Source organism: Hypanus sabinus, chromosome 16 (assembly GCF_030144855.1).
Source record: "Hypanus sabinus isolate sHypSab1 chromosome 16, sHypSab1.hap1, whole genome shotgun sequence".
Taxonomy (NCBI): Eukaryota; Metazoa; Chordata; class Chondrichthyes; order Myliobatiformes; family Dasyatidae; genus Hypanus; species Hypanus sabinus.
In genome coordinates this window covers 51,111,751-51,255,929 of record NC_082721.1, presented here as the reverse complement: position 1 = coordinate 51,255,929, position 144,179 = coordinate 51,111,751, and the positions used below count along the sequence as shown (strand labels likewise).

Genomic DNA, 144,179 nt, shown 5'->3' with positions numbered 1-144,179 from the left:
CACCACCTCCCCCACCCCTGTACTTCCCCATTCACCTCTCCACAACCTGATGCACCCCTTCAGTTCCTCATTCACAACTCCAACACCTGACCCAGCCCTTTACTGCCTTATTCACGCACCACCACCTTACCCCACTTCACTTCTCCAATCACCAATCCACCAACGTTCCCCCTTCACTTCCCCATTCAGCACTCCACCACCTGACCCTCCCTTCACTTCCCCATTCACCACTCCACCACCTCACCCACCCCTTCAGTTCCCCATTCACCACTCCACCACCTCACCCACCCCTTCAATTCCCCATTCACCACTCCACCACCTCACCCACCCCTTCACTTCCCCATTCACCTCTACATCACCTGACCCACCCCTTCAGTTCCTCATTCACCACTCCACCACCTCACCCACCCCTTCAATTCCCCATTCAACAATCCACCACCTCACCCACCCCTTCACCCCATTCACCACTCCACCACCTCACCCACACCTTCACTTCCCCATTCACCACTCCACCACCTCACCCACTCGTTCCCTTCCCCATTCACCACTCAACCACCTCACCCACCCCTTCACTTCCCCATTCACCTCTCCACCTCCTTAACCCCCTTCACTTCTCCATTCACCACTCCCCTAACTTACACCCTTCACTTCCCCATTCACCACTCCACCTCGCCCACCCCTACTCTTCCCCATTCACCACTCCACCACCTCACCCACCCCTTCACTTCCCATTCACCACTCCACCACCTCACCCACACCTTCACTTCCCCATTCACCACTCCACCACCTCACCCACCCGTTCCCTTCCCCATTCACCACTCAACCACCTCACCCACCCCTTCACTTCCCCATTCACCTCTCCACCTCCTTAACCCCCTTCACTTCTCCATTCACCACTCCCCTAACTTACACCCTTCACTTCCCCATTCACCACTCCACTTCGCCCACCCCTTCTCTTCCCCATTCACCACTCCACCACCTCACCCACCACTTCTCTTCTCCATTCACCACTCACCTCCTTACCCCCCTTCACTTCTCCATTCACCACTACCCTAACTTACCCCCTTCACTTTCCCATTCACCACTCCACCACCTCACCCACCCCTTCACTTCCCCATTCACCTCTCCACCACCTCTACCATCCCTTCACTTCCCCATTCACCACTCAGCCACCTCACCCACCCCTTCACTTCCCCATTCACCACTCCACCCCCTTACCCCGCACTTCTCCATTCACCACTCCATGACCTCACCAACCCCTTCACTTCCTGATTCACCACTCCACTACCTCACCCACCGCTTCAGTTCCTTATTCACCACTCCACCAACTAACCCATCCCTTCAGTTCCTTATTCACCACTCCACCACCTTACTAACGGTTTTGTGGATGGTTACCGAGAGCATACAGTTATGGGGGAGAGGTCTGGCTCTCTGCAACTTGGGTTCTGTCGGGAGGGTCAGCACAAAGCAGGTCACCATACAATGATGGCTGCAACATTAAGGATTCAGTTGATAACTTTAACAGGAGCCTCTGCTGCCAGTTTTGGGATGTGACCAGAGACATTTTGTGTGTGGACCTGTGAGATGGGGACTTGTTTAAGGGCACTGGCTTGGCGGTGCAGGTTTTGGGGGAATGGAAGTTGTTGCTCTGACTTTAGGTGATTGTGAAGCTGGTGCAACATTCAGTCCTCCCATCAGAGACCTTGCTTTCTTGCCATTTCTTCACACCCACATTTGGACATCCTCATTCGGAAATGGGTTCACCTGGCGCTGTGTTTCCAGTGCTTCGCGATTGAACTTCTAACCACAGTCGCAATTCTCCAAATGCTGCAGAATTGGAAGATTTGCAATTTCAGCCTGCACTTTTGGTTGTTACTACATGTTTCAAGCATTTGTTGGAGTAACAGTACAGAACGCCGGCTCCTGGAGTGCCCAGAACTCTAGTACCTGCCGTGTAGGGAGCACTATCTCCTGGTGTCAACTCTTGTACATCACCCACCTGGGAAGTGAGTGAAGGCCACACTTTTCTGTGTTTGAAAGGTTGTAGCACATGCTCAGTGAGTTCCTACAAGTAATGGGTGGGCATTTGCATAGTGGACAAAATAGCTAGAAAATGACATTTAACACCATTCCTAGTACAGACTAGTAGGTGGTATAGAGAGACTTTGCTCAGAAGAGTAATAAGTGTGCTGGACGAGAAGAGGGATCTCAGAGTGAAATATACTGTTCACTGTATCTGTGCTGTACTCTATGACTCTATTGCTAAAGGTGATGGCACAGGTTAACAAGACTATGAACAAAGCAATGGTATTTTGTGGTGGAAAATTTACGCTTAATCTGTATGGAACCTTGGTCAGATCTACTTGGAGTCCTGCATAGTTCTGGTGGGGGCAGAGAGAGTGCAAGGAGCAATGATATGTGTGAAACCAGGAATGTGAGGTGGTAACTTTCAACTCTCTGACTATGCCACACAGCAGCGAGTGTGGAAGCTAGGGTAAAACATAGAGAAATGACTCACCTGTGAGTCATGTGGTCATACACACCAATGAGGAAAGTTCCAGCCTACTTTACACAGTCTCTCAAGTCCCAGCAACATTTTTCCTGGCAATCGTGTTGATGCAGGAATAGGATGATCCCAGGGAGTTTGCAGGGAACTGATCAGACTGCAGATTGCTTGTCAATAGGGCTGACAACAAAGTCCCTGCAGAGAGCTTTGCTGGTGCCTTTGGAGTAGACTGAAGCTAACGAGGCAGCGGTGGTGCTGAAAGAGAGAAAGAAAAGTGTCAGGAGAATTGGGAAAAAGAAGTAGCAGCAGGAGAGGGAGGAGGACATTTTTGGACAGGAGAGCACAAGATGGCCTAGGATTGGAAACGTTCTAGAGGCCAAAATAAATATTTATATATTACAGCGAGTTACAGAAATCAGAAAGGCCAGCAGAAGGGGTGGGTTTGATGATACAGCTGGAAAAGCTGTGGCTTACTACATTTCTACGATGATTTCAGACTGAGAAGAACGTTCAGCCTTGGAGAAAACAAACCCAGGATACCCTGGTCAAATTGGTTTTCGCTGCACACCTAGCTCACTGGAATTCAAAAGATTAAACTGTTATTTGATTGAATTTTTAAGGGATTAAGTGGACCAGGAAGGGACAATTTCCATTGGATGCATACCTGGGATGTAGGGGATAGAGCCAGAAATGATACTAAAAACACCAAGTGGCAGACGTTTTGGGATATTCTTTTGTAGCTGCCAATGACACAAATACAGTTTGGATAGTCACTAACTGAAGGTTATGGGGAATATGAAGAATCAGCAGCTACATTACACAAGGAAATCTGCAGATGCTGGAAATTCAAACAACACACACAAAATGCTGGTGGAACACAGCAGGCCAGGCAGCATCTATAGGGAGAAGCACTGTCGACGTTTCGGGCCGAGACCCTTCGTCAGCCAAAACGTCGACAGTGCTTCTCCTTACAGATGCTGCCTGGCCTGCTGTGTTCCACCAGCATTTTGTGTGAGCTACATTACACATCAGGTCAGGATACCAGGCATCCATGAAATGACTTAAGAGCCATTCCACCCTACCTCCTCTTGGCCTCTCCTGACTCACAGAATCATTTGTGGTTTGCATCAAAATTGCAGCATATATTTTCCAATGCTGTCCAATCAAGAACTCTACAGAAAGGAGTTAGTCAGCCTATTTTGCGATAATGCTCCCAATGGCCCACTCTCAACAATGGAACAATGTTATTAAATGTGTTTCTAGGTTCCTTCTGCTCAATGTAATCTACAATAAAATAGCAAAAAATAATTATCCTTTCCCATCTCAACCCGATAATGGCACAGTGCACCAGTGAGCAAAGGACCAGCTCCGCCACAGGGGATGAGCTGCCAATCCACACTTTATAGTAAGGAAGGAAGACTGTCATTACTTGTCCTGACCTTGAATAACTAGGATCACAGAGGTATCACATACAAAATACTGGAGGAACTCAGCAAGTCAGGCAAAAGGAGAAATCTAATAGGACAGTGGACCATGAAGGAAATGGAAGAAATGCATTGAGTCTGACAGCTTGTGTAGTTTAAGTGCTCTAACTACACCTGGAGTACTGTGAGTAGTTCTGGGCACTGCACTATAGAAGGATGTGCTTAAGCCAGAGCCGTTACAGAAATGATTCACAATTATATTAACAGGACCAGAGGCTTGAGTTACAAGGAAAGACTGGACAGGCTGGGGCTGCTTATCACTGAATTGAAGGAGGCTAAAGGTGATCTTACGGAACTTTATAGAATCAGGAAGAGCATAGACAAGGTGGGTAGTCACAGGTTGGGAGAGTCTGAAAGCAGTGGGCATAGATCTAAGAAGTTAGGGAAAATTTTAAAGGGGGAATGGAGAGGCAAGTTTTCCACACAGAGGATGGTAGCTTATGGACGTGGTAGAGATGGGTAATTATTACACTGTTAAAAAGACATTTGGACAGGTATATGGATGGGAAAGGTTCAGAAGGATACGAGCTAGATGGGTTTAGTTCAGGAAGACACCTTGGTCACCATGGGTGAATTGGACAGAAGACCTGTTTCTGTGACTCACAGTGAGGGTATTTAACATCCTAACCAAGGAGGAGAACCAGAGGCTGGCTCCAGTGAAACCTGCCCAACACACCCACTGTGCAGTTCGATATGGGAACTGGCTTCAGCTGGGTACCCTGTAAGTAAAACCTTTACTAGCAAACTCTCCCCCTCCTTGATGGGACATTGCCTCCTGCCACATCTTGTTCAGCCGTTGTCTGAGCAGGATCTGGACCTATTGGCTTTGGGTTGTAGGTAGTCACTGGAACATACATTTAGTTCACTAACTAGACTGAGAGGTACTGTGCCTTAGCAAGAAGAGCCACTACCTCACATCTCCAGCGGTCTGGGTTCAATCCTGACCTTGGGCGCTGCTTGTGTGGAGTATGCATGTTCTCTCTGTGGTTGCGTGAATTTCCCCCGACATCCAAAAGGTGGGTTATTAGGCCACAGTAAATTGATCCTAGTGTGTGGATGGTGGTAGAATCTGAGAGAATAAATGAGGAATTGATGGTCTGTGCCAAACTGAATCCATCAGGTCATCATACAAACTTAGTGCTGTAAATGCCTGTACTAGAAAGTTGGACTTCCCTCAGAATCTAATACCTCCTGCAGTAATATCTCAGTTGAGTGGGAGGTTGGAAGTGTAGATTAACTGAGATACTGGGTGAAGCTCCAGCACACTGAAAGTATGGGAGGGTCGAAGAGCTGGAAAGGCTTCTGATCATGCCAGCCTATGTGATTGCAGGGAATGACCGCTCTTGTGCCAGCTCCTCCTCAGCCCTCCTGCAGCAGTACTTCAACAGGACCCTGTTCACAAAGCCCCCTGGCTCACCCTGCCACAAGAAACAGGGCTACTGCGATACCTTTAACAAGTGTCGCTTGGTTGATGACGACGGTCCCATCGCCAGACTGAAAAATGCCATCTTTGATCCCACGGAGTTTGCCAGCATCTCGGAGTGGATGAGGGTGAGTGCTTGTGAGGATCAGATCCAAGTACGATGCTATGTGTGAGGTTGGTTGTGTTACAGTGCCAACATCAACAGATCTGCATGAAAACAACAGCATGTGTTGGGGATGTCGTACTATGTAATAGACTCTTCCCCGGAACTAGGTACAGTGTGGTAGATTCTCCCCTCGGTATCATTAACCCTGCAGGCCTTGGTAATTGTTATCTTATCTGGATTCATTAAGCCCTTGTGTTTTCTGTTTATCCTTGTTGTTTATTTTGATTAGCACAGGTTTTCAGTGCATTGTAATTATTATAAGATGGCGCTACTGAATGTGGGCGACAGCTTACTGGTAGTTTTCAAAGCAAGGTATTCGACTAAATACTTTAATCAATAACACTCTTTATTAAACGATCACCACAAACAATGGAGAGGTGAGCAAAGGCAAGGCTGATCTGAGGGTCAAGATGCGTGGGTGTGAGATGGAGTCGGAGCGAGGTTTGATCTGTTGAAGTACTGCATAAATTTGGAAAAGTCAAGTATGGGATGGAATCAACCCAGAGCGTACTGCCCAAGTCTGGGTGTGGGGGACGATCCAGTGCTTGGACAATTTAAACACTGGACCTGATGGACTGGAAAGGCAGGCTGTTGGGACTGGAGGCAAGGGTCAAGCCGATTCAGCTCTTTGACATTTTACTCCACTCTCCTCAGTGCTGAGGCTGAGGTTGTGAGACTGCTCTGGCTACCTTGCACTTTGTGTCTGAGAGTTTTGCGATGATTTGCCCTGCTACATATGAACTGAGACCGAGGTTTTGGGCCTACTCTGGCTGCTCTGGGATTCGAGTCAATGGACTTAATTTGGTTCAGAATGCAATTTGCTCGCTTCTATTGTTTGCATGATTTGTGCTTTATTCCCTCTCTCTCCTAGCATTGCGTATTGGTCTGTTTTTAAATTGGGTTTATTCGAGCTTCTTGCTTTCTGGCTGCCTGTAAGCAGACGAATCTCAAGGTTGAATATACACAGTTTGATAATAAATGTTCTTTGAATTGGAAGTCAAAGTGGACTCCCAATCACAGCTTATCGCAGGGTTTTTGTGTGTGTGTTTCAAGAATAATTCATCTCATGGTATTGCTTGATCAAAACCAAAGTTCAGTTGAAGTTCTGATAAATAAACTCTTGTTTCTGTCTCAGCATGGGAGTTGGTTGTGCTTCTGAACTTGGGTTCAGATATCAGAACATACTGCGATAGGAGGACCCAATGCAATCAATGGACCCAATGGAGATTCAACTGCGGTTTGGACGTCGGTTGACTGGTCCTCTTACTATCTTAGTATCTCTTACTATCTTTCCTTTCAGTTAGTCCTGACGAAGGGTCTCAGCCCAAAATGTTGACAGCGCTTCTTCCTATAGACGCTGACTGGCCTGCTGTGTTCCAACAGCATTTTCTGTGTGTTCCTTGAATTTCCAGCATCTGCAGATTTCCTCGTGTTTAACAAGGTCTGTTCCAGGTTTACAAGGACTATTCTGGGTTTCCAAGAAAAATTCCAGGTGTACAAGGACTATTCCAGGTTTACGAGGACAATTCCATGTGTACAAGGGCTATCCAGGTGTACAAGCACTATTCCGTGTTTCCAAGGACTATTCCGTGTTTCCAAGGACTATTCCGGGTTTCCAAGGACTATTCGGGGTTTTCAAGGACAATTCGGGGTTTCCAAGTACTATTCCGGGTTTCCAAGGAGTATTCCAGGTTTCCAAGGACTATTCCAGGTGTACAAGCACTATTCCGTGTTTCCAAGGACTATTCCGGGTTTCCAAGGACTATTCGGGGTTTTCAAGGACAATTCGGGGTTACCAAGTACTATTCCGGGTTTCCAAGGAGTATTCCAGGTTTCCAAGGACTATTCCAGGTGTACAAGGACTATTCCAGGTTTCCAAGGACTATTCCAGGTTTCCAAGGACTACTCCAGTTGTACAAGGACTATTCCAGGTTTCCAAGGACTATTCCAGTTGTACAAGAACTATTCTAGGTTTCCGAGGACTATTCCAGGTTTCCAAGGACTATTCCAGGTTTCCAAGGACTATTCCAGGTGTACAAGGACTATTCCAGGTTTACAAGGAATGTTCCAGGTGTACAAGGACTATTCCAGGTGTACAAGCACTATTCCGTGTTTCCAAGGACTATTCAGGGTTTTCAAGGACAATTCGGGGTTTCCAAGGAGTATTCCAGGTTTCCAAGGACTATTCCAGGTGTACAAGGACTATTCTAGGTTTCCGAGGACTATTCCAGGTGTACAAGGACTTTCCAGGTTTACAAGGACTATTTCAGGCTTCCAAGGACTATTCCATGTTCCCAAACTTGATGCTATGTTTCTAAGGTTGATTCTACGTTTCTGACTTCTATGGATTGTTTCCAAGTTTTCCAGCCTTGACTCGAGAGCATCAGGTCTATTTCACCTTTACCAGCTCTGCTTGAGTTTCCCAGGAATCACTGTGCTGTTGGGAGGGAGGTACTGTCATAAGCCCTGCAGGCCTGTGAACATCTACATGTTACTTGTTGTCTTATCTAGAATTATTAAACCTTGCGCTTTCTTTTTAATCTTGTCTAGTTTACTTTGACTGACACAGGCTTTCAGCTGACTGTGATTGTTTAAAGGGGCTCTTAATTAGTGCTAGTGCAGGTGTTTCAAGAATGATTCCTCTCATTGTGTCACTCGGTCAAGCCACTGAAGTTCAGTTGGAGTTCTGATGAATAAATTCTTCTTTCTGTCTCAACATTGGAGCTTGTCGTTCCTCTGCACCGGGTTCAGTCATCTGTCAATGCACACTGTGACAGCCGGAAAGACAGAACATGCTGTGGATGATGTACAGTGTGTCGGACTCTCCCAGAAAGACAGAACATACTGGGAATGATGTCAGCACAGTGTACCACTCCTCCACCATCAGCTCAGCACAGAGTCCTGTGTAGCTCCTGATCTGACCAAGATGGATGCATAGGCGGATACCAGAAGAATACCATTAAGTTTTGTTATTTTGATTGTTTTTTTCAAAGATGCAAAACATATTGACCTGACCATTTCCAGCTCCATCAAGATTTGATCTGTCACTTGTCCACTTCTTGCTTAAAAGCAAAATGCTGCAGTTGCAGGAAATCTGAACTAAGGCGTAGAAATACTCAGCTGATCAGGCAGCATTTGTGGAGACAGTAGCAGGATGAATGAGTGGCTCAGTTTGATATGGCAGTCATTGCATTCACATCATCATTCACACACAGAGCACCAAGTAATAGAAGGTTTTGACATCTGTTTACGGCCTTTACTTGCTGGTGATACTTTTCGACTGAACACTCTCCCAGTCCCACAGGTACCATGACGAATTACTCCCTGGAAGGATCCGTTCTCCCTCACTCTCCCCTCTGAGAATACCACATCCCACACTTACCAATTCTGACTGTTTTGGCATGCCCTCCCCCCTTCCATTGATAAGTTGGGTATTTGACCTCACAATCTCTTCGTTGTGATCTTACACCTTATTGTTTGCCTGCACTTTCTCTGTAGCTTTTGCACTTTATTTTGCAATTTATTATTCTTTTACCTTCTTCTCCCTTAATGCACTGTGTAATGAAGTGATCTGGTTGAACAGTCTGCAAGACATGTGTCAATAGTTCCAATTCTACCAGGTTCAGTGCCCTTCCAGATTCGACATTGAGTTTAAATAGTTGTGTAGCTGATTCCCATTGACATCTCCCACAGCCCAATCTGTCGTTCTTCATTGCCTGTTGTCCCACTTAATCAGATTCAGAATCAGAGTCATTATCAATGACATATGTCATTAAATTTGTTTTGTGGTTGCATTAAAAACTAAGTTACAATGAAAAATACTGCAAAATAAGTCAAGTCACTTTTATTGTCATTTCGACCATAACTGCTGGTACAGTACGTAGTAAAAATGAGACAACGTTTTTCAGGACCATGGTTTACATGACACAGTACAAAAACTAGACTGAACTACGTAAAAAAACAACACAGAGAAAGCTACACTAGACTACAGACCTACACAGGACTGTTAAAGTGCACAAAAACAGTGCAGGCATTACAATAAATAATAAACAGGACAATAGGACAAGGTGTCAGTCCAGGCTCTGGGTATTGAGCAGTCTGATAGCTTGGAGGAAGAAACTGTTACATAGTCTAGTCGTGAGAGCCCGAATGCTTTGGAGCCTTTCCTCAGACAGCAGGAGGGAGAAGAGATTGTATGAGGGGTGCATGGGGTCCTTCATAATGCTGTTTCCTTTGCGGATGCAGCGTGTAGTGTAAATGTCCGTGATGACGGGAAGAGAGACCCCGATGATCTTCTCAGCTGACCTCACTATCCGCTACAGGGTCTTGCGATCTGAGATGGTGCAATTTCGGAACCAGGCAGTGATGCAGCTGCTCAGGATGCTCTCAATACAACCCCTGTAGAATGTGATGAGGATGGGGTGTGGGAGATGGACTTTCCTCAGCCTTCACAAAAAGTAGAGACGCTGCTGGGCTTTCTTTGCTATGGAACTGGTGTTGAGGGACCACGTGAGATTCTCCTTCAGGTGAACACCAAGAAATTTGGTGCTCTTTACGATCTCTACCGGGGAAATATCGATGTTCAGCGAGGAGTGGTCGCTCTGTGCCCTCCTGAAGTCAACAACCATCTCTTTTGTTTTGTTCACATTCAGAGACAGGTTGTTGGCTCTGCACCAGTCCGTTAGCTGCTGCACCTCCTCTCTGTAAGCTGACTCGTTGTTCTTGCTGATGAGACCCACCATGGTGGTGCCATCGGCAAACTTGATGATATGGTTTAAGCTGTGTGTTGCAGCACAGTCGTGGGTCAGCAGAGTGAACAGCAGTGGACTGAGCATGCAGCCCTGGGGAGCCCCCGTGCTCAGTGTGATGGTGTTGGAGATGCTGCTCCCGATCCGGATTGACTGAGATCTCCCAGTCAGGAAGTCTAGGATCCAGTTGCAGAGGGAGGTGTTCAGCCCCAGTAGGCTCAGCTTTCCAATCAGTTTCTGAGGGATGATTGTGTTGAATGTTGAACTGAAGCCTATGAACAGCATTCGAACGTACATGTCTTTTTTGTCCAGGTGGGTGAGGGCCAGGTGGAGGGTGATGACAACGGCGTCATCTGTTGAGCGGTTGGGACGGTACACAAACTGCATGGGGTCCAGTGAGGGGTGTAGCAGGGTGCCTCATGACGGGCCTCTCGAATCACTTCATGATGATGGATGTGAGTGCAACGAGACGGTTGTCATTTAGGCAAGACACTGAAGACTTCTTTGGCACGGGGATGATGGTGGCAGCCTTGAAGCACGTTGGACCAGTGGCGCTGCTCAGGGAGATGTTGAAGATGTCCGTGAGAACATCTGCTAGCTGGTCTGCACATCCTCTGAGCACTCTACCAGGGATGTTGTTTGGTCCAGCAGCCTTCCGTGGGTTGACCCTGCACAGGGTTCTTCTCACATCGGCCACAGAGAGACACAGCACCTGGTCATTTGGAGGAGGGGTGTACTTCCTTGCTGCCACCTCATTTTCCACCTCAAAGCGGGCATAGAAGTTATTCAGCGCATCTGGGAGGGAGGCATCACCTGCACAGTCAGGTGATGTTGTCCTTTAATTGGTGATGTCCTGAATGCCCTTCCATATGTGCCGCATGTTGTCGCTGTCCTGGAAGTGGCTGCGGATTCATTGGGCGTGTGCACGCTTTGCCCCTCTGATGGCTCGGGACAGCAAAGTTCATGAACCATTCAGAAATCTGATAGCAGATGGGAAAAGCTGCTCCTAAAACATGAGTCTGTGTCTTCAGACACCTGTACCCCCTCCCTGATGGTAGTGATGAGAAGAGTGTGTGGCCAGAGTGCAATTACAGTCACTCTGTGTTTTAATCTCCCTCCAGCCCGTCCTTTCATGGTTTTCTCCCTTCTCTGGATCTTGAAATTTCTATCTGCACTATGCAGTCTTCTGCTTTCTCTACAGTTGCTGTCAGATCTGTGAGTTTTTGTAGAGATTTCCAGTTTTCGTCCACAGTGGTTCACTTCCCACACCATCACTGAAGGCTGGAAGCTGCAGATGCACCTCCTCACAATGCAAGGCAGCAGCTGGCCGAGGCTTCTTCACTTACTCCCCAACCTGTGACCGCTCCCCTGTGAAATCAAACCAGTCACACAACTAGCCCACCCTAGCACATTAGCCTTTCTGAAGTCTGGCGCACTCTACTGCATTGCACATTTCCACGCCACCACCACAGAGGAGATTCCAGGAAACAACATGCTGGACTCACTGGCATTGATCTGTCCAAAGAGAAGGTAGCCATCAACAGCATTAATTTCCCACAGGGCTGCTCTGAAGCATCCAGTCCCTGTCAGTACACCTGAATGAGCATGTTGTTATGGATCAATCTCTGCCAGATGAACAGCTCTGCACATCATACTTGTAAACTCTTTGTCCATTTCTTGCCGGACATTTTCTACTATCCTGACCTCCAGATCCAGTATATCCCCAGCACTGTGGAGTTATCGAGAAAGGCATGACCAAAGTCCTCTCACCCACTTCCTCCCACTGGCAAAAGATATGTTCCTCAGATTCTGTCCATCCTATGTGGACAGTGCCATCACTACACATGGCCATTCTCAACCACGCTGTGGTCCTTGACTCCACCAGATGGGTGGGTAGAAGTTTGTTTCCACCTTATATTTGCTTTATAATGACATATAGGCAGTGATCCAACAACTGGTCCATAGCAGTCAGTCTCAGTGAAGACTGGTGTTAAACAAGGCCTCCAACACTTTGCTGTTTGTCATCTCTGTTACAAGAATCATCTCTTGTAATAATGATCAGAGACAATGTGTAGTTACCGACAAGTACCTTTATGAAAGAACACATGAACTTACACAACAGAATAACTGTGTTATTCAGAATAACACCTACTAAGTTTTCCCGATTTTCCATGAACAGTCAAAGAACAGAAAAGATAATACCAGTAAAAAGGAGTTTCTGCTGTTGGCCACGTGTTTCTCAGTCGTCTCGTTTTGAATCTCCACATGTCCACGGGGCACCTCACATCCGTGATAGTTGATCTCCTACAGAGTTACTGCCTCCAGCACACTTGAAGCATCTGGTTTTATATCCATATCTTACCAATTCAAATGTTATATTCCAGTGTAATTGGCTATATTGTGTTCTACCAGCATTTTGTGTGTGTTGTTGTTTGAATTTCCAGCATCTGCAGATTTCCTCATGTTTGGTCATTGGCTATAGGTCTGACCTGTAACATCCTTTTATCGGGTCTGCTCCAGGCCAGCATCCATTTATTGCCCTCTTGCCAGCAAGTGACAATGGGTAATTTATGGCTCTTTGTTCTCAGTCAGCTTGAATCACACAGAACAGATTCAGATGCCATCGGTCAAAAACCTGCATGTTATAGCCAATCAAATTACACCTCACAAATAACTTCTTATTTGGCAATGATTCCTAGTTCAGCAAATTATCTGAGGCATCATTATGTCAACTTGAAAACAGTGATTGAGCCAAACGACTAATTCATAAAATGGAGAACACAGTCTCTTCACAAAATGGCAGCCTCCATTCCTCCCTCCTAGCTAGGACAAAGATAATTAGTTTGACTGCTTCCACTGTCCTTGATTCATTTAAATTCACTGATCTGTAAACTGCAGTACTCTCTGGCCAACAGCCCTAACACATTTCCCTTGCGCTCAACACTAGTTTCCAGAATCTTTGTGAAGTCATTCAACTCCACGACAACTATACTCAGGAGCCAGTCACTGAAACTCAGCGGTGAACTGCAACATGTGGACCACATTTGTGTTTGCTAAACACTGGAAGGCTGAGTCCAAGCTATTGACAGTTCAGTCACTGATGCATAAGAGAGGGTGTGTCTGAACGTCTCCGCCGACCTGCCCTGCTGTATCCCCAGGAGTAAAGATTTACTGAGAGACTGGGAACCCAGAGACAGAGAGACAGGAGAAGAGATTGCTGGAGCCTTGACTCGACATCCTGATTAACAGACTGCAATGAGTGAGGATAGACAGCAGTGCCTCTGAAATGATCATACTCAACACGAATGCCCCACAAAACGAACTCCTCAGTCCCTCCACTCTACTCCCTGTACACTCACAACTGTCAGGCTAGATTTTGCAGTAACTCCAACTGCAGGTTGGCAGATGACACCACCTTAGTGGGTTGTATCTCAAATAACAATGAGACAGAGTACAAGTGGCAGATAGATAGAGTGCCTAGTGGCATGGTGATTTGACTATAATATTTCCCTCAATGTCAGCAAAAGAGAAGAGCTTTATTTGGGGGGGGGGGGGTTCACCTTCCTCTTTACATTAATGGTGTTGAGGTTGAGAAGATTGAGAGCTTCAGATTCCTAACAATGAATGTCACTGATAGTCTGTCCTCGTCACAGACAAGAAAGCTCAGCAGCACCTCTACTTCCTCAAAAATTTGGCTTGTCCCCTCTGACCAATTTTTGGTGATGCACCATAGAAAGGTTTCTATCTGGATGCATCACAGCTCGATGTGCCAACTGCAAGAAACTGCAGAGCGTGTGGACACAGCTCAACAAAACACCACAAAAAGCAGCCCCCCCCCCACCATGGATCCTGTTTGCATCTCTCACTGCCTCAGTAAAGCATAATCATGAGATCACCCACCCTGAATTCTCTCTTCTCCCCTCTTCCATCAGTAGAAGATACAAAAGCGCGTACCACCAGGCACAAGGACAGCTTCTGTCCCACTGTTATAAGAATTTTGAATGGTCCCCTTGAACACTAAGAGGGGCTCCTGAGGTCATAATCTACCTCACCATGGCCTTGCAACTTATTTTCTGCCTGCACTGCACTTTCTCTGTAACTGTAACACTTTATTCGGCACTCTGTCATCAGGTTACCCTGTTCTACCTCAATGCATTGTTGTTATGTACAGATGTCATGCAAAACAAAGTTTTTCACTGTACTTTGGTGCATCTTACAAAAATAAATTAATTTAACAATTTATTCCCTGTCACTGATTCCTTAAATCTTGCATGTGTATACTTCAGAGTCACACATGAAAAAGAGCCTTCTGTCTGGTACTGAGTCGGGTGTGGATAGTATTGTAACATGGAACAGTGGGGAGGGAAGGAATGGCAAGAGGACGAGCTGCCATATTCTATCTGTGGCCAATCTGACCAGAAGCAGTTCAGACTGAACCTGGCCCTCAGTACTGCTGCCTCACTCATTCTCTTAGCTTTGGTTCAGGTTGGGAAGGAGTTTTCACCATCAGGGAAATGGTTGCCAGTGTGAGATGGTGCCTCATGTGGAATCTTTCTCCTCCCCTGTCTGCAGGAACATTGGTGGGCTGTTTTGGTTGGCATCCTAACCCTTGGAGCACTGATGGCCAGTACAGTGTTTATCTTCGAGAAGACCTTGGACAGTAATAGAGGTAACAATATCACATCCTGATCATTACTGCATCCAGACCCATCCACAGGAGCCTTGAGTCTGAATCACCAGATCTACAGGGATGCCTTGTCCAGGAAGAGGGCTAAGTGACAGGCAGGAGCAGTGGTGCAGTGGGTAGAGCCACTACCACTCAACTCCAGAGAGCCAGGTTCAATTCTGACCTCAGGTGCTGACAGCGTGGAGTTGGCATGTTCTCCCTTTGGATGTTCTGGTTTCCTCCATGTCCCAATGATGTGCAAATTGGTAGTTTAATCAATATAAATTATCCTCAGTGGGTAAGTGAAGGCTGGAATCTATGGGGAGTTGATGGGAATATGGGGATGATAAAACATGGCATTAATGCCGTACCCAAGAGTCAGTGGTGAGAGCTGGAGCCCCCAGGGCATTGATTTTCTGAAATGTATTAACTACCTTGAATATAGGTGTTTGGAGTGAATCCAGTCAAAAGGGTAATGTCAAAAGGGTAAGAGAAGGGTAATGTTTGGTCAGAAGATGTGGATAGGCAGTCAGGTTGGTCAGGAGATGGGCAGATGGAGCTTAATGCAGAGGTAAGTGGATGGACAGTCAGGTTGGACAGTCAGTGGGCAGATGATGTTTAATGCAGAGGTAAGTGGATGGACAGTCAGTGGGCAGATGATGTTTAATGCAGAGGTAAGTGGATGGACAGTCAGTGGGCAGATGATGTTTAATGCAGAGGTAAGTGGATGGACAGTCAGTGGGCAGATGATGTTTAATGCAGAGGTAAGTGGATGGACAGCCAGGTTGGACAGTCAGTGGGCAGATGATGTTTAATGCAGAGGTAAGTGGATGGACAGTCAGTGGGCAGATGATGTTTAATGCAGAGGTAAGTGGATGGACAGTCAGGTTGGACAGTCAGTGGGCAGATGATGTTTAATGCAGAGGTAAGTGGATGGACAGTCAGGTTGGGCAGGTAGTGGGCAGCTGAAGTTTAATGTAGAGAGGAGTGAATGGGCAGTCAGTGGGCAGACGATGTTTAATGCAGAGTGTGGCTGGGCAGTCATGTTGGGCAAGCAGTGGGCAGATGAAGTTTAATGCAGAGTGAAGTAAGGTGATACATTCTGGCTGCAAGAATGAAGTGAAGTCATATGAACAAGATAGTGGTGTTAAGGGTGTGGAAATGAAGAGAGCTGGACATACACCTGACTAAATCCTGGAAGAAGGCAGGACATATTGAGAGAGCAGTCAGTGAACCCAGGGTACCAGACCAATGCTGCATTGAGCCCAATCAGAACACTGATGACGCCATACTGATCACCAGCCCCAAAAGGTCCAGAGGTCCTACAGAATGTGACCTGTGTTGGAATGTGGGATTTCAGCTCTAAACTTAGGCTGAAGGTGTCAGGTTGTCCAATGGAGGGGAAAGCTGGAGGCAGCTGATGGAAGCTTATATTACCATGGGGGTTTTAATCAGGGCAATTGGTTCCATAAGTAAATGATTAAAATTTTGGTACAGTGCTGGTCAAAGATACAAGGCAAATGTAGGAAATAACTGTAAACGGAGGGTCATGACCTGGAACAGAAGCCATGGAAAGGGATTTAGTTGGGACTTCCAGAGGGAGTTGGATAACCATTGGGCAAGATAGAATTTCCAATGCAACAACGAGGCAGTGGGAATGACAGCTGTACTGGGAAATGGTGTGGATAGTTATCCCCAATGTCTATTACCTCATTCCCTCAGCTTTGTTACTCCATTCCACATACCCCATTCCCCCACCTCCCTATACACCATTTATTATCAAAAGGGCTCTCTCTTACTCCACTGCCAGTCATCCCATCCCTCTTAACCCTGCTGTTCTACTGAGTGAGCCCATTCTCCCTGTGCCTTGAACCCATTGTCACCTTGTTCTGTGGTTATTTTGGTTTGAGTCATGTCGACTGTTCCCTGAAGGTCAATCTGATTATAACTGCGATCAGAGTCCATAGTTGCTAAGCTGGCTTGTGGGTCCTGAGGAAGGACGACAAAATGATTGTGAGGGCATGTGATTTACAACCAGGGCCATTGCTCTAGTGTGGCAATTGTCTCTCAACCCCTGGATAGTGGAAAGCATAGACTCGAGGTACCTGGGTGCTTCAGTGATCAGGGGCTTTAGATGAATATAGAGACCACATTATGTCATGCTCTGGGTCTCTGGTTAGAGGAAGGGCTGCAGCTACATGGCACAGGCAGAGGCAGACAGTTTATTCATTATTATAGCTTCCTCTGCACAACCTGCACACGTCTAGTCTGGGCCAGTTAGTAATATTGGGGAGAGTGGAGTGCTGGTGTGTAAGGGATGGGTTTCGAGACTGGTCTGTGGAAGAACTAGTAACAGAACAGGAACTTCTATGCCTGCTGTTGGGTAATGAGCCTGGGTCATTAACACAGTTCCCCAGAAGCACAGAGTCACAGCACAGCCCATCAATATTACATGCCTTAGCGCTGAAGGGAGACGAAGCGATGATTCCTTTTGTTTCCCAATAATTCAGAGACCAGTTCAGTGGTCAGCCAAGGCCATTCCACTAGTGGTCAGCAAAAGCCAATCCACCAGTGGTCAGCCAACGCCATTCCACTAGTGGTCAGCAAAAGCCAATCCACCATTGGTCAGCCAACGCCATTCCACTAGTGGTCAGCAAAAGCCAATCCACCATTGGTCAGCCAAGGCCATTCCACTAGTGGTCAGCAAAAGCCAATCCACCAGTGGTCAGCCAAGGCCGGTCCACCAGTGATCAGCAAAAGCCAATCCACCATTGGTCAGCCAACGCCATTCCACTAGTGGTCAGCTAAAGCCAATCCACCATTGGTCAGCCAAGGCCGGTCCACCAGTGGTCAGCAAAAGCCAATCCACCATTGGTCAGCCAAGGCCATTCCACCAGTGGTCAGCAAAAGCCAATCCACCATTGGTCAGCCAAGGCCGGTCCACCAGTGGTCAGCAAAAGCCAATCCACCATTGGTCAGCAAAGGCCATTCCACTAGTGGTCAGCAAAAGCCAATCCACCATTGGTCAGCCAAGGCCATTCCACTAGTGGTCAGCAAGAGCCAATCCACCAGTGGCCAGCCAAGGTCATTCCACTAGTAGTCAACAAGAGCCATTTCACCGGTGGTCAACAAGAGACAATCCACCAGTGGTCAGCCAAGGCCGGACCACCAGTGGTCAACCAAGTCTATTTCACCAGTGGTCAGTAAGAGCAGGTCCATCAGTGGTCAGCCAAAGCCACTCTGCCAGTGGTCAGCCAAGGCCATTCCATCAGTGGTCAGCCAAGCTTGGCCCACCAGTGGTCAGCCAAGGCAGGTCCACAAGTGGCTAGCCAAGGCCATTCCACTAGTGGTCAGCAAAAGCCAATCAACCATTGGTCAGCCAAGGGTTCCACCGGTGGTCAGCAAGAGCCAATCCACCAGTGGTCTGGCAAGGTCATTTCACCAGTGATCAGCCAAAGCAGTTCCACCAATGGTCTGTCAAGGCTGGTTCTCAGATAGCAGTGGTCGGTATCTGGTCTCTGCTAGTGCTCAGCAAAGTGAGTTCTGGGCCTCGATCAGCCTCATATGCATGGAATAAATCCGTGGAACGTGAGTGAATAGTACATGGCTAGGTGGAGATGGGAGCAGGAGGAGCTCAGTCAGGAGATGATGGAAGTGGAGGTTGAGAAAAGCCACCGACCCAGAGTACACCATCAGTGTCAGTCCTCCACCTACCAATGCCCTTTCTCTGTTCTTGCCTTACAGGAGAGCGGATGACTGAATTACAAACAATCTAAGGTGACTGATAAAACATCATTGATCATCGGATGCAGAATGAGGTCTCTCCGCCAGTAACAAGACCACCCACAGCTCTTCAAAGGTCCAACAACTTTCAAGCTGATGTTCCAAATAGCATTGCTGGATGTTTGGAGGAAGAACATTTGGGGCAATAAGGAAGGAATGGAGAAATAGAATTGAGGGGATTTTCTCCAAAGAGTTGGTGTGGACTTGACAAACCCAATGGCTTCAACTGACACTGTTGCAAATCTGCATTTTTGTAATCTAATACAAAGCTCCTCAGAAATACATATTGTTGGAAATAGTTCCTCACTGGATAATCCACACCATTCCCTCAGTAAAAACCATACAAGTAGATTCACATCATTCCCACAGGATGATCCACACTGTTCCCAGCAGGAAGATCACACTGTTCCACTTTTAGCTGCATCTCATTTCCTACACATAGTTGTGCACAGTTCCCCACGGCTTCATTCAAACTTAGATCATTTCTTCTTTTAGAGTTACGGATTCATATGGGACAGAAACTTTCCTTTTGAACCAACTGTTCAGGACGTCCGTCCAAGCTGATCAAGATGTCCCTATAAGAGCATTTAGCTCATATTCTTCTCAACTGTTCCCATTCATGTACTTGCCCAAGTGCTTTTTAAATGTTATCACTTTCTCTGGCAGCTCAATCAATTTACAAACCATCCTCTGGGTCAAGTTGCCTCTCAGATTCCTATTAAATATCTCCCCCCTCACCCTAAAACTATGCCTGATTCCCCAACCCTGGAAAAAAGACTGCATGCCTTCACTCTGTTTATGGTCCTCATCATGTTATACAGCTCTATTGTATCACCCCAATTCTCTATACTCCAGTGAAAAAAGACTTAGCCTGCTCTGCCTCTCCCACTGAGTCCTGGTAACATCCTCATACATCTTCTTTTCAGCTTAATTACATCTTTACTGCAGAAGGGTGACCAAAACACACTAACCTTGGCCTTACTGACATCTTATTCAACTGCAGCATAACATCCCAATTATTATGCTCAATGCCTGGAATTATGAGGGGGAGCATGCCAAAGGCCTTTGGCATCATCTCACCTGTAATGCCACTTTCAGGGTATCATTTACCTGCACTTGTACTATCACACTCCCCAGGAACCCTACCGCTCGCTTTGAAAGTCCTACCCTGATTTATCTTTTTAAAATTCAATGCATTGCACTTATCCAAATGAAACTCTGTACTGTACAGCCTACATTATAATAAGGGACAACTTTATGTTTTAGTAATAGCATGTGCTATTAGGTACATATTGATCTGGACGTGTGTGTCAAGTTCGGACTGTACCAGTAAAGAACCATGAAACTTAGTTCCTGTCTGCAGCGTCGTTATTAATAACATAGTTGTGTAACAGGCCACATACACAACAAATTGGCGACGAGAGTTATGAATCTACATCTTATTGGAACGCCACGTTTTAGTTGATAATGACACTCAGAGGAGAAGAGAGAGAAGGGAGATGAAAAGGAGCGACATGCATCCAGATGGAGTGCGCTCATGGCACTAGCAAAAAGGACACGTGAGTCAAGTGGAATGTGCAGTGACTCAAGGAGCTAGCTAAAAAGAAAATAAGGAAAAAATTGGACTAAATTAACATAACAAAGATGGCGATGATTGGAACCATTACAGCATTTGGTAGTAATATTGAAGAAAGCCAGCGTCTTACTCAATGTTATGGGAGCAAAAACATACAGGCTGCTACGGAAAAGCCAGCTGACAAAACATTCAAGCAAATAGTGGACACTCTCTGTGCTGCCTTTATGGCAGTTATTTAGTTTATAATATTTTCGCTTAGTAATTCGTTTGTTAGTATTCTAGTTAAAGTTAGGATTGTTTAAAGTAAATTCATTGTCTGTGCGATATCGCGGCATGCGATGACATCACATCTGGTTTCGCCGCGTCCTGTGGGAAAATACCGGTTTGGAGAAACGGGAAGGTGGGGGTTGAGACATGTGCGAGCGCAAGCAGCAGCAATGTTTTCTCTCTACGCACTAGGAACATAGTGAGAGCAACGCTGTGAGTTATGAGATAATCGATATGTTGAATTAAAATGTTAATGCCGATCCTGTTAAAAGTAACGACGGTCGATAAGGTTTATGTTTTCGTTAGTTAAAGAGTTGCGGATAGTTTGCGTTGAAGTGAATTTAAAGCAGTCAATGGCGTAGGTAGATTCTGACTGTATGCTGCACTTTAATGTAATTTAGTTGTTGTAGTTTTACTTTTGCAAGTATTTACGATGTAAATGTAATATCAAGAAGGAAACAAATGCTGTACAAATCTTGTATTGTTTTATCAACAGTTTTCACCATACGTTAATGTGGAAGAGTGAACAGTAAATGGTTAATCTTACTATGATCCTGTCGTCATTGACAAAGGTTTAACTAGGTGTTTAGTTCGGCATTCCGTTACACCCGAGCGAGAACACTACACTCTCCAACAGGATTTAAATCCCAAACCACTGGTCATTGCTGAAAGATTTAAATTTCACAAATGGAATCAGAGCAAAAATGAAAGCATTTCTGAACATTGTGCTGAATTGCACAAATTATCAGAATATTGTCAATTTGGAGCTGGTTTTCAATCCAGATTAAAAATGGAGTTGGACACAGGCTCAGCTTTAATGGTGATCTCTGTACACAACTACAAATGACTATTTTCTCACATACCTCTGGAATGAACAAAACTACTGCTAAAGACTTACACAAGACAGAATGTGCGTCCCAAAGGTAAAATCAAAGTGACAGTGACCTACGGAGACAAAACACAGCAGCTGAACCTCTATGTACTGGAAAATGGAGGACCACCGTTGCTGGGACATGAATGGCTCAGGAAAATCCAGTTGGATTGGCACGCCATCGAGGCACTAGTTGTATCAGCAAAGGAGGGCAGCAATGCTACATCTGAGTGACTGTCACAAATACTTGCTGACTCTGAGGAAGTGTTCGTGAAAGGAATAGGAACACTTCAGGGCATGAAGGCAAAGATTGAGATTGAGGAAAATGCATGTCCAAAATTTCACAAAGCCAGACCAGTGCCACATGCAATCGGCTGAGCTGAAAAATCTGGAGCAGACTGGGGTCCTGTCAAAGGTGAATTGGAGTGAATGGGCCACGTCCATTGTTCCAGTGATGAAGAAAACCTCCAGCACAAAACCAGGAAAGCCACGCAAGGTGCACATATGTGGAGACTCTAAAGTGACTGTTAACCAAGTTCTCCACACAGTACAGTATCCTCTACCTTGTAATGAGGACTCTTCACTTCCCTGTCAGGAGGGGAACATTTCACAAAAATCGATTTGGCCCAGGCTTATCTCCAAATGGAAATCGATGATGCATCCGAGAAATATAGCTGACAATAAATACACACAAAGGACTTTACCAGTACAACAGGTAGGTGTTTGGGATAGCATCAGCTCCTGCAATCTGGCAAAGGGCAATGGACCAGGTTCTGCAGGGGATTCCAGACACTCAGTGTTACCTGGATGACATCATTGTCACCGGCAAAGATGACAACGAACATCTTTCTAACCTTGAACAAGTGCTCACCAGGTTACGAAAATATGGGCTCAGAGCTAATCGACAGAAATGTGAGTTTTTGCAAAAAGGAAATCTCATACTGTGGGCATGTGATCAACAAGGATGGCTTACACATGTCTCAAGACAAGATAGAAGCTGTGCTTAAGGCACCACCACCTGAAAATGTGTCTCATCTGAGAGCATATCTTGGACTAGTGAACTATTACCACAAGTTCTTGCCTAACCTATCCACAGTCCTACACCCACTAAATCCACTATTACAAACAGGGACACAATGGAAGTGGACTGAGAGCTGTGTTATCGCACAAGTTTCCAGATGGTTCAGAAAAACCATAGCCTTTGCCTCAAGAATGCTAACTTCAGCTGAACGCAACTATGCACAGATTGACAGAGAGGCCCTAAGCCTGGTGTGGGGGTGGGGGTGGGGGGGGGCATCAAGAAATTCAGTCACTACCTGTATGGTCAAAAGTTTACCCTGTTGACTGACCATCAGCCTCTCGTGTCAATCTTCAACCCAAGGAAAGGTGTTTCAGTGATGACAGAACAAAGGCTGCAGCGATGGTCTCTTTCCTTAGGAGGTCACATGTATGACATTGAACACAAGGGGACCAAGCAACATGGCAACGCAGATGGTTTGTCACGTTTACCACTGCCAACTTCAGAGATAACTACACAAATGGATTCAGCAGAGATCTTTCACACAACAATAGCTGAACAATTACCAGTGACAAACAGCCTCATTGAAAGGGAAACCCGCAATGACCCTATGTTGCCAAAAGTGTATGACATCACAGTAAATAGATGGCCAGCACGTGGTAACACACTGTTTCCAGCCTTCTCAGTGAGGAAGGAGCAGTTGTCAGTGTGTTGGGGAACACTAATGTGTGGTTCACGAGTTGCGATTCCTCCCAAGCAAAGCACCAGACTACTGGAGGAACTGCACAAGGGACACCTGGGCACTGTGAAGATGAAAAATCTTGCCCATGCCTATGTGCGGTGGCCAGGAATCCATAAGCAGATTGAGGACTTGACCAAGAACTGCCCTGGATGTCAAAAGATCCAGAACACACCACCACAAGCCCCTCATCACCATGGCAATGAGTGCACATCGACTTTGCTGGACCATTCATGGATTCTATCTTTTTAATCGCCGTCGATGCACATTCCAAATGGCAGGAGGACATCAAAATGGAGATAACCACATCGGAAAAGACCATTACGGTTCTGAGGGTCACGTTCACCAGGAATGGCATACCGGAACAAATCTGCACAGACAGTGGATGACTATTTGTCTCTGAAGAATTCCAAAGTTTTGTGAAGAGCAATGGAATCAAGCACTTTACATCTGCCTCTTACCATGCATTCAGAAATGGCTTGGCAGAAAGATTTGTGCAGACATTCAAGAAAGCCATCAAGGCAATGGACAGCAAAAATCGACCACTGCAACACAAGATAGACAACTTCTTCCTTGCCTTTCATAATTCAGTACATGCAACCACTAATGAGACTCCAGCGATGATGTTTCTGAACAGGAACCTAAGGTCCCGCATGGATCTTCTCAAACCAGACATACGGCATGATGTGGAGAACAGACAGTTCAAACACTTGAATGCTAAGTCAACACAGATCTTCAATGTGGGACAGTCAGTTCTTCCACAGGATTACCAGACTGAAAAGTGGCAGCTGGGTATAATTTCCGCCATAGACGGGCCACTGATGTATACAATGGAAGTGGGAGAGAACGTATGGAGATCTCATGTGGATCAAATCCTGGAAGCTCAGGTGAAAAATACAACAACACCTTGCCCGGACTCCCCTGACATAGAAGCAAACACTCCTGATGTGACCACATCAGCCTCATCTACAGATAAGCCTGTCATCAGTGCTGAGACCCACCTGATGTACCTGTGGAGACTCATTCCCCAAAGCAAACGTTTCAGGACAGACGTTACCCAGAGAGGCAGAGAAGACTTCACCAGAGACTTGAGTTCCAAATGGGTCTTAGATCAAAAGTAAAAAAAAGAAAAAGAAGACTTGTTATAATTTGATATTATTAGGTGGCTTTGTTATAATTTATAAACAAATGGTGGGCATTTGTATGTTAAGGGTAAATATATTTGTTTAGCATAGTGCCCTGGTAAAAAAGAGGTGATACACTATTATAATTAAAGGGGAGGAGTGTACCGTATAGTCTACATTATAATAAGGGACTACTTTATGTTTTAGTAACACATCGTTGCATGCGCTATTAGGCTCGTATTGATCTGTATGTGTGTGTCAAGTTCAGACTCTATCAGTAAAGAACCATGAAATTTAGTTCCCATCTCCAGCGTCTTTATTAATAACATAGTTGTGTAACAGGCCACATACACAAAAAACTCCATTTGCCATTTCTCGACCTATTTACTCAGCTGATCAAGATCCCCCGATAATCATGTTCACTCTCTATGGCATCGCCTACTTTAATGCCAACCATGCCTTGTACTGTACATTCTCATTTATTATTAAGCAGACAAAAAGTATCATTAGTGGTGACATGTTTGTGACACATGCTCAGTTTCCTACCCTGTAGAACTACAGTGAAAATGAAACCTCATCCTGTAACCAATGACCTTTCAACTTGCCTCTGAAGGAGATCAGGGAGCATTGTTTAAACCAGCATTGGGCTCTTCACAGATGGAATCAGAAGGCACAGGTGACAATGGCTGCTGGTCTGTTCTGGTAATGTTGTGTAAACTAATCGCCAGAATCTGGCAGGAAGGCCACCGCTGGAGCAGTGCTCAGGAGAGGGCAATACATGCCTTGCTTTAACAACAGAAGTAGCAGCTCTGACACCCTCTTGTCTACACTGCACCACCAGCCTACATCTTGTGTCACTGTCTGAAACAGGAATGAATGCAAAAGAATCAGCCCCAAAGATGGGCTGGCTGGTTCTCCAGCTGAACCTCACCTGTTCCTCCGCTCACACTTGGGAGAGAGATGCCACCAGCTTTGCTTCCATCCCTACACTACCTCATCTTCTCCAGTCCTGGTCTCCTGAAGCTCACGGTTTCCATTGTTTCAGTTTGGTGGACATGCCTCTGGCTGCCTGGGTTTTCTGCAATGGATTTTCCTTACTAAACCTCTCTATCCTTCACCACTTTATTCTTGGAATATTTTGCTCTCCGACCATCAATCATAATATCTGCTTCTTTGGCCACGTACCAGTTTCTACCTGATAGTACTACAAAATGTTTGGCTGTGTTAACAGAGGCTGTGCCTCAGTCCCAACAGAACAAGCACAATATCCTACCTGGCATCATGACCCCTTCATGTGAACATTGACCCGCTGGGCTGTAACCCTCACTGCTGGAGTAGCATACCTGATATCAGGACTTTGATGCAGTGGTGGTTCCTGACCCTGTACTGGTTACTCTGGATCAAATACCAGCAGAGAGCAGCTCTAAGCGACAGGAGGACAGTCCCTGGCACTGGACAGAGGCCCAAAGTAGCAACAGGTGGCCAATATCTCTGGTTATCACAGAGCTTGCTCTAGTTCCAAGAAAGTATTAACTCCGAGACCCTACAATGTGGTCCTGATGAAGGGTTTCAGCCTGAAACATCAACTGTTCTTCCCCCTCCATAGATGTTGTTTGACCTGCTGAGTTTCTCTAGCATCTTAAGACCATAAGACATAGGAGCAGAATGTGTGGAATGGTGTGGATTTTGTGTGCATTGTTCAGTTTCCAGCATCTGCAGAATCTCTTGTGCCTGTAATGAGTCATTGGAGTTTTCAACCTCCTGCCACTCTTGCTTGTGTAGGATGTTTCTCCATGGAGGTCAGCCTACAGAAACAGCATGAAAATAAGTCATCCTCATTCCTAGGGGACTGTGAAGAAGATGAGAAAGACATTAAGCAATTTTGTATGCAGAATCTGAAACTTGAAATAAAAGGTCAACCAATAGTAATCAAAAGTAATGTTTGGTTAAATTCTCGCACAAAGATCAGAAGCCAAAGTAAAGATAATTAAGGTTTACAGGAAAGCAGCATTGTGGAGCCATCAAAGGGCTGAAGTGAAAACAGTTGTTGCTGGGGCAGAGTTCGTCAGTGATAGCATGCTTTACACAGTTTGCTCAGACACCATCCCATCAAAATTTACAACAGAGGATAAGCACATAAGATCTGTAGTGCAAGGATCTGGTGAACGGAGATAATGTGCTGACAGAATGACATTTAAAGCTGACTTTTCATGGCTAGTGGTGAGCAAGTTGAGAGTTTTCCATCACAGTCCTGACTTATCCTATAGGTGGAATGGCTTTGGGCTGTTTGGAAGTTCATCACTGCCTACAGATACCAAGCCCCCAACTACCTCTTGAAGCTGTGGTAGTTCTATGGATGGTCTATTTTCTTTAATTTTAGAGATACGATTTGCTAACAGACCTTTCTGACCCAACAAGTCGGTGCTACCCATTTATACCCACGTGACCAACTAACCTACTATTCTCTAGGTCTTTGCAATGTGGGAGGAAACTGGAACACCCAGAGGAAACCCATGCAGTCACGGGGGGACCATACAAACTCTTTGCGGTAGTGCTGGGAATTGAACCCTGGCTACTGACACTGTTACAGAGTTTCACCAACCGCTACACCAAAAAAAAAGCTGTGTTGAGGCTGGGCTGATTGACCTCCAACTTTCTCTAAAACTGGCATGATTCTAATCATCCCTAATTGACATGAGCTCGATGCCACACCATTCAAGTGCTGCCTGGCTGTCAAAGTTCCTCAGCCTTTGACTCTGGAGTTCAGCTCTTTGATCAATGTGAGGACTGAGGTTGAGGGGCACCAGTGCACAGGTTATTGGCGAGTTCCCTTTGAAGACAACATTGACATCACATGGATGAAAGGTGAGGTAGTGGACACTGATCATGTGGTCAGGCCAGTACACACCTCAGTAATGATCCACATTGTTAGGTAAACTAGTTCTGTAGCTCTGCTGGAGGAGTCTGGCTTGAGTCTGGCAGGAAACCTGTCTCCTGTGTACACTTTCAGCCATCACCAGATGAGCCTTTGTACCACGTGCAGCTGGGACCATCTGCTGAGATGATTGGGAGTCCTTCAGCCCTGCCTTGGTTTTACCATGATTGAGACCTTCCCTGGGCTTTGCCTCCCACTAGCTGCTTACACTGTGCACCGCTGTTCTACCATGTTAGCTGTGCCTGTGCCAGGATACCTTGGCTATTTATTGGGCTGTGTTGTGTCTTCCCAGTTATCGTATCTGACATTGGTACTGCTTGGCCTTTCTATGGTCCTCGTATCCCAGCAACACCATAGAAACATAGAAAATAGGTGCAGGAGTAGGCCATTCAGAACTTCGAGCCTGCACCACCATTCTGTATGACCATGGCTGATCATCCAACTCAGAACCCTGTACCTGCTTTCCCTCCATACCCCCTGATCCCTTTAGCCACAAGGGCCATCTCTAACTTCCTCTTAAATATAGCCAATGAACCAGCCTCAACTGTTTCCTGTGGCAGAGAATTCCACAGATTCACCATATCTGTGTGAAGAAGTTTTTCCTCATCTCGGTCCTAAAAGGCTTCCCCTTTATCCTTAAACTGTGACCCCTCATTCTGGACTTCCCTAACATCGGAAACAATCTTCCTGCATCTAGCCTGTCCAATCCCTTTAAAATTTTATACATTTCAATAAGATCACCCCTCAATCTTCTAAATTCCAGTGAGTATAAGCCTAGTTGATCCAGTCTTTCTTCATATGAAAGTCCTGCCGTCCCAGGAATCAATCTGGTGAACCTTCTTTGTACTCCCTCTATGACAAGAATGTCTTTCCTCAGATTAGGGGACCAAAACTCCACACAATACTCTAGGTGCAGTCTCACCAAGGCCTTGTACAACTGCAGTAGAACCTCCCTGCTCCTGTACTCAAATCCTTTTGCTATGAATGCCAACATACCATTTGTCATTTTCACCGCCTGCTGTACCTGCATGCCCACCTTCAATGACTGGTGTACAATGGGGGGAAAGGGGCCTCAGTGGTTGACAAAGGAAGTCAGAGATTGCATAGCATTAAAAAAAAGGAAGAATGACAGAGCTAAGGTGAGTGGGAGGACAGATGATTGGGAAGTTTTTAAGGAACAACAGAACTTAACTAAAAAGGCAATACGGGGAGAAAAAATGAGGTACGAACGCAAGCTAGCCAGGAATATAAAGGAAGATAGCAAAAGCTTTTTTAGGTATGTGAAGAGAAAGAAGATAGTTAAGAACAATGTTGGGCCCTTGAAGAATGAATTGGGTGAAATTGTTATGGGAAACAGAGAAATGGCAGAAGAATTTAATGAGTACTTTAGATCTGTTTTCACTAAGGAAGACACAAGCAATCTCCCAGATGTATGGATGGGCCAAGGACATAGGGTAACAGAGGAAATGAAACAGATTAACATTAGGAAGGAAACGGTGATGAGTAGACTGATGGGACTGAAGGCTGACAAATCCCCAGGTCTAGATGGTCTGCATCCTAGGGTACTAAAGGAGGTGGCCCTGGAAATTGCAGATGCATTGGTAATCATTTTCCAATGTTCCTTAGATTCAGGATCAGTTCCTGAGGATTGGAGAATGGCTAATGTTATCCCACTTTTTAAGAAAGGAGGGAGGGAGAAAACAGAACTATTGACCTATCAGACTGACATCGATGGTGGGGAAGATGCTAGGGTCCATTATTAAGGATGAAATAGTGGCATATCTAGATAGCAGTGATAAGATTGGGCCGAGCCAGCATGGATTTACCAAGGATAAATCATGCTTGACTAATCTATTGGAGCTTTTCGAGGATGTAACCAGGAAATTAGACAAGGGAGATCCAGTGGATGTAGCGTACCTCAATTTTCAGAAGACATTTGATAAGGTCCCACATAGGAGATTGGTGGGTAAAATCAAAGCTCAGTGCATTGGGGGGAAGACATTGACATGGATAGAAAACTGGTTGGCAGATAGAAAGCAAAGGGTAGCGGTGAATGGGTGTTTCTCGGAATGGCAGGTGGTGACTAGTGGGGTGCCACAGGGTTCGGTATTGGGACCACAGCTGTTTACAATTTACGTCAACAATTTAGATGAAGGCATTGAGAATAACATCAGCAAATTTGCTGATGATACTAAGCTGGATGGCAGTGTGACACGTGATGAGGATGTTAGGAGAATTCAGGGTGACTTGGATAGGCTGGGTGAGTGGGCAGATACTTGGCAGATGATGTTTAATGTGAATAAGTGTGAGGTTATCCACTTTGGGAGTAAGAACAGGAAGGCAGATTATTATCTGAATGGTGTAGAGTTAGGTAAGGGAGAAATACAAAGAGACAAAAAGTCACTGAAGGTGAATGAGCAAGTGCAGCAGGCAGTGAAGAAGGCTAATGGAATGTTGGCCTTTATTACAAAGGGAATTGAGTACAAGAGCAAGGGAATCCTCTTGCATTTGTACAGCCCTGGTGAGACCACACCTGGAGTATTGTGTACAGTTTTGGTCTCCAGGATTAAGGAAGGACATCCTGGCTGTAGAGGAAGTGCAGCGTAGATTCACGAGGTTAATTCCTGGGATGTCAGGACTGTCTTACACAGAGAGGTTAGAGAGTCTGGGCTTGTACACGCTGAAGTTAAAGAGATTGAGAGGGGATCCGATTGAAACATATAAGATTATTAAGGGATTGGACAAGATAGAGGCAGGAAATATGTTCCAGATGCTGGGAGAGTCCAGTACCAGAGGGCATGGTTTGAGAATAAGGGGTAGGTCATTTAGGTCAGAGTTAAGGAAAAACTTCTTCTCCCAGAGAGTTGTGGGGGTCTGGAATGCACTGCTTCGGAAGGTAGTGGAGGCCAATTCTCTGGATGCTTTCAAGAAGGAGCAAGATAGGTATCTTATGGATAGGGGAATCAAGGGATATGGGGACAAGGCAGGAACTGGGTATTGATAGTAGTTGAGCAGCCATGATCTCAGAATGGCGGTACAGGCTCGAAGGGCCAAATGGTCTACTTCTGCACCTATTGTCTATTGTCTAATGACACCCAGGTCTCATTGCACCTCCCCTTTTCCTAATCGGCCACCATTCAGATAATAATCTGTTTTCCTGTTCTTGCAACCAAAGTGGATAACCTCACATTTATCCACATTAAATTCATCTGCCATGAATTTGCCCACTCACCTAATCTATCCAAGTCAACCTGCATCCTCTTAGCATCCTCCTCACAGCTAACACTGCCGCCCAGCTTCATGTCATCCACAAACTTGGAGATGCTGCATTTAATTCCCTCGTCTAAATCATTAATATATATTGTAAACAACTGGGGTCCCAGCACTGAGCCTTGCGGTACCCCACTAGTCACTGCCTGCCATTCTGTAAAGGTTCCGTTTACTCCCACTCTTTGCTTCCTGTCTGCCAACCAATTCTCTATCCACATCAATACCACACCCTCAATACTGTGTGCTTTAAGTTTGCACACTAATCTCCTGTGTGGGACCTTGTCAAAAGCCTTCTGAAAATCTAAATACACCACATCCACTGGCACTCCCCTATCCACTCTAATAGTTACATCTTCAAAAAATTCTATAAGATTCGTCAGACATGATTTTCCTTTCACAAATCCATGCTGACTTTGTCCGATGATTTCACCTCTTTCCAAATGTGCTGTTATCACATCTTTGATAACCGACTCCAGCATTTTCCCTACCACCGATGTCAAACTAACTGGTCTATAATTCCCCAGTTTTTCTCTCCCTCCTTTTTTAAAAAGTGGGGTTACATTAGCCACTCTCCAATCCTCAGGATCTAATCCAGAATCTAAGGAGTTTTGAAAAATTATCACTAATGCATCCACTATTTCTTGGGCTACTTCCTTAAGCACTCTGGGATGCAGACCATCTGGCCCTGGGGATTTATCTGTCTTTAATCCCTTCAATTTACCTAACACCATTTCCCTACTAACATGTATTTCCCTCAGTTCCTCCATCTCACTAGACCCTCGGTCCCTTACTATTTCCGGAAGATTATTTATGTCCTCCTTAGTGAAGACAGAACCAAAGTAGTTATTCAATTGGTCTGCCATGTCCTTGTTCCCTATGATCAATTCACCTGTTTCTGACTGTAAGGGACCTACATTTGTCTCGACCAAACTTTTTCTTTTCACATATCTATAAAAGCTTTTACAGTCAGTTTTTATGTTCCCTGCCAGCTTTCTCTCAAAATCTTTTTTCCCTTTCCTAATTAAGCCCTTTGTCCTCCTCTGCTGGACTCTGAATTTCTCCTAGTCCTCAGGTGTGCCGCTTCTTTTTTGCTAATTTTTATGTTTCTTCTTTGGACTTGATACTATCCCTAATGTTCCTTGTCAGCACTGCCTTCCCTGGTTTATTCTTTTGCCAAACTGGGATGAACAATTGTTGTACCACTGGTAGAGTGGATAGAAGAATCAGAAATAGGAACCAAAGAGACTATTCAATCCCTTGTGCCTGTTCCCGATCACAGCTAACCTTTTATTTCTTCTAAATTCCCTGCACTGCCCCCATAATCCCTTGATTTCCTTAACATGTACAAATTTTGAACTAACTGTCAATGAACTTCTACACTCCTCATGCAGAGAGTACCACAAATTCACTGCTCTTTGGCTGAAGAAATTTCTTCTCTCCTGGCTGCATTGTTTAACTCTTTACTTTGAGACAATGACTCCTTTTTTCAGACACCAAGCCAGAAGAAACATCATCATGTTTTACCAGGACTTTGCTTGGGGATGGAGTATTTCAGATCTGACGCAGCTGGGTCTGTTGTGACCACAATGACCATAGGGCAGAATTAGGCCATTTGACCCATTGGGTCGGTTCCACTATTTTTCACCATGGCTGATCCATTTCCCTCTCAACCCCACTCAACCCCATAACCCTGACTAATCAAGAACCTATAAACCTTTACCTTAAGAACACCCAATGACCTGGCCTCCACAACTGCTTGTGGCAACAAATTCCACAGATTCAATACCCTCTGGCTAAAGAAATTCTTCCTCATTTCCATTCTAAATGGGTGTCCCTCTATTCTGAGGCTGTGCTCTCTGGTCCTAGACTACTCCACCATAGGAAACATCCTCTCCACATACACACTATCCAGGCCTTTCAACATTCGTTAGGTTTTAATGAGATCACCCCTTCATTCTTTTAAATTCCAGCAGGTAAAGATCCAGAGCCATGAATCACTGCTTATATGGTAAGCCTTTCATTGCTGGAATCATTATCATGAACCTTCTCCATACCCTCTCCAATGTCGACACATCATTTCTTAAATAAGGAGCCCAAACCTGCTTACAATACTCTGTGAAGCCTCACCAGAGTCTTATAAAGCTTCAGCATTACATTCTTTCTTAACCCTAACCCTCGACACTACCTGCCCCACCCCACCTACCTTTATATTGTCCACAAACTTGGTCACAAAATCATTAATTCTGTCATACAAATCATTGAAATACATGTAAAAAGAAGCAGTCCCAACACCAACCCCTGTGGAACACCACTGGTTAGAAACTAACCAGAAAAGGCTCCCTTTATTCCCACTCTTTGCTGCCTACTAATCGGCCAATGCTTTATCAATGCCAGTTTCATTCATGGACTCTTATTTTCTTAAGCAGCACCTTGTCAAAGGACTTCTGAAAATCCAAGTAAACAAAATCCACCAACACTCCTTTGCCTTTCCTGCCTGTTATTTCTTCAAAGAATTCCAACAGATTTGGCAGGCAAAATTTTCCCTTAAGGAAACCATGTCGACTTTGGCCTATTTTATCATGTGCCTCCAAGTGCCCTGAAACTACATCCTTAACAATCATCTCTAACGTTTTCCTAACCACTGAGATCAGGCTAACTGGTCTATAATTTCCTTTCTTCTGCCTCCCTCCCTTCTAGAAGAGTGCAGAAACATTTGCAATTTTCCAGCCCTCTGAAACCAAGCCAAACTCTAGCGATTCCTGAAAGAGCATTATTCATGCCTGTGCAAGCTCTTCAGCTGCCACTTTCAAAAGCCTTGGCTGTAGTCCATCTGGTCTAGGTGACTTCAGGCCTTTCAGCTTCCCACTTTTCCCTAGTAATAGCAACTGCATTCATTCTGACCCTCCTAACTTCCTGCTAACTGCTAGTACCTTCCACAGTGAAGACTGATGCAAAATACTTATTCATTTTGGCTACTATTTCCTGGTCCCCCACTACTACCTCTCCAGCGTCATTTGCCAGTGGTCTGATATCTACTCTTGCCTCTCTTTAACTCTTTATATATCTGAAAAAAATGTTTGGTATCCTCTTTGATATTGTTGGCCAGTTTAGCTTTATTTTTCATCTCCCCCCCCACCCCATGAATTTTTTTTCTTGCCTTCTGTTGTTTTTTTTAAAGTTTCCCAATCCTCAAGCTTCCCATTAATTTTTGTTCTGTTATACGTCCTCTCCTTTGCTTCTGTGTTGTCTTTGACTTCCCCTGTCAGCCATGGTTACAACATCCTGCCTTTAGAATACTTCTACTTCTTTGGGATGTATCTAACCAGCGTCTTCTGAATTGCTCCCAGAAACCAGCCATTGATTCTCTGCCATCATCCCTGCTAGTGCCTCTTCCAATCAACTTCGGCCTGCTCCTCTCTCATGTCTCTGCAATTTCCTTTACTTCACGTAATTTAATATATATCTGACTTTAGCTTTTCTTTCTCAAATTCTGATCGCTGTCTCTTAAGAGTTCCTTTACCTTTATCAATAATGGTTCATTACACGACACCCAATCCAGATTAGCTGCTCCCCTAGTGAGCTCAACCACAAGCTGCTCTAAAAAGCCATCTTGTAGGCATTCTAAAATTTCTCTCTCTTGGGATCCAGCACCAACCTGATTTTCCCTATCTACCTGCATATGAAAATTGCCCTTTGGACATGCCTTTTCTTTCTCCCATTATAATTCTGGATACTGTTCAGAGGCCAGTATATAACTCACAGGGTCTTCTACAATTTCTTTAACTACCCACAAGCATTCTACATCTTCCGATCCTGTGTCACCTCTTTCTAAGGACTTGATTTTAATTTTTTTTATCAACAGAGCTATGCCTGTCATGGTCTGTTCCATGAAATCCAAACTCTGGTTCATGGTCTGGTCCAGGTTCCTTATTCCAGGTTTCCCAGTTTTCCCCAGTTTCTGTTGAGGCAGCTGATTCTCGTTTGGGCTGGCTTCATAACTAGCTTCAGGATTCAGCCTCTGGCTGCTGGATTGTTCCCGTCCAAACCCCCTGTCTGTATCCCTTCCCTTCACCTTCCTCCTGGAGCCTAACCTAGTTTTGCCTTGCCTGTAACCCTTGCCTTCACTGCTGTCAAGTTCAACCACTGGAGCAAGATAAGGATCTGTCTTTCATTGTTTTGAACTATCTCTGTGTCCACACCTTCACTAGGTAGATCCAGCTATCTGCCACTACCTTGTGTTGGGATTTGTCTCATCGTATTCTGCATTCTGTGTAATGAGTTCTGGCCCTACATCCTGTTTCCAGGGAGCGGTCCCAGCTCTGTATTCTGTGTAATGAGTCCCAGCCCTACGTCCTGTTTCCAAGGAGGGGTCCAGGCTCTGCATTCTGTGTAATGAGTCCCGGCCCTACGTCCTGTTTCCAAGGAGGAGTCCCAGCTTTGTGTTCTGTGTAATGAGTCCCAGCCCTACGTCCTGTACCCAAGGAGGGGTCCCGGCTCTGTGTTCTGTGTAATGAGTCCCAGCCCTACGTCCTGTACCCAAGGAGGGGTCCTGGCTCTGTATTCTGTGTAATGAGTCCCAGCCCTACGTCCTGTACCCAAGGAGGGGTCCCGGCTCTGCATTCTGTGTAATGAGTCCTGGCCCCATGTCCTGTTTCCAAGGAGGGGTCCCGGCTCTGCATTCTGTGTATGAGTCCCAGCCCTACGTCCTGTTCCCAAGGAGGGGTCCCGGCTCTGTGTTCTGTGTAATGAGTCCCAGCCCTTCGTCCTGTTTCCAAGGAGGGGTCCCGGCTCTGTGTTCTGTGTAATGAGTCCCAGCCCTACGTCCTGTTCCCAAGGAGGGGTCCCGGCTCTGTGTTCTGTGTAATGAGTCCCAGCCCTACGTCCTGTTCCCAAGGAGGGGTCCCAGCTCTGTGTTCTGTGTAATGAGTCCCAGCCCTTCGTCCTGTTTCCAAGGAGGGGTCCCGGCTCTGTGTTCTGTGTATGAGTCCTGGCCTCACGTCCTGTTCCCAAGGAGGGGTCCCGGCTCTGTGTTCTGTGTAATGAGTCCCAGCCCTTCGTCCTGTTTCCAAGGAGGGGTCCCGGCTCTGTTCTGTGTATGAGTCCTGGCCTCATGTCCTGTTCCCAAGGAGGGGTCCCAGCTCTGTGTTCTGTGTATGAGTCCCAGCCCTTCGTCCTGTTTCCAAGGAGGGGTCCCGGCTCTGTGTTCTGTGTCATGAGTCCTGGCCCTACGTCCTGTTCCCAAGGAGGGGTCCCAGCTCAGTGTTCTGTGTAATGAGTCCTGTCCCTACGTCCTGTTCCCAAGGAGGGGTCCCAGCTCTGTGTTCTGTGTAATGAGTCACAGCCCTATGTCCTGTTCCCAAGGAAGGGTCCCAGCTCTGTGTTCTGTGTAATGAGTCCTGTCCCTACATCCTGTTCCCAAGGAGGGGTCCCAGCTCTGTGTTCTGTGTAATGAGTCCCAGCCCTACGTCCTGTTCCCAAGGAGAGGTCCCAGCTCTGTGTTCTGTGTAATGAGTCCTGGCCCTACGTCCTGTTCCCAAGGAGGGGTCCCGGCTCTATGTTCTGTGTATGAGTCCCAACCCCACATCCTGTTTCCAAGGAGGGGTCCCGGCCCTGCATTCTGTGTAATGAGTCCCAGCCCTTCGTCCTGTTTCCAAGGAGGGGTCCCGGCTCTGTGTTCTGTGTATGAGTCCTGGCCTCACGTCCTGTTCCCAAGGAGGGGTCCCAGCTCTGTGTTCTGTGTATGAGTCCCAGCCCTTCGCCCTGTTCCCAAGGAGGGGTCCCGGCTCTGTGTTCTGTGTAATGAGTCACAGCCCTGTGTCCTGTTCCCAAGGAGGGGTCCCAGCTCTGTGTTCTGTGTAATGAGTCCCGGCCCTACGTCCTGTTCCCAAGGAGAGGTCCCAGCTCTGTGTTCTGTGTAATGAGTCACAGCCCTATGTCCTGTTCCCAAGGAGGGGTCCCAGCTCTGTGTTCTGTGTAATGAGTCCCGGCCCTACGTCCTGTTCCCAAGGAGAGGTCCCAGCTCTGTGTTCTGTGTAATGAGTCCCAGCCCTTCGTCCTGTTTCCAAGGAGGGGTCCCGACTCTGTGTTCTGTGTAATGAGTCCCAGCCCTACATCCTGTACCCAAGGAGGGATCCCGGCTCTGTGTTCTGTGTGTGAGTCCTGGCCTCACGTCCTGTTCCCAAGGAGGGGTCCCAGCTCTGTGTTCTGTGTAATGAGTCCCAGCCCTTCGTCCTGTTTCCAAGGAGGGGTCCCGGCTCTGTGTTCTGTGTATGAGTCCTGGCCTCACGTCCTGTTCCCAAGGAGGGGTCCCGGCTCTGTGTTCTGTGTAATGAGTCCCAGCCCTACGTCCTGTTCCCAAGGAGAGGTCCCAGCTCTGTGTTCTGTGTAATGAGTCCTGGCCCTACGTCCTGTTCCCAAGGAGGGGTCCCGGCTCTATGTTCTGTGTATGAGTCCCAACCCCACATCCTGTTTCCAAGGAGGGGTCCCGGCCCTGCATTCTGTGTAATGAGTCCCAGCCCTTCGTCCTGTTTCCAAGGAGGGGTCCCGGCTCTGTGTTCTGTGTATGAGTCCTGGCCTCACGTCCTGTTCCCAAGGAGGGGTCCCAGCTCTGTGTTCTGTGTATGAGTCCCAGCCCTTCGCCCTGTTCCCAAGGAGGGGTCCCGGCTCTGTGTTCTGTGTAATGAGTCCCAGCCCTACGTCCTGTTCCCAAGGAGAGGTCCCAGCTCTGTGTTCTGTGTAATGAGTCCTGGCCCTACGTCCTGTTCCCAAGGAGGGGTCCCGGCTCTATGTTCTGTGTATGAGTCCCAACCCCACATCCTGTTTCCAAGGAGGGGTCCCGGCCCTGCATTCTGTGTAATGAGTCCCAGCCCTTCGTCCTGTTCCCAAGGAGAGGTCCCAGCTCTGTGTTCTGTGTAATGAGTCCCAGCCCTTCGTCCTGTTTCCAAGGAGGGGTCCCGACTCTGTGTTCTGTGTAATGAGTCCCAGCCCTTCGTCCTGTTTCCAAGGAGGGGTCCCGGCTCTGTGTTCTGTGTATGAGTCCTGGCCTCACGTCCTGTTCCCAAGGAGGGGTCCCGGCTCTGTGTTCTGTGTAATGAGTCCCAGCCCTACGTCCTGTTCCCAAGGAGAGGTCCCAGCTCTGTGTTCTGTGTAATGAGTCCTGGCCCTACGTCCTGTTCCCAAGGAGGGGTCCCGGCTCTATGTTCTGTGTATGAGTCCCAACCCCACATCCTGTTTCCAAGGAGGGGTCCCGGCCCTGCATTCTGTGTAATGAGTCCCAGCCCTTCGTCCTGTTTCCAAGGAGGGGTCCCGGCTCTGTGTTCTGTGTATGAGTCCTGGCCTCACGTCCTGTTCCCAAGGAGGGGTCCCAGCTCTGTGTTCTGTGTATGAGTCCCAGCCCTTCGCCCTGTTCCCAAGGAGGGGTCCCGGCTCTGTGTTCTGTGTAATGAGTCACAGCCCTGTGTCCTGTTCCCAAGGAGGGGTCCCAGCTCTGTGTTCTGTGTAATGAGTCCCGGCCCTACGTCCTGTTCCCAAGGAGAGGTCCCAGCTCTGTGTTCTGTGTAATGAGTCACAGCCCTATGTCCTGTTCCCAAGGAGGGGTCCCAGCTCTGTGTTCTGTGTAATGAGTCCCGGCCCTACGTCCTGTTCCCAAGGAGAGGTCCCAGCTCTGTGTTCTGTGTAATGAGTCCCAGCCCTTCGTCCTGTTTCCAAGGAGGGGTCCCGACTCTGTGTTCTGTGTAATGAGTCCCAGCCCTACATCCTGTACCCAAGGAGGGATCCCGGCTCTGTGTTCTGTGTGTGAGTCCTGGCCTCACGTCCTGTTCCCAAGGAGGGGTCCCAGCTCTGTGTTCTGTGTAATGAGTCCCAGCCCTTCGTCCTGTTTCCAAGGAGGGGTCCCGGCTCTGTGTTCTGTGTATGAGTCCTGGCCTCACGTCCTGTTCCCAAGGAGGGGTCCCGGCTCTGTGTTCTGTGTAATGAGTCCCAGCCCTTCGTCCTGTTTCCAAGGAGGGGTCCCGGCTCTGTGTTCTGTGTATGAGTCCTGGCCTCACGTCCTGTTCCCAAGGAGGGGTCCCAGCTCTGTGTTCTGTGTATGAGTCCCAGCCCTTCGTCCTGTTCCCAAGGAGGGGTCCCGGCTCTGTGTTCTGTGTAATGAGTCCTGGCCCTACGTCCTGTTCCCAAGGAGGGGTCCCGGCTCTATGTTCTGTGTATGAGTCCCAGCCCTATGTCCTGTTCCCAAGGAGGGGTCCCAGCTCAGTGTTCTGTGTAATGAGTCCTGTCCCTACATCCTGTTCCCAAGGAGGGGTCCCAGCTCTGTGTTCTGTGTAATGAGTCCCAGCCCTATGTCCTGTTCCCAAGGAGGGGTCCCAGCTCTGTGTTCTGTGTAATGAGTCCTGTCCCTACATCCTGTTCCCAAGGAGGGGTCCCAGCTCTGTGTTCTGTGTAATGAGTCCTGGCCCTACATCCTGTTCACAAGGAGGGGTCCCGGCTCTATGTTCTGTGTATGAGTCCCAGCCCTATGTCCTGTTCCCAAGGAGGGGTCCTGGCTCCGTGTTCTGTGTAATGAGTCCCGGCCCTACATCCTGTTCCCAAGGAGGGGTCCCGGCTCTGTGTTCTGTGTAATGAGTCCCAGCCCTATGTCCTGTTCCCAAGGAGGGGTCCCAGCTCTGTGTTCTGTGTAATGAGTCCCAGCCCTATGTCCTGTTCCCAAGGAGGGGTCCCAGCTCTGTGTTCTGTGTAATGAGTCCTGTCCCTACATCCTGTTCCCAAGGAGGGGTCCCAGCTCTGTGTTCTGTGTAATGAGTCCCAGCCCTATGTCCTGTTCCCAAGGAGGGGTCCCAGCTCTGTGTTCTGTGTAATGAGTCCTGTCCCTACGTCCTGTTCCCAAGGAGGGGTCCCAGCTCTGTGTTCTGTGTAATGAGTCCTGGCCCTACGTCCTGTTCCCAAGGAGGGGTCCCGGCTCTGTGTTTTGTGTAATGAGTCCCAGCCCTACGTCCTGTACCCAAGGAGGGATCCCGGCTCTGTGTTCTGTGTAATGAGTCCCAGCACTATGTCCTGTTCCCAAGGAGGGGTCCCAGCTCTGTGTTCTGTGTAATGAGTCCTGTCCCTACATCCTGTTCCCAAGGATGGGTCCCAGCTCTGTGTTCTGTGTAATGAGTCCTGTCCCTACATCCTGTTCCCAAGGAGGGGTCCCAGCTCTGTGTTCTGTGTATGAGTCCCAGCCCTATGTCCTGTTCCCAAGGAGGGGTCCTGGCTCCGTGTTCTGTGTAATGAGTCCCGGCCCTACATCCTATTCCCAAGGAGGGGTCCCAGCTCTGTGTTTTGTGTAATGAGTCCTGGCCCTATGTCCTGTTTCCAAGGAGTGGTTCCAGCTCTGTGTTCTGCGTAATGAGTCCTGTCCCTACATCCTGTTCCCAAGGAGGGGTCCCAGCTCTGTGTTCTGTGTAATGAGTCCCAGCCCTATGTCCTGTTCCCAAGGAGGGGTCCCGGCTCTATGTTCTGTGTAATGAGTCCTGTCCCTACATCCTGTTCCCAAGGAGGGGTCCCAGCTCTGTGTTCTGTGTAATGAGTCCCGGCCCTACGTCCTGTTCCCAAGGAGGGGTCCCGGCTCTGTATTCTGTGTAATGAGTCCCAGCCCTACGTCCTGTTTCCAAGAAGGGGTCCTGGCTCTGTGTTCTGTGTAATGAGTCCCGGCCCTACGTCCTGTTTCCAAGGTGGGGTCCTGGCTCTGTGTATGAGTCCCAGCCCTACGTCCTGTTCCCAAGGAGGGGTCCCAGCTCAGTGTTCCATGTTCCTCTCTCTTTCTCGATCAAGTCCAGGCTTTGGGGTCTCGTCCAGTTCTAGCCACGTCCTAGAACCTTGTCCTGTCCAAGCCACGGCTTTGTGTTCTCGTTTTGCCCATATGCCTCGCCCAGCCCAGGAGTACCTTGCCCAGCCCGGTGCTGTGGTTCCCTTGTCTTGTGCTGGGGTTCCCTTGTCCTATCCAGGAGTCTCATGTCTAGTCCTGTTGCCTCTCCTCATCCTATAGCCTCGTCATGTCTTCGCCTAGTTCTGGAGTCCAAACCCGAGTCAAGACCCAGGTTCTGGGTCCTTGTCCAGTCTCTGGCTCGGAGTCCAAGCCCAGGCTCCTAGTCCCCAGTTCCATGTCCTGGTTCCACTATCCTAGTCAAGTCCTAGCCCAGGCCTGGTATCCTTGTCTCATCCAGGGACTGTGTCATGTCCAGTGTCCTTTCTTCCCCACAGCCCTTGCTTCCTTCTCATGCCTAGTCCTGTTCCTGGGAGAAGGCATGTCTATGTGTTGCATTTGGTCTTCTTGATACAATGTGCATCCTTCGATGTTAAGCTCCCAACTGTGATCTTCTTTCAGCCACAAATTGGAGATGCCCTCAACGTCATAGCTGCCAGTGTCTAATTGCACTACAAGATCAGCTACCTTAGTCCATATACTGCATGCATTCAAATATAATGTCTCCTGTCCTGTATTTATCACCCTTTTTTGATTTTGTCTCCCTTTTACGCTGCAGCTCATCCCACTGACTGCAATTTTGTCCTATCATCTGCATGTGCTTCCTGACAGTCTCAATACACACTGACTTTGCTTGTTTACCAACAGCCTCTGCCCTATCAATCCAATTCCCATCTCCCTACCTAGTTTAAACCTTCCCTAACAGCTCTGGCAAACCTGCCCGCAAGGGTATTGGTCCCCTCAGTTCAGGTGTAACCCATCCCCTTTGTAAAGGTATCTGTAGTGGGGAGCACGTCTATAGACTTCTTTCGAATCAGTGTCCAGTACTTTGGTTTGATTGGATAGGAGTGGCTTGCTGTGGGTGTGGGAGACGATTCCACGCCGAGTGCAAGTGCAGTTTGACAGGGCTTAGACTGGGTACGGTGACATGGAGTGGGTGAGTTTTAGCCCGTCTCAGTCGGTATGAATGGTGACATAGGATGGGATCTGTTTGGATAGCGGCGAGGGGTTGTTAGCGTGAGAAATGGCGACGGCATTGAGTGGGTAAGAATTGTTTGTGGGTGACAAAGGAGTTTTGAGCTCCTTGAGTTAAGTCTAAGTTGGAGTGGGTTAACGTGGCCTGTGTGTGGAGCACGTCTACGGATTTACAATTGAGCAGCGCAGTCGGTTGGAAGCGTGCGGTTGCCGAGAGACGAGCCCCGGTCTCACCAATCAGGCTGCTCTCCGGTTGATTAAAGGCTGAGTGGTGTGTATTGAGTGTCAGATCCCGGCGGTAGCCCCGCCTTCACTCTCACTCATCCGGAGGCAGACCTTGTCCCCAGCCCGGGACTCACCATGCGCTGCTCGTCTCTCCCACTGCCCCTGCTTCTGCTCCTTGGTTCTACACTCCGGCCAAGCTTTGCGGAGAACGTGAAGACAGGAGACGCAACAGGTGGGTGATGAGGAAGCGTTCGGAGTGTGAGTGAAGGGAGACGAATGGATCGCAGAAAGAGGGGAATGGGAGGAGGAAGGAGAGGTGAAGGAGGAGGGGAGGAAAGACGAGAGGCGAGGAAGGGAGATGACGAGTGAGAGTGGGGAGCTGGAGGGACGGGAGCTGTGAGTGCAGGTGGCGCGGGTTGGGAAGGGTGATGGGAACTCCGTTCACAAGGACAGAGACTGGGCTGGGGGAGGAGGGCCATTTCGATCGGGATTCTTTGTGGACCAGGGCTGACAGGTCTCTGGCTCTCTGGTCCCGGAACCGTGTGTGGGGGGCGGGGGGAGGACTCACGGGTCCCGCTCTGGCCCCTAGCCCCTTGGTTTGGGAACGTAGAAAGAATGATGCACCACATTATAACTGTGGGAGAGAGGGTCACGGACGTGGAGTTTGGGGGAGGGGGAGTGGAGTTGGTAGTTTGGTGTAGTCATTGGGGTCCCGGCTCTCCTGTAGCGCCCACTGAACAAAGCGGCGATTTCCAGATGTCGGGTCCGGGTCTCCTCCCCACACCTGTTCGTTGCTTTTTTGGGGGGGAATTTAACTCCCTGAAACCTGATGCCAGCGGAGTCTGGACCTTCAGCCCAAGACTCCATACTTCCGATTCCCCGTCCACCGACCTCAGAAATCTGCCAGACGCCCCCGTTCTAGTGCCCCCCCCAGACCGTCCTCTGTGTGGCAGATCAAACAACTTGTTTCCCTTGCACCCAACCCATCCCACCCTATCCCACCCCACACCCCGTCCCTACGCCACGAGTTGCATTTGACATTCTCATTGACTCAGTGTGATGGAGAGGGTGTGTGGACCAGTGTACCCCGACATTCATCGCCTCGGTGTGTCCTTTTCCGGGACCAGACTCGCCAATCATTGCTGAAAGTGAAGGGTGCGGAGTTTGTTTTGTGAGAGACTACAGACGGACAGTGTCCGTGGCCCTTTGTCTGTATCTGTTTGTCTGTGTCTGTAGTAGACCCCAGTTAGCACAGATCGGCACCAACATCTCCTCCACGCACCCTCAATACAGGCACACCACTGGACTGTGTGCTTAGCCCCCTGCTCTACTTGATTTACGGTGTAAATTTACACTTATGATTGCGTGGCTAAGTACAGCTCCAATAGCAATTTAAATTTACTGATGACGTCACTGTTGGCCAAATCAGAAGTGTGGACGAATCGGCAAAAAGAAGGGAGGTAGAAAGTCTGGTTGAATGGTGTCACAACAACCTCTCACTCAGTAACAACACAACCAACGAGCATATAGGAGGAAGACAGAGGTGGACAGGTCAGTAGTTTAAATTCCTGGGCATTAGCTTATCAGTCTTAGATCAGCACGTGAGTGTCATCACAAAGAACACATGAAAATCATAAAGCACTACAGCAAAAAATCAGGCCCTTCTCATAAATTGAGTGTTGAATCAGGACCCAACTGCAGGACACAGACACCGGAGTCCTGGAAACAGGACAAGACAGAACCCAAGGACAGGACGGGATGCAGTCTAGGCAGAGGAAGCAGGACCAGGTCCAGGGACTGGGAACAAGGAGCCTGGGGTGGACTCCAAGCCCAAGACCAGACAAGGACCCAGGACCTGGGTCTTGCCTCGGGCTCGGACCCCCAAACCCAAGCGAGGACGTGACAAGGCTTGGCTAGGGACTTGGGGGCTTGGGTCAAGGCTCGAGGCTGCAGGCTTGGGGAACTCAGGCTGGAGCTAGGGGCAGACTGGGAACTGTACATCAACATGGAGCCAGGACTTATCCATCAACAAGCCAGGACTCATCTATCACTCCACACCAAGGTGGGGCAGGACCATCCATCAGATAACAGCAGAACAGCCTGACCTACCTGACAAAGGCAAAGACAAGACAGATCCCCACAGGTAACAGCAGAACAGTCTGACTTACCCCACAGGGGCAAGGACAGGAAGAGACAAACACCAAGGAACAACAGACAGTTCCACCTCTGCATCGGGGTAGCTCTGAGTAGCCATTACAGCCAGCAGCCTTGGCTGGCTACAGAAACAACCAGATCCCTACCTAGCTCAGAGTGACTGACAGTCACCCAGCTGGCCCAGGAAACAGCTGAATCCATCCCACAATGACCATTCCAACTACTACCAGCAAGGCTCCCAGAAGCCATGGTTCTCCAACACAGCCCCAAGGATGGCCGAGACCATTCTAGCCTTCCACCAGCCATCTGTGCCATGAGCATCTTGACAAGACAACCCCCAACCACACTCAATGCCAGGGCCACTTATATCCCCAGTTCCAATATGAGCCTCAGGTGTTTCTAGTTAAGTCCAACCGCAGCAAGGGACCGCCGGAAAACCCGGAGTCCGCAGACTGGACCACGGACTTCGGACTGAACCACCACAGCCCTGCAGCCCTTCTACTTCATGCCAAACTATTATTTTGCCTAGTCCCATTGACCTGCACCTGGATCTCTGCCCAACATACCTCTCCAGCCATGTACCCAGACCTGTACCTGGATCTCTGCCCAACATACCTCTCCTATCCATGTACCCAGACCTGCATCTGGATCACTGCCCAACATACCTCTCCTATCCATGTACCCAGACCTGCATCTGGATCATTGCCTTCCACACCTCACTTATCCATGTACCTACTCAAATTTATCTTAAATGTTGAAACCAAACCTGTATCCACCACTTTGCCTGGCAGCTCGTTCCACACTCTCTCCACCCACTTAGTGAAGAAGCTCCTCCTCATGTTCCCCTTAAACATTTTTTCCTTTCACCCTAAGCTTGTGACCTCTAGTTCTAGTCTCAGCCAACGTCAATGGGAAAAGCCCGCTTTTACTTACTGTATGTATACTCCTCATGATTTTGTACACCTCTACAAATCTCTTCTCATCCTCCTGCACTCTAGGGAATAAGGCTGTATCCTATTCAACCTTTCCCTATAATTCAGGTCCACAAGTCCTGGTAACATCCTTGTAAATTTTCTCTGTACTCTTTCAATCTCATGGATATCTTTCCTGTAGGTAGGTAACCAGAACTACATAATACTCCAAATTAGATATCACCAACATCTTATATTATACAACTTCAAAATAACATCCCAACTCCTGTTCTCAGTACTTTAATTTATGTGCCAAAAACTCTTTTTTTCAACTCTATTTACCTGTGATGCCACTTTCAAGGAATTATGGATCTGTATTCCCACATTCCTCTGTTTTAACACACTCCTCAGTGCTCTATCATTTAGCATGCAAGTCCTACCCTGATGTGTCCTCCCAAAGTGGATGACCTCACATTTGTCTGCATTAAGTTCCATATGTCATCTTTAGGCCCATATTTCCAGTCGGTCCAGATCCTTCTACAGGTTTTGATAGCCTTCCTTGCAGTCCACTACACCCCTAACCTTCATGTCGTCTGCAAATATGTTGATCCAGTTTACCACATTATCATGCAGCTGTTGATATAGATGACAAACAACAATGGTCCAGCATGATCATTAGATGCAGACCTCTAGTTAGAGAGGGAACCATCTGTCTGGCTTCTTCCATGAAGTAAGCATCTAATCTAATTTACTACCTCATCCTGAATGTCAAACGACTGAACCTTCTTGATCAATCTCTCATGCAGAACATTGAAAAGCCTTGCTAATGTCCACTTGCTCTCCTTCAATAACATTCCTGGTAACCTACTCGAAAAACTCTATACCATTAGTTAGAAATCACCTACCATGCACAAAGCAATGTTGACCATCCCTAATCAATCCTATTCAAATACTCATATATCTGGTCCATTAGAATTACTTCCAATAACTTTCACACTACTGATGTCAGGCTCACAGGACTATAACTGCATGGCTTATTCTTAGAACCTTCCCTAAACTACAGAATAACATCAGTTATCCTCCAGCACCTCACCTGTGGCTAAATATATTTTAAATATCTCTGCTAGTGCTCCTGCATTTCTTCACTAGCCTCCCACAAGGTCCAAGGGAATGCCTTGTTAGGATCTAGGGTTTTATCCACCTCAAGACAGCAAACGCCTCCTTTTCTGTAATCTGCATATGGTCGGTCTTCACAACTGTTTTGCCTCCCTGCTATAGACTTTGTGTCTGTTTCCTGAGTAACTATAGATGCAAAAAATAATTTAAGATCTCCCCACCTCTTTCGGCTCCATGCATAGGTGATCACTCTGAAGAAGACTGATTTTATCTCTTGCTGTCCTTTTGGTCTTAGCATATCTGTAGAAGCCTTGGGATTCTCCTTCACCTTGTCTGGCAGAGCAACTTCATGCCTTATTTTTGCTCTCCTGATTTCCTTCAGAAGTTTTCTTTTGCATTTCTTATATTCCTCAAGTACCTCATTTGTTCTTGCTGCCTATACCTGCTTTGTTTCTTCTTCTTCTCCTTCCCCTCCTCTCTATCTCTGTCTCTTTCTTCCCCTCCCCCACTCCCTGAACATATTTTCCAAACTTTAACCCATCCAGTCCTTTCTCAGTAAGGTGGTCCCTGTCAATATATGGAAAGTTTAAATCACCTATTATCACAACCTTTTGCAACTGTCTGTGATGTCTCTATAAATTTGCTCCCCTAAATTCTGCTGACTATTGGGTGGTCTATAATACATTCCTTTTCTTATTCCTCAGTTCCATCTCTATTGTTTCAGTAGCTGAACTCTCCTGTCTCTGCACTAACTTGACATTTTTCTTGATTAACAGTGCCATTCTACCCCCTTTATTCCCTCACTCTCTATCATGTCTAAAGCAACAGAAATCTGAAATGTTGAGCTGCCAGTCTTGCCTTTCCTGCAACCAAGTCTCATTAATCATAATTTCATGTGTTGATCCATGTTATAAGCTTATTTGCCTTCCTTATTTTCCTTGCATTCAAATAGATGGAACTCAGAACATTATTCATACCATGTTCAACCTCTTCTTGTCTTTGTATGTAGGCTTAACAACATCTTTTCCCATTTCACTTTCTTCTCTGATGTTTTGGTTCCTATTTCCCTGCAACTCTAATTTAAACCTCCCTGTGCAGTACTGATGAACATTCCCACTAGGATGTTAGTCCCCATTCAGTTCAGGTGCAAACCATCCTGCCTGTACAGTCCCACCTATCCTGGTAGAGAGCCCAGTGATCCAAACATCTAAAGCTAATTCTCTTGCACCATCTCCTTAGCCACATGTTGAGCTGTATGATTTTCTTTTTTTTTCTGGCCTCACTCACATATGGCATGGGTAGCAATGCTGAGGTCACAACCCTTGCAGTCCTTCTAAGAACCAGAGCCAGAGACCTGACCACTGTAGCTTTCTTCTGCTGGGTCATCATCCAATGTGCTATACCTGTTATTGAGGGGAATGGTCACAGGGGTACTGTGCACTGGCTGCCTATCACATTTCCCCATCCTGATGGTCACCCAGTTACTTTTGTCCTGCACCTTAAGTGTACCTACTTCCCTGTAATACCTGTCAATCAGCCCCTCAGCCTACCAAGTGATCTATAGTTCATCCAGCTCCATCTCCAATTCCTTAACACAGTCTGTAAGAAGCTGTAGCTGGAAATACTTCTTGCAGGTGTAGTCATCCCACAAGACGAATATTCCACTATCCTGCTTTGCATTCCCATTGCTCTACCTGTGCAACAAGAAAGAAAGTTAGTTACCAGTACTTGAAATCTTTGCTTCTCCTTGCCAAAGCCTCAACTCCCCCACAATAACACTGGCTCACTCACATAACGGCCATTCCATTTCACTCTAACTTGTTATTGGCTCTTATCTGATTACCCCAAGATCTGTGGCACAGAGAATATCCTGATTGCCCCCAGTCATTTATTTTCAAGCTCCTGCTACGCACACTGGAAGTTCAAAGTACATTTATTATCAAAATATGTATACAACACATCCTTGAGATTTGACTCCTTCCAGGCAGCCACAAAACAAAGAAATCCAATAAAACCCATTAAAATAAGAAGACCTTTAAACACACAGTGTGCGAAAGCAAACTGTGCAAACAATAACAATAAGCAAATAACTTTCAGAACTGAAGTTCATGAAAGTGAGTCTACAGCTACGAAGCCAGAACCAGCTGATCCAGGAGCCTGTTAACTGCAGGCCACAGCCTCAGTTCAGTGCAGAGATGAGTAAACCTCATGAGCAGTGAGCTGTGAGCCATTGACTTCTAGTGACCTGTGGCATGCAGAAGGTAGGACAGCACCTGTACTTTCCTAAGAGTTTGTGTGGATTCATCATGTCATCAAAAACATTAACAAACTCTGAAGATGCACAGCAGAGAGGATCATAACTGGTGCATCACAGTCTGATATTGAAATACCAGGAACAGAAAGGGCTACATCAGTGTTTCCCAACCCTTTTTGCCCAATGTCCCTCCCTAAAGCACCTTCATACCTGCCAACACCCCTCTTAGGCATGATATACTTTCTGGCACTCCCATAGTGTAAAAACATGTCTACCATATGCTAACAAGAGAAAAATTATTCTGCTTTAATTTTTATTTTCCTTTAAATCTAGCTTTCACCTGTGTGCTGCACTGCAGCTTCGATATCAATGTGATCTTGAACTTGATGGTTTAGCAAGAGCTGAAATATCTGGTTCAAGTTGTGACAGCAAAAGTCTTAACCCTCCAAGCATAACGATGTCCATGTGGTTTCTGCTTTTTGTGAGTATGTGGTTCACTGCATTGAAGACTCTTTCAACAAGGTGGGAGGATGGAAATGCAATGAAGAGCAGTTTGGCTTTTCTCCAGTGACTAGGAAACTTCATATGACAGTGTAGCCGCATACCACAAAAGTCGACATTTTTGAAAACATTTTTGCTTTTACATCATTCTCTTCCTGTTCTTCCACCTTGCAAAGAAATGGGTTAATTACCCAGTCTGGAATTTCCAGATCGTTTAAGTCCTTGAATCAATTCTGAAAATCCTTCTTCAGTAATTGCAGGTGTAAGCAGTATTCTTGCAAATCACTGTCTGTGAAAGAGAGTGCCATACTTTACATGCAGGGAAACTGTGAGAACATCCTTCTCCCAATCTTTTGCTTATGCATTTACTATTTTCTGATAAAAGTGGACACTGCACTTTTTGCCCAGATTAAATTGAAAATCTTACTCTGCAGTTTCATATTTAGTATGTTTATTTAATCATAGAGATCAGCTATGTCACATCTCCACCTAGAAGTTCAATCTTGTTTCCCAAGCTCTTGTCAACTTTGAGCAAAAATTCAACCACAGTGTCCAAAAGATCAAAGCAATGTTTTAAGCAGCAGCCTTTTGATAGCCAAAACACTTCAGTGTGAAGAAGCAAGTGCTCAAACTCTTCGTCGTTATCTTGGCATAACTGGTGAAATATTTTGCTGTTCAATGGATGCACTTTAATTTTGTTGATAGTAGATATTTCAAGAGTCTTGCTTGAAAAAAAGTCGCTGGCTGCGAGACGTTGATGATGAATTGCACAGTGAACTGCTAACAGACTTGAAATTTCTTTTCTCATAAATGCCACTAAACCAGTATGGTGACCTGTCATATATGGTGCTCCAGCTGTTGCACAAGAAATCATGTTCCTAATCAAAGCAACACGTACAACAAGCTGGAGGAACTCAGCAGATCGAGCAGCATCCGTGGAACCAAGCAGTCAACTTTTCAGGCCGAGACCCTTTGTCCCAGCCTGTCCTGATGAAGGGTCTTGGCCCGAAACATTGACTGCTTGATTCCATGGATACTGCCTGACCTGCTGAATTCCTCCAGCTTGTTGTACGTGTTGCTTTGACCACAGCATCTGCAGTGTACTTTGTGTTTAATGTTCCTAATCAAAATACTTTTATCTTCAATATATATTTTGAGCTCGTCATAGATTGATTCTCAGTTGATATTTGTTTTTAACTTTTTATGAAAGAGAACCTCTTCAAAAACTTCTATAGGAAGAAGTACAGTTGATGTTTCAGGCTGAGACCCTTTGTCAGGACTAACTGAAAGAAAAGATAGTAAGAGATTTGAAAGTAGGAGGGGGAGGGGGAAATCCAAAATGAGACTCCTATCAAATCTACTTTCAAATCTCTTACTATCTTTTCTTTCAGTTAGTCCTGACGAAGGGTCTCAGCCCAAAACGCCAACTGTACTTCTTCCTATAGATGCTGCCTGGCCTGCTGCGTTCCACCAGCATTTTGTGTGTGTTGCTTGAATTTCTAGCATCTGCAGATTTCCTCGTGTTTGCCTCTTCAAAAACTTTTCTATTTTTGATAAACCATACATATGCCATTAACAATGCCTTGTCGTCTGACATCTCACTTCTTAAGGTCCTAGGTGTGTCTCCATTTCACAGATAGGAGTGATGAGGGTGTGGTTTGTGACTGAAGTCTTCACCTCAAGCATTAGCATTTCAGTATGGGTACAGTCCTGTACTTGAGTTGGGATATGGCCTTTTCCACTCTTTATCATCCATCTGACTGAACCAGATAGAATGCTGGCATCAACGATGGAGATGTGGTTGATTAGTCCTTTGTTAGTTTCTTCCACCACCTTTGATCAATGAAAAGAGTGTTGATAGATTCAGCCTCACTGGGTAGTAGCCATCACTGCCATTTTGTTTGCTTCTGAGAGCTGGACTACCTCCAGCAGATATCTCAAGCATTGGAAAGACCATCTCTGTAAAATCTTCCAACCTTATTGAAGGATGAGTTTGTGATGGTATCAACTCAAATTCTGTTATCGATCCATTGATTGGTCTGTTATGAAAGTATTTATTTTTCTTTACTTTTTATTTAGAGATACAGAACCACTTGTTGTTGCATTGAGAGGCATCTACTCAGTGTTATGATGACACCTGTTGTGTGTTGGGTGATTCTGTGTATATAGCACAGAAACAGGCTGTTCAGCCTAACTGGTCCTTGCAACCATTTTGTTCATCTAAACCAGGGGTCGGCAACGTTTACCACTGAAAGAGCCAATATGGACCCATTTCCCACAGAAAAGAAAACACTGGGAGCCACAAAACCCATTTGACATTTAAAATGAAATAACACTGCATACAACGGTTTTTTTGCCTTTATGCTATGTATAAACAAACTATAATGTGTTGCATTTATGAAATTGATGAACTCCTGCAGAGAAAATGAAATTACATTTCTGCATGCAACAAAAACATTTTGAACTCTGAAAAAAAGACGTTGGGTTGAAGGTTACTCCATAGGTAGCCTACCTTGGATCAAAGAATTAAAAGAAAGCGCACACTGGTGGTTGTCAGGCATTGGCAGTGGTGATGTATATTAATAGCGATAAAAAAACGCGGTGTAGCGCTACACGCAGCGCTAAAATAAAGACACTGCAGTCAAAGGTAACTTTATTTGAACTAAACAGCCTTGATTTAAAGCCTCCCTCAACCTGTCCCCGTGGGCGCGGATGCTCCAAAAGACATGTACTCACAAACCCCTGTAGGCTATCTCCCTTAGCCGGAATGCTGGCTAATTGTGAGCCGGTTCGGATGTGTCAGGAAATGCGGTCTCCACAACGTTTTTAGATTGTACTAGATCACCATAATCTTCAAATTTTGAATTACATTTCAAAAACTAACAAACTACGGGGAGCCGCAGCACAGAGATCAAAGAGCCACATGCAGCTCCGGAGCCGTGGGTTGCCGACCCCTGATCTAAACTAATCCTATTTGCCCACATTAAGACGGTATCTTTCTTTGTCTTGCCAATTCACCTATTCTATCTATTCTTGAACACAGTGAGATTCTACCACCTGCTGTGGATGCACTTTCCAGATATCATCCACTCTCATGCTTTAAAAAAAAACACTTGCCCCTCATATATCCCCTCAAAAACTCTTTCCTCCAGCCCTATACATCATGTCCTCTTGTTTTTGATTCCTACTAGGGAAAAGATTCTGACTACCTATCCTCTTCATTCCTTTTTTAATTTTATAGTGCCTGTAAAAGGTATTCTCCTCCCCCACCCCCGGAAGTTTTCATGTTTTATTGTTTTACAACATTGAATCACAGTGGATTTAATTTGGCTTTTTTGACACTAAACAACTGAAAAGACTCTTGTGAAAACAAATGTCTACAAATTGGTTTAAATTTATTACAAGTCAGAATCAGAATCAGGTTTATTATCACCGGCATGTGGCGTGAAATTTGTTAACTTAGCAGCAGCACTTCAATGCAATGCATAATTTAGCAGGCAGGAAAAAAATAATAAATAAAATAAAACATAATAAAAATAAACAAGTAAATCGATTACGTATATTGAATGGAGTATTAAAAAATGTGCAAAAACAGAAATACTGTATATTAAAAAAAGTGAGGTAGTGTCCAAAGCTTCAAAGTGGAATCAGATGGCAGAAGGGAAGAAGCTGTCCCTGAATCGCTGAGTGCGTGCTTTCAGGCTTCTGTACCTCCCACCTGATGGTAACAGTGAGAAAAGGGCATGCCGTGGGTGCTGGAGTTCTTTAAGAATGGACGCTGCCTTTCTAAGACACCGCTCCCTAAAGATGTCCTGGATACTTTGTAGGCTAGTGCCCAAGATGGAGCTGATTAGATTTACAACCTTCTGCAGCTTCTTTCAGTCCTGTGCAGTAGTTCCTCCATACCAGACAGTGATGCAGCCTGTCAGAATGTTCTCCATGGTACATCTATAGACCATTATTAAACACAAAAGAATTGATTGCATAATTACTCACCCCCATCAAGTCAGTACTTGGTAAATGCATTTTTGGCAGCAATTACAGTCTGTATGGATAGGTCTCCATCAGCTTTGCACATCTGGACATTGCAGTTTTTTCCCATTCTATTTTACAAGACTACTCAAGCTCTGTCAGATTGCATGGGGATCATGAGTGAACAGCTCTTTTCAAGTCCAGCCCTTTTTACACACCTGTCACTGTAAATGTTCTGAATACTGGGAAGTTCACATCTACAGATGCGCTGGGTTGTCCACACCACTCTCTGCAGAGTCCTGTGATTGAGGGAAGTATAGTTCCCATACCAGGCAGTGATGTAGCCAGTCAGGATGCTCTCAATTGTGCCCCTGTAGAAAGTCCTTAGGATTTGGGGACCCATACCAAACTTTCTCAACCATCTGAGGTGAAAGAGGCGCTGTTATAGACCAAGTGAAATCCTCAGTGATGTGTATTCTGAGGAACTTAAAGCTGTTCACCCTCTCAGCCCGAGATCCATTGATGTCAATAGGGGTTAGCCTGTCTCCATTCCTCCTGTAATCCACAACCGGCACCTTTGTTTTTGTGACATTGAGGGAGAGGTTGTTTTCTTGGCACCAAGTGTCAGGGTGATGACTTTTTCTCTGGCGGCTACCTCGTTATTATTTGAGATTAGTCCAATCAATGTAGTATCGTCAGCAAATTTAATTAGCAGATTGGAACTGTGGGTGGTGACACAGTCATGGGCATACAAGGAGTAAAGGAAGGGGCTTAGGACACAGCCCTGAGGGGCACATGTGTTGAGTGTCAGAGGAGGCAGAAGTGAGGGAGCCCATTCTCAACACCTGTCAGCAAGCTGATAGGAAGTCTAGGATCCAACTACACAAGGCAGGGTGAAGGCCGAGGTCTCTGAGCTTCTTGTCAAGCCTGGAGGGAATTATGGTGTGGAATGCTGAACTGTAGTCCAAGAACAGCATTCTCACACAAGCATCCCTCTTCTCCAGATGTGTAAGGGCAGTTGTAGAGCTGTGGCTATTGTGTCATCTGTTGTTTGGTTGTGTCGGTAGGTGAATTGTAGGGTGATCTCCATTTGACTTCTAAAACTAACTGGCTGCACTAGTGACGATTTTGGCATGTCATATTAAAGGTGGTGAATACTCTCTACTAGCTCAGGCTCATAGCTTCCTTTGCTCCAGGAAAACAAGACCAATCTTTCCAATCTCCCCATAACTAAAGTCTTCCAATCCAGGTAACATCACAGTGAATTTCCTCTGCACTCTGACCAGTGTAGACAGTGTAGAGTCTGCACACTCTACTCCAAGTATAGTTTAATTGGTACTTTTTGAAGCTCCAGCTTTATGTTAACACTACAGGCTGCCGATGCTGGAATCTGGAGCAGCACACAATATGCTGGAGAACCTCAGTGGGTTAAGCAGCATCTATTGGGAGGTGCGGGTGGGGGGGAGGAATTGTCACTACGTCGGGAAACAGTATCACCTCAGCACAATAATGATGTAGTGTCCACGTGTGTTGTTTCACTGTATACTTGGGGCTGCACAGGTATGGCATGACCACTATGCACTATGTTATATTGCAGATTATGAATGTACAAAGTGCATTATGACCATGTGGTGGTCTGACATGTTTCATTGTTCTGCAAGAGAGATCATTTGCGTCATTAGTGGTAGTATATGGGAAGTCAGTGTGCTGTCACGATGCTGTGTATGGAAGTATCACCAACATGTTAAGGGAGTGTTTATTTAGGGATATTGGCAATTTATTATAATAGTTCTCTACTAGACTATTGTGACAGTGGTTTCTCTGGGGGTATTGACTTGGTGTGGATGACTGTGCAGTGCATGCAGGTCTGTGTATATTGTAAATAGGAGTGCTGATTGGTAGGTCATGGGATGCAGTGAATGGAGATAATTGAAGTCCATTCAGGGCCCCAAACAGGTGAGGAAACACTTAACTTTCGAGTCTGTTGGGGTCATTGCAGTATCCAGTGTTCCCTATATGCCCATCAGTGAGATTAGACTTAGATTTGGAGTCCACTTTGTTGAGCACCTTTGCTCCCGCCATCCCCCCTCCCACACACACACACACACACTCACTCACTCACTCACACGCACACACTCACTCGCTCTCACTCACTCGCTCTCACTCACTCGCTCTCACTCACTCACTCTCACACACACACACACACACACACACTCACTCACTCACTCACACGCACACACTCACTCACTCGCACTCACTCACTCGCTCTCACTCACTCTCACACACACACACTCACTCACTCTCACACACGCACACACACCTACTCACTCACTCACTCTCACACACACGCACACACACCCCCACACGCACACACACCCCCACACGCACACACACTCACTCACTCACACGCACACACTCTCTCACTCGCTCTCTCTCACTCGCTCTCTCTCACTCGCTCTCACTCACTCGCACTCACTCACTCGCACTCTCTCTCACACACACACTCACACACACACTCACTTACTCACATGCACACTCACTCTCACATACACACACACACTCACTCACTCACTCTCACACACTCACTCACTCTCACACACTCACTCACTCTCACACACGCACACGCACACACACTCACCCTTCTTATTCTGGCCACTTCCCCTTTCCTCCTCAGTCCCGATGAAGAGTCTCAGCCAGACCCCTCGGCCGTTCCTTCTTTCTATTGATGCAGCCTAATGCAATTCCTTCAGCATTTTGTGTGTGTTGCAGAGGAAGAGCTTCCAGGATGTGCTAAAGCCTCCATAAGACATACAACACTGCCCCTGCTTCCTTGCAACCTGTGGCTCATGACTGTTCAAGGTGGAGAAGTGAGAACATTGAGTGAGAAGCTGAATCCTTGCATACATAGCAGGAGTGTTATTCATTCACCTGCTCCATCAGGCATCCTGTGTCCCCTCTATAGATCCCTAGTAAGTCCTAGCTACCACCCTCAGCTTAATAGGGCCAGCTTTTCTGTATAACAAAGCATTGTTTTTCTGTACAATAACAAGCATTATCTGGAGGTATTGGCTGGTGCATTATGTATTTGCAGGTATTGACCAGTGCTTTGTGAGGGCTGAGTCCATAAAGAGATCAGCTTTGGGTGTGAATGGGCTGGCTAACAGGAAGCAGAGGCAGATGATGGTCTTTTTCTGGGATGAATGGTGACAGGGAATAGTGCTGGAGCACCAGCCTTTTACAATTGTTATGAATGATTTGGATAAAGGAATTCAGGAGTTTTGGGTAGGGAAGTAATTTGCAAAGAAAACCAAGGGATTTAGGAAGATTCAGTGGATGGATAATAATCTAGCAAATTCAGTGATACATGAAAAATCAGAATCAGAATTAGGTTTATTATCACTGACAGTGTCGTGAAATTTGCTTGCAGCAGCAGTACAGTAAACTTATGCCATAAGTTTTATGCCATAAACTTATGCCATAAGTTTTATGCCATAAGTTATAGTAAAATAAATGAATGAACGAATGGATAAATAAATAAATAAACAAACAAACAAATAATGCAGAAGTGTTCATGGAACATTCAGAAATCTAATGATGGAGGGAAAGAAATTGTCCTTAAGTTGTTGCGTGTGCATCTTCAGGATCCTGTACCTCCTCCCTGATGGTAGTAATACAAAGAGGGTGTCCTGGATGGAGAGGCTCTTTAATAATGGATCACCTTCTTAAGCAGGGGTGGGCAAACTTTTTGACTTGTGGGCCACAAAGGGTTCTAAAATTTGACAGGGGGGGCGGACCAGGAGCAGATGGACGGAGTGTTTTGGTAATACACCTCATAAGAGAAAATAAAATATCATGGGATATGTAGAAAACATGTGCTTTAATTTCAATTGAAAATGAACAAATGCGTTACAACAAAATATCTGTCTTTGAAGTCCCATGGTATTTAGCTATTTATTGAAATGACTTTTAAAACACTGAAAATTAAATGAATAAAATACAGCTTTTTTAATAGTAACAGTTATTATTTTAAAGCACTGAAAATTATGTTATTCTTCAAGATATTATCATCATCACTCTCCTCCTGACTGTCATTATCTCAAAAACGGTAGGAGATGCAGGTCTACTTGTCCTGCTCCTTCTTATTCAATTGTCCCCTGTGCCAAAACTCAACAACGACCAGCACAAAGACAGAACAGTATGCGGAGCGCGTTATTTGATCTGGAGCGCATTTTTTATTTTGAGAACGTACGTGCACCTGCGCACTACTCATGTCCATCACTTAACAGAAATGACATGTAACATGTAAGGCTTATTGGAAAAAAATATTTTCAAATGCATTTTTTACATAACACAACGAAGAAACTTATTTTTAATTTCAGTGGGAACAGTGTTGTTGGTCTCCCTTTTTAGCCAGCGCATCAAAATTTGGATTTACTTTTGTTGTGGCGATTCTCAGGATGGATCTGAGGTGTTGGTCAGTTAACTTGGATCTGTGGCTGGCTTTGTTGATGTTCATGACGCTGAACGCCTGTTCACACAAATAGGTCGAGCCGAACAAAGAGTAAAGCGCAAATGCGGAGTAATACGCTGCACCTCAACAAAGGTCAATGTATATAGAGTGCGTCATCTATTGGGAAAACGCCAGAATTGCGGGGAAAAAAACATTAACAAGGTTTATTAATATAATTTCATCAAGTTCTGCGGGCCGGATTAAAAAGCTTAACAGGCCGCATATGGCCCGCGGGCTGTAGTTTGCCCATGCCTGTTCTTAAGGTACTGCCTTTTGAAGATGTCTCTTCAACGGCCCTCTGAGGAGTGACTATCAAATATTTGTGTGACAAATGTTCTTTGAATCTTGAATGTCTTGGTGAGTCAATACTCTGTTTCCTACAACTACATTAGGAAATCTATTAGCTTCATGAGTGCCTATCAAGGTCTGTAAAACACAACATGAGATCTCTCCTTCCTTGTAGAACCCTTCCCTTCATCTCATCAATCAACCTGGTAACCTTTGCTGTCCTCTCTTTCACTAGTAAATCCTCTTTTGTACACAAGTGACCTGTACATACATTCCTAGATGTAGTCCAAAAGGGTCTGCATACAATTTGAGTGAGGCAATTGTAATACAGTACAATTTGATTTGTATTGAATTTATTACAATGCAAATCAATGTTCCATTTTCATTCCCAATTATCTGCATCACCTAAATACTTCTCAAAAATAATTTCCGAATACTTTAGCCTTGGGCTCATCTAAACACCACTATCATGCCTTTCATCATTTAGAAGTATTTTGCGTTTGTTTTCTCCATCACAGTGGACGACCTTATTTTGTCCACATCCACAGCAAACATTTGATAATTTGATAATCTTGGTAGCTGATTATTGGGGTCGTTCTCTATTCTGCTTGCCCATTTGTTTGGAATGCGAGCTGGGCTCCACTGGAGTGCAGATCAGGTGTGGTGACCGTGGGTGTGATCCCCAGCCAGGGCCAGGGACAGGATCACCAGGGTTAGAGTTCTGGAATATTTGTGAGGCAGAGAACAATGGATCCTTCCCTTGCAGCAATATGAAGATTTCTGGGGAGATGGAAACATGAAGTTGGGGTTATAACCAGACCTGCTGTGACTGTCTTGAATGGCAGAATGGGATTAACGGGCCAAATGGCATCCTCCTGATCCTAGTGTACAATGTCCTGTGTATGTTACTCAAAATGGGTTTTTTTGGTTTGTTAAGAGCAGGAATGCTTCTTTGTTTGATAAGTGTTTCTCTCGCAGTTGTTTTGCTTTATACTTGTTGATATGGTAATTGTATTCATTTGTTAACCAATGGGGAATGTTATTTTGTCTTGTGAGGCTGGGAACTTGGGGGAGGGGTTTCTCGCGGGCTTTTGGGGAGAGAGCGGGAGGAAGACGTCGAGGAAGGTGGACATGCGCTGCACTGCTCGGAAGACCACCGGGGTGGTCCTAAGTGAGAAGACAGGGAGACACCAAGGAAGGTGGACGTGTGCTGGACTGCTCGGAAGACCACCGGGGTGGTCCCAGGTGTGACAGCGTGGCGGTCGGATGGGTCGATTGGTTTGTTGATTGAGCTCCAACGAGTGCACTAAACAGACTGAACTTTGATAAGTTGGCGCCTTTTGTTTTTTTCCATATTTATATATATATATATTGTATTGCCTAATATTTTAATTTTAGTAAACTCTTTAAAGTGTATTTCATAATGGTATTTGTTGTGGGTTTGATACTGTTGGCAGGCGCGTGGCATAAACTCGATTCTCACAGCACCTGCGTGTGCGGGAGGTGGGGTTGGTGAGTTGCTGGATCTCCTTTTCCCCTAGACATATACCAGCCCGTTGGGTAAGTGTTACATTTGTGGGGAGCTCGTCCCGGATTGGATTGTCAGGGGCTGTGGAATCGTGCAGGCAGCAGGGAGGAATGGACAGAGATAAGATCTTTTGTTGGTGCGAGTTTGAAGGTGTACCGGTGCAGAACGCATGCGTAGTGAGCGGATTGAATTTTCGAGTTTCGGGAGACACGGTAGTGCGGGGCTTAAGTTCAGTGAAGGGTATTGGGCAGGTAGAATTGGTAGCTAGACGGTGTGGTAAAGAAGTAGAGTCTAGCTGGGTGTTGGTTCATACGAGTGCTGAAGTCAGGACGGTGGAACTGCCGGCGACGGTCAGTGTACCGGGGGAGGAGGGGCTGTGGGGGGCTCCACTCCTTCTACAAGGATGAGGCTGAGGAGACATTGGAGGAGGAGCTAGAGCTAGAGGTGGACCCCAGAGAGGTGCCCGGCACTAGTAAAGGGAGGTGGGAGGAGGGAGTCGTGACTAGGCCCCGCTCCCCAGGTAGGGTGGAAGCCACGGAGCTGGCAGCCGCACTTAACTCCCTCATGGGGGTGGCCGAGAGGCCACGGCTGAAGCTGGGGGTGTTCTCCGGAGCCAAACCTACTCCGGACGGGGAGGTGGACTATGAGACCTGGATCGAGCATACATCCTTGATGTTAGAGGAGTGGCCAGGCTCAGAGGAGGAGAAGAGGCAGCGAATGGTGGGAAGTTTGAGGGGTTTAGCAGCCAAAACCGTCTGGGAGTTGAAAGCTGAGAAGCCTGGGGCCTCAGTGGAGGAATGTGTAGAAGTTTCGGAGGGAGCGTTTGGGTTGTCAGGGGAACCCTGGCTGCTTTTAGCAGAGTTCCAACGCCTGGAACAATGGAGAGGGGAAAAGCTCTCAGAGTACATATTTAGGATGGAGGGGATGCTCTCGGGGCTGCGGTGCCGGGGGGTAGTGAAGGCGACTGACGTGGCTAGCGTGAGGATGAGTCAGATATTCAGTGGTTCTCTGGAGGAGGACAAGGTGGCGTGGACTATCGGGCAGGCTTATAGGAAAGGCCCCCCTCCATTGTTCGGGCAACTGATTAGAGAGGTGCGGGAGGAAGAGAGAGCGTTGGGGCGGAAAAGGGGCGCGGGCCTACGGGAGCGATCCTCAGCGATACAGGAAGTGGTGGCTGGGTGGAGGAATGACAACCCCCCGGGGAGTAGGGAACCCCCTTTGGAGGGGAGGGACAGGGGAGGTACCTACTCTCAGGGGCGATCAGTGCAGTGGGTTGGGAGTGGGAGCCGTCCTGAGAGAGGAGGGGTGGCAGGCAGCGTGTGCTTTAACTGTGGAAAAGGGGTATTTCAGGCGGGACTGTGGGCGGCCGAGGGTGTGCTATAGCTGTGGAGAGGAGGGACACTTTAGGTGGGATTGTGAGAGACAAGGAGACCCGCGGAGGACAAGCCCCCCTGCGACTAAGAAGGGAGAGGTGTCAGGAAACTTAGGAGAGGCTCAGTGAGGGAACGGACTGGAGCCTCTGGAGGAACACGTACCCAGAGATCAGCCGGAAGATCACTGGGTGCCCACGCCTCTATTCCGGATGGGCTGGTAGGACCCCGTGCCAGTGTGGGTCTACGGATAGAGGGAGTTCACGCAAAAGCCGTTCTTGATACGGGATCGCAGGTGACCTTTTTGTACCAGTCTTTCTACAATCAATATCTAAAGCATTTGCCCGTAACCCCTTTTGACGCCCTGCAGATTTGGGGTGTGAGCGAGGGTGACTACCCGTACGATGGGTACCTATCGGTGAGATTGGAGTTCTCGGAGGGCGATGTGGGAGTGTCGGAAGCTATTGAGACGTTGGTGTTGGTGTGTCCTGACCCGGTGGAAACCAGTGGTGCTGCCCTCCTGGTGGGGACTAACTCCCCCGTTGTGCGACGGCTCCTGGGAGCTTGTAAGGAGAAAGGGGGGGAAGACTTTCTGGAGACCCTCTCAGTGCATCCAGTGTTTTGAGCGGTGTTCGAAGAAGGGGTTGCCTCCCAAGGGCTGGACCCGGAGTGTAAACGAGGGACGGTGTGGTGTACGCAGGCGAGGCCCAAGGTGATCCGACCAGGGGAGGTAGCACTAGTGATGGGGACCCCAGATTCCCAGGAGCGCTGAAGGGCGAAGCCCTGTTAGTAGAAGCCCCGGACGATCTTGAAGGGGAGACACGATTTCCGGCGGGGGCGCTGGTGAGGCCCGAAGTGCAGAGACCAGGGGTGGTACATGCGAGGCGTATAGCTATAAGTGTCAGGAACACCACGGCAAGAGAAATCACCTTTAAGAGGGGAATGCCGCTGGCACATCTGTTCCTGGTGACGGTAATGTCTAGCGCACCAGTGAGGACCCCTACCGGGGAGGGATCAGAGCATCAAAGGGAGCTGACCGCTGAAGCCTTTAACTTCGGGGATTCCCCAGTGTCGCCGGAGTGGAAACGCAGGCTAGTGGAGAAGATGCTGAAGATGGAAGCTGTTTTTTCTTGGGGCGAGTTTGATGTTGGCTGCTCCAAAAGCACTCGCCACACCATCCGGGTGATGGAAGACACCCCATTCCGAGAGAGATCCCGGCGGCTGGCTCCGGCAGATGTTGAGGATGTGCGGCAGCACTTGTGCAAGTTGAAGGAGGTCGGAATCATAGCTGAGTCTCGAAGTCCTTATGCGTCCCCAATAGTGGTGGCACGGAAGAAGAATGGGAGAGTGCGCATGTGTGTTGACTACAGGACTTTGAATCGGCGAACTGTCCCTGATCAATATACTGTCCCAAGAGTCGAGGATGCGCTGGCCTGCCTGAGCGGTGCGAAGTGGTTCAGTGTGCTGGATTTAAGAAGTGGGTATTACCAGATCCCGATGAGTGCGGCCGATAAAGAGAAGACCGCTTTTATCTGCCCGCTGGGGTTCATTCAGTTCGAACGAATGCCCCAAGGCATATCGGGAGCCCCATCCACCTTCCAGAGGCTCATGGAGAGAACTGTGGGGGATATGAATCTGTTAGAGGTGCTGGTGTACCTGGACGATTTGATAGTGTTCGGATCAACTTTGGAGGAACATGAGGAGAGGCTGTTGAAGGTGTTGGGCCGGCTTAATGAAGAAAGGTTGAAGCTTTCCCTAGACAAATGCCAGTTCTGCAGGTCATCGGTTAGCTACGTTGGCCATATCATTTCGCAAGAGGGAGTCAACCAACCAAGATAGAGGCCGTGACCACCTGGTATTACCACCAATTTGTGAAAGGATACGCCAAAGTGTGTCACCCATTGACTCAGCTGTTGTGTGGCTATCCCCAGGTGAGAAAGAAGAGGACGGGGGACCAGAGGCAGGACGCTGGAGGATACTGGAACCCAGCGGAACCTTTTGGCTCGAAATGGGATGATTGATGTGAAGAGGCATTCCGATCTTTGAAAAGGGCACTGACCCAGGCCCTGGTGTTGGCTTTTGCCGATCCCCAGAAGCCCTATGTGCTGCGCACGGATGCCAGCCCAGAGGGTCTAGGGGCTGTTCCGTACCAGGAGCATGGCAAAGCATTGAGGCCAGTAGCCTTTGTCAGCCGAAGCTTGTCGCCCTCTGAGAGAAACTATCCCACTCACAAGTTGGAGTTCCTGCCGCTGAAGTGTGCGGTTGTGGATAAGCTGGGCGGTTACCTGTATGGAGCCAAGTTTGAGGTGAGAACAGATAACAATCCTCTCACTTATATTTTGACTTCGGCGAAGCTGGATCCCACAGGACATCGGTGGCTGGCGGCCTTGTCGGTATATGATTTCAGCCTGAGGTACCGCCCCGGAAGCAAGAATGTCGATGTGGATGCATTGTCTCGTCGGGAGCCGGGGGAACAGGAGAGGGAAGAGGAGTAGGAGAGTGTCCCTGCCCCTGGAGTGAAGGCGATGTGTCAGTTTGTTATCACCGTGAAGGCCGAGGGAAGAGGGAGTTACAGCAGGCGTACGAGTTGGCCGAGGTGGCGGCTACCAAACAAAACCAGAGGAATAAGATGCGGTATGATCGAAAGGTGAAGTTTGTCCAATTATTGCCGGGCAACTGGGTCCTTTTACGGAATTTGGGACTCCCTGGTAAGCACAAGGTGGCCGATCGATGGGCGGCCAGCCCCTATGTAATAGAGAGCCAGATGCCGAACCTGCCAGTTTACCGGGTGAAACCCGAGGATGGGAAAGGGCCTATCAAGGTTCTCCATCAGAATCACCTGCTGCCCCTGGGTCAAGCGGTGCAGGTGGATAAGGAGCCCGAGAGGGAGGTTGCAGCTAGTACAAGGAATCTACGAGGGTGTGGAGAAAGGGAAGAGCCCGCTGCTGAAGAGCTGGGACAGGTCCCTCACCCAGGAATGGCTACCGATTTGGAAGAGGACGACTCAGATGAGTGGCCCCTGTTCCCATTCGCTGGCGCTCCAGTACCAGATGAGGAGGCTCCTGGCCCTTCCCATACTGAGTTGGGTGAGAGGAGGGAAGGTCTTGAGGGTCAGATGGAGAGGCAGCCAACATTGGTGGGAGAGAGGGTGGAACCCGAGCGTGAGCCGGATAGATTTCAGGTGAGGGAGGACCCCCGTGAAGAAGGGGGTGAGGGTCTGTCAGGTAGACCTGGGGAGTCCGAGACAGTGGGTTCGCAGGTGAAGAGGGAGCCCAGTGGGGCAGAAGGGGTATGGAGATCTCAGAGGATTAGGCGCACCCTGGAGCAGTTGACATATGTGGTGCCAGGAGAACCGAGTGTGATTTCTACTGCTCTGGGTAGTTATGTCACTGATTTCTGCACCTGGGTTGGGTTTTGTGTGTTGCAAGAAGCGTTGGGGAACTCTAGTAATGCCATGAGGGCATGACATTTGCTGGTGGGGAGAGAATGTACAATGTCCTGTGTATGTTACTCAAAATGGGTTTTTTTGGTTTGTTAAGAGTAGGAATGCTTCTTTGTTTGATAAGTGTTTCTCTCGCAGTTGTTTTGCTGTATACTTGTTGATATGGTAATTGTATTCATTTGTTAACCAATGGGGAATGTTATTTTGTCTTGTGAGGCTGGAAACTTGGGGGAGGGGTTTCTCGCGGGCTTTTGGAGAAAGAGCGGGGGAGGAAGACGTCGAGGAAGGTGGACGTGTGCTTCACTGCTCAGAATACCACCGGCGTGGTCCTAAGTTCAAAGACAGGGAGACGCCGAGGAAGGTGGACGTGTGCTGGACTGCTCGGAAGACCACCGGGGTGGTCCCAGGTGTGACAGCGTGGCGGTCGGATGGGTCGATTGGTTCGTTGATTGAGCTCCAACGAGTGCACTAAACAGACTGAACTTTGATAAGTTGGCGCCTTTTGTTTTTTTCCATATTTATATATATATATATATATATATAGTATTGCCTAATACTCTTTTAATTTTAGTAAACTCTTTAAAGTGTATTTTATAACAGTATTTGTTGTGGGTTTGATACTGTTGGGCGGGCGCGAGGCATAAACTCAATTCTCACAGCACCTGCGTGTACGGGAGGTGGGATTGGTGTGTGGCTGGATCTCCTTTTCCCCTGCCTAGACATATACCAGCCTGTTGGGTAAGTGTTACACTAGTTCATATGTGAGGAAGCAGTGTGTCGGCCATGTGTTTAAGTGAACATTTTGGAATCAGTTGAGTGTTCTCACATTACAGATTATGTTAGTGACAACTCAGTGAGCTGTGAGGCTGGGGTGCTGCTGTACCCATGAGGATACTGTGGTGCTTTACAGCATGCATGGTCTAAGTTACCAGTGGGCGCCACTGGTGTGATAAACTGTTTTATGGGGTGACTTAGGGGCCATCTCCAGGCCAGCACTCAGTACCAGCTCTTATTGAGGCTCACGTATGGAGCTATTCAGTGGCCTGTTGTACTGGAGCTGTACTCAGAAGCAGCAGCTCAGTGTGTACCAGGGGTGCTGAGTTTGAAGGCTTCCGCTCTGCCTGTTTAGCTGCTGCTGTTGGACAGGACTGTTGACTAGTGTGTTCTAGAGCATGTAATGCAGTTCCTGTTGATTGTACTGAGTTGCTGCTTTTGGACAGTATTGATAATGCTTGTAGGGGTAATGGAATGGAGGAGATTTGATCTTGGTATCACCTTGATGGCAGGTTCTACTGGAGTCCAGGTACATTTGAAAAATTTTGTTGGGTGTAATGCCTCAGTTGATTTAACCCTTCCCTCATTTCCCATCTGTGTCCTTCACACTCACCTTTCTATGTAGCGTCAGTCAGAGTTGGCTAAGTGTTTGGTGCAAGCTTCTTAGCTAATTTTTTTCCTCTGCCCTTGCCCCCAGCAGGTGCCCTTGAGCTACAGACCAATGATATTGAAGATCTGAACCACATTAAAACCCGTTTTTTGCTGCGAAGACCTTCAGCACCCTCTGAGGATGACTGTTATATCATTGCGGGCCACACCGACTCCCTGGCCAATTGCAATTTCAACGCCAGTAGCAAGACTTTCTTCATTATCCATGGATGGAGTGTGAGTGCTTGAATCTGAGTGTGGACCAGCCCCTGTTACAGAAGCCAGCACAGCACTAAACACCTCACAGGCCCTGTCACTCAGACAGCCTGGCATCCATGCCAGTGTAGGTCAGGGAGAGACTCACTGATGGGGGTAGACCGTAGAGCTTAGAACAAACAGTACAGGCCCTTTAGCCCACAATATTGTGCTAACTCCTCAATGAATCTAACCTTTTCCTTCTAAATTGACCATAACTTCTCCATTTTTCTTTCATCCATATGCCCCTTGAATGTCCTTAATGCATCAGCCTCTACCACCTCCCCATGGCAGTGTGTTTGCCACTCTCTGTAAATAACTTGTCTCTGACATTCCCCTAAACTTCCCTCCACTCACCTCTGTTATTAGTCATTGCTGGCCTGAGAAAAAGGTGCTGGCATTCCGCACTATCTACAGTATGTCTCTTATAATCTTGTACATCTCTATCAAGTCTCCTTCATTCCAAAGAGAAAAATCTAGCTTGCTCAACCTTTCTCATAAAACATGTTCTCTAATCCAGGCAGCATCAAGATAAATCTCTGCACCCTCTCTAAAGTTTCCACATCTATGTTTTAATGATGAGACCAGAACTGAACACAACGCAAGATTAGTATAATCAGAGTTTTATAGAGCTGCAACTTCCCTTGCAGCTCTTGAATTCAGTCCCCCAACTAATGAAGTTCAGCACACCATAGGCCTTCGTAACCACCCCATTGACTTGCACAGGTAAGATGGGCAGAAATGACGTCTTACAGTGGCAGAACAATAGTCAGCATCATCTCACACTGTCACACAGCAGCATGTCTGAGCATTGTCAGACAACATTTCACACCAGGCTATAGATATGCAGGAATATCGACAAGGTTCCTGCAAATACCAGCATTCACCCCTTGTGGTGGTTGAAGCACTGGCCAGGACAGGGGAAGGAGGAGAAGGGGAATGACCCTCCCCAGAGAGCGGAGTCCTCTGTGTTATGGCTGAGCTTTGCTGGGACTTCTGACACTGTTGTTCCCCTTGGTCCCACATTGCGAATCACACTGCTCCGTGACACTTATATTCTGAGCTGAGGACGGGCATGGATTTCCTCGGTGTGATTCCAAACATTCCTTGTCCATGTTTTCCCAAATATTCCAGAAAATCCCCTGGGAGCTTGAAAACAACAAGCCTGCTGGACTCTGTCTGTAATGTTACTTGAACTGGGTAGGCTCTGACTGTAAGATCACAAGGAGGTACAAGGTGCAAAGGGAGGGATCACACTGGAGGAAGTCTGGGGGTAAGGATGGAGGAGGGAGAGGAGGGGAAAAGGAGGGTCACTGAGTGGGTGGAAGAAAGGGAGAACTAGGTGAGGGGAGAGGGGAAAGATGGTCACTGAATGAGGAGGAAGGGTAGAGGAGGGTCACTGAGTGAGTGGGAGGAAGATCATTGAGAAAGAAGGAGCGTCACTAAGTGAGGAGATGAGCCATTCTCAGGGAGGTTAAGGCACTAGGCCCAGTGAGGAGGTTGAAGACCTCCCAGGCTGGGAATCTGTCTCCCACCTCCACCCCAAAGACTCCCTCAGGTGGAGAATGACTGCTGAATTGTACTTTTCCAGGTGACTGGGATGTTTGAGACCTGGATTGAAAAGCTGGTGGCGGCTCTATACCAAAGGGAGCCTGACTCTAATGTCCTTGTCGTGGATTGGCTCAATCGTGCTCACCAGCACTATCCAATTGCAGCCCAGAATACTCAACTGGTTGGACAAGACATTGCCAAGCTCATCAACTGGTTGGAGGTGAGAAGTTAAAATTCTGGCTGTTGTCAAGGAAACTTTCCTTGCGAATTTTTTATAAACAAGTGATATTCCTTTGTGCTTCTTATAGAAACAAGTGAGAGCTCCAACTAGCAAGATGCACCTAGTCGGCTACAGCCTAGGTGCGCATGTGGCGGGTTTTGCAGGGAGTCACATAGGCCACAAAATTGGCAGGATTACAGGTAATTCAGCAGAAACTGGGACCTGTCCGAATCAGAATCAGGTTTATTATTACTGACATGTCAAGAAATTTGTTTTGTGGTAGTAGTACATAAAATTATTGCTAGAAGTTACAATAAGAAACATATATGGTGCACTTTCTACACCTGCCTCTGGCATAAAACCTCTGAGATCTCTGCATCCCTCCTGCTCCTCCTTCCCTTCAAATCCTCCTTAGTATCTACCCTGTCAATGACTCATGTCCTACAGATCGATGGCCTGGTGAGAAATGTTGTCCCGCCTCAGTTGCTGTCAAAGACCATTGAACAGCTAGATCAGATAGAACATTGAACAGTACAGCACAGGAACAGTCCTCTGCTCCATAAAAATGATGAAAATCTTACCCCACTCACCTCCTTTAAATTCCAATCCCAAAGCTTTGTCCTCAGGCATTTGAAAGTTCTGCTCTGGAGAACATCTCTGTCTACTCTATTTATGCTTTCATAATTTCATAAACTTCTATCAAGTCTCCTCTCAGCCTTTGATGCTTCAGAAAAACAACCTAAGTTTGTCTAACCTCTCCTTCCAGCTATTACTCCTGATCCAGACAGCATCCTGGTGGACTTCTACAGAGTCTGCACTCATAGTGGGGCAATCAGAACTGCATAAAATGCTCCAAGTATGCTAGAACTGAATTTTACACAGCTACATTACAAAATATTTTAAGATAATTTTAATCTAAAATCATTCAATAATTAAAAAATAATATTTCTTAAACACAAGAAATAGAAATTAATTAAGAATTTGGTACTAAATAAACTAGAGAAAAACTGATCTCTGGCTTGCAAGTATCCTTCCAATTCCATTCAAATGGATGAGATCACAGTATTCCTGGTGTACACTGAGAGATGGGCCCAAAGTGCCCCTGGCCTCTTGGCTCCTTCTTGACCTTGGGAAAAGATTTGGACTACATACCCTATGTATGTCTCTCACAATTTTATATACCTCTAATAGGTCACCCCTCAGTTTCTGTCACTCCAGAGAAAGCAATCCAAGTTTGTCAGACCTCTCTTTGTAGTTGATGCTCTCTAATCCAGACATCCTTCTGATGAACTATACCTTACCCCTAACCCTGATCCACATGGAACCTGACATCTCCCTGACCTTGATTCCTGTGCTATGTAACCTTCCCTGTGATCTCAGTCCTTACCTTGAGCTCCATGGTATCTGATCTTGAGCCTTGTGGTACCTGACCTCCATCTCCTTCTGTTGGCCTTGAGCTGTAACTCACTTAACCTTTCCTCATAAGACGTGGCCTCTAATCCATTCTGGAAGATTTCCTCTGCACAGTCTCCAAAGCTTCCACATCTGTCCTATGATGAGGTGACCAGAATAGCACAATATTCCAAGTGTGGTCTAACCAGGGTTTTATAGAGCTACAACATTACCTTGAAGCTCTTGAACTCAATCCTTGACTAATGAAGGTGGGCACACCATATGGCACCTTAACTATCCTATCATCTTGCACTGCAACTTTGAGGGATCTATGGATGTGAACCCCAAGAACTCTCTGTTCCTCTATGCAGACAATGGGATCACATGTGGTTTCCTTTGCCTCGCTGACACCCCATCTCAGCCAGATTTGGAAAGTGAATGTCTGTCTGTGTATAATCTCCCATTTTTTGTGAAGATTGACCAAGGATATTAATTTCCTAGACCTCTGCCCACAGTTATACTATCAGCACAGAGTTCATTTTATGTGGACTTCAAAGATCAGGTTTAATTTATTCCTGTTTCAGGGTGTTCTCTGTGCTGGAGGTTATGAGTCTGACACTCTGCTTTGCCCTTATCACCTGTGTACAATATGGACATTGGGGGCTGTGGGTTTGGGGAGCTCACCTTTTCATTTTTGCAGAGACTGGATCACACTTTAACCTGCAATCCATCACTTAATTTAACATCTTCACACAGTTAGGAAATTTCAATGGGAACTCCTTCAATGTGACGAGTGTGTCTGGGATAGATGAGATGGTATGTTTCATGTAGTGTTGCCAAGACTGTTGGATTGTTTGGCCTGTGGTCACTGTTCTTCCTTGAAGTAAAATTCTCTTTGTCACATTCTCTGTGGTGAGCTGAATTTAAGATTATTTCTGAGCTACTTACAGTCAATGTAATATTGCTTTGTCATGGCAACTTGTGTATTTAATATTTCAGTAATATTTGGGTAATCTTGCATATAGTTTGATTAAGGATTCTTGTTCATTTAAATAATTAATTATGGTTATATGTAAAAATATATGAATTGCGTACATCACCACATTACCTCATGATGCGTGTGTGCCTTGCTTAAAGTAAACATGGACTTTGACTTACATTTCCAACTCTCCATCATTTCCTTTCAATTAGTTTAATATTATGAAGTTACAAAACGTATCAATGGTGACAAGGTAACTTAACAATGAATCCAAGGCAGCTATCAGCCTGTTGAAGCGCAGTGAGGAGTGGTTGAAAAATAAAAGCACAGCACGTGCAGAAACATATGAGTTAAAAAAGGCAGAAAATGGAAAAATTCACAGGTTCATAAACAGTGAGTACTGGGTGATAGTAACCATAAATAATAGCAGAAATGGCTGACTACATCAAAAAGATAGATGCATTAGATTGCTTAACGGGTAACTAGTCCATGTATACTGAGCTAATTCAACAGTGCTTTGAAGCAAATGAAATAGTCTTTGAGTCTTGCCAAAGGGTTTCCACCCGAAACGTCGACTGTACTTTTTTCCATAGATGCTGCCTGGCTGCTGAATTCCTCCAGCATTTTGTGTGTGTTGCTCAGATTTCCAGTATCTGCAGATTTTCTCTTGTTAATGAAAAATGAGTGCCAGTATTGCTGAGTGCATTAGGTTTAAAGGCATAAAGTTTGCTTCAAAGTTTAATTGCCCCAACCAAATCAGCTGAAATGAGCTTTGCTGATATTGTTGAAGTAATGCAGGAACATTTTGAACTGAGACCATTGTTGATTGCAGAACATTTTAGGTTTCATAAGCAGAATTAAAAGGAAGGTGAGTCTATTTCAGCGTATGTGGCGGAATTGAAGAATTTGTCTGAGCATTGTCAGTTCAGTAATGGGCTTAAAGAAACATTAGGAGATAATTTAGTTTATGGAATCTTACAAGAAAACATTCAAAAACAGCTCCTAACTGAAGAACAGCTTGCATTTAAAGGAGCAGTTGAAATTGCTGTATCAATGGAAGCAGCAGACAGAGATGCAATTGAGTTGCAGTCATGAATAAAAGTGAGTGTGAACAAAATTGCAATGTGTAAACAGAAACCAGTCTGGCTGAACTAATTGTGTTACCATTGTGGCAGGGGCTCACATACACATGCAGGCATCCAATCAAGTTGTAGTTGTAAAGGCAAAACTTGCAGAAAATGCAGCAAAATAGGACATACAAATAGCATGTCGGGCAGACAAAAATAAGTAGAGAAGAGGAAAAAAAATAAAACATTAATTTGCAGTTTCAAAAAGAGCTCTGATTTGCATCCTGTTGATGAAAAATCTCATAATGATGGGAGTGACACAGAACTGGGTAGCCTTTACATATAATTTACAGCATTCATATTTACTAGCAATATGGCTTACAAATTAATTAAAATGGAATTGGACACTGGCTTGGCTGTTTCCGTCTTTCCATAAAATGTCTTTGAATGGCATTTCAAAGATACTAAACTGAAGCATGTAGATATCCATACAAGAACTTAAAACTGGAGAAAAGATAACTCCTGTGGGAATGATGTTTGTAACAGTGAAATACAACAACCAGCAAGCCACACTGAGCTGGTGAAAACAGGAGGCCAGCATTGTAGGGTTGTGATTGGCTGAGACTATTACAACTTGATTGGAGGTCCATCTACTATTTGCAGGCAACATTCCCTTCAGGAGAGTCAACTGAAAGTGAATTAAAAAGGGTACTGGATGATGCCACAGAGGTGATCAGAGATGACATTGGAAAACTCTAACATATCAAGGATAAAATTGTGTTAAAATAAAATGCTGCACCCAAATTTTACAAAGCCCATTTGGTTCCTTTTACCATTTGTGAAAAAGTAGCCAGTAAGCTAGATCGCATGGAAACTGAAGGAATTCTTTCCAAAGTTGAATGAAGCCCATGGGCAATGCCAGTGGACTCAATAGCCAAGAAGTGTGGACTTGTCAGGATCTGTGGTTATTTTAAGGTTACCATCAATCCAGTACTGAAAGTAGATCAATAACCTCTGCCCAGGATAGAGGATATTCTTGCAGACCATTCTGGAGGAAAACACTTAAGCAGAGTGGACTTAGCTGAGGCATACCTACAGATGGAGATGGAAGAAGAGTCCAAAGTGATTCTCACCATAAACACTCACAAAGGGCTTTATCACTATATTTTGGAGTAGCATCTTCACCTGCACTCTGGCAGAAGGCTATGGACCAGGTGCTGCAAGGCTGCCCAAGTGCTTAGGTTACCTGGATGACATCATTGTTACTGGTAAGGATGACAAGGAACGTCTCCAAAATCTCAGTACAGTGTTAACAAGATTAGAAGGTTATGGGCTCAGAGTATGATGCAACAAGTGTGAATTATTTAAATCAAGCATCATTCGCTGTGGTCACACAATCGACACACAAAGATTACACAGGTGTGCTGAGAAAATTCAAGCAGTGGTGGATGTTCCAAGGCCAAAGGACATCACAGTTGCAGACCTTTTTAGGATTTGTCAATTACTATAATAGGTTCCTGCCAAACCTGACTACTGTTCTCCACACCTTGAACTCATTGGTACAGATTGGGAAGAAATGGCAATGGACAAAGCAGGATGAGATGGTTTTCTAAAAGGTAAAGGAAGTAGTGACATCAGACACTGTACTGAACATTATGAAGCTTGCTTGTGACATCTTATGGTAAAAGTGCAGAAGCTTCAGTTCCCTCATTTCTACCAACACTGAGATGAACTTGTCCTTGATGGAGGTTGCCTTATTGAGAGTTGTTGAATCATCCACGTTGAGAGCTGAAGTGCTGGAGGAGCTGTGTTCTGGTCATCTAGGCAAGGTTGAAATGAAAGCATTGGCTCAAAGTTTTGTCTGTGGATCAGCTGATCGAGCAACTCACCATGCATTGTGTGGGATGTCAAATGCAGCACCTCTCCATCCCTGGGAATGGCCTGCATTACATCGGCAGAGGATTCATATAGACTTTGCCGGACCATTCATGGACATAAGCTTTTTGATAGTAGTGGATGCAGCTACAAAGTGGTGAGAAGTTTTCCCAGTAGCCTCCAGTACAGCCTCACACACTGCTGATGTGCTGAAAAGTCTATTTGCAAGGACTAGTGTTCCAAAACACTTTGTCAGTGACAATGGACCACAGTTTGTGGTGGAAGTTTCAGTCATTCCTGAAAATGAATGGAGTAAGACATATTACGCCTGCACCATAGCACCCAGCAACAAATGGCTTGGTAGAAAGGTTTGTTCAGAGTCTAAAGAATGCACTGTGAGCAATGTCAGCAGGACACACTACACTGACACTGAATCAAAAGCTTGCCAATTTCCTTCTTGCATATCACAGTGCAGCATAATCCATAACCAACAACTCCCCAGCAATGCTAATCCTGGGTTGTCCCTTGTGTTCATGCTTGGATCTCCTCAAACTGAATCTCAGAAGGCTGAGATAAATTGAGGGCTCCTCAAACAAGTAGGTTTGCTATTTCATTCCTGGACAAGCAGTCTATCTATGTATCTCTTTACTGACCAGTATGTCTTTGAACAGTGAGAGTAAACCAGATGACCCAGATGAAACCCACAGATTCCACAGGGAAGACATACAGACTCCTTCCAGATGATATCAGAATTAAACTACAATATTCTGAGTTGTAATAGCATTGCACTAACTGCAGCACCCATGCCTGTCCTGTGCTATGACAATATGTTATGCAATGCCCTGTCCTGGAATGCAGTGACCCATTGTTTACACGTCCTGGAATGCAGTGACCCATCGTGTACCCATCCTGGAATGCAGTGACCCATCGTGTACCCATCCTGGAATGCAGTGACCCATCATGTACCCATCCTGGAATGCAGTGACCCATTGTGTACCCATCCTGGAATGCAGTGACCCATTGTGTACCCATCCTGGAATGCAGTGACCCATTGTGTACCCATCCTGGAATGCAGTGACCCATTGTGTACCCATCCTGGAATGCAGTGAGCCATTGTGTACCTGTCCTGGAATGCAGTGATCCACTGTGTGCCTGTCCTGGAATGCAGTGACCCATCGTGTACCCATCCTGGAATGCAGTGACCCACTGTGTACCCGTCCTGGGATGCAGTGACCCACTGTGTACAGGTCCTGGGATGCAGTGACCCATCGTGTACCCATTCTGGAATGCAGTGACCCATCGTGTACCCATCCTGGAATGCAGTGACCCACTGTGTACCCGTCCTGGAATGCAGTGACACACTGTGTACCTGTCCTGGAATGCAGTGACCCATCGTGTACCCATCCTGGAATGCAGTGACCCACCGTGTACCCATCCTGGAATGCAGTGACCCACCGTGTACCCATCCTGGAATGCAGTGACCCACTGTGTACCCATCCTGGAATGCAGTGACCCATCGTGTACCTGTCCTGGAATGCACTGACCCATCGTGTACCTGTCCTGGAATGCACTGACCCATCGTGTACCCATTCTGGAATGCAGTGACCCATCGTGTACCCATCCTGGAATGCAGTGACCCATCGTGTACCCATTCTGGAATGCAGTGACCCATCGTGTACCCATTCTGGAATGCAGTGACCCATCGTGTACCCATCCTGGAATGCAGTGATCCACTGTGTACCCGTCCTGGAATGCAGTGACACACTGTGTACCTGTCCTGGAATGCAGTGACCCACTGTGTGCCTGTCCTGGAATGCAGTGACCCATTGTTTACACGTCCTGGAATGCAGTGACCCATCATGTACCTGTCCTGGAATGCAGTGACCCACTGTGTACCCATCCTGGAATGCAGTGACCCACTGTGTACCCATCCTGGAATGCAGTGACCCACTGTGTACCCATCCTGGAATGCAGTGACCCATCGTGTACCTGTCCTGGAATGCAGTGACCCACTGTGTACCCATCCTGGAATGCAGTGACCCACTGTGTACCCATCCTGGAATGCAGTGACCCACTGTGTACCCATCCTGGAATGCAGTGACCCATCGTGTACCTGTCCTGGAATGCAGTGACCCATCGTGTACCCAACATGGAATGCAGTGATCCATTGTGTACCTGTCCTGGAATGCAGTGATCCACTGTGTGCCTGCCCTGGAGTGCAGTGATCCACTGTGTGCCTGTCCTGGAATGCAGTGACCCATCGTGTACCCAGCCTGGAATGCAGTGACCCATCGTGTGCCCGTCCTGGAATGCAGTGACCCATTGTTTACACATCCTGGAATGCAGTGACCCATCGTGTACCTGTCCTGGAATGCAATGACCCACTGCGTACCCATCCTGGAATGCAGTGACCCATCATGTACCTGTCCTGGAATGCAGTGACCCATCATGTACCTGTCCTGGAATGCAGTGACCCATCATGTACCCAACCTGGAATGCAGTGACCCATCGTGTACCTGTCCTGGAATGCAATGACCCACTGCGTACCCATCCTGGAATGCAGTGACCCATCATGTACCTGTCCTGGAATGCAGTGACCCATCGTGTACCCAACCTGGAATGCAGTGACCCATCGTGTACTTGTCCTGGAATGCAGTGACCCATCATGTACCCATCCTGGAATGCAGTGACCCACTGTGTACCCATCCTGGAATGCAGTGACCCACTGTGTACCCATCCTGGAATGCAGTGACCCATCGTGTGCCTGTCCTGGAATGCAGTGACCCATCGTGTACCCATCCTGGAATGCAGTGACCCACTGTGTGCCAGTCCTGGAATGCAGTGAGCCATTGTGTGCCTGTCCTGGAATGCAGTGACCCACTGTGTACCCGTCCTGGAATGCAGTGACCCACTGTGTACAGGTCCTGGAATGCAGTGACCCACTGTGTACCTGTCCTGGAATGCAGTGACCCACTGTGTACCCGTCCTGGAATGCAGTGACCCATTGTTTACACGTCCTGGAATGCAGTGACACACTGTGTACCCATCCTGGAATGCAGTGACCCACTGTGTACCTGTCCTGGAATGCAGTGACCCACTGTGTACCCGTCCTGGAATGCAGTGACCCATTGTTTACACGTCCTGGAATGCAGTGACCCACTGTTTACACATCCTGGAATGCAGTGACCCACTGTGTAACCATCCTGGAATGCAGTGACCCACTGTGTACCCGCCCTGGAATGCAGTGACCCATTGTGTGCCTGTCCTGGAATGCAGTGACCCACTGTGTACCCGTCCTGGAATGCAGTGACCCACTGTGTACAGGTCCTGGAATGCAGTGACCCACTGTGTACAGGTCCTGGAATGCAGTGACCCATTGTGTACCTGTCCTGGAATGCAGTGACCCACTGTGTACCCGTCCTGGAATGCAGTGACACACTGTGTACCCATCCTGGAATGCAGTGACCCACTGTGTGCCTGTCCTGGAATGCAGTGACCCACTGTGTGCCTGTCCTGGAATGCAGTGACCCATTGTTTACACGTCCTGGAATGCAGTGACCCACTGTGTGCCCATCCTGGAATGCAGTGACCCATCATGTACCTGTCCTGGAATGCAGTGACACACTGTGTACCCATCCTGGAATGCAGTGACCCATCGTGTGCCCATCCTGGAATGCGGTGACCTATTGTTTACACATCCTGGAATGCAGTGACCCACTGTTTACACGTCCTGGAATGCAGTGACCCACTGTGTACCCATCCTGGAATGCAGTGACCCATTGTTTACACGTCCTGGAATGCAGTGACCCATCATGTACCTGTCCTGGAATGCAGTGACCCACTGTGTACCCATCCTGGAATGCAGTGACCCATTGTTTACACGTCCTGGAATGCAGCGACCCACGGTGTACCTGTCCTGGAATGCAGTGACCCACTGTGTGCCCGTCCTGGAGTGCAGTGACCCACTGTGTACCCATCCTGGAATGCAGTGACCCATCATGTACCTGTCCTGGAATGCAGTGACCCACTGTGTACCCATCCTGGAATGCAGTGACCCATTGTGTACCTGTCCTGGAATGCAGTGACCCATTGTGTACCCATCCTGGAATGCAGTGACCCATCATGTACCTGTCCTGGAATGCAGTGACCCATCGTGTACCTGTCCTGGAATGCAGTGACCCATCATGTACCTGTCCTGGAATGCAGTGACCCACTGTGTACCCATCCTGGAATGCAGTGACCCATCGTGTACCTGTCCTGGAATGCAGTGACCCATCGTGTACCTGTCCTGGAATGCAGTGACCCATCATGTACCTGTCCTGGAATGCAGTGACCCACTGTGTACCTGTTCTGGGATGCAGTGACCCATCATGTACCTGTCCTGGAATGCAGTGACCCATCATGTACCTGTCCTGGAATGCAGTGACCCACTGTGTACCCATCCTGGAATGCAGTGACCCATCATGTACCTGTCCTGGAATGCAATGACACTGTGTACCCGCCCCAGAATGCAGTGATCCACTGTTGACCTGTTCTGTGGTGCGTGGTACATTGTACTCCTGTTCTGTGTTGCGTGGTCCATTGTACACCTGCCCTTTGAAGCATGGTACATTGTATGCCTGTCCTGTATGGTGTGGTATGTTGTACACCTGTCCACTGGTGTTGTGGTACACTATACACCTGTCCAGTGGTGTTGTGGTACACTGTACACCTGTTCAGTGGTTTTGTGGTACATTGTATGCCTGTCCTGTGGTGCGGTGTTACATGATATAGCTGTTCCATGATGAGCTGGTATTCCATACCTTTGTCAAATGACCTGTATCTGCACTAGGATGGGAAGTGATTCAGATTTTCTATCTGTGTATTATTTGGGTGACACTGCTCCCTTTTGTAGCCTGCAGTCTCCACTCATTTTATATTCACTGCCCTATTTTTTTGCATCTGCTGGGATCATTTTAGCTCTCCAACTCATCATTTCAGGCTCTAGACCATTCTTGAGGCCCACACCTTCCCAGCTTGATTGTCCCCACAAATTCCGCCTCCATCCTGCCTCTTGTATCTCCACACAACTGGGCCAATGAATATCTTAGGCCCCTTTATAGACAACAACTTCACCAATCAAGCATTAAATGTTAACTCATCTACTGGATGAATTCAGCAGGTCAAGCAGCATCTGCGAGAGGGAAAGGTATTGTTGAAATTTCTGGTCTAAACTCTGTACCAGGACTGAGAGTACAGAGGGGAGATAGCTAACATAAAGAGAGGGGAATGGGCAAACAGGAGTTTCAGCACTGAGATGGAATGGTGGACTCCTGTCTCACCACTTGCTCTGTCCTCTTTATATTGTCCATGTTACCTCACTTTCCCACCCTGATGCAGGATTTCACCCTGAAATGTAGATAATTCATCCCCCACCCCCACCATTGATACTGCTTGATGTGCAGAGTTTCCAACAGTTTTTCCAGATTCCAGCATCTGTGGTCTCATGTGTCTCCATGTTTTGAACATCTCCCTATTCGCTGGACATCAGCTGAAGATCTTGAGCCCCTCCCACTATTGGATTCTGTGGAAGGCCATAGTAGCTCTCCAATGCTCAGCACCTTTTCCAGCATCTCATTGGTAGCTCTGATGTTTGGAAGATCTGAAGACCAATTGGATAACTTCCCTTTCTCCCTTGATGGAGAAAGGGAAGTTATCCTTCCCCTTTGCCATTTCATAGGCAGATCCATGTGTCCCAGTCCCTGCTCCATCCTCCAACGCTGGTAAATTATGCAATGGATGGAGCCCGCAGCTGGCTTACTCAGTGTGTGTGCCTCAGAACTAGTAACTCATCCCTCGGCCACTGAAATCCCTTGCAGCAGCTGAATCCACAAACAAGCTACATATAAACCGTATAACAGTTGCAGCACAGGAACAGGCCATCTCGGCCCTTCTAGTCCATGCTGACGCTTACACTCACCTAGTCCCACTGGCCCGCACTCAGCCCATAACCCTCCATTCCTTTCCCGTCCGTATACCTATACAATTTTACTTTAAATGACAACACCGAACCTGCCTCTACCACTTCTACTAGAAGCTCATTCCACACAGCTACCACTCTCTGAGTAAAGAAATTCCCCCTCGTGCTACCCTTAAACTTTTGCCCCTTAACTCTCAAATCATGTCTTCTTGTTTGAATTTCCCCTACTCTCAATGGAAAAAGCCTATCCACGTCAACTCGATCTATCCCACTCATTATTTTAAATACCCCTATCAAGTCCCCCCTCAACTTTCTACGCTCCAATAAATGAAGACCTAACTTGTTCAGCCTTTCCCTGTAATTTAGGTGCAGGAATAAACATTGCAAGTTTATTCTGGAGTTTCAGACATGTCTGCTTCCTCCATCTTGGCAATGCTTAGAACTGACAGTTGTACCTTCTTGAGTTGGCACTATATGGCAGACAGAGTCATCGAGCAATACAGCATAGATACAGGCCCTTCAGCCCAACAAGTCCAGTGACCATGACATCCACAGTCCCAAATTCCTATGTATGGCCCATATCCCTTCAAGCACTGTCCCTCAATGGGCCTATCAGAGTGCTTCTTAAATTATAGTATAGTACCTGCTTGAACCATCTACTCACCAGCCTCTGTGTGAAACGTTGCTCCTCAGTTCCCTTTTAAATATTTCCTTGTTCTTGTGTTCTTTGGAAATGTGCTTCCTCATCTTTCAGTGTGCCTGGGGTGTCTTGTATGTCAGTGGTTGGCCTCAGTACCTGAATTCAACATGTGGTTCTATTTGCTGGTGTTCCAACAACTCTCATTGTTTCTTTAACTGATTTACAACCTTTTGTCTGTTTTAATCCTTGCCTGAAGAAGTCAGGAACCAGACACCACTGTCATTTCCCTCATTAAACGATGATGCTGCAATATCCTCAACTCCTAAACCCTGCTTCAGCTTAGGGTATCCTGTGACAGTGCATGTTTGTCCCTGCACTAGGACCTGTCCCTCTCCATACCAGCTGCACCCGATGGGAGGGAGAGGCATTACACCGTGAAAGCAGGGGTGCCATGGGTGTGTGTTCCCTTCCAGGGCTGGATCCAGCAGGGCCGGTGTTCGAGGGGGTCCACGCTGAGGAGCGGCTGTCCCCGGATGACGCCACTTTTGTTGATGTCCTCCACACCTTCACGAGGCAGTCTCTGGGGCTGAGTATTGGGATCCGACAGCCCGTGGGACACGTTGACATCTATCCAAATGGAGGCCACTCTCAACCGGGCTGTGACCTACAGCGGGCCGTGAACAACATTGCCATGTATGGTATTTATGGTAAGAACAAGGGTGAGATGGCATAGTTACTGAGGTATCTTCTCCAGGATGCTGGCCTACATCCTGCCTGGGAGACAGGGTGCTGGTGGGCAAAGTGGTATCTGTTGATCTTGCTCGGTGTCTCCTTGGGACAAGCCTTCAGTCCCAGTGATCACATGATGCTGACTTCAGTTGGATCCAACAGAGTCCAAAGCTGGACCAAGTGAGACCAACGGAGCCCGGAACCTAGCAGATGGCCCCATTCATCCTCCAGCCTCACATTAGAAGCCAAGGTACCAGCTGTCACCATCTCTCCATGTTCACTTCACACATTTCAAGAATGTCACACCAAACGTTGCAGACAGACTAGTTTCTCCCCATTTTATGGGAATTCCATCTACTTCACAACCAGGGTGTGTGATTCCCCTCCTGTTCCCACATTTCCTATCTGCCTCCTCACAGCTCACCTTTCCAACGCAAACTCGGACACATTAGTATTTACCACCAAAGTCATGAATTACAAGTTAAAAGTCCAGTGCTGCTCCTGGTGATCAACTAAGATCTCCCAGTATGGAAAACAGCTTCAGTTCCTCTGCCAATTATCATCTATGATAATTTCCCATCTCACTTTCTGTAACAAAAGTTTGCAAACTGTCCTTTGAACATCCAGCTGTCCACAATCCTAGTGAATCAGAGGGGCAGCCTGGGATGCTGTCATAGGGGTGGCGTGGGCACCACAGTGATTCAACTCCAGGTCCTCTGGGAGGGGGTATGCTGAGCTCATACACCACCCTCTCCTTTGCAGGCTGTGGGCTTTGCCCCCAATTATTGTCTCACCCAGTGGGTGCAGGACACAGAGCAGTCCAACTTGCACCAGTCTGATCTCCCTGCGATCAATCCACTGTCCTCAGTGTTCAGTGAGGTGTCCCAGCAGCAGATGCTGCCCCAGACTGTAGTGTGCAGCGTCTGTGAAATGTACTGCAGTTTCTCACCCACTGTAGTGTGCAGCGTCTGTGAAATGTACTGCAGTTTCTCACCCAGACTGTAGTGTGCAGCGTCTGTGAAATGTACTGCAGTTTCTCACCCAGACTGTAGTGTGCAGCGTCTGTGAAATGTACTGCAGTTTCTCACCCACTGTAGTGTGCAGCGTCTGTGAAATGTACTGCAGTTTCTCACCCAGACTGTAGTGTGCAGCGTCTGTGAAATGTACTGCAGTTTCTCACCCAGACTGTAGTGTGCAGCGTCTGTGAAATGTACTGCAGTTTCTCACCCAGACTGTAGTGTGCAGCGTCTGTGAAATGTACTGCAGTTTCTCATCCAGACTGCTACGGTAGCACCTCTCAAACTGTGGGACTGAGAGGGACAAAGGAGTGAGAACATTGCCACATACAGGTTCCCCTCCGCCCACACACCACACTAACCTAGAGATTATTGAGTAGTACACACAAAATACTGGAGGAACTCAGCATGTCAGGCAGCATCTACAGGGGGAAGTCAACTGTCACTATTTCGGGCTGAGATTTTTCATAAGCACTGAAAGTAAACTGTTCATTTCTGTCTCTAGATGCTGCCTGACCTGCTGAGTTTCTCCAGCATTTTGTGTGTGTTTCTCCAGACTTCCAGCATCTGGAGAATTTTGTGTGTATCTTTTCAAGATGAAAGATGCTGTGGAACTCCTGTCACAGTGGCACTAAGGGAGGACTTCAGCATCTGGAGGTGGGCAATAAATGTTGATCCCTCAAGTGCCCACCTCCAGAAAGTGAAGAAAGATCCTGTCAGGTGACCACCTACCAAACCCAGCTTGGGTCAGGGACCTTAGGCTGGATGTCAGCTCAGTAATGTGGGTAACAGTTCAAAGCCGAAGGGGAGGTGTAATTGATCTTTGGTCATTCCAGCAGGAGAGGAAACAGGACGGGGATTGATCCATTGTCACCCCAATGTTGATATGTAGGGAGAGACGAGGAGCAATTCATCTACTGTTCTCTCTTTTGGGGAAAGGAAATTGGTCCATTGTCATCACACTATTGGTGGTGGGGATTGGCCTGTTGTTACCCGTGGTGGAGGGAGGGATGGGTGGGTTGTGGCTAATGGAGCAGTGATCTGATATATCAAGGCCCATGAGTCGAGCCGGGTTGTGGGTGGAAGGTCACCCCGTGTACGCTGTGGTGTACACAGATGCTGACCGCCATGTCTCCGTCTCCCCACAGCATTCTCGGAAGCTGTGAAGTGTGAGCACGAGCGATCCATCCACCTCTTCATTGACTCCTTGCTGCACAGTGATCAGCCGTGCATGGCATTTCGCTGCAGCAACCACCACTCCTTCGAGAAAGGCATGTGTCTGAACTGCCGCAAGAATCGATGCAACACGCTAGGCTATGGCGTGACACGGATCCGCAATAAGAGGGCCAGCAAGATGTACCTGAGGACCAGGGCTGAGATGCCTTTCCGAGGTAGGGGCAGTGTGAGTGCAGCAGGGGTCCAGAAGGGCAGGGCATACTCTCTGAGCAGGGCAGTGGAATCTCTCTGAGGGAGGGGCTGGGTTGGGTGATTTCCTCTGGGGGAGGCCATTAATTCTTAAGTCTTTTCACGTGTAGGATCCAAGCCAGGGAATTTGCTCTCCCCTGACAGGTCTCTGCTGGTGAGTGGGAGAGGAATCTTTGGTGAACAGTTTATCAGGAAGGATTTACCAACTCCTATCCATAGTGGGGAGGATTTCCTGGTGCGGTGCAGTTTGAGGAGTGGGGCACTGTATGGAAAAGAGCTGGAGCAGGTCCATCCGTTTCGACTGGGAGTGGAATGGGAGGTGTTCTATGCAGTCCAGGTGGGGGGTTATTCTGGGGATCATACTATGGGCATGGTTGGAGGAGAGTTGTCTTATCATTTTGTTCAAAGGTGATGACCTGGAACTTACTGGAGTATCTGTCGGAGCTTTCTCCGGGGCTCTGGAAAAATTGCACGGGCTGCTGTGTTGTTGACTGGGTGGTTGAAAGGTGATGGGGCTGAGATAGAATCTGAGGCTTCCGTCCTGTCCCAGTGAAACACTACTCCCCACACCAGGGCAGGTCCACACCTCACACCTGCACAGCCTGAGACCACCAGCCAATGGCCCCATCACAGACCAGCATGGGCTGAGACCTCAGGCTCTTTAACTGCCCCTCCCCGCCTGGTGTCTGAGACAAGTAGGGATTTAGCTATCCTCCAGTCCTGACACCACTCACATCTCACTCTCTGTTCCTTAACACGGATCCCTTCTCTTCCCTAACACACGCGCCCACCCACCTCCAATTTCTGCTGTGCCGCACAGACATCTCATCTCATCTTAGGCCCCAGTGTGACCTTCAAACCATGGGTTTCCCTCACCCCACCTCCATAACCCTACCTCCATCCTGCTTCAACACCTCCCCCGGCCAGCTCTGCACCTCTTGGTACACAGGGTTCTGGGACTGGAGGGTCAGCAAGCTAGTCTGCAGAAAATCCCACCTTGGCTGGCTCTGCTGGGACTCTAACATTGGAGGAGGGGGGACTTGCTCAGCATAGACCCACCTGATTCACATGTCCCTCAGAGGTGTAGGTGGCCCCGGATTGACTCACAGCCAACCCCTGACATGACTTGGGAGATGGACACCCTTATTGGCCCCACTGTGAAACTCACACACTTCCGGTCCTGGGCTACTGTTCCCTCCTTTGGGTTATCTGGTTTTAATGTGTTTATAGACCAGTCTTGGATAGCAGAGAGTCTAATTGGTCTACTCATTTAAATCTCAATTCTATTTCACTTTATTGTCTGTCTGCACTGCTATTTTTTGTAACTGTAACACTAATTCCACATTTGCTTATACTTGTACTACCTTGATGCATTGATGTGATGAAGTAATCAGTACCAGCTGGCATGCATGTCAAAGACTTTCAGAGTACCTCAGTACACATGACAACAATAGACCAGTATCAAGGCAACACACACAAAATGCTAGAGGCACTCAGCAGGCCAGGCAGCATTTATGGCAAAGAGTAAACAATGGATGTTTCAGGCTGAGACCGTTCATTTGGGATACCACTGTCCTGTCCCTGGTTCTGCAATTCTCCTTTCCAACACTCCTTAACATCCAGCTGTCCGACCAAGCCTCCGCTGATCTTTCCCCACGGGTAGCTTGGGGAATGTTCCTGTGGAATGGCTTAATATTTTACAATCTAGACAATGGGCCAAGTGCCCTAGGACCAGATTATTTCTGACAGAGACACAGGGAGTGAACATTTCTGGTGACAAATGGTTCCTTCACTAACAGACACAGTTTATACTAACTGACAAACCAACTGATAGGTCAGGAGATGGTGAAGATTGTTCAACGTACAGTGAGGGAGCAGGGAAAGAGAGACAATGTTGGGTCAATAGTCAGAACAGAGCACCTGATGAAAGGTCTAGGCTTATTCCCCTCTCAAGATGCTGCTTGACTGCTGAGTTCCACTAGCATTTTGTGTGTATTGCTCAAGATTTCCAGCATATGCAAAATCTCTTATGTCATAGATCACCTTGCCTGGCCATGGGTGAAGAACAGGGTGTACAGAGGCAGCACCATTCAGGGCCCCAGACAGTCCTTCCATACTTCACCTGTGAGTCGGCTGCTGTGGTATACTGCGTCCGGTGCTCCCAGTGTGGCCTTCTATATATTGGTGAGACCCGACGCAGACTGGGAGACCGTTTCACTGAACACTTACTCTCTGTCCACCAGAGAAAGCAGAATCTCCCAGTGGCCACACATTTTAATTCCACGTCCCATTCCCATTCCGATATGTATATCCATGGCCTCCTCTACTGTCAAGATGAAGCCACACTCAGGTTGGAGGAACAGCACCTTATATTCTGTCACGGTAGCCTCCAACCTGATGGCATGAACATAGATTTCTGTAACTTCCGTTAATGCCCCTTCTTCTTACCCTATCCCTTATCTATCTATCTAGCTATCTATCTATCTTTCTATTTATTTATTATTCCCCCACCTTTTTTCTCTCTCTCTGCCCCTCTCACAATCACTCTTTACCTGTTCTCCATTTCCCTCTGGTGCTCCCCTCCCCCTTGCTTTCTCCTTAGGTCTCCCGTCCCATGATCCTCTCCCTTCTCCAGCTCTGTATCCCTTTTGCCAATCATCTTTCCAGCTCTTAAATTCACCCCTGCCCCTCCAGTCTTCTCCTATCATTTTACATTTCCCCCTCCCCCTCCTACTTTCAAATCTCTTACTATCTTTTCTTTCAGTTAGTCCTGACGAAGGGTCTCGCCCCAAAATGTCAACTGTACTTCTTCCCATAGATGCTGCCTGGCCTGTTGTGTTCCACCAGCATTTTGTGGGTGTTGCTTGAATTTCCAGCATCTGCAGATTTCCTCGTGGCAGCACAGACTTGATGGAACGAATTGCCTGCCGCTGTGTTATAGAGTCTGAATTGCAGTGCACTTTGGCCCTCCACCTTTCCCATCGATACTGATCACATTTACCTGCAATAGGACCATGTCCTTTGAGGTTTTGCCCATCCAAATCCCTCTGATAAATTGCATCTGATTCTACCACCTCAGACAACATGTTCCAGTTCTCTCTCTGTTCTCTCTCTCAGCCTCTCTCTGTGTGAGAACAAAAATTTACCCCTTTCTTTCAAACTCCTTCCTTAACATATCTTAACATATCTCTTCAAGTGTTTGATATCTCTGAAAGGATTCTGAATATCTATCCTATCTATCCCCCTTATGAATTCATATGTATATGAATAGTGAGTCACCACTCAGGCTCCCTTACTGCAGCAAATCAAGCCCAGCCTGTCTACTCTCTCCCCATGACTAAAGTCCACTCACCCAGGCAGTTGCTGGTGCATTTCCTCCTCCTCCTGGAAGGGGTCTTTACTGGGAATGGGTTGATGTACCTGGTTAGAAAGTTTGAATCAGTAATGCAGAAAAACCACACAGTCAGTTACAAAGTTCAAAGTACATTTATTATTAAAGTACATATATGTTACCGTATATATTACCCTGAGAATTTTTTTTTTTGCTTTAGCAGGAAAGAAAAAAAGAAATACAATATAATTTACAAAGAAAAAATGTATACGTAAAGCCTAGCAAATCAGCAACATACAAACTGTGCAAATGGAATAAAAATATAATACTGAGAACTTGAATTGTAAAGTGTTCTTGAATGTGAGTCTGTATTTGATAGGATCAGCTCAGATTAGTGGGGATCAGCACTGATTCAGGAGCCATGTACTGAGTTCTTTCTGTTCCTTCCTGACCCCCATGGTGGCTGGTGGAGCAGTTGCTCAGTGCTGCAGCAGTTGCGGGGTGTGTTCAGCGGTCTGCCTCGGGCCCATCTGCTGCTTTAAGCCCCTCACACCAGCAGACAGCCTTTCAAAGAAGTTTGAGCAGGGGGCTTCAGGGGTAGGTGCCCTGGGTGAAATCTGAGCTGCTGAGGAACTGGGGTGTGTGGGCGCATCAACCATAAAGCACCATCATAATCCAGTGAGTTATGAATCAAACAGCAGTGACTGACATCACACGAACACTGTGTCTCAGGGTGTTCTACAGCAACACTTTTCCACTACCCTTGTGCCCTGACATGCCCGGGAGAATGGGCTTTTCCACTGGCATCAGCAGTGGGGCCCCCACTGGCTGTAGAGCTGGGCTTTGTCCATGAATTAAGGCGCATCCTGTCTTTTAGGCCCAGTGTTATTCTTCAGGAAAGCTCTGCTGTCTCCGTAGGAAAGTCTGACCACAACTCAGACTGAGGACATCTGGAAGAGTGCTGCTGCCAGAGGCAGTGAACAGAGGCTGCAAGTGGATAGTAATCAACTGTACTTTCTCTTTCCAGTTTATCACTATCAACTGAAGATTCACTTCTCTAGCAGGATTACCCACTTCGACATCGATCCCACACTGTCTGTATCTCTTCATGGGACCAAGGGCGATACTGAGAATCTTCACATTGAAACGTGAGTCAGATTTCTGCACTGCTTGGCTGGTACCATGGGCTCAGTCTGTGAGTAGAGGTTCAGTAACCCAGTGCAGATTCACGCAAGGTAAGTGTTTCTTTCTGGATAGATTTTGGTCAGTGTTTCTGACTGGCTGCAGAATTGGATATGAGAAGAAGCTGTTCTCAGTGGGTGCCTGAGGTGGGGGCTGTAGCCTCAGATCATGCCTTTACTTCAGCACAACCTTCCTATAGCTACTGAGTAATTCCAGCCTCCTTAGCCCAACCCCATTCTTCCCCCACACCCACAGCAACTCCTCCCCATCCCTGCTCTGCTCCCATTTAGAGCCAACATCCGCCATTGCATACCCACCAACAACCCAGACTCTCCCACAGCTTCAGAGTCTTGCCCAGAAGCTATTGAAGATTGTAATACTCCCCCACCTGCCCAGCAGCATCCGCTGTACTTCCTGCCTGATCTAACTGTGCCATCCCTCTGCAGAGATGCCATATCATCAAGTGTTCCCTCCTTCAAAGCCGAGATTGCACAGCAGTCTTACAGAAGAGACAGATCGTTCAGTTAAAGTTCATCCTTTAGCCAATGTCACAAGAACAATTACTGAGTCATTTTAAAGTCACTCTGTTGGGAATCCTGCGTTGCTGGAGTGTTTTGGTGTAACTGCAGTGACTGTGCTCCCATATGTAAAGTGTTTCTGAGAAGGGCAGGTTTTATTCTCAATAATAGAGTGTCCATTCCCCGCCACTGTTTGTGAGTGTGCTTTGACAAGACACCCTGTCCTATTGCTTGTGTAGGCTGCGTGTTCCTCCTGATGGGAGTAACAGATATCTGTCTCAGGACCTCACTTCACCATACGTGAGAGCTGTCAATGGAGTTTTACATGACTCAGTGTCTGAATATAATGAGCGCAGTGGATAGAGGGTAACAGGTGGATGTTGTATACTTAGATTTTCAGAAGGCATTTGATAAGGTGCTGCACGAAAGACTTATCCCAGAGCATTGTGATAAATAGGTGTTTTTCTGGTTGGTAGTCAGTGGTGACCAGGGCACCGCAGAAGTCATTGCTGGTCCCACAATTGTTCATGATATAAATCAAATCAAATAATTGGAAGAGGCGACTGAATATAGCATAGTAAGTTCGCTGATGACACTAACTTTAATGCAGACAGGTGACACTGCGGCTTGAGGCCTAATCCTGGCTACGACTGAGGTCACACAGCTCGCCTGCCATCAGTCCCATTGATAAATCAGAGAACCTGACTAGCAGCATTCCACATTATGAATGTCCAACAGGGTCTTGCAATCACAAGGAAAGTGACTAAGACAATCACTTGCTATTAGACTACACACTGCCTTTGTGCATCAGCTCCGATGCTTTTGGTGGCAGTCTGCAACACGGTCTGTACCAAGTCCAGTTCCTTCAGATTCTCCGCCATTGAGCAACTTGCTGATGGGGCAGACCTACAGAACTTTTAAGTTCTTAATATCCAGCAGGGTCTTGCAGTCGTTAAAAAAAAAAGTTTAAAAAAGATAATAACTCTTTTGTTTGGCCCCACAGAAGCTGCTGCAACCCAGCGCATTGCCATTTTATGGGAAACAATCTGGGGACAGAGCCTCAAGTTTGAGAGGGATAGATTTAGGACAGAGATGAGGAGAAACTGCTTTTCCCGGAGAGTAGTGAGTCTGTGGAATTAAGACACAATTACACTCAGTGGCCAATTTATGTATACCTGGTCCTTAATGGTTAATTAATTAATTAATGGATGAGCTACGTTAATCCTCTAATTAACCAATAATGTGGCAGCAGCTCAATGCATAAATATATGTAGTTGTTCAGCTCAAACATCAGAATGGGGAAGAGATGTGGTCTAAGTGACTTTGACCGTGGAATGATCGTTGGTGACAGATGGAGTGGTTTGAGTATCTCAGAAACTGTTGATCTCCCAAAATTTTCACTCACATCAGTCTCTAGAGTTTACAGAGAATTGTATGAAAAGAAACAAAAAAAAATCCAGAGTAGCAGTGTTGTGGGTGCAAACATCTTGTAAATGGGAGAGGTTGGGGGAGAATGGCTACATTGGTACAAGCTGACAGTCACTCAAGCAGCCACAGTGGTGTGCAGAGGAGCTTCTCTGCATGCACAGCACGTTGAACTTTTCAGTAGATGGGCTGCAGCAGCAGTAGGCCATAAAGATGAATTCAATGACCACCTTGTTAAGTAGACTTCGTTATAATGTTGTCACTAAGTGCAGATTTTTGCATAGTAGAGAAATTAACATGAGGGGGAAAAGCATGTAGGTGAAGCTGAGATCACAACCAGATCAGTCATGATCTTACTGAATTGGGGACCAGGCTAAATAGGCCAGATAACTTACTCCTGATCCAAGTTCTTACCTTCTTTTGTTTAACTTTTTGCCTTACCACAGGAAGTACTGTTAGTATTGCAGTGTGGAAGTATTAAAATAAGCTCAGCTTACTCCTACAGTCCAGACAAACACAATAAGAGCAAACCTTTGAGAAATTCCAAGCTTGAGAAGCATTGAAAAATTCAAAAATTCAATTTCTGACTTAGCTCATCCATCATTTGAGCTGTGTGTCCAGGGGCCAGATAGTGAGAAGGGTCAGGGAGTTCCCCACTCCACTTGGTCTATACATGATCACTGTGGCTCTTTTGAAAATTTAGAAGGTAGATCAGATATCAAAAGCTCATCTTGTCACAGTTTCAGGATCTGTCTGATGTCCCTTGACTGTTACATGGAAAACTACGTGACACTTTCAGAGCTGGTAATCAGCTGGAGTCAAAGCTCTGGGGACCCCAGTAGTTGGTGATGTAGGAATTGGTGAGCAGAAGTGAAATCTCAGTCACTAGGAACTAACGCCACCCTTTGGATAAATGGAACAAGGTGATAGTTTACCTAAGGAAACTTCTGTCAGTAGACTCCATCTTCAAGGTAGACAATTTCCCCTAAGGTGGGAGGGGACAGTTCCTGATGTGGGAGGGGTCAGACATCCTGTGACAAGAAGTTCTGTGAGAGTAGATGTTCTGATACAGCAGGGCTTGGTGGGGGAGATAACCTGGGACAGGAAGGTCCATTGGGGGAGATGACCTGGGACAGGAAGTTTCTTTGGGAGAAATGACCTGGGACAAGATGACCCAGTGGGGGAGACTAGCCAGGAAACCGTGGGGACAAGCCAGGACAGAAGGACCAAGGGGACTACCCAGACAGGAGGTCCAAGTAAGGGAGGCCCTATATCCTGAGAAAGGAGGTCCTGGTGGAGGGTTAGGAGAAGACGTCCCATCCCAAAAGGGCAGGGAGACGTCCTGAGTCAGGAGGATCCATCTGGGGAAATGTTCTGAGACATGGCCTTGGTGGGGGTGTGGGGGTCTCAAGAAAGGATGTCCCAGTAGGGGCAACATCCCAAGACAAGAATTCCTGGTGTGGGGCGAGTGGGAAAAGAAGTATCAGTAGGGGAGGTCCCAAAACAGAAGGTCCTGATGGGGAAATTATCCTGAGAAAGGAGGTAGTGGTGGAGGGGTAGGGGAAGACATCCCAACAAAGAGGTCCTGATAGGGGTGAGGAGATGTCCCAAGACAGGAAGCCCCGATGGGAGTGGGGAGACCTCCTGAGACAGGACGTCCTGGTGGGCTCTGTGGAGTGGGGAGTCATCCTGAGACAGGAAGTACCAGCTGCAGGAAGATGTCCCAAGAAGGAAGTATCAGTGAGGGTTAGATGTCCTGAGACAGGAGGTTTGAATGGGAGATATATCCCAAAACAGGAGTTCCTGGTGGGGTTTGAGAGAAAACATGAGACAGGAGGTCCCATTTGGAGGGGTGAAACAGGAAATCATGTTTCGAGAGACATTCCAGTGTGATAGTCATCCCAAAACAGGTTGTCTCAGTCAGGTAAATGACTGTACATAGGGTCCTGGTTGAGAGGAAATGTAGCAAGAAAGGACATCTCACCCACTGGCTCTTCCTGTCTTGTGATGCCTCCTCTGTCTCAGGAAAGCTTCTCCTCTGGAGACTTCTCCCCTACGATGACATCCTGACTCGAAACACCTAACCCACCTTACACTGGGACTTCCTATCTAAACTAATCACCCCCCCCCCCACAACCTGGACTTCTCCTTCCCAATGGGACCTCCTATCTTGGGATGTCTATTCCACAGGGACCTCCTGACCTCGTGTTTCAGGACATCTCCTCCACTGGGAGCTCATGTTTCATGATGTCTCCCCTACCATGACAGCTTCATGTCCAAAGTAATCTCACTATCCCCCCCCCCCCCCGCCCCACATTAGGTCTTCCTTCCCAATGAGACCTCCTGTCTTGGGACATCTCCTCCTTTGCCGGGTCATCCTGTTTTGAGACATCTTCCCTCCCCTTCACCCCACACCGGAAACTCCTGTCTCAGTATGTCTTCACTTCCAGCTTCCAACAGGAACGTTTTTCTCCAGATGACAGCTTTACAGAGTGGGCGTTAGAGTAGAGGGAGACAGAGTAGGAAGGCTTCGGCTCAATGGGGCTTTGGTAATAACAGGTCGAGGTGAGGTAGGTTACCTGTTTAGAATACAGACAGGAAGTATGTGTGTGAGGCCGGCTTTCTGTGCTCGGTGTCAGATGTGGGAAGTCCTACAGACTCCCAGCCTCCTGGACAGCCACATCTGCAACAGGTGCATCGAGCTGCAGCTCCTTAGGGACTGTGTTAGGGAACTAGAGATGCAGCTCGATGACCTTTTTCTGATCAGGGAGAGTGAGGAGGTGATAAAGAGGAGCTATAGGCAGGTAGTCACACCGGGGTCTCGGGAGACAGATAAGTAGGTAACAGCCAGGAGAGGGAAGGGCAAGAGTCAGATGCTACAGAGAACCCCTGTGCTGTCTCCCTTAACAATAAGTACTCCTGTTTGAGTACTATTGGGAGAGACGGCCTACCTGGGGGAAGCAACAGTGGTTGCGCCTCTGGCACAGAGCCTGGCCCTGTAGCTCAGAAGGGTAGGCAAAGGAAGAGGATGGCAGCAGTCATAGGGGACTCTATAGTTAGGGGCTCAGACAGGCGATTCTGTGGACGCAGGAAAGAAACACGGATGGTGGTTTTCCTCCCAGGTGCCAGGGTCTGGGAAGTTTCTGATCGTGTCCACAATATCTTGGTGAGAAGGAGAATAGCCAGAGGTCGTGGTACATATTGGTACCAACGACATAGGTAGGAAAAGGGAGGAGGTCCTGAAAACAGATTGCAGGGAGTTAGGAAGGAAGTTGAGAAGCAGGACCACAAAGTAATCTCGGGATTACTGCCTGTGCCACGCGAAAGTGAGAATAGGAATAGGATGAGGTGGAGGATAAATGCGTGGCTGAGTGATTGGAGTGGAGAAAGGGATTCAGATTTCTGGATCATTGAGTCCTCCCTGGGGCTGGTGCAATCTGTACAAAAAGGACAGGTTGTACTTGAATCCAAGGGGGACCAATACCCTGGTGGGATTTGCTAAGGCTATTGGGGAGAGTTTAAACTAGAATCACTGGGGGGGGGGGTTGGGAACCGAACTGAAGTGACGGAAAAAAGGGAGGTTAGCTCACGAATAGAGAAAGCTTGGAGACAGTGCAAGATGGAGGATAGGCAGGTGATAGAGAAGGGACGCACTCAGGCAGATGGTTTGATATGTGTCTATTTTAATGCAAGGAGTATTGTTAACAAAGCAGATGAGCTTAGAGTGTGGATCAGTACTTGGAGCTATGATGTTGTGGCCATTACAGAGACTTGGATGGCTCAGGGCAGGAATGGTTACATCAAGTGCCGGATTTTAGATGTTTCAGAAAGGACAGAGAGGGAGGCAAAAGAGGTGGGGGCGTGGGACTGTTAAACAAAGATAGTGTCATGGCTGTAGAAAAGGAGGAAGTCATGGAGGGATTGTCTACGGAGTCTCTGGGTGGAGGTTAGGAACAGGATGGGATCAATAACTCTACTGGGGGGTTTTTTATAGACCTCCCAATAGTAACAGGGTCATCGAGGAGCAGATAGGGAGACAGATTCTGGAAAGGAGTAATAGTAACGGGGTTGTTGTGGTGGGAGATTTTAATTTCCTGAATATTGATTGGCATCTCCCTAGAGCAAGGGGTTTAGATAGGGTGGAGTTTGTTAGGTGTGTTCAGGAAGGTTTCTTGACACAATATGTAGATAAGCCAGTATGTAGATGAGAGGCTGTACTTGATCTGGTATCGGGAAATGAACCTGGTCAGGTGTCAGGTCTCTCAGTGGGAGAGCATTTTGGAGATAGTGATCATAATTGTATCTCCTTTACCATAGCATTGGAGAGAGATAGGAACAGACAAGTTAGGGAAACGTTTAATTGAAATAAAGGGAAATATGAGGCTATCAAGCAGAAGCTTGGAAGCATAAATTGGAAACAGATGTTCTCAGGGAAAAGTACAGAAGAAATGTAACAAATGTTCAGGGGATATTTGTGTGGGGTTCTGCGTAGGTACGTACCAATGAGACAGGGAAGGGATGGTAGGGTACAGGAACCGTGGCGTACAAAGGCTGTTGTAAATCTAGTCAAGATGAAATGAAGAGCTTACGAAAGGTTCAAAAAACTAGGCAATGATAGAGATCTAGAAGATTATAAGGCTTTCAGGAAGGAGCTTAAGAATGAAATTAGTAGAGCCAGAAGGGGCCATGAGACGGCCTTGGCCAACAGGATTAAGGAAAACCCCAAGGCATTCTACAAGTATGTGAAGAGCAAGAGGATAAGACGTGAGAGAATATGACCAAACAAGTGTGACAGTGGAAAAGTGTGTATAGAACCAGAGGAGATGGCAGAGGTAATTAATGAATATTTTGCTTCAGTATTCACTACGGAAAAGAATTTTGGCAATTGTAGGGATGACTTGCAGTGGACTGAAAAGCTTGAGCATGTAGATATTTAGGAAGAGGATGTTCTGGAGCCTTTCGAAAGCATCAAGTTGGATCAGTCACCGGGACCGGATGGGATATACCCCAGGCTACTGTGGGAAGCAAGGGAGGAGATTGATGAGTCGCTGGCGATAACCTTTGCAACATCATTGGGGACGGGAGAGGTTCTGGAGGATTGGAGGGTTGCGGATATTGTTCCCTTATTCAAGAAAGGGAGTAGGGATAGCCCAGGAAATTATAGACCAGTTAGTCGTACTTCAGTGGCTGGTAAGTTGATGAAGAAGATCCTGAGAGGCAGAATTTGGGAACATTTGGAGAGTTATAATATGATTATGAATAGTCAGCATGGCTTTGTCAAGGGCAGGTTGTGCCTTACAGGCCTGATTGAAATTTTTGAGGATGTGACTAAACACATTGATGAAGATAGAGCCGTAGATGTAATGTATATGAATTTTAGCAAGGCATTTGATAAGGTACCCCATGCAAGGCTTATTGAGAAAGTAAGAAGGTATGGGAGATATGGGATCCAAAAGGACATTGCCTTGTGGATCCAGAACTGGCTTGCCCACAGAAAGCAAAGAGTGGTTATATTCTGCATAGAGGCCAATGACCAGTTGTGTGCCTCAGGGATCTGTTCTGGGACCCCTACTCTGTGTGATTTTTATAAGTGGCCTGGATGAAGAAGTGGAGAGATGGGTTAGTAAGTTTGCTGATGACACAAAGGTTGGAGGTGTTGTGGATAGTGTGGAGGGCTGTCAGAGGTTACAACAGGACATTGATATGATGCAAAACTGGGCTGAGAAGTGGCAGATGGAGTTCAACCCAGATAAGTGTGAGATGATTCATTTTGGTAGGTCAAATATGATGGCAGAATATAGTATTAATGGTAAGTCTCTTGCAGTGTGAAGGATCAGAGGGATCTTGGGGTCCGAGTCTATAGGACATTCAAAGCTGCTACGGAGATTGACTCTGTGGTTAAGAAGGCATACGGTGCATTGGGCTTCATCAATAGTGGGATGGATTGTAAGAACCAAGAGGTAATGTTGCAGATATACAGGACCCTGGTCAGACCCCACTTGGAGTACTGTGCTCAGTTCTGGTCACCTCACTACAGGAAGGATGTGGAAGCCATAGAAAGGGTGCAGAGGAGATTTACAAGGATGTTGCCTGGATTGAGGAGCATGCCTTATGAGAATAGGTTGAGTGAACTCGGCCTTTTCTCCTTGGAGCGACAGAGGATGAGAGGTGACCTGATAGAGGTGTACAAGATTATGAGAGGCATTTATTGTGTGGATAGTCAGAGGCTTGTTCACAGGTTTGAAATGGTTAGCATGAGGGGGCATAGTTTTAAGGTGCTTGGAAGTAGGTACAGAGGAGATGTCAGGGGTAAGTTTTTTACGCAGAGTGGTGAGTGCGTGGAATGGGCTGCTGGTGACAGTGGTGGAGGTGGAAACGATAGAGTCTTTTAAGAGACTCCTGGATAGGTACATGGAGCTCAGAAAAATAGAGGGCTATGGGTAACCCTAGGTAGTTCTAAGGTAGGGATGTGTTCGGCACCGCTTTATGGGCCTAAGGATCTGTATTGTGCTGTTGGTTTTCTATGCTTCTATCTTTCTATGTTTCTAAGACTCCCCACCCCCATCAGGACGTCTTGATTTTCTGTTTTGAGATGTCTCCCCCATTGGGACGTCCATTTAAGAGCCTCTTGACTCGATCCATGTCCCCCGCAGGAACCATCTGTCTCGGGCTGTCTCTCACTAAAGGAACTTTTGTCTCAAGACATCTTCCCACAGGATCTCCTGTCCCAGGATATTTCCCCTCATGTGACCAGCTGTCTCGTACGGTCTACCTCTGCCCCATCAGGACATCAAAGCTCAAACACGAGGAAATCTGCAGATGCTGGAAATTCAAACAACACACACAAAATGCTGGTGGAACACAGCAGGCCAGGCAGCATCTATCAGGAGAAGCGCTGTCGACGTTTTGGGCCGAGACCTTTCATCAGGACTAATTGAAAGGAAAGATACTAAGAGTAGTGGGGGGGGAGAGGGATTGCAAAATGATAGGAGAAGACTGGAGGGGGTGGGATGAAGCTAAGAGCTGGAAAGGTGATTGGAGAAAGTGATACAGAGCTGGAGAAGGGAAAGGATCATGGGACGGGAGGCCTCGGGAGAAAGAAAGGGGGAGGGGGGGAAGCACCAGAGGGAGATGGAGAACAGGCAGAGTGATGGGCAGAGAGAGAGAAAAAAACCAAACAACTAAATATATCTGGGATGGGGTAAGAAGGGGAGGAGGGGCATTAACAGAAGTTAGAGAAATCAATGTTCATGCCATCAGGTTGGAGGCTACCCAGCCAGTATATAAGGTGTTGTTCCTCCAACCTGATTGTGGCTTCTTCTTGACAGTAGAGGAGGCCATGGATAGACATATCAGAATGGGAATGGAACATGGAATTAAAATGTGTGGCCACTGGGAGATCCCACTATGAAGCACATCTTTCCCTCCCCCCCCCCCCCTTTCTGCTTTCTGCTCCTTACTCGACTCCCTTGTCCACTCGTTCCCCCCCCATCCCTTCCCACCGATCTCCCTCCTGGCACTTATTCTTGTAAGTGCTACACCTGCCCTTACACTTCCTCCCTCACCACCATTCATGGCCCCAGACAGTCCTTCCAGGTGAGGCGACACTTCACCTGTGAGTCGGCTGGTGTGGTATACTGCGTCCGGTGCTCCCGGTGTGGCCTTTTATGTATTGGTGAGACCCGACGCAGACTGGGAGACCGTTTCGCTGAACACCTAAGCTCTGTTTGCCAGAGAAAGCAGGATTGACGGCGCTTCTCCCTATTGATGCTGCCTGGCCTGCTGTGTTCCACCAGCATTTAGGACATCAAAGCTTCTGTTTTAGGAAGTTGTCCCTGCCTGGACCTTCTTTCACAGACGTCTCCACCCGTTCCGCACTGGGTTCACTTGTCTTGGGATGTTTGTTTTGCGATATCATTTACCCCACTCCCCACCCCACAACTCACTGAGACGTTAGGACCTTGTCTCAGGTCATTTCCCAACAGGTCCTCCTGTCCTAGGATGTCTCCCCTACCATGGTGACCCATCCCAGGACAACTCCCCCGTAATTTCGACTTACCCAGCTGCAAAAGGACCTTCTCTCTCGGGATGTCTCCCCAGCTCCAAGGGAATCAGAGTCCGAATCAGGTTTATTATCACCATTGTGAAATTTGTTAACTTAACAGCAGCAGTTCAATGCAATGCATGAAAATATAGAAAGGAATAAATAAGTAGATCAATTATAGTAAGTATATATGTGTATTGAATAGATTGAAAATAGTGCAAATACAGAAATAATATATATGTAATAACAGTGAGGTAGTGTTCTGGGTTCAGTGTCCATTTAGGAATCATATGGCAGAAGGGAGGAAGCTGTTCCTGAATCATTGAGTGTGTGCCTTCAGGCTTCTGTCTGTACCTCCTTCCTGATATTAACCACATCCCAATGTGGGTAGGATGGGAGACATCTTGAAACAAGATGTCCCAGAAGGGGAAGTGTCTTGACACAGGATGTCCCAGTGTGGGGGAAGCATTCTGAAATAGGAGGTCCCGGCTTAAGGGCAAATTCCTGAGACTGGAGGTCACAGCGTGAAGGAGACTTCATGAGACAAGATGTCCCAGCCTGTGAGATTTCACCAGCCAGGAAATCATGGTGGGAGAGACGTCCCCAGACAGATGCTCCTGCTGGGCTTGGCATATCTGGTGAAGTGTTGAGAAATAAGGTTACAGTGTGGGGAGACATCCTGAGACAGTCCCTGGTGGGACTGACGTCCCCAGCCAGAATGCCTCAGTCAGTGAAATTTCACCAACCAAGAGGTCCCGGAGGGAGAGACATCCCCAGGGAGGAGGGGAGGAGGTCCCAGTGGAGGCAGAGGGGACGTCCTGAGACAAGAGGTCCTGGCACGCGGTCGACATCCCAGGACAGGAGGTCCGGTGTGGGTTGGTGTCCTGAGCAGCTTCCATTAGGTCAATGCCAGCAACAAGGAAGTTGGGCCCATCTCACGTGATGATTTGGAACAGGCATGGGAATGACAGCAAGCAGAATACTATCCTATTCTGTGTAGAAGCCGTGGGCAGTTTCAGACTCAGAATCGGGCTTATTATACAAGGGGTGATTGATAAGTTTGTGGCCTAAGGTTGGGGAGATGTTATTAACTTCAAATTTTCTGCATAATCACTCAAAGAGTTGAACTGCATGTGCATGTAATGAGAGCTGCATAACCTATCTCCTTCTACCTTAGGCCACGAACTTATCAATCAGCCATCTGTGGACACTCTGGAGGTCCAAGATCCATATGCTCCACGAACGCTGGACTAAGTGTGTAAATGTAGGAGGGGACAACATTGAAAAATAATTGTGCTAGGTTTTCTAAAATTGACTCCTTCTACCTTAGGCCGCAAACTTATCAATCACCCCTCGTATGTCATGAAAGTTGTCGGTTTGAGGCAGCATTATAGTGCAAGTCATGAAAAATTACCATAAGTTACAGAAGCAAATAAATAGTGCAAAAAAGAATAGCAAGGTACTATTCATAGACCATTCAGAAATCTAACGTCAGAGGGGAAGAAGCTGTTCCTAAGATTTTGAGTGTGGGTCTTCAGTCTCCAGAACCTCTTCCCTGATGATAGTGCTTAATGAAGGATGCCACCTTCTTCAGGCACTGCTTTTGAAGATGTCCTCAAAGGTGAGGAGGCTTTTGTCCGTGATGGAGTTAGCTGAGTCTACAACCATTTGAGATATTTTACATTGGAGACTCCATGCCAGTAAGTGATGCAACCAGGAAGTGTCTCCATCGCAGCACCTCTAGCTCTGGTTGGAGTCCAGCTGGGGTGTGGAAACAGTAGCTGCATTCTCGAGGCAGAGCTTGCATAACACGTTTAGGGTAGTGGTCACACCATAGATGAAAGCCACAGGAGCCACAGGAGTGGGGAGATGGTGAACAAGTGTCCCAAGCTGATACTTACAACCTAGGGATGACACAGGGGAACCTTTGCTGGGATCAACTAAATCCTCGGGATCCTGGAGAGGTCCCAGAGGGTGGAAAACCATAAATTTAATATTGCTATTGAAGAAGGGCGAGTGAATGTAGGACACTGAATGGTAGTTATCCCAAAATTTATAAATGTTCTGGAATTCACAGCAGAATATTCTGCAAATAATGAAGCAGAATCAGTTGGTACGAGTAAAAGCTTCCAATGGAAGGACAGAGCTCATGGGGTTACTGTAAATTATTGGCACTCACAAGGGAGGGGATATCTAATAGAGTAAATGGGTCATTCGCAGATTGGCATAGCAATTAGTGGGGCTGGCATAGGGACCTGTGCTGGAGCCCCAATTATTGATAACAGGAAGGAACTGGGTCATTAACACAAGAGATTCTGCAGATAGCAATCTTGAGCAACTTCACACAAAATATTGAGGAACTTAACAGGTCAGGCAACATCTATAGTGTCAATGTTTTGGGCTCAAATCCTTGAAGACTGAAAAAGAAGGGGGTAGAAGCCAGAATGAGGAGGTGGAGAGAGGGGAAGGAACACAAATTGTCTGGTCTCAGAGGAAGGAACACAAATTATGAGGCCAGGTGAGGGGAAAAAGCATGTGGGTGAGGTAGAGGGATGAGGTAAGAAGGAACCAGGTTGATTGGATCTGTTAGTGATACAATAATTCCATGGATTAGCAAGTTATGAAGTGGACAAAAAAGTAGTGAGGTAGTGTTAATTGGTTCAATGTCCATTCAGAAATTTTATGGCAGAGAAGAGGCTATTCCTTAATCCAAAGGACCATAAGAACATAAGATATAAATATAGACCATATATAATGGGCCTATAATTTTCTTAAATCTGCCTCTCTCCCTTCTTGAAGAGTGAAGTGACATTTGGAAATTTTCCAGTATTCCAAAACCATTCCAGAATCTAGTGATTCTTGAAAGATCATGACTAATGCTTTCACAATCTCTTCAAGTCAAGTCAAGTTAAATGAAGTCAACTTTTACTGTCATTTCGACCGTAACTGCTGGTACAGTGCATAGTTAAAATGAGACAACGTTTTTCAGGACCATGGTGTTACATGACACAGTACAAAAAACTAGACCAAACTACATAATTAAAAAAACACAACACAGAGAAAGCTACACTAGGCTACAGACCTACACTGGACTGCATAAAGTGCACAAAAACAGTGCAGGCATTACAATGCCCAGGCTTTGGATATTGAGGAGTCTGATAGCTTGGGGGAAGAAACTGTTACATAGTCTGGTCGTGAGAGCCTGAATGCTTCGGAGCCTTTTCCCAGATGGCAGGAGGGAGAAGAGATTGTATGAGGGGTGCATGGGGTCCTTCATAATGCTGTTTCCTTTGCGGATGCAGCGTGTAGTGTAAATGTCCGTGATGGCAGGAAGAGAGACCCCGATGATCTTCTCAGCTGACCTCATTATCCGCTGCAGGGTCTTGCTATCCGAGATGGTGCAATTTTGGAACCAGGCAGTGATGCAGTTGCTCAGGATGCTCTCAATACAAGCCGTGTAGCATGTGATGAGGATGGGGGGTGGGAGATGGACTTTCCTCAGCCTTTGCAAAAAGTAGAGATGCTGCTGGGCTTTCTTTGCTATGGAGCTGATGTTGAGGGACCATGTGAGATTCTCCGTCAGGTGAACACCAAGAAATTTGGTGCTCTTTATGATCTCTACCGAGGAGCTGTCGATGTTCAGTGGGGAATGGTCGCTCCGTGCCCTCCTGAAGTCAACAATCATCTCTTTTGTTTTGTTCACATTAAGAGACAGGTTGTTGGCTCTGCACCAGTCCGTTAGCTACTGCACCTCCTCTCTGTAAGCTGACTCATCGTTCTTGCTGATGAGACCCACCACGGTCGTGTCATCAGCGAACTTGATGATGTGGTTTGAGCTGTGTGTTGTAGCACAGTCATGGGCCAGCAAAGTGAACAGAGTGATGGTGTTAAAGATGCTGCTCCTAATCCGGACTGACTGAGGTCTCCCAGTCAGGAAGTCTAGGATCCAGTTGCAGAGGGAGGTGTTCAGGCCCAGTAGGCTCAGCTTTCCAATCAGTTTCTGAGGGATGATTGTGTTGAATGTTGAACTGAAGTCTATGAACAGCATCCGAACGTATGTGTCGTTTTTGTCCAGGTGGGTTAGGGCCAGGTGGAGGGTGGTGGCAATGGCGTCATCTGTTGAGCGGTTGGGACGGTACGCAAACTGCAGGGGGTCCAGTGAGGGGGGCAGCAGGGTCTTGATATGCCTCATGACAAGCCTCTCGAAACACTTCATGATGATGGATGTAAGTGCAATGGGACAGTAGTCATTTAGGCAGGACACTGAAGACTTCTTCGGCACGGGAACGATGATGGCGGCCTTGAAGCACGTTAAGCCCTCTCTTTCAGAACTCTGGTGTATACATCCCAAGACTCTTCTCTTTAGAAATGGTAACTTCACATACTTCATGTTCCCTGACAACTGGAGCTTCCACCATAGTGTTACTGTCTTCCACAGTGAAGACTGATGCAAAATACTTATTCAGTTCATTCGCCATTTTGTTGTTCGCCCATTACTACCTGGCCACCATCGTTTTCTAGTGGTCTAATATCCACTCTCACCTTTCTTTTACACTTTTGTTGTATCTGATACACGTTGGTTTCCCCTTTAATATTATTGCCTAGCTCACTTTTGTATTCCGTCTTTACCTTTTAGTTGCCTTCTGTTGGTTTTAGAAAGTCTCCCAATCCTCTAACTTCCCATTAAATTTTGCTCTATTATATGTCCTCTCTTTGGCTTTTATGCTGGCTCTGACTTCTCTTGTTAGCCATAGTTGTGTAAACTTTCCTCTTTGGGATGTATATATCCTATGCCTTCTGAATTGCTTCCAGAAGCTCCAGCTTTTGCTGCTCTACCATCATCCCTGCCAGTGTACTTTTCCAATCAATTCTGGCCAACTCCTCTATCATGCTTTTGTAATTCCCTCAAATCCACTGTAATACTGATACTTCTAACTTTAGCTTTTCCTCAATTTCGGGGTGAATTTGATCATAATGTGATCACTTCCTCCTAAGGGTTCTTTTACCTTAAGCTCTCTAATCATTGCACAACATCCAATCCAGAATAGCAGATCCCTGAGTGGGCTCAACCACTAGCTGCTCTAAAAAGCCAACTCATAGGCACTCTAGAACTTCCCCTCCTGGAATCCAGCACCAGTCTGATTTTCCCAATCAACCAGCATATTGAAATCCCCCATGACTATTGTAACATTTCCCTTTTGGCATGTATTTTCTATCTCCCATTGTAATTTGTAGACCACATCATTACTACTATTTTGGGGTCTGTATACATCTTCCATCAGGGTATTTTTATCCTTGCATTTACTTAGCTATTTACCACAAAGATTCAACACCTTCTGACCCTATGTCACCTCTTTCTAATTATTTGATTTCATTTTTTACCAACAGAGCACAGCTGCCCACTTTGCCTTCCTACTTGTCCTGTCGATAAATATGTATCCTTGGACATTAAGCTCTGAACTATAATCTTTTTTTAGCCATGATTCAGTGATACCTACAACATGATACATCTGCAGCTGTGCTACACATTCATCTACCTTCTTCCATATACCGTGCACATTCAAACAGAACACCTTCAGTGCTGTATTTACCCTTTTTGATTTTGTCCATCTTTTACATTGCAACTCACCCTGTTGACTGCAATTTCACTCTATCAACAGCCTCTATTCAGTTCACATTGCCTCTTTGTAAACCAGCTACCTCATCTTCAGCAAAAGCACCCGCCTTTTCTATGATACTTCTAGCTGAAATATGCACAGCTTAGGACACCAGTCATATCATGCTCAACATTTCCATTCCTAACTTTGTCTGAGGTCGTACAACATCTGTCTCCACAAACATCTAAAGCCCGGCTCACTCAGCAGCCATTCTTGTCCCTGAGACATCCATGTCTCTGTAATGGCCACAACATCATAGTTCCACATATTGATCCATGCTCTACGTTCATCTGCTCCCAGAGAGCAGTGGAGGTGGCATCATTTGACATAGGGTGGAGAGAGATAAACACTTAAACTACACTTGAGTCAGTGCTCAGGGGAAAGAAGGGAGAGTGGTGTTAAGAGCTGAGATCATTGTATGGCAGTGCAGACTTAGGAGCAAACTGTGACTCCTGTCCTTTTAAAAGTTGGAAGGTTGCCTTCTGCTTCTTGGATTACTTGGTGACTGGAGACTGGCAAGATGCTTGTAAAAATAAATTACTTGGAATTGATTCTGATTCCCAGGAACTCCAAAACTTTCCATTCAGGTTTATTTCTGGGATGCAAGCTCCACAGAGAGGGCAGCATTTGTCACCCACTCCCATCTGCCATTGAGAAGGAGGGACTGTGCTGCCTCCTTGAATTGTTGTAGTCCCTCTTGTAAAGGTGCTTCCACAACACGTGGGGGACACCGTTCCAGTTTTCAGACCCAGTGATGTGGAGGAGCAGTGATATATTTTCAAACCAGGGTGCTGTTTGGCTTGGATCTTGGCATTCAACACTATCATCCCTGCAAAACTCAGCATTGTAAATGCCTACAAAAAAATGGACCTCAAGGTAGTATATGATAACGTACACATACTTTGATAAAAAATTTACTTTGAACTTTGGAGTGTAACCTGGACGTGTTAGTATTACCCCACAGTTGTACTTGTTGCAGATTTAGGAGGTGCTGTTGGAGTGTCCTGGGTAGGTAACTACAGCGTATTTTGTAAATAGTACCCACTGCTGTCATTCCCAGCATCACCCTGTCTGCATCTAGACTTGGCAAATGTGCTCCCTGCTGCTCTATCTGACAGCTTTCCTATCCAGCTTCGTGGAGAGGGTGCAGGAAATCCTGAGAGACCAGTGTCTACTGGCCAATGAGTTCCACCAATGAAACTGATCAGTAAGACCCACTCTTTAAAGAATAACAAGGCACACTCCTTCCACAGGAGTATATTAGAGTGTCAATATGTTTACCATTGTCAAGTTTGGGATAAGAAAGGCCAGTTGATAATAGACGTCTTTGTTCCATGAGGAGGCACAGCATTTAGCTGACCTGTGAGCACTGACTGGACTAGCTCAGAGCAAGTACTGGGTGTTGGGTGGGATCTGTTGTACCCGGCAACAGGCCTTTCCTCTAGTGGTGACCTAGTGGCTACTTCTAATTCTCAAGCCTCAGTCAGATCTAATAGCTCCAGGTCAGAGCGGTGTTAGTGCAGGGCAGGGACAGTGGTCAGAGTCCCCATGCTCTTCTTTCCAGTGGTTTATCAGGATACTCTCTGCCTATTTTATAAAATGAGCGAGGCCTCCATTTCTCAGCTTATCTTGGAGGCGATAGAATTCAGGGCACAGTCCATCACTATTTATCATTGCTTTAGACTCAGTACCATACAGGAAATCTACCTGATTCCATCTGGTAGCTCAGCCTTTGTACTTCAGTGTTTTTTTATTCAGTGACATTTTTTTTGCCTCTTCTTGTTTTCTTCCTGTTTTTCAAATGATGTTTGTTTCTGTTGATATCAGCCTGCTATACAGAGATGTGTCATGCATGGTCTTTTCCCACTCCAGGGGACGTTCTGTGTTAATCTCAGGCTGGCCAATAGTTCACAGAGTCGAGCAGCACAGAAACCGGCAGTTTGGTCCCACATGTCTATGCTGACACTTTTTCCCATCCACTCTCATCCCATTGTTCACATTAGGACCATATCCTTCCATAGCATGTTTGTTGGTGTGTCTGAGTGCCTGACAGACTCTGGTCCATGATGGGTAACCCTTCTAAGAACTATCTTTCCCCACTCTTCCTTTACTATAAGGAGATCTGTGTGAGATCTAATCTCACAATGTCCTGTGTGGCTCATCTGTGCCAAACCTCCCTGCTTGGTTAGCATGATACTTACCATCTATCTCCTTCCAATAACCTGGGCAGAACTGGCACCAAAGAACTCCCATGCATATCGTTTGATTTCCTTTGTGAATCGACTGACTCTCACCAAGTTGTTTGTTCCTGTTCTCAGAGTGGAGAGGTTTTCACCCAACAAGACCCATTCGTTCCTGGTGATTACCGAGGTGGACATTGGAGACCTGCTGTTGATAAAGTTCAGGTGGGAATCATCCCTAACCTGGAATTCCCTGTGGAAAACAATGAAGAATTCCATTTACTGGTACAAGCTTCCACTCTGGAGCACCTCGATCCATTCTGATTCCAACTTTCAGATCCACAGGATCCGTGTGAAGTCTGGAGAAACACAGAAAAAGTAAGGGGTGGGGTAATTGGAGTAAAAACATTCCCATCTGCTGATTTGGAGGCTTTTGATCAAGGGACAGAGTTATTTATCTCTCTCTCTCTCTCTCTCTCCCTCTCTCCCTCTCTCCCTCTCTCCCTCTCTCCCTCTCTCCCTCTCTCCCTCTCTCCCTCTCTCCCTCTCTCCCTCTCTCCCTCTCTCCCTCTCTCCCTCTCTCCCTCTCTCCCTCTCTCCCTCTCTCCCTCTCTCCCTCTCTCCCTCTCTCCCTCTCCCTCTCTCCCCCTCTCCCCCTCCCCCCCCCCTTGGGAATCCTATCATTGCTAGTGGGTTGTAACTGGAACAATAGGTGCACAGACCTTGGCTTCATGCTCCACATAATTCATCTAATCCCATCACCACTTTCTCCTTCCTCTCTCCCTCTCTAAAGTAAAGACTGGAAACTTCTGTATTTGAATAAATGTTCAGAGGAATGTTACAGTTTTTTTAAAAGAAGACAGCCCCTCCGCTTCCCCTGCAGCCTCTGGAACAATCTGCGGTCAATAAATTTTTAGTAACTAGGATCAGGTAGACCATTCAACTGGAACCAACTGCGCCTTTCATGGAGTCATACTCACCCATCTACACTGATTCCATTTGCCTCCATTATGATCACATCCTTCTATGCCTTGCTCTTTCATTCACTCAGTGCCATTTTAATAGGTTTACGTGTAAACCCACTCATGAATGCAAATACCTAATCAGCCAATCATGTGATAACAACTCAATGCATAAAAGTATGCAAACATGGTCAAAAGGTCCAGTGTTGCTCAGACCAAACTTCAGAATGGGGAAGAAAGGTGATATAAGTGACTTAGACTGTGGAATGATTGTTGGTGCCAGATGGGGTGGTTTGGGTATCTCAGAAACTGCTGATTTTCCTGGGTTTTCACACATAACAAACTCTAGAGTTTATAGAGAACAGTATAGGGAAAAAAATCCAGTGAGTGGCAGTGCTGCAGACAAGAATGCCTTGTTAGTGGGAGAGGTCAGTGGAGAATGGCCAGAGTTGTTCAAGCTGACAGGAAGGCAACAATAATTAAAATATTCACACATTACAACAGTGGTGTCCAGAAGAGTATCATGGCTGAACCTGGATCCCACTCAACCTCATACACCTCTGAATGCATAACATGTCAAACCTTGAAGTAAATGGGTTACAGCAGTAGAAGACCACAAACCACCCGTCTGACACCAACAACCATTCCAGTCAAAGTCACTTAGATTTCATTTCTTCCCCATTCTTACGTTTGGTTTGAACAATCTCTTGACGATGGCTGAATGCTTTTATGCATTGACACATGGTTGGCTGATTAGATATTTGCGTTTACAATTAGGTGTATAGATGTACTTAATAAAGTGCTCACAGAGTGTAAAGTTGCCAAAACTGATCCTAATGCCGCACCACTGGTCAAAGACTTCCAATCAGAAAAGCAGTATTGACTATTATCCTCTGCTTCCTATCACTGAGCTAAATTTTGACCCAGTCAGCCATCTTAACCTGTCTCAAATTTTTGGATCAGCTTTCCATGCTGATCACCCAAATTCAGTCCTCTGTTGCAGCTGTCCCCATCTCCCTTGATCCCTCTATCCCTAAAGATCAAATCCAACTCCTTGAATATATCCAATGCTCTGGATTTAGTTGTTTTCTATGGGAGAGAATTCCACAGGTTTCACCACTCTCTGGAAGAAGAAAATTCTCAGTCTCAGTCCAAAATAACCCCACTCCTTATCCTCAGATCCCAGACATCTTTTCTGCATCTAACATATCCAATTTTGTCAGAACTTTGTAGGCTTCAATGAACTCCCTCTCATTCTCCTAAACTCTGGTGAATTCAAATATGGCTGACCTCATCTCTCTTCAAACGTCAGATCTGCCATTTCAGAAATAATCTGATAAACATTTGCTGAAGTCCATCCAGAGCAAGAACATCCTTCTTTGAATAAGGAGACCATAGAATGCACAGGAGTCAAGATATGGTCTCAGCAATAATCCTTTCAGATTGAAGACTCATGCAACTTTACAGCATTTATCTTTCATCATCTGGTACATGACAACCAGCTCCTGTTGCACCTCCCCCTTTCCCAATCTGTCACTGTTCAGATAATAATCTGCCTTTCTGTCTTTGCCATGAAGGTGGGTCACCCCATTGATCCAATCTGCCAGGTATCTGTCCACTCCCTCAACCTGTCCAAGTCACTCTGGAACCTTTTGCATGCACCCCCAGCTTAATGTCATCCATATACTTAGAGATATGACATTTATTTCCTTTGTCCTGGTGGTGAATATATTGTAAATATCTGGTGTCCCAGCACTGATTCCTGTCAGACCCATCATCACTGCCTCACACGCTGAGAGAAGTCCGTGTGTTTCTCCTCTGTTTTCTGTCAGTCACCCAGTTCTCTCTCATGACAGCACCTAGCCTCATTTCCATGAACTTCAATGTTATTCATTAGTCTCTCCCATGGGATTTTATCAGCAACTCTTGGAAAGACCAAATACACTCAACCACTGGTTCTCTCTCATCTGCTCTGCTGTTTGTGTCCTATGCCAGCAGCTTTATCAATTCTGATTTTCTTGCCACAAGTCCATATTGACCAATCTGTCACTCTTTGCCAAGGGAAGTGATTCAGCAAACATAACAGAAGCTCTTAACAGGAAGGCTTTATTGGGGTGTGCCTGGGACATCGGAGGCACAGATGGGCAGTCTGTTGTTATTTGGAAATGCATAAGACCATAAGACACAGGAGCAGAATTAGGCCATGGCTGAACCTGGATCCCACAGAACACCCGCTTTCTCGCCATATCGTTTGATGCCCTGTCTGATCAGGAAGCAATCAACTTCTGCCTTAAATGTTGGAAGATTGGTTAACGCTATGGGTCACAGTGGGGGAAGATCCCTGTGACCAAGCTTTGACCTTGCATCACCTCCCGTTGGAAAGTGATTGGGAGTGGGAATGGGTAACTGTGGGGTTTGCTGAGCATCAACAGCCTCTCTCCCTGTATCCCTCTAGGAAGGTCTACTGTTTGAAGGATTCCTCTGCCAGGATTGCCCCCTCTCAGGAAGTCATTTTTGTGAGCTGTCCAGTCGTTCTGGAGTCAGTGCCACAAACAAGGTAAGCACGAGTGTAAGGAGGTCTTGGTACCTTAACCCCCCCCTTCTCGCCTACACCAGCCCAACAGAATGGGCAGTGGCACTGCAAGCTCTTGTCCTGCCCATGATCACTGTGTGCCTCCCACCCTTCAGGCATTCAGAGCTCGTCATGTGATACTTGCAGGTGCTGCTGCTTCACTACTCAACAAGCTTGTTTAATCTTCACTTCCGCTTGCTTTACTATCGTCACATTGACTAAGATACAGTGAATGCCTTGTTTATTTATTTTCTCAGAGACACAACAAGATAACAGGCCCTTCCAGTCCAACAAACCCAATTACACCCAAATGACCAATCAACCCACTAACCTGTAGGTCTTTGGAACGTGGCAGGATCCCAGAGCACCCAAAGGAAACCCATGTGGTCATAGGGGAACGTACCAACTCCATAAGACAATGGTGAGAATTGAACCCCGGTCACAGGTGCTGTAAAGTGTTACACTAACTGCTACACTACCATGCCGCCACCCCCATACTGTTTCTATTGCTACCGTGTCTTGCATATGGTTTATACAGATCATTACGCAGTGCATTGAGCTGGAATAAGATAAAACAAAACAATGTAGAATGAAGTGTAAAAGCTACTGAAAAAGTGCAGTGCAGTTAAATTATAAAGGCCAAGATCATAACAAGGTAGCTTGTGAGACTGAGAGTCCAATTATCATACACGGGATCTTTTCAAGAGTCTGATTACAGTGGCTTAGTTGCCTGTCCTGGTGGTACTGCCTGTGTGATTGTTAGGTTAATAGATTGTTGTAAATTGCCCTTGTTGACAACAGTAATGGATGGAATGGGATTAATGGGATTTCTCTGGGAGTAGCATGGACTCAGAGAGCTTAATGACCACCTTCTATGTCATAGGAATATGAGATTCCAAGTGTAAAAGCAAAGGTGAAGATCAGGTCTGGGGAATGTTCTGTTGCAGAGAACATGGGCCAGTTCAGAACTATTTCCCAGTCACAGAGAAGCCAGGCCTGTAGGGAAAACTCATTTTGCAGCTGGAGAAGGAGGTAAAAAAGTCTGTTTTTCGGACATGGCATCTCTCCATTGATTCAGTCAGGGTGAAGGAATTAATACTTCACATATTCTTAGCAACCATTTCCTTAGTGTTCAGCAGATGAGGGAAGTTCAAAGTAAATTTATTATCAAAGTACATATATGTCATCCTATTCTACCCTAAGATTTATTTTTCTTGCAAGCATGCGCGGTAGAGCAACAAAATACTATAGAATCAATAAAAAACTACACCCAATTAACTAATGTACAAAAGAAGACAAACTGTGCAAATACAAAAAGAAACAAATAACAGAAAAAAAACATAGAAAACCTACAGCACAATACAGGCCCTTCGGACCACAAAGCTGTGCCGAACATGTCCCTACCTTAGAAATTAATAGGCTTACCTATAGCCCTCTATTTTACTGAGCTCCATGTACCTATCTAAAAGTCTCTTAAAAGACCCTATCGTATCCGCCCCCACCACCGTTGCCGGCAGCCCATTCCACACACTCACCACTTTCTGAGTACAAAACTTACCCCTGGCATCTCCTCTGTACCTACTTCCTTGCATCTTAAAGCTGTGTCCTCTTGTGGCAACCATTTCAGCCCTGGGAAAAAGCTTCTGACTATGCATACAATCATTGCCTCTCATCATCTTATACACCTCTATCAGGTCTCCTCTCACCCTCCTTAGCTCCAAGGAGAAAAGGCCAAGTTCACTCAACCTATTCTCATAAGGCATGCTCCCCAATCCAGGCAACATCCTTGTAAATCTCCTCTGCACCCTTTCTATGGCTTCCACATCCTTCTTGTAGTGAGGCGAGCAGAACTGAGCATAGTACTCCAATTGGGGTCTGACCAGGGTCCTATATATCTGCAACATTACCTCTCGACTCCTAAATTCAATTCCATGATTGATACAATAGGCCAATACATCGTATGCCTTCTTAACCACTGAGCCAACCTGCACAGCTGTTTTGAGTGTCCTATGGACTCGGACCCCAAGATCCCTCTGATCCTCCACACTGCCAAGAGTCTTGCCATTAATGCCATATTCTGCCATCATATTTGACCTACTAAAATGAATCATCTCACACTTATCTGGGTTGAACTCCATCTGCCACTTCTCAGCCCAGTTTTGCATCCTATCAATGTCCTGTTGTAACCTCTGACAGCCCTCCACACTATCCACAACACCTCCAACCTTTGTGTCATCAGCAAACTTACTAACCCATCCCTCCACTTCCTCATCCAGGTCATTTATAAAAATCACAAAGAGTAAGGGTCCCAGAACAGATCCCTGAGGCACGCCACTGGTGTCCGAACTCCATACAGAATATGACCAGTCTATAACCACTCTTTGCCTTCTGTGGGCAAGCCAGTTCTGGATCCACAAAGCAATGTCCCTTTGGATCCCATGCCTCCTTACTTTCTCAATAAGCCTTGCATGGGGTACCTTATCAAATGCCTTGCTGAAATCCATATACATTACATCTACGGCCCTACCTTCATCAATGTGTTTAGTCACATCCTCAAAAAATTCAGTCAGGCTTGTAAGGCATGACCTGCCCTTTACAAAGCCATGCTGACTACTCCGAATCATATTATAACTCTCCAAATGTACATAAATCCTGCCTCTCAGGATCTTCTCCATCAACTTACCAACCACTGAGGTAAGACTTACAACATGCTGGAGGAAGTCAGCAGGTTGGGCAGCATCAGTGGAAATGAACAGTCAACGTTTCAGACTGAGACCCTTCATCCGGACTGAAGAGGGAGGGGCCAGGGGCCCTATAAAGAAGGTGGGGGTGGGAAGTAGAAGGCTGGTAGGTGCCAGGTGAAAAACCAAGTAAGGAGAAAGATCAGTGAGGAAGGTTCTCAAAGCTTGTGAGGGATTTGGACCAGCTGGAAAAATCGGCTGACAAATGGCAGAAGGAATTTAATATGGACAAGTGTGAGGTATTTCACTTTGGAAGGAAAAACCAAGGTTGAACAAACAAGATAAATGTTAGGGCACTGAGGAGTGCGGTAGAACAGAGGGATCTGGGAATATAGATACAAAATACACTGAAAGTGGCGTCACAGGTAGATAGGGTAGTAAAGAGAGCTTTTGGTACATTGGCCTTTATAAATCAAAGTATTGAGTATAAGAGTTGAAATGTTATGGTGAGGTTGTATAAGACATTGGTGAGGCCGAATTTGGAGTATTGTGTGCAGTTTTGGTCACTGAATTACAGGAAGGATATTAATAAGGTTGAAAGAGTGCAGAGAAGGTTTGCAAGGATGTTGCCGGGACTTGAGAAACTAAGTCACAAAGAAAAGTTGAATAGGTTAGGACTTTATTCCCTGAAGCGTAGAAGAATGAGGGGAGACTTGATAGAGGTGTATAAAATTATGATGAGTATAGATAGAATGAATGCAAGCAGGCTTTTTCCACTGAGGCTAGGGGAGAAAAAAACCAGAGGTCATGGGTTAAGGGTGAAGGGGGAAAAGTTTAAAGGGCACATTGAGGGGGCTTCTTCACATTGAGAGTGGTGGGAGTGTGGAATGAGCTGCCAGATGAAGTGATAAATGCAGGGTCACTTTTAACATTTAAGAAAAACTTTACCAGGTACCTGGATGAGAGGTGTATGGAGGGATATGGTCCAGGTGCAGATCAGTGGGACTAGGCAGAAAAATGGTTCGGCACAGCCAAGAAGGGCCAAAAGGCCTGTTTCTGTGCTGTAATGTTCTATGGTTCAATAAGTGGGGGAGGGGAAGCAGAAAGGGGATAGACAGGAAAGATAAAGAAGGAATGTAAGGGGAAAACAAGAAGGAGGCGGAACCATGAGGGAGGTGATAGGTGAAGTGTTGCCTCACCTGGAAGGACAGTGCGGGGCCCTGCATGGTGGTAAGGGAGGAGGTGTTAGGGACAGGTGTAGTGCTTCCACTTGCAGGGATAAGTGCCAGGTGGGAGATCCACAGGGAGAGACATGTGGACCAGGCAGTCACGGAGGGAACGATCCCTGTGGAAAGTGGAGAGGGGTAGAGAAGGAAAGATGTGCTTAGTGATGGGGTCCCGTTGAAGGTGCAGAGGATAATGTGCTGGATCCAGAGGCTGGTGTGGTGGTAGGTGAGGACAAGTGGAACTCTGTCCCTGTTGTGGTGACGGGAAGATGGGGTGAGGGCCAAAGTGCTTTGACCCCAGCATCTGCAGAGTATTTTGTGTTCACTGAGGTAAGACTCACTGGTCTATAATTTCCTGAGCTATCTTTACTCCCTTTCTTGAATAAAGGAACAACATCTGCAACCCTCCAATCCTCGAGAACCTCTCCCATCCCCATTGATGATGCAAAGATCATCGCCAGAAGCTCAGCAATCTCCTCCCTCACCTCCCACAGTAGCCTGGGGTACATTCCGTTTGGTCCCAGCGACTTATCCAATTTGATGCTTTCCAAAAGCTCCAGCACATCCTCTTTCTTAATATCTACATGTTCAAGCTTATCATTCTGCTGAAAGTCATCACTACAATCACCAAGATCCTTTTCCATAGTGAATACTGAAATAAAGTATTCATTAAGTACCTCTGCTATTTCCTCCGGTTGCATACACACTTTCCCACTATCGCACTTGCTAGGTCCTATTCTTTCACCTCTTATCCTCTTGCTCTTCACATACTTGTAGAATGCCTTGGAGTTTTCCTTAATTCTGCCTGCCAAGGCCTTCTCATGACCCCTTCTGGGTCTCCTAATTTCCTTCTTAAGCTCTTTCCTAGTAGCCTTATAATCTTCTTCCCTAACATTACCCAACTCTCTGAACCTTTTGTGAGCTTTTTCTTTTCTTCTTGACTAGATTTATTACAGCCTTTGTACACCACGGTTCCTGTACCCTACTATAACTTCCCTGACTCATTGGAACGTACCTATACAGAACTCCACACAAATATCCCCTGAATATTTGCCACATTTCTTCCCTAGGAACATCTGTTTCCAATTTTAGCCTCCAATTGCCAGCCTGATAGCCTCATAATTCCCCTTACTCCAATTAAACGCTTTTCTAACTTGTCTATTCCTATCCCTCTCCAATGCTATTGTAAAGTGGATGGAATTATGATCACTATCTCCAAAATGCTCTCCCACTGAGAGATCTGACACCTGACCAGGTTCATTTCCCATACCAAATCAAGTACAGCCTCTCCACTTGTAGGTGTATCTACATACTGTGTCAAGAAACCTTCCTTGACAGACCTAACAAACTCCACCCCATCTAAACCCCTTGCTCTAGGGAGATGCCAATTTATATTTGGGAAATTAAAATCTCCTATCACGACAACTCTCTTATTATTACACCTTTCCAGGATCTGTTTCCCTATCTGCTCCTCGATGTCCCTGTTACTATTAGGTGGCCAATAAAAAACACCCAATAAAGTTATTGCTCTCTTCCTGTTCCTAACCTCCACCCACAGAGACTCCGTAGACAATCCCTCCATGGCATCCACCTTTTCTGCAGCCGTGACACTATCTCTAATCAACAGTGCCACGCCCCCATCTCTTTTGCCTCCCTCCTTGTCAATGCGCTCAATGGTGGGGAGGTCTTTTCCTGTGATGAACTGGGCTGTATCCATCACTTTTTGTAGGTTTTTCCACTCTTGGGCATTGGTGTTTCCATAGCAGGCCATGATGAAGCAACCAGTGAGGATCATCTCCACTGTGTATCTATAGAAGTTTGTCAAAGTTTTACGTAATATGCAATCTTCTGATATGATAGTGCCAAGGAATTTAAAGTTATTGACTATCTCCACCTTTGATCGCCTAATGAGCCAGGGCTTATGGATCACTGATTTCTTCCTCCTGTAGTCAATAATCAGCTTTTTGGTTTTTAGATGTATTCTAACTGTATCTACTCCACCCGTTCTGGAGTAACAGTGACAGTGACTGTGAGGCCAGTGGATGGTGAGCCCATGGAACCTCCATCTGAGGGAGATGAGGAACAAGGAGCTGAAGTGCCTTGGAACAAATGTGCAGGGAAACTGCAGGAAGTTGCATGAATAATAGGACTGCCAGTGTAAGGGTTTAAGCTTTCGTAATATATCTAGGAATGCCATGCTGCTAAGGATTTAGATAGGCTACAGCTTGTTAATTGTGTTCAGGAAAGTTTCCTCAAGCAATATATAGAAGGTGTACTGGAGAGAACAAAGCTCCAGTGATAAAGTCCTCAATGATAGTTTCTTCTGTTTTCACTGTGGAGGAGTTCAGACTTTGAGATATTTGATGGGGATGTCCGAGGGGATGATGTGCATTACAGCAGAGGAAGTGATACCCATTTTAAAACAAATCCCCAATGCCTGATTAGGTACATCCAAAAATACCGTGGGAAGCTAGAGAAGATATTGCAGAAGCCCTGGGTGAGATAATTGCATCAATGTTAATGTGGTAGTGTGCCAGGGTGGTGAATCTTGTGCATTTATTTAAGAATGGCTGCACAAAAACCTAGGCACTATAGACCATTAGGCCTATATCTTTGGTAGGTATTACTGGAGAGTATTCTGAGGGATAAGACATACCCACATCTGGAATGATAGGGATTAATTAAAGACAGTACTGATTTGAGTGTGGGAGATCATGCCTAATGAATTTGATTGAGTTTTTTGAAGAAGTAACCAAGAAGGTCACTGAGGGCAGGGTAGATGTAGATATGGAGCAGTAAAGCCGTTGATAAGTTTCCACATGGTAGACTGCTATGGAAAATTAGATCACATGGATCCAGTGAGATAGCTAATTAGAAGCACAATTAGCTTGGTGTTGGAAAGCAGAGATTGTTGGTAGATTATACTTCTGACTGGAGGCCCATGATTAGTGAAGTTTGCCAGGGATTGGTGCTGGGTCCATTGTTGTTCATCATCTATATTAACAATTTGGATAAGAATGTACAAGGTATGAAACATAGAAACCTACTGTACATTACAGGCCCTACAAGGTTATGCAACCTTGTAACCTACTCTAGAAACTGCTTCGAGTTTCCCTACCAATAGCCCTTGATTTTTCTAAGCTCCATGTACCTAAGAGCCTCTTAAAAGACCCTATTGTATCCACCTGTACCACTGTCGCTGGCAGTGCATTCCACACACCCACCAGACTCTGCGTGTAAAACTTACCTCTGACGTCCCCCTTGTACCTACTTCCAAGCACCTTAAAACTACGCTCCCTTGTGTTAACCATTTGTGCCCTGGGAAAAAGCCACTGGCTGTCCACACAATCAATGCCTCTCATCTTCTTATATACCCCTATCAGGTCACCTCTCAGTCTCTGTTGCTCCAAGAAGAAAAGGCCAAGTCCATTCAAACTATTCTCATAAGGCGTGCTCTCCAATCCAGGCAACGTCCTTGTAAATCTCCTCTGCACTCTCTCTATAGTATCCACATCCTTCCTGTAATGAGGTGACCAGAACTGAACATGGTACTCCAAGTGGAGGTCTAAGATCTTCTATAGCTGTAACATTACCTCATGGCTCTTGAACTCAATCCCGCAGTTGATGCAGGCCAACATACCATATGCCTTCTTAACCACACTGTCAACCTGCACAGCAGCTTTGAGTGTCCTATGGACTCGAATCCCAAGATCTCTTAAATCCTTCACACTGCTAAGAGTCTCACCATTAATATTATATTCTGTCTTCAAATTTGACCTACCGAAATGAACCACTTCACACGTCACACATGGTTAGAAAGTCTGCAGAATACTCTAATATAAGTGGTGTTGCAGACAGTTAAGATGGTTATCAGGATCTCCAGGGACAGCTGACCAGCCAAGTAATGTTGAGAAATGGCAAATGCAACTTAATTTGGATTCAGATGGACTCACTTTTAAGGAGGCTAGAACTTGTGTTCTCAGTATTACTTATTTATTGATCTACCCATTTATTTATTTACCCTTTTTTTATTATTACTGTATTTTCACAGATTGTCTTCTTTCGCGCATTGCTTGTCAGTCATTGTGTGCAGTTTTTTTTATTGACTCTATTGTACTTCTTCATCCTACTGTAAATGTCCATAAGAAAATGAATCTCAGGGTAGCAGTTGGTGACATATACATATTTTGATGATTAATTTAGAATTTTAAGCACGAGATATTGCATTTTGGGAGGGCAAATGAGGGTACAACTTTTACAGTAAGGCTTTGGGGAGCGTTGTAGATCAGAGGAACCAAAGTTCCCTTAAAGTGGCATCGCAGGTAGACAGGATGGTGAAAAAGGCTTTTGGCATGCTGGTCTTCATTGATCAGGCAACTGAGTACAGAGGTTGGGATGCTATGAGACCACATTTAGCATATTTGGTCACCCCAATGTAGGAAAGATGCCATTATGCTGGAAAGATTGCCAGGATTTGAAGGACAGAGCTATGGAGAGAAGTTGAGAAGGTTGTGTATTCTTTTGTTGGAGCTTAGGAGAATGAGGGGTGATCTTATAGAGGAATATAAAATCATGATGGATGAATATGCGCACAGTCTTTTCCTAGGGTTGGGGAACCAAGAACAAGAGGGCACAAGTTTGGGATGAGAAGGGAGAGACTCAAAGTGATCAGTGTATGGAACCAGCCAGGTTGGCCTACTCTTGCTCTCTTGTCCTGTTCCTGGCACAGGCACAGGACAGTGTGCACGCAGGACTGGTGATGGTGTCTGACTGTAGTTGCAGAACAGTGCTGTGGAGGTTGGCTAATGTCAGTATCACTGCTCCACACACAGAGTTTCAACATTTCCTCTCCATCTGTCATAGTGCCCATGGTCAGAAGCACTGAGAGACGTAGCTGGGCGGATCGACCAGACTAAACCTGCACTACTGGAATCAGCATCGACAAGCGGCAGCTGTTCACACAATAATCCACCCTTCTTGTTTACTTTTTGTGATGGTATTTATTTGTATATATTGTAAATACCTTGTACAATAGCTACATAGATCCAATGAACCTACCTATTGGACATTGCTTACATTGTATATTGCCAGAATAATGGGCTTTTTGTTAATGTGTTATGGTAGCTAAAGACCTTGATAACTCAGTGACTTGCCCTGTACTCCAGGATTTATGCTTCCTTCCTGGATTATATTTGCTTAATATTGCCTTCCAATCCCTCTGCAACTCTGTCCTCTGGCTTGATCCTCACTCCACTCAACCCTTGTGTGATCTCCAAAACCTGCCAGCATGACCAGCTCTCATTTCCTCTCAGACTCCATTCCTCCCAACCTTCAGCCTGTCTCGATTCCACCCTACTCCATGCTTCCACTCCACCCTCCCACCTAACACTACAGTCCACAGCTCCTGCTAATGTTGACCACACAATTGCTGGAGGTGTATGGTGTTCCAGGGCAGGAACAGGACTGCAAACTTCTCCACAGCCAATGAAGGTCACTGACATATGGATTGTCCCTACTGAAGACCAGAAATTCCCATGTACAGGTTTACTGTGTTAGAACCACCCACTGGAGAATGCTGCAAGGAATGGTACACTCTGTGCAGCAGACGGCCTTTCTACTGGCAGCACTGGGAGGGCAAGAGTAACATTAAACACTCTGAGTGGAAAGCAGTGGAGGGGGGAAAGTCAAAGACAGGTTTGATCCTGTACCACAGCTAGTGGAAAGCTGGTTGCAGTGACATGTGGAGAAGGTGGTTCAATGAATTGCTACCCCACTCAGAAAGGAACACTGACACACGTCTGCTTGACGTGGGCTTGGTAAGGTCATGTGACCTAGTACAATGTCCCACCCGCTGTCTTTCACCTACACACCTGGGGTTAAAGGAGGGGCCAGGGGAATGAAATCACCTACCACCTGTGGAGAGGACAAGCCTACCACAACAGCATCCCTGATATGCTGGGGTATCAGGAGCTGGGTTGGTCTTCCATTGACAGATGCCTCTCTCCAGCCTGACATTGGACCCTGGGCTTGGATGAAATCCTGTTCTCATTCCCTGGTTCTTAGGGCCAAAGGAGTTCAGAAACGAGGGATATCAACTCCATGTACTGTACCAGGAGGTATCAGCTCCACGGGCTGTACCAGGAGATATCGGATCCACCGGCTGTATCAGGGGATATCGGATCCACCGGCTGTATCAGGGGATATCGGATCCACCGGCTGTATCGGGATATCGGATCCACCGGCTGTACCAGGAGATATCGGATCCACCGGCTGTACCAGGGGATATCGGATCCACCGGCTGTATCAGGGGATATCGGATCCACCGGCTGTACCAGGGGATATCGGATCCACCGGCTGTACCAGGAGATATCGGATCCACCGGCTGTACCAGGAGATATCGGATCCACCGGCTGTACCAGGGGATATCGGATCCACCGGCTGTACCAGGGGATATCGGATCCACCGGCTGTACCAGGGGATATCGGATCCACCGGCTGTACTAGGGGATATCGGATCCACCGGCTGTACCAGGAGATATCGGATCCACCGGCTGTACCAGGAGATATCGGATCCACCGGCTGTACCAGGGGATATCGGATCCACCGGCTGTACCAGGGGATATCGGATCCACCGGCTGTATCAGGGGATATCGGATCCACCGGCTGTACCAGGGGATATCGGATCCACCGGCTGTACCAGGGGATATAGGATCCACCGGCTGTACCAGGAGATATCGGATCCACCGGCTGTACCAGGGGATATCGGATCCACTGGTTGTACCAGGAGATATCGGATCCACCGGAAGTACCAGGAGATATCGGATCCACCGGCTGTACCAGGAGATATCGGATCCACCGGCTGTACTGGGGGTATCGGATCCACAGGCTGTACTGGGGGTATTTATGTTTGTTGTGGTACTTTCCACTTCATGCTGGAGTCACTGGGGTTACTGGCAGTCACTTGGAGATGGGCCAGGGTTTTATATCCCAGAGAGTGTTTATGCTTTGAAGTCATGTTCCTGTTTACCAGGAACTCCCTCATCAATGACACAGCTTGCAAGTAAATAAGAGAGTGTCTGTAACCAACATAAAGACCAGGAAGCGAGGAATATTCTGCTGTTTTCCAATAATTGGATTTCATGGAACTAAAGCAGCTGGAAAACCTGGAATTGAGGATTCCTGGGAAGACAGGCAAGTTGGAAACAAAAAAATAACAATGACAACAGAGAGCAACTTCTCGGTCTGTTATCAGGGCTCTAGGGCCGTGATGTACTGGTGGCCCTACTGCATATCCCGAGTTAAAGAGAGACCATCACCAGTCTCACAGTTCCTGTACCCACACTGCTTATTTTTACCTCGTACAAACCTCACTGTCCACTGCTCCTGCCCCACTGAATTCATGTATGCACACCTTAACTCTGTTTTGTCCCCTTTAATTCAGACCCTTTCCACTGTCAACTCTGACACTTCACATGCAATCCATCGCTTTCATCTCCCTGATTGCCTTATTTTCACTACAGACCTCCAGCCCCTATACCCCTCATCAGGGGCACATTAAATTTCTCAGCTTCTTTATTGACAACAGACCAAAGCAGTTCCCCCTCCCCTGTCTGGGGGAACTTGTCCTCACCCTCAACAACTTTCCTTTTGGTTCCTCTCAATTTTTCCAGTCCAAGCTACAGCCTTGAGCATCCACATGGGCCCCAGCTATGTCTGCCTTTTTGTTGGCTATGTGGAACAGTCCATGTTCCAAGCCTTCACTGCTAATGCTCCCCAACTCTTTCTATGCTACATTGATGGCTGCATTAGTGCTGTTTCATCCACACCTGCTAAGCTCATAAATTTCGTCAACTTTGTCTCCAATTCCACCCTGCTCTCAGATTTCCTTGTCTGATGCCTCTCTCCCCTTCTCGATGTCTCTATCTCCAGCTCTGATTCAGACAATCTACTCCCATCTTTTACAAACCTACTGACTCTCACAGTTATCTTGACTATACCTCTTTCAACCCTGTCCCTTACAAAAAGGTACTCCATCTCTGCTGCATCAGTTCTCAAGATGAGACTTGCCATTCCACACATTTGAGGTGTCCTCTTTTTTTAAAGAATGTATTTTCCCTTTCGCCACAATCAATGCTGGCCTCAACTTCATCTCCTCCATTGCCTGCACATCTGCCCTCACGCCATCCTCCCACTGTCATACCAGGGACTGGGTTCCCCTCATCCTTACCTACCAACCCACGAGCCTTATGTGTCTGGCACATTGTTCTTTGTAACTTCCGCCATTTCCATTGTGATGCTACCACCAAGCATATCTTTCCTTCCAGCCCAGCACCTCTGCTTGCCATAGTTCCAAACATGACTCCCTTGCCCACTCGTCCCAAATCACTGATCATCCTTCTGGCACTTCTCCCTGTAAATGTGATAAGTGCTACACCTGTCCCTACACCTCCTCTCTTAACACCATTCAGGGGCCCGAACAGTCCTTCTAGGTGAGGCAAAACTTCACCTGTGAGTCTGTTGTTGTCCTCTAATGTATCCAGTGCTATTGGTACAGCCTCCTCTACATCTGTGAGAACCGATGCCAATTGGATAATAGCTTCATCAAATACCTTTGCTCTTTCCACCACAAAGGCAGGATCTCCTGGTGTCTATCCGCTTCAATTCAAATTCCCATTCCCATTCCGACATGTCAGCCCACGGCCTCCTTTGCTGCTGTGATGAGCCAAATCAGATTGGAGGAACAACACTTTGTATCCATATGAGCAGCTTTCAACTTGATGGCATAGACAATAATTTCTCCAGCTTCCAGTAATTACTCTCTCTTACCCTCACCTTTTTCCCATTGCCTGTTCTAGTTGCCTTCTCTCATTTTATATTTATATTTACATGGCTAAGTGCAGCTCCACTGCTGATGAAACCACTGTTGACCGAATCAAAGATGATAAGGAATCAATGTATTGCAGGGAGATTGAAAATCTGGCTGAAGGGTAGCTCAACATCATCGGTCAACGTTAGCAAAACCAAAGAGCAGATTGTCAACTTCAGGAAGAAGAATACCGAAGTCCATGAACCAGCCCTCATCATCATTCCTATATTTTGATAATAAATTTACTTTGATCTTTTTGAACTCTTACCTTTCTCTTCTCTTCATCATCTCCCTTTGATTCCCCTCCTCCATGAAGCTTCTGAAACTCTACTCTTGCCTTGGTGAGTGCAGCTCCTGTAACTCTCCAGAAGTTCAGTACCCTGACCATCCCTGACAAGATATCCTGTTTGACTGGCACCACATTAAACATCTTTACCATTCCATCACTGTCCGACAGTGACTGCTAGTGAACACCACTTAAAGAATTAACTGGAGTTACTTACTCTGACCACTCTGTGGTAACTCCCAAGTTAGTGATTTATACTACAAACAAAGTCAAGGGCAACTGAAACTTGGGAACACCTTGCCTGCAGGTTCCCTCCATACTTCATGCTAACCAGACCTGGGCATAAATCACTAGTCCTCCCTCACAGTTGGTTTAACTCCCAAAGCTTTGCACCTGGCAGTGGGAACTGCTTCACCAGAAGGACAGCAGTATTTTAAGAATGTAACTCACCATCATCTTCATGGGCAGTTGAGATGAATAATAAATACTGAACCGAAGGAGGAGAGGCACTGAAAGTGGTAAATCCAACTCTCTCCACACTGGCAAACTCAGCCTTCTCAGTCGCCAGTTTTTCTGGGTTTAGTCTATACATGTGGGCATGGACTGGTGGGCCAGTGGTAGAAATGTGGTGCTTGATCCCATGTTTTGTAATGTAGTAGAGAATGTGGGCTTGGCGAGGTTTGGGAATTCATCCAGAAGTCGAGTAAACTCACATGTAGTGGTGCATACACTTGAGAGTTGTTGTGGGGAACTTACTGAGGGAGCAAGGTAATGACACAAAGTCCTTGATATCCACAAGCCAGCAGTTCTCAAGATCAACAAATAGTCTTTAGGCACAGAGGAAATCTGCATCGAGCAGAGGTCTAGCCACTTCAGCCAGAATGAAGTCCCATGTGTAGCGCCACCCACTGAAGCAGAGCATCACCCGCCTCTCATAAGTCTGGATCCTGCTGCTGTTGGTGGCCTCCAGGAAGGTTTCACCGTATTTGCCTTCCTATCAAAAGGTGAAGGGGGTAGCTAATAGGAGAAGACAGAAGGCCATAGAAGAAAGAAAAAGGGAGAGGAGCACTGGAGGGAGGCGATGGGCAGGCAAGGAGATAAGGTGAGAGAGAGAAAAGAGTAAGTGGGGGAGGGTGCATTACTGGAAGTTTGGGAAATCGATGTTCATGCCAGCAGGTTGGAAGCTACCCAGAAGGAAAATAAGGTGTTGCTTCAAACCTAGTGTGGCCTCATTGCAACAGGAGAGGAGGCCATGGATGGACATATGGGAATGGGAAGTGGAATTAAAATGGGTGGCCACTGGGAGTTCCCGCTTTTTCTGGCAAAGCGATCTCCCAATCTGTATCAAGTCTCACCGATATATAAGAGGACACACCGGAAGCTCATGATACAATAGATGACTCCAACAGTCTCACAGGTTTCTCCAGGTGTCGCCTCACCTGGAAGGACAGTTTGAGGTACTGAATGGTATTGAGGGAGGAGGTGAAGGGGCGGGTGTTCCACTTGCAAGGAGAAGTGCCAGGAGGGAGATCAGTGGGGAGGGATAATTGGACAAGGGAGACGCATAGGGAGCAACCCTTGCCGAAAACAGGTGGGACGGGGAAGGGAAAGATGTGCTTGATGATGGGATCCTGTTGGAGATGGTGGAAGTTATGGAGAATTATGTGCTGGATGCAGAGGCTGCTGGAAGGCAAGTGATGACAAGGGGAACCCTATCCGTGGTGGCAGGATGATGGAGTGAGGGCAGGTATACGCAAAATGGAAGAGATGCGGTTGAAGGAGAGAAGGGAACCCACTTTCTTTGAAGAAGGAGGACATCTCCATTCTGGAATGAAAAGACTCATCCTGAGAGGTGATGTGGCTGAGACGGAGGAATTGAGAGAAGGGGATGGCATTTTTGCAAGTAGGTGTGGGAAGAGGTACAGTCCAGGTAGCTGTGAGAATCAGTGGGTTTATAATAGACAGCAGTAGATAAGCTGTCTCCAGAGGTAGAGACAAAGAGATTGAGAAAAGGGAAGGAGGTGTCAGAAATAGACCAGGTAAATTTGAAGGCAGGCTGTTGGTGGAAATTGGCAAAGTTGATGAAGTTGACAAGTTCAGGACGGGTGCAGAAAGCAGCACCAATATAGTCATGAGATGTAGCGTAGGAGTGATAGGGGAGTCGGGGAGTGATTCCAGTGTAAGCTTAGAACATAGACTGTTCCACGTAGCTGACAAAAAGGCAGGCATAGCTGGGACCCATGCAACTGCCCATGGCTACACCTTTTGTTTGAAGACAGATGTCTAGTGGAGGGGAAGAGGGTTGGGTCTGGTGACCAGAAGGAAAAGGAAGGTTTTGAGGCCTTCCTGGTGGGGGATGGAAGTATATAGGGACTGGACATCCATGGTGAAAATAAAATGCTTGGGGCCAGGGAACCTGAAATCGTTGAAAAGATCAAAGATGTGTGAGTGATCCTGGTGAATTTCTTTAGGACTGCCTTCAATGCTTTATCCTTTCCTGGGTAAAATTGTGCCAATCCTGTTTGATTGTAAAAGTTATAATAATTTACAACTGGTGTGAAGTATTCAAATTGGGGGAGATGGTGGGAATGAGGAGAGAATAAAAAGGTAATAATACAGGATTAATATAGATGGGTGGCTAATGGTAGGCGAGGACTCAAGGTCTCTTTCTGTCCTGCTGGGCACAACCAATTTGCTGCTTTCAACAGTTCAGATTTGATTGAAATATATTTTAGTTAAAGAGGACTAACAAGTCCTTAGCACAAACCAAATAGTTTTGCTAAGGTTTAGGTGCCTCTATAATATAGAACTGATCCTAAATGTCAGCTAACCTGCAATCAACATCTTCACAACTGCACTTGCCCCATCTTTGCCCAGCGCATCAATTTGTGTGGGATTTGTAACTGGAAGCCCACCACCTGGAGCTTTGCCTTTGCTTCCCTCTGCAGTGGATGGACGATCTCTTGCTGTTGTTGAAGTGATGATGGAGGGGACTTTGTTTACACATTCTGTGACATACTGCCAAGTCTGTCTGGGAACCAGCCTTCTCCACTGCTGCTGTTTCCAGGGAAACCACAGCAAGAGCTACAGATTGTGCCAGTCTCACAATCAACAGAGATACACTGCCCCATCGAGCGATTGGCAAACACTGCAACTGGGAGTCCAGTTTGGAAACTTCCTCCTTACCAAGGTCCAAATGTCTCATACACTGCATTATGTGTCCAAGCTGCAGGTCCCTTCTATTATTGTGTAGCCAGATTACAGGGCCTCTATAGTATTATGGAGAGACAATAGACAGCCACTGCAGGAATATGGAGCAAAACATAGAAAGTCTGAGGAACTCAGCAGGTTAGGCAGCATCTATGGAGAGAAATGAGCAGCCAAGACCCTTTATCTGAACTGAACCATCTCTCCCCTCCCCCATTTGACTATCAACAGCCGCCCCTGCCCATCCCTCTCTTGGATCAGTTACCAGCTCTTGCTCCACTTCTTCCCTCCACCTTTCACACGGGCTATCCCTGCTCTATGAGCTGACAGGACTTCGACAAGTCCCATGTGGTAGGCAGGCCCTGAAGGTTAAAACAGATAGGATTCAGGATGAGTTGTAGCTATACCTCTTCACACTTGATAACAAACCTGACTTGAGTTGACTTAAGCAAAACTGGCTTGGTGTTAGGAGCAGTGGAGGGTGGTTTTGTAGATTGGAGGCCTGTGACGTTCTGCAGGGATTGGTGCTGGGTCCTCTGTTTTATAGAACTCAGAGCAGAACTAATAGTTGCACTGAACTAATTAGGCTACCGTCACCCAATCCTTTCTGCATGCGCACCTGGTCCATATCACTCCATTCTCTGCATATTCAGGTTTCTGTAAACTGCCCCTTTTGTGCAGCTGAGTGGCAGAACGTGTGTGTGCAAGATTGGGGGGGGGGGGGCACGTAGATGGTGTTGATGAGTCTGTAGCGAGAATACAAATAGGAATAATGTAGGTTTAGTGTAATTGGATGGCTGATGATTGGCATGAATCAGTTAGGCCGAAAGGCCAGTTTCCATGCAGTTGGACTCTATGACTAAAAGCCTACATCTGAGATCCCTTTAAAAATTCCTTCCTCTTTCCTTAAGCCTTTTCCATAGCATAGGAAAGATACTTTATCTACCCTATCTATGGTTCTCATCTCATATATCTCATCCCTCGATCTTCTTCACTCTGAGACAAACCCAACCTATTCAATCTATTCCCACAACAGAAGTCCTCCAATCCAGACAACATTGTGTGAATCACCTTTGCATTCTCCAGTGTAATCACAATCTCCCTGTAGTTTAATGCACACAAAATGCTGGAGAAATTCAACAGATCAGGCAGAATCTATGGAAACTAAATCCTTGACTTCCTCACAGAGACCACAGTCACTGTGGATCAAAGATGACATCTCCTTGCTGACAGTAAACAAAGGCGCACTGAAAAGATGCATGCTTAGCCCACTGCTCTACTCTTTCTACACCCACAGCTGTGTGGCAATGTACAGCTCAAAAGCCATTTATACATTTGTCACTGACACATCTATTGTTGGCAGAATTTCAGTCAATGATGATGAGGCATGCAGAAGTGACATAGATCAGTTGGTTGAGTAGGGTCACAACAGCAATCTTGCACTCAATGTCAGTAAGTCCAAGGAATTGATTGAGGACTTCAAGAATGGACAGTCAGGGGAACACTCACCAGACCTCATCAAGGGATCAACTGGACATCAGCATCTTTGAAGATCTATACTGGGCCAACATATTGATGCAATGACAAAGAAAGCACAACAGCAGCTATATTTCATTAGGAGTTTGAGGAGACTTGGTAGGTCAACAAAGATGCTCATAAATTTCTACAGATGACCCGTGGAGAGCATTCTAACTGATTGCATCACTGTCTGGTATGGAGAGGCCACTGCACAGGATCAGAAAAAGCTGCAGAATGTTGTAAACTCAGCCAGCTCCATCACAGGCAAAAGTCTCCCCAGCATCAAGGACATCTTCAAGGAGAAATGCCTCAAGAAGAAGTCGTTCATCATTATGGACACCCCTCACCCGGAACGTGTCACCTTCTCATTGCTACCTTCAATGAGGAGGTACAGGAACCTGAAGACATACACTTAATATCTGAGGAACAGCTTCTAACCCTCTCCCATCAGATTTCTGAATGGACACTGAACCCATGTACACTACCTCACTATTTTTTGCTCTCGTTTTTACACTACTTATTTAATTTAATTACTTATATATACTGCAGGTCTTATTGTGATATATAGGTTTTTTTAATAATTGTATATTGCAATGAACTGCTGTTGCAAAACAACAAATTTCACGACATATGCTGACAATATTAGACCTGATTCTGAGTCAGAACCTCCGAGAGTATGACGACCAGAACTGCACACAATACTCCAAGGGTGGCATAACCAGTGTTTTGTAAACTTGTGACATTACATTCCAACTCATTACAGGCACCTTGTTAGGGCAATGCTTCCTGAGAGATACTAGCACTAGTTGCTAGACCTCCGCTCGACGCAGATTTCCTATGGGCCCAAAGACTGATAGTACATCTTTAAAACCACCGCTTGCAAATGCAAAGGAGTTTGGATTGTTACCCTGTACCCCCAGTAAGCTCCCAACGACGACTCTGTCAAGCATTGACCACTACATGTGAATTCAATCACCTGCTGGACAAATTCCCAAACTTCGTTAAGCCCAAATTATCCACTACACTTAGGGAGATAACTTACTCGACTACTGCTACTCTCCCTTCTGCAACACTTACAAAGCTCTCCTTTGCCCACCTTTTGGAAAATCAGATCACTCTTCGATCCTGCTTCTCTCAACGTGCAGGCAGAAGCTGAAAAAGAGGCAGCCATAGTTAAAACCATCTACTGTTGGTCCAACCAATCAGCCTCCATGCTGCAGGACTGCTTCGATGACATCGACTAGAATGTCTTCCATGATGATGATGTCCGAGTTCACTGATGGAGTCACATACTTCATCCGGAAGTGCATCAACGATGTTGTCCCCCAGAATTCAGTCAGGGTCTTCTCGAACCAGAAAGCCTGGATCAATAGTTCCGTGCAAACAGCACTTAAGGCGTGACTCTGAGCTTACATTGCTGGCAGTCAGCAGGGGATCAAGAAAAGCAGCTATGATCTTCAAAGCTAAATGTTGTGGTGCGGCCTCTCTCCCAGATGAGCTCAATCGCTTTTATGCTCAATTCGATGTAGCTAACTCTGAGCCTCCGAGGAAAGCCACCGCTACAACCTGCAACCTGGTCATCTCTGAGGTGTTTCCAATGAATGGACAGTCACAAGGCTGAAGGACCAAACGGCATCCAAGGGCGAGTACTCAGGATGTGCACAGCACAACTGGCAGGTGTGTTTACTGACACTTAATCTGTCCCTCTCCCAGTGTAGAGTGCCCTCCTGCTTCAAAACATCCACCATTATCCCTGTACAAGTCCAAAGTAACATGTCTAAATGACTGACATCCTGTTGCACTCACCTCAATAATAAGTAAATACTTTGAGAGGCTGGTCAAGGACTACATTTGCAGTTTGCTACCACCCACACTGGACCCCCTACAATTCACCTACCGACACAACCGATTGATAGATGACGTAATATTCAAAGCTCTACACAGTCCTTACACATCTGGAGAAGAAGGATGTTTATGTTAGAATGCTGTTCTTGGACTACAGTTCAGCATTCAAGACCTTAGTGCCATCCAGACTCAACAGGAAGCAGGTGAGAAGAGTGGGCTCCCTCACTCCCACCCCTCTGACTCTCAACACAAGAGCCCTTCAGGGCTGTGTACTAAGTCCCCTCCTTACTCCCTGTATACCCATGACTGTATCATCACTCACAGCTCTAATCTGCTAATTAAATTTGCCGACGACACTACATTGATTGGCCTAATCTCAAACAATAATGAGGTGGTTTACAGGGTAGAAGTAATCTCTCGGACACAGTGGTGACCTTTCAAGAATCGATAGATTCTGGGATTGTACCGGATGACTGGAAAATTGCAGATGTTACTCTGCTATTTAAGAAGGGTGGGAAGCAGCAGAAAGGAAACTATAGACCTGTTAGCCTGACATCAGTGGTTGGGAAGTTGTTGTAATTAATTGCTAGGGATAAGATTACGGAGTACCTGGAGGCACATGACAAGATAGACAAAAGCCAGCATGGTTTCCTGAAAGGCAAATACTGTACAGCCTGACTAACCTACTGCAATTTTCTGAGGAAATTACAAGCATGGTAGACAAAGGAGATGTAGTAGATGTGGTGTACTTGGATTTTCAGAAGGCCTTTGAAAAGATACCACACATGAGGCTGCTTAGTAAGATAGGAGCCCAGAGAATTACGGGGAAGTTACCAGCATGGGTGGATTATTGGCTGATTGGCAGAAAACTGAGAGTGGGAATAAAAAGATCCTATTCTGGCTGGCTGCCAGTTACCAGTGGGGTTCAGCAAGGGTCAGTGTTGGGATCGCTGCTTTTTATGATGTGTGTCAATGGTGTGGACTATGGGATTAATGGATTTGTGGCTAAATTTGCTGATGATATGAAGATAGGTAGTACTGAGGAAAGAGAGAGCCTGCAGAGAGACTTAGATAGTTTAGGGGAATGGGCAAAAAAGTGGCAAATGAAATACAATGTTGGAAAGTGTATGGTCATGCACTTTGGTGGAAGAAATAAATGGGCAGACTATTATTTAGATGGGGAGAGAATTCAAAATGCAGAGATGCAAAGGGACTTGGGAGTCCTTGTGCAGGATACCCTAAAAGTTAATTTCCAGGTTGAATCGGTATGAAGAAGGCAAATGCAATGCTGGCATTCATTTCTAGAGGTATAGAATATAAGAGCTGGGATGTGATGTTGAGGCTCTATAAAACACTCATGAGATCACTTGGAGTATTGTGTGCAGTTTTGGGTTCCTTACTTTAGAAAGGATATACTGACATTGGAGAAGGTTCAGAGAAGATTCACGAGAATGATTCCAGGAATGAAAAGGTTACCGTATGAGGAACATCTGGCAGCTGTTGGGCTGCAGTTCCTGGAGTTTAAGAGAATGAAAGGGGATCTCATAGAAACATTCTGAATGCTAAAAGGCCTGAACAGATTAGATATGGCAAAGTTATTTCCCATGGTAGGGGATTCTAGGACAAGAGGGTACAACTTCAGGATTGAAGGATGTCCATTGAGAACAGAGATGTGGAGAAATTACTTTAGTCAGAGGGTGGTAAATCTGTGGAATTTGTTGCCACAAATGGCTGTGAAGGCCAAGTCATTGGGTGCATTTAAGACAGAGATAGATATGTTCTTGATTAGCCAGGGCATTAAAGGGTATGGGGGGAGTGGGGATGACTGGAAGAATTGGATCAGCCCATGATTGAATGACAGAGCACACTCAATGGGCCAAATGGCCTACTTCTGCTCCTATATCTTATGGTCTTATGTGTCAAGAAAACACATTTTGGTTGTGGATTACAGGAGGAATGGAGACAGGTAACCCCTATTGACATCAATGGATCTGAGGTTGAGAGGGTAATCACCTCTCAAGCATCCTCAGCATCCACATCACTGAGGATCCCACATGATCTGTACACACCAGCTGGGTGGTGAAAAAAGCACAACAGTGCTCTTTCACCTCAGACGGTTGAGGAAGTTTGGTATGGGCTCCTAAATCTTAAGAAATATCTACAGGGGAACAATTCAGAGCATCCTGACTGGCTGCATCAGTGCCTGGTATGGGAACTGCACCTCCCTTAATTGAGAGTGGTGCAAATAACCCAGTGCATCTGTAGATGTGAATTTGCCATGATTCAGAACATTTACAAGAGCAGGTGTGAAAAAAGAGCCCATAGGATCATTGGAGACCCGAATCACCCCAACCACAAACTGTTCCAGCTGTTATCATCCAGGAAATGGTACCACAGCATAAAAGCCAGGACCAACAGGCTCCGAGGCAGCTTCGTTCCACCTGGCCATCAGACTGATTAACTCACTCTGATTTGAGTGTCTTTCTATGTTACATTGACTGTTCTATTTATTATATATTATTATAAATTACTATGATTGCACATTTCACACTTAGACAGAGACATAATGTAAAGATTTTTATTCCTTATGTATGTGAGAGATGTAAGAAATAAAGTCAATTCAGTTCAATACAGTCACAAAGCTTGTGGTTGAGCATTACATTTCCACAACTGCCTCATCAGTCCACGGCCATGCACATAGACTGTACTCAGAAAAGCCAGCCATTATGAAAGCTGAAATTGCTAACGTGGAAGTGCATGGCATTGTTCACAGATCTCATAGTCCTTGAGCTTCACCCCTCGACATGATCCCTAAGCCCAATGGTGGTTGTAGTCAATGACACCATTAGTGCTGCTCTAATGAGGCCACCAACCTCGATCGTTACCTGGTCCACATATTCAGGACCTTTTGGCATGTTTAACCAGAAGGGGCTACTAACAGGTGGCTGTACGTCCTGAGGACATTCCCAGAACTGCTGTTATAACCCCATTTGGCCTTCTTGAGTTTCTATATATGCCCCCACCCCCGAGAAGTACAGGATGTTTGACCATAAGCTTAACTGGCTGTCTGCCATTTTTGTTTTCTACTGGAGGGCCGCAATTTCAGTGTTCATTGACTACAAACCCCTCATGCACGCGATGGACTATGTGCCAGACCCTTCGACTGCACGGCAGCAACAACACCTGGCCTACGTTTTGGAATTCATGACTGACATACAGCACATTGAAGGGAAAAATAATACTGTGGCTGATTGTCTTTTGCAGCCAGATATCAATGCCATACACATCGGGGTTGACGACGCTGCGCAGCAGCCGACCAAGCTCCGACCCAGAGGTTCCAGCTTACAGATCAGCAGTCACAGGCCTGCCATTGGCTGATGTCTAGTTTGCAGGAGTTTCTGTCCTGTGTGATGCATCAACCGGTTACCCTCACCCCATAGTGCCTGCAAGTTGGAGACATACTGTTTTTAACTCCATTCAAAAAAGGCTCTAAACAGAAACCAGGAAATTACAGGCCACTGAGTCTGACAATCAGTTGTAGGAAAGTTATTGGAAGGTATTCTAAGGGACAAGATATATAAGTACTTGGATAGACCTGGACTAATTAAGGATAGTCAGCATGGCTCAGTGCATGGTAGGTCATGTCTAACCAATCTTTTGGAGTTTTTAGAAACATAGAAAACCTACAGCAAAATACAGGCCCTTCAGCCCACAAAGCTGTGCCGAACAGGTCCTTACCTTAGAACATCCTAGGTTTACCCAAAGCCCTCTATTTTTCTAAGCTCCTATGTACCTATCCAGGAGTCTTATAAAAGACCCTATCACTTCTGCCTCTACTACCACCACCGGCACTCACACACTCACCACTCTCTGTGTAAAAAACTTACCCCTGACATCTTCTCTGTACGTACCTCCAAGCACCTTAAAACAATGCCCTTCTGTGCTAGTCATTTCAGCCCTGGAAAAAGCCTCTGACTATCCATACTTTGTGCCTCTCATTACCTTGTACACCTCTATCAGGTCACCTCTCATCCTCCATTGCTCCAAGGAAAAAAGGCCGAGTTCACTCAACCTATTCTCATGTTCCCCAATCCAGGCAACATCCTTGTAAATCTCCTCTGCACCCTTTCTATGGCTTCCACATCCTTCCTGTTTATGAAGCGACCAGAACTGAGCACAGTACTCCAAGTGGGGTCTGACCAGGGTCCTATATAGCTGCAACATTACCTCTCGGCTCCTAAACTCAATCCCATGGTTGATGAAGGCCAATGCACTGTACACCTTCTTAACCACTGAGTCAACCTGCACAGCTGCTTTGAGTGTCCTATGGACTCGGACCCCAAGATCTCTCTGATCCTCTACACTGCCAAGAGTCTTACCATTAATACTATATTCTGCCATCATATTTGACCTACTAAAATGAACCACCTCACACTTATCTGGGTTGAACTCCATGTGCCACTTCTCAGCCCAGTTTTGCATCCTATCAATGTCCTGTGGTAACCTCTGACAACCCTCCACACTAGCCACAACACCTCCAACCTTTGTGTCATCAGCAAATTTACGAACCCATCCACTTCCTCATCCAGGTCATTTATAAAAATCAGGAAGAGTAGGGGTACCAGAACAGACCCCTGAGGCACACCACTGGTGACCCGTTTACAACCACTCTTTCCCTTCTCTGGGCAAGCCAGTTCTGGATCCACAAAGCAATGTCCCCTTGGATCCCATGCCTCTTTACTTTCTCAATAAACCTTGCATGGGGTACCTTGTCAAATGACTTGCTGAAATCCATATACACTACATCTACTGCTCTACCATCATCAATGCACTTAGTCACATCCTCAAAAAGTTCAATCAGGCTCGTAAGGCACGACCTACCTTTCACAAAGCCATCCTGACTATTCCTAATCATGTTATGCCTCTCCAAATGTTCATAAATCCTGCCTCTCAGGGTCATGTCCATCAACTTACCAACCATGGAAGTAAGACTCACTGGTCTATAATTTCCTGGGCTATCTCTACTCCCTTTCTTGAATAAGGGAACAACATCAGCAACCCTCCAATCCTCCAGAACCTCTCCCATCCTAATTGATGATGCAAAGATCATTGCCAGAGACTCAGCAATCTCCTCCCTCACCTCCCACAACAGTCCGAGGTACATCATGTCCAGTCCCGGTGACGTATCCAACTTGAAGCTTTCCAAAAACTCCAGAACATCCTCTTCCTTAATATCCACATGCTCCAGCTTTTCAGTGTGCTACAAGTCATCTGTACAATCGCCAAGATCCTTTTCTGTAGTAAATACTGAAGCAAAGTATTCATTAAGTACCTCTGCTATCTCCTTTGCTTCCATACACTCTTCCACTGTCACACTTAATTGGTCCTATTCTCTCACATCTTATCCTCTTGCTCTTCACATACCTGTAGAATGCCTTGGGGTTTTTCTTTATCCTGTCTGCCAAGACCTTCTCATGGCCACTTCTGGCTCTCCTAATTTCATTCTTAAGCTCCATCCTTCTAGCTTTATAATCTTCTAGATCTTCATCATTACCTCGTTTTTTTTGAATCTTTTGCAAGCTCTTCGTTTATTCTTGACTAGATTTACAACAGCCTTTGTACACCACGGTTCCTGTACCCTACCATCCTTTCCCTGCCTCATTGGAACATACCTATGCAGAACCCCACGCAAATATCCCCTGAACATTTGCCACATTTCTTCTGTACATTTCTCTGAGAACATCTGTTCCCAATTTATGCTTCCAAGTTCCTGCCTGATAGCCTCATATTTCCCCTTACTCCAATTAAGCATTTCCCTAACTTGTCTGTTCCTATTCCTCTTCAATGCTATGGTAAAGGAGATAGAATTGTGATCACTATCTCCAAAATGCTCTCCCACTGAGAGACCTGACACCTGACCAGGTTCATTTCCCAATACTAGATCAAGTATAGCCTCTCCTCTTATAGGCTTATCTACATATTGTGTCAAGAAACCTTCCTAAACACATCTAACAAACTCCACCCCATCTAAACCCCTCACTCTAGGGAGATGCCAATCAATATTTGGGAAATTAAAATCTCCCACCACAACAACCCTGTTATTATTGCACCTTTTTGAGAAAGTTACCAGGAAAGTTAATGAAGTCAAGTCAGTGGATCTTGTCTACATGGATTTTAGTAAGGCATTTGACAAGGACCCGCATGGGAGGCTGGTCAAGAAGGTTTAGTCGCCCAGCATTCAGGATGAGGTATTATACTGGATTAGACATTGGCTCCATGGGAGAAACCAGAGTGTGGTCATAGTGGGTTGCCTCTCTGACTGGAGGCCTGTGACTAGTGATGTGCAGCAGAGATCGGTGCTGGTTCGTTTTTTGTTTGTCATCTATATCAATTATCTGGATGGCAATGTGGTTAACTGGATCAGTAACTTTGCAGATGACAACAAATTTGGGTGTGTAGTAGTGAATGAGGAAGGCTATCATGGCTTGAGGATGGATCTGCATCAGCTGGAAAAATGGGCTGAAAATGGCAGATGGCATTTAAGGGATCTGGTTCTATAGGTACATAATTTGTTGAAAGTGGAATGTTACGTTGAGGTTGTATAAGACGTTGATGAAGCCTAATTCGGAGCAGAGTGTGTAGTTTTGTTCAGTTCCTACAGGAAAGATGTAAACAAGTTTGTAAGGATGCAGAGAAAATCTACAAGGATGTTGCAGAATCTGGAGGACCTGAGTTACAAGGAAAGATCGAGTAAGTTAGGACTGTATTCTTTGGAATATAGAAGATTGAGAAGAGATTTGATAGAGGTATACTAAATAATGAGAGATATAGATAGGGTAAATCAGAATCAGAATCAGAATCAGGTTTATTATCACTGGCATGTGACAGGAAATTTGTTAACTTAGCAGCAGCAGTTCAATACAATACATAATCTAGCAGAGAGAGAGAAAATAATAATAAATATAATAATAATAGTAAATAAACAAGTAAATCAATTACGTATATTGAAAAGATTTTAAAAACATGCAAAAACAGAAATACTGTATATTAAAAAAAAGTGAGGTAGTGTATAAAGCTTCAATGTCCGTTTAGAATCGGATGGCAGAAGGGAAGAAGCTGTTCCTGAATTGTTGGGTATGTGCTTTCAGGCTTCTGTACCTCCTACCTCATGGAACAGTGAGAAAAGGACATGCCTTGGGTGCTGGGGGTCCTTAATATTGTCGCTGCTTTTCTGAGACACCGCTCCCTAAAGATGCCTGGGTACTTTGTAGGCTAGTGCCCAAGATGGAGCTGACTAGATTTACAACCTTCTACAGCTTCTTTCGGTCTTGTGCAGTAGCCCCTCCATATCAGACAGTGATGCAGCCTGTCAGAATGTTCTCCATGGTATAGCTATAAAAATTTTTGAGTGTATTTGTTGATGTGCCAAATCTCTTCAAACTCCTAATAAAGTATAGCCACTGTCTTGCCTTCTTTATAACTACATCAATATGTTGGGACCAGGTTAGATCCTCAGAAATCTTGACACCCAGGAACTTGAAGCTGCTCACTCTCTCCACTTCTGAATTTTCTATGAGGATTTGTGGTGGTTCAGTCCGAAGTCCGTGGTCTGGTCCGCAGACTCTGGACTCCGGGTTTTCCAACGGTCCCTTGCAGTGGTTGGACTTAACTAGAAACACCTGAGACTCATATTGGCACCGGGAATATAAGTGGCCCTGGTATTGAGTGTTGTTGTTGTTGTTGTTGTTGTTGTTGTTGTTGTTGTTGTTGTTGTTGTTGTTGTTGTTGTTGTTGTTGTTGTTGTTGTTGTTGTTGTGTCAAGATGCCTATGGCGTAGATGGTTGGTGGAAGAATAGAATGGACTCTTGTCATCCTTGGGGCTGTGTTGGAGAACCATGGCTTCTGGGAGCCTTGCTGGTAGTAGTTGGAATGGTCATTGTGGAATGGATTCAGCAGTTTCCTGGGCCAGCTGGGTGACTGTCAGTCACTCTGAGCTAGGTAGGGATCTGGTTGTTTCTGTAGCCAGCCAAGGCTGCTGGCCATAATGGCTACTTGGAGCTACCCTGATGCAGAGGTGGAACTGTCTGTTGTTCCTTGGTGTTTGTCTCTTCCTGTCCTTGCCCCTGTGGGGTAAGTCTGGCTGTTCTGTTGTTGCCCTGTGGGGGGATCTGTCTTGTCTTGTCCTTGCCTCTGTGGGGTAAGTCAGGCTGTTCTGCTGTTGCCCTGTGGGGGGAATCTGTCTTGTCTTTGCCCCTGTTGGGTAGGTCAGGCTGTTCTGCTGTTACCTGATGGATGGTCCTGCCACATCTTTGTGTGGAGTTATAGATGAGTCCTGGCTTGTTGGTGGATAGGTCCTGGCTCTGTCTGTGTACTGTTCTGTCTCATGCCAGTGCCTTGTTAAAGATGAGTCCTGGCTCTGTCTGTGTACTGTTCTGTCTCATGCCAGTGCCTTGTTAAAGATGAGTCCTGGCTCTGTCTGTGTACTGTTCTGTCTCATGCCAGTGCCTTGTTAAAGATGAGTCCTGGCTCTGTCTGTGTACTGTTCTGTCTCATGCCAGTGCCTTGTCAAAGATGAGTCCTGGCTCTGTCTGTGTACTGTTCTGTCTCATGCCAGTGCCTTGTTATAGATGAGTCCTGGCTTGTTGGTGGATAAGTCCTGGCTCCATGTTGATGTACTGTTCTGTCTTATGCCAGTGCCTTGTTAAAGATGAGTCCTGGCTTGTTGGTGGATAAGCCCTGGCTCTATGTTTGTGTACAGTTCCTAGTCTGCCCCTAGCTCAAGCCTATAGCCTCTAGCCTCAAGCCTCAACCCAAGCCTCAAGTCCCTAGCCAAGCCTTGTCATGTCCTTGCCTGGGTTTGGGGGTCTGAGCCTGAGGTAAGACCCAGGTTCTGGGTTCTTGTCCAGTCTCGGGCTTGGAATCCACTTTGTCTCCTTGTTCCCAGTCCCTCGTCCTGGTCCTGCTTTTCTTGCCTTGGCTGCATCCCATCTTGTCCTTGGGTTCCTTCTCCAGTGTCTGTGCCCTGCAGTTGGGTCCTGTTTCAACACCTGACATGACAGGATTGGTATGTGTTTCTTTGTCTTACCCTTCCTGAAGTCCACAATCAGCTCTTTCATCTTGCTGATGTTGAGTGCCAGTTTGTTGCTGCTTCACTAGTTGGCATAGCTCACTCCTGTACACCTTCTTGTCACCACCTGAGTTTCTACCAACAATGGCTGTATCATCAGCAAATTTATAGGTGGTATTTGAGCTATACCTAGCCACACAGTAACGCATAAACAGTAGAGCAGTGGGCTCTACACAGCCCAGAGGTGCGCCAGTGTTGATCGTCAGCGAGGAGAATGTTTTCACCAATTCACACAGATTGTGGTCTTCTGGTTATGAAGTCAAGGATTGAATTGCAAAGGGAGGTACAGAGGCCCAGGTTCTGCAACTTTTCAATCAGTATTGTGGGAATGATGGTATTAAATGCTGAGCTATAGTCAATGAACAGCATCCTGACATAGGTGTTTGTGTTGTCCAGGTGGACTGAAGCCATGTGGAGAGCCACAGAGATTGCATCTGCCCTTGACCTATTGTGGCGATAGACAAACTGCAATGGGTCCAGGTCCTTGCTGAGGCAGGAATCCAGTCTAGTTATGACCAACCTCAAAACATTTCATCACTGTTGATGTGAGTGCTACTGGGTGATAGTCATTAAGGCAGCCCACATTATTCTTCTTAGGCACTGGTATAATTGTTACCTTTTTGAAGCAAGTGCCCATAGCAGTGAGAGGTTGAAAATGTCCTTGAATACTCCTGCTAGTTGGTTGGCACAGGTTTTCAGAGCCTAACCAGGTACTCCATCAGGACCTTCTGCCTTGCTAGTGTTCACTCTCTTTAAAGACTACCTAACATCAGCCTCTGAGACAGAGATCACGGAGTCATCAGGTGCAGCAAGGATCTTCACAGCTGTAGTTGTGTTCTCCCTTTCAAAGCGGGCATAGAAGGTGTTGAGTTCATCTGGTAGTGAAGCATCACTGCCATTCATACTATTTATTGGGTTTCTTTTTGTAGGAAGTAATGTCTTGCAAACCCTGCCAGAGTTGCCGTGCATTCGATGCTGCCTCTAACCTCGTTCGAAATTGTCTCTTCACCCTTGAAATGGCCCTTTGAAAATTATACCTGGTTTTCTGGTACAGGCCTGGTTGCCAGACTTGAAGGCCACAGATCTAGCCTTCAGCAGATGATGTACCTCCTGGTTCATCCATGGATTTTGGTTTGAGAATGTACTCTAAATCTTTGTAGGCACACTCATCCACACAGGTTTTAATGAAGTCAGTAACAACTGAAGCATACTCATCCAGGTTTGAAGATGAATTCCTGAATACAGTCCAGTCCACTGATTCTAAGCAGTCTTGTAGGTGCTCCTGTGCTTCCCTGTACTACTTGGTCCTCACTGCTAGTGCTGCAGTCTTCAGTCTCTGCCTACACTCAGGGAGTAGAAGTACAGCCAGGTGATCAGACTTCTCGAAGTAAGGGCGTGGAATAGCACAGTAAGCATTCTTGATGGTGGTGTAGCACTGGTCCAGTGTGTTGTTTCCTCTGGTATTGCAAGTGATCTGTTGATGGTAGTTGCTATTTTTTTTTTCCAGACTTAAAATTCCCCAAAATGATGGTGAAGGTGTTAGGGTGCACTGTTTCGTGCATGTTGATCCCATTACTCAGATCATCTAAACCTGCTTGACATTGGCCCGAGGTAGAATGTAAACTGCTACCCAAATGACCCCAGAGAAGTCCCGTGGTGGGTAAGTATTCCAGGTCTGGTGAGCATAAGTGGGACAGCACTGATATTTGTGCATCAAGAAGAGTTGATCATGAGGCATACTCCTCCACCTCTGCTTTTGAGAGACGCTATAGATCTATCCTGATGGTGTAGAGTAAACCCGTCTATCTGAATTTCTGCATCTGGTACAGAAGGGGTTAACCAGGATTCCTTGAAACAAAGGACACATGCAGTCGTAATGCCCCTTTGATTCAGCACCCTGGCTCTGAGATCATCAATTTTATTCACCAGAGACTGCACATTCACCAGCAAGATAGTTGTTACAGGGAGCTTAAAACCCCTAAAAATCTTTTTCTACTAGCTGGGTGGGACTACAACCAGAGGTCATGGCTTAAGGGTGAAAGCTGAGAAGTTTAAGGAGAACATGAGGGGAAACTTCTTCACTCAACAGATCATGAGAGTGAAGAATGCATTGCCAGTACAAGTGGTCCATGTGAGCTCAATTTCAATGCTTAAGAGAAGTTTGAATAGGTACATAGGTAGGAGGGCTATGGTTCCAGTGCAGGTCAATGGAAGTAGGCAGTTAAAATGGTTCAGAATGGACTAGATGGGCCAAATGGCTTGCTTCTGTTTGTACTTCTCTGACTTTGAGTCTAACTGAGTAGCCATTGAAAAGTAATTTCTGCTACTGAGTGAGTCTCACACGGGTGGAATTAGAACCAACTTTTCAGGAGTATGGTTGGAAAACACTTGCAGCTGCACAGAATTGAAAGTTTGGGAATTACTGGCTTTGCTCAGTCTCTGTGTAGATTAGGACCACTGTGACTATTGTATGACCATGATACCATAAGACATAGGAGCAGAATTAGGCCATTTGACCCATCGAGTCTACTCTGCCATTCAATCATGGCTGATCCTTTTAACCCTCCTCAGCCCCACTCCCTGGCCACCTTCTCATAAATTTTGATGCCATATCTAATCAAGAACCTATCAAGCTCTGCCTTAAATCCCCCAACAACCCAAGGACCTGACCTCCACAGAGGCCAGTGGCAACAAATTCACCACCTAACAAAATCTCTCCCCATCCTGTTTTAAATGGACACCTCTCCACCCCAAATCTGTGCCCTCGTGTCCTAGACATCCTCACCTTTTCACAACTACTCTGTGTAGGTTTCAATGAGATCCCCCCCCCCCTTATCCTTCTAAATTACAGACCCAGAGGTATCAAATGTTCATTGTATGATAACCCTTTCATTCCTGGAATCATCCTTGTGAAGCTCCTCTGGACCCTCTCCAATGCCAGCTCATCTTTTCTTAGATGAGGAGCAGAAAACCGTTCACAATACTCAAGGTGAGTCTCACCAGTGCCTTATAAACCCTCAGCATCACACCCCTGCAGCATGTCAATGCACCTCTGGAAGAACCAGAGGCACCTGTGGTTCCTCCACCCATGGAACACAGGACATGAGCCAGGCAGCTCATCCAAGCTCCAGAAAGGCTTACAATGCCAGTTAAGTAAATTCTGGGGTGGGGGGGGGGGTCCCTGTGTAGACTAATGTACAGCGGCTATAAAAAGTATTCCCCCCGACCTTGGAGTTTTCATGTTTTATTGTTTTACTACATTGAATCACAATGGATTTAGTATGGCTTTTCTGACACAGATCAACAGAAAAAGAATCTTTGGTGTCAAAGTGAAAACAGATCTCTACAAAGTGATCTAAATTAACTACAAATAGAAAACAAAAAATAATTGATATGACACACCAAATCATCACTGGTGCAGTCAACTGGTTTTAAAGGTCACATAATGAGTTAAATGGAGATCTGTTTTGGAGACCCGTGTACAGTCAAGGTGTTTCAATTAGTATTGGGAAGGGTGAGTCAGTATCCTGGCAAAAACTACACCATGAAGACAAAAGAACACTCCAAGCAAGTCTGCAAAAAGGTTATTGAGAAGCACAAGTCAAGAGATGGATACAAGAAAATTTCTAAGTCATTGACAATCTCTTGAAGTACAGTTAAGTCAATCGTGAAGAATGTGGCACAGCTGTAAATGTGCCTAGAGCAGGCCACCCTCAAAAACTGAGTGACTGTGCAAGAAGTGGACTACTGAGAGAGGTCATCAAGTGACTATGATAACTCTGGATGAGTTACAAGCTTCAGTGGCTGAGATGGGAGAGATGGACATACAACTGTTTCCGGAGTGCTTGACCAGTCACAGCTTTATGGGAGAGTGTCAAAGAGAAAGCCACTGTTGAAAAACATTCCCATGAAATCTCAGCTAGAGTTTGCCAGAAGGTACGTGAGAGACTCTGAAGTCAGCTGAAAGGAAGTTCTATGGTCTGATGAAACAGAAATTGAACTTCTTGGCCATAGGACTGAATGCTATATTGGCATAATCCAAACACCACACATAATCAAAAATACACCATCCCTACCATGAAGCATGGTGGTGGCTGCATCATGCTGTGGGGATGCTTCACTGTAGCATACACTGGAAGGCTTGTGAAGGTAAAATTAATACACCAGATTACAGGGAAATCATAGAAGAAAATCTGATTCAGTCTGCAAGAGACAGATTTCAAACTTCAATCCTATTGAGAATTTGTGGCTAGATTTCCAAAAAGGGCTGTTTGCTCACAATCCCCATGCAATCTGACAGAGCTTGAGCAGTTTCGTAAAGAAGAATGGGGGGAAATTGCAATGTCCAGATGTGCAAAGCTAAGAGAGACCTATCCACACACTCAAGGCTGTAATTTCTGCCAAAAGTGTATTTGCTAAATACTGACTTGAAGGGGGTGAATACTTTACAATTAATTATTTTTTGTTTTATATTTGTAATTAATTTAGAGCTCTTTGTTAATCTGTTTCACTTTGACTTGAAAGAGTCTTTTTCTGTTGATCAATGTCAAAAAAAGTCAAATTAAATCTACTGAGATTCAATGTTGTAAAACAATAAAACCTGAAAACTTCACTGAGCTGTGGTTTCACTTTAAGAGGCTGGTCAGATATGATAACATGGTTACAAAGAGATTTTTGCATGTTTTTGTGTTTAGGTCTTGAAATTCAATAAATTAAGTTGTGAGTTAATATATAAATATAAATCACCTCACTTCATTTTATTTGTGGAAACTGACAAGATGACCAGATCTAAATACAATATTCCAAGTACGGTCTAACCAGGTTTTTATAGACTTGCAACATTATCTTGAGACTACAGTAAAGGTCAGGGAAACACGTACAAAATGCTGGAGGAACTCAGCAGGTCAGGCAGCATCTATGGAAAGGAATATACAGTCGACGTTTCAGGCCAGAACTCATCAACAGAACTGGAAAGGAAGAGGAAAGAAACTAGAATACAAACATGGGAAGAAGGGAAGGTGATAAGTGAAGTCAGATGGGTGGGGGAGAGAGGATGAGGTGAGAAGCTGGGAGGTGATGGGTGGAAAAAGTAAAGGACTGAAGAGGAATGAATCTGATAGAGGAGAGTGGACCATGGGAGAAAGGAAAGGAAGAGGGGAACCAGGGTGAGGTGACAGGCAGGTGAGGAGAAGAATGTGGGGAGTGGAAGAACAGGACGGGGAAGAGGAAAAATTATTGGAAGTTAGAGAAATTGATGTTATCAGTTCAGAGGCTATCCAGACAAAATGAGTTGTTGCTTCTTCAGTCTGAGAGTGGCTTCATCATGAAAGTAGAGGAGGCCATGGACTGATATGTCGGCATGGAATGGGGATTGGAATTAAAATAGCTGGCCTTCAGGAAACCCTGCTTGTGGCAGTTGGAGCAACATAGCAGTTCCCCTAATTTATGTTGTGTCTCACCAAAGCAGAGAAGGCCGCATCAGGAGCACCGGATACAATAGCTGACTCCAACAGATTTGAAGGTGATGGATTGCCTCACCTGGAAGGACTGTTTGGGGCCCTGAATGGAGATAAGCAAAGAGGTGAATGGATATGTGTAGCACTTTTTCTGCATGCAGGGAACTGTGCCAGGAAGGAGATTAGTGGGGAAAGACAAATGGATAAAGGAATAATGGCAGGAGTGGTCACTGTGGAAAGCAGAGGGTGGGATGGAAGGTAAAGACAAGAGGAATGCAGTCCATTAAGGAAGCGGGAAGATTGGGTAAGGGTGGATAAATGGGAAATAGAGGAGATGTGGGTGAGGACGGCATCAATGTTGGAGGAAGGGAAACACTTGTTCTTGCACAAAAGGGATGATCACACTCACTTGCCCATACATTAAGATGTTCCTCCAACCAATTACCCCACTTTAAGAAACTCTTTATCTTGTTGTTTCATGTTCTCATTATTTATTGTTATTGATTTACATTTGCATTGCACAGTTTGTTGTCTCTGCACTCTGGCTGACCTTTCATTGATCCTGTAATAATCACTATTCCATAGATTTGCTGAGTGTGCCTACAGGAAAACGAATCCCAAGGTTGTATACTGTGACATATATGTACTTGGATAATAAAATTTACTTTGAACTTTGAAGGAGGATATCTCTGATGTTCTGCAAAGGAAAGCCTCATTCTGGGAACAGATGCAGTGGAGACGAAGGTACTATGAAATGGGAATGGCATTCTTACAGGTGACAGGTTGGAAACAGTTTTGGTTAAGATAGCTGTGAGTTTCATTAGGTTTATAATAGACAACTCTAGACAGTTTGCCCCCAGATATGAAGACAGAGAGATCAGGAAAGAGGAGTGAGGTGCCAGAAATGGACCAAGTTCAGAAAGCTCAGGGAGTTGTGGTCACTGTCTCCACAATGCTCTCCCACTGAGAGATCTGGCACATGACCTGGTTCAGTGCCCAGCACCAAATCCAATATGGCCTCTCATCTAGTTGCCCTGTCGACATATTGAGTCAAGAATCCTTTCTGAACACACCTAACAAACTGAACCCCATCCAAATTTTTTTCACTAGGGAGGTGTCTATCAATATTAGGAAAGTTGAAGTCCCCCTTGACAACAACCCTGTTATTTTTGCACTTTTTCAAAATCTGACTCCCAATCTTGGTCAGGTTACTATTGAAGGGGAGGGGGGGGGGGTCTATAGGATACTTCTGATAGAATGAATGCTCTGTTTCTGACCTCCACCCATACTGACTCAGTAGACAATCCTTCAACAATGTTCTCCATTTCTGCAACAATGAGTAGCAATGCCACTTCTCCCAGCTCTTTTACCTCCCTCCCTGCTCCTTCTGAAACATCTAAACACTGGAATATCCAGCAGCCATTCCTGCCCTTGTGTCTCTGTAAGTTACACAACGTTATAGTTCCATGTACTGATCCATGCAGCAAGTTCATCACATTTGTTCCTAATACCTCTTGCATTAAAATAAACACATTTAAATCCATCCCACTGACTGCAATATCACCTGCCTATTCTTCCTCACAGACTCTCTACACACTAATCACCCCATCCTCTGTCCTATCACTCTGGTTCCCAACCCCTTGCCAAATTAGTTTAAACCTCCTCAACAGCTCTAGCAAATCTGCCTGCAAGGATATTTGTCCCCTCAAGTTCAGGTGTAATGCATCATTTATGTACAGGTCATACCTAGCCCAGAAGAGATTCCAATGATCCGGAAATCTGAAATC

At 46.3% G+C, this 144,179-nt stretch overlaps 3 protein-coding genes across 10 annotated transcripts in view; 2 read left to right on the top strand and 1 right to left on the bottom strand.

Moving 5' to 3' along the window:
• The window catches only part of LOC132405842 (disintegrin and metalloproteinase domain-containing protein 10-like), a 636,699-nt gene extending 617,773 nt beyond the window's left edge, over positions 1-18,926 (top strand). Inside the window, exons 15-17 of the mRNA XM_059990833.1 lie at positions 5,321-5,541; positions 14,900-14,996; positions 18,738-18,926. Coding sequence (XP_059846816.1) covers positions 5,321-5,541; positions 14,900-14,996; positions 18,738-18,769 — 350 coding nt within the window. The 3' untranslated portion in view covers positions 18,770-18,926. The remainder of the gene's footprint in view (positions 1-5,320; positions 5,542-14,899; positions 14,997-18,737) is intronic.
• Positions 18,927-41,467: 22,541 nt separating this feature from the next.
• LOC132406295 (lipoprotein lipase-like) lies at positions 41,468-122,627 on the top strand. 8 transcript variants are annotated; one of them, XR_009516125.1, is made up of 11 exons: positions 41,468-41,966; positions 65,252-65,439; positions 67,049-67,228; positions 67,317-67,428; positions 79,614-79,847; positions 82,034-82,276; positions 86,669-86,789; positions 104,786-105,025; positions 108,065-108,166; positions 116,952-117,084; positions 121,051-122,627. XR_009516125.1 is itself a non-coding variant. In XM_059991740.1 (10 exons), exons 1-10 carry the CDS (start codon positions 41,870-41,872, stop codon positions 116,971-116,973), a joined length of 1,536 nt encoding a protein of 511 aa, XP_059847723.1. In that variant the 5' UTR covers positions 41,468-41,869; the 3' UTR covers positions 116,974-118,312. The 8 variants fall into 8 exon arrangements, 7 of the variants coding, with proteins under 7 accessions (XP_059847723.1, XP_059847724.1, XP_059847721.1 ...); XM_059991740.1 differs by lacking the exon at positions 121,051-122,627 and having other exon boundaries at positions 65,255-65,439; positions 116,952-118,312; XM_059991741.1 differs by lacking the exon at positions 121,051-122,627 and having other exon boundaries at positions 104,786-104,872; positions 116,952-118,312.
• A 19,041-nt stretch (positions 122,628-141,668) lies between these two features.
• Positions 141,669-144,179, bottom strand: part of LOC132406294 (lipoprotein lipase-like) — a 102,446-nt gene continuing 99,935 nt past the window's right edge. Inside the window, exon 9 of the mRNA XM_059991737.1 lies at positions 141,669-144,179. This exon is cut by the window's right edge and continues 6,495 nt beyond it. The gene's annotated coding sequence lies outside the window, so the exon portion shown is untranslated.

Coding starts and splice junctions, on each gene's coding strand:
- LOC132406295 (XM_059991738.1), top strand. CDS start 41,870: ATGCGCTGCTCGTCTCTCCCACTGCCCCTGCTTCTGCTCCTTGGTTCT. Junction 65,440..67,048: donor TCATTATCCATGGATGGAGT/GTGAGTGCTTGA, acceptor GTACTTTTCCAG/GTGACTGGGATGTTTGAGAC. Junction 105,026..108,064: donor TCTGGAGAAACACAGAAAAA/GTAAGGGGTGGG, acceptor GTATCCCTCTAG/GAAGGTCTACTGTTTGAAGG.